This window comes from Podarcis vaucheri (assembly GCF_965113315.1).
Source record: "Podarcis vaucheri genome assembly, chromosome: 3".
NCBI classification, from domain to species: Eukaryota; Metazoa; Chordata; class Lepidosauria; order Squamata; family Lacertidae; genus Podarcis; species Podarcis vaucheri.
Genome location: NC_138761.1, coordinates 8,642,854 through 8,787,032, shown reverse-complemented (window position 1 = coordinate 8,787,032; position 144,179 = coordinate 8,642,854). Strand labels below are relative to the sequence as shown.

Below are 144,179 nucleotides of genomic sequence, written 5' to 3'. Positions count from 1 at the left end.
AGGCAAGATGGTTTCAACATGGCTCCCATTTGTACATCATGATCCGTGATGTTTGGAGGAGGGAACACTTACGAAATATATGAAGTGTGCTAAATCAGGAAGACGTAGGTTTGGGATGTTCCTGAAATAATTGAAGTTGGATTCAGTTAAAAGAAAAATGGTGTGTTTGTGGTGGAACATTACAATCCAATGAATGATGAAGTATATAAAAAGGAAACCCAAGAAGATGCAGCAAAAGCTCCGAGGGACCATTTTGGTAAACATCTGCAGGAACCGCTCTTGACCATCTGAAACATCCTAATCTTTCATTTGGGGATTGTGAGTATGCTCTCTAAAGTTGCACCACATCTAGTCCAACCCCCCGCAGTGCAGGATTCTCAGCTAAAGAATCCATGACAGATTCAGCTTCTGTTAAAAAACCTCCAAGAAAGGAGAGTTCATCATCTCTTGTGGGAGTCTGTTCCACTGCCGAATTGCTCTTACTGTCAGAAAGCTCTTCCTGATATTGAGTCAGAATCTCCTTTCTTGTAACTTGAAGCCATTGGTTTGAGTCCTACCTGTTGCGTTCGCAAAGTAAAGGAAGGATTGAACTCTGATTAATAAGAATACACACGGTTTGAATCCCCATGACGGGGTGAGCTCCCGTTGCTCGGTCCCTGCTCCTGCCAACCTAGCAGTTCAAAAGCACGTCAAAGTGCAAGTAGATAAATAGGTACCGCTCCCGCGGGAAGGTAAACGGCATTTCCGTGCACTGCTCTGGTTCACCAGAAGCGGCTTAGTCCTGCTGGCCACATGACCTGGAAGCTGTACGCCGGCTCCCTTGGCCAGTAAAGCGAGATGAGCGCCGCAACCGCAGAGTCAGTCACGACTGAACCTAATGGTCAGGGGTCCCTTTACCTTTTACTTTACCTACCCTGAATGTTACCCTGAGCTCCCAGCCATTTTGATTTGAGAGCTTCCCACCCACCCCTGGGTTAGAGCCATTTGGGGTCACTGGTTGACAGGGTTAGAAAGGTCCCCCCTTTCAACCTGATTGGCACTTGGTTGGGATTTCCCCCCTCCTTTCCCTCAGTGAAATTCCTTTGTTGGGTGGGAGAACGTTGTTTGTATGAGGGCAGAAATGGCATTGGGCAGGATCTACATAGTATAAGGGGCCTGTGAGGGAAAGATTGACCACGGCAAACCTAAGCGTGGGTTTGGTATCTGCCTGGTTGGAATCTGCCCTCTCATCCCCCAGTGAGACCTCACTTGTTTGGCTTGCACCACGGCAAGGTTCAACACTGACCGACTCCCATCGTTCTGGTTCGAAGGGGTCCAAATCCAGTAGATCATTCCATTGTGGAATGATGAACTGATCCTGGAACCCAATGTCATGCCAACCCTTGCCCTGCCTGCTGCTGCCAGGAAATACTTGGCCTGGTTTTATTCCATTACCGTTGTACAGTCTGGTTAATTTTGCTGCTCTCGTGGGTCACATAATTCTCTTGCCTGGGCCAATGGCTTTTTTGGGACACTGGCTTGGCAAAAAAAATTGTGTTGTTTATGGCGCCAAGCAAGGGCCTTTTTTAAATGTCCCTACTATACTTGCAAGGGACGCAGGTGGCGCTGTGGGTTAAACCACAGAGCCTAGGACTTGCCGATCAGAAGGTTGGCGGTTCAAATCCACATGACAGGGTGAGCTTCCATTGCTCGGTCCCTGCTCCTCCCAACCTAGCAGTTCGAAAGCACATCAAAGTGCAAGTAAATAAATAGGTACCACTCCGGCAGGAAGGCAAACAGCGTTTCTGTGCGCTGCTCTGGTTCGCCAGAAGCGGCTTAGTCATGCTGGCCACATGACCCGGAAGCTGTCTGCGGACAAACGCCAGCTCCCTCAGCCCATAGAGTGAGATGAGCGCCGCAACCCCAGAGTCGGTCACGACTGGACCTAATGGTCAGGGGTACCTTTACTTTTACTATACTTGCAGGTTTTGTTCTGCTGTTTATTTGCTGCTGTTGTCTCCCATAAGGGAATCCCAGGATTCAGTCTGTCATCCCCACAAGCAACAAAGCAGAGAGAGAAAGAACGAGAGAGGAGGAAATCCCAAACAGAAGACAATGTTCATTGTACATGGACGCGTTCTCCGCACTGCCACCATCATTATGCTGCTCCTTGCAACTTTGTCTGTTGGTCAGCCTGACAAGCCCCAAGCCATGAATTTGGCTACTTGGCTCAAACATGTGGCTACTGAGTGGGATGAAGAACTGTGTGAGAAATCTGGTGGATGTGAATTCCAGGGAGATGATCATCCTAATTTCCCCTTCAGCATTCCCAAGATCACCGCAGCAGACAGATGCCAGCCTCAACATGCATTTGACAAGGAAACCTGCCTGAGAGCACTTGCAAGTGGGCTTTTTCACATGGAGGTATTTTTGAAATATATAGAACAGACTCTAGTCTCTGAGCGGCCACCTACATATTCGTGGATAACAGCAAAGCACCTAGCAAATACGCTGAAGTCCCTGATGGAAGACCCTGAGACTGTGACCTATCCGGATGAACAGGTGAAGGACTCTTATTCTCAAATGCTAGCAAGCTATACTGACTTCAGAACTGTAGTCATCAAGCACCTCATTCTCCAAGGTTACATTTCGTTGCTGGAGAACGTTCGAAACCTGTATACATACATGGGGGCCTAACAATCTACATGCCACAGATGATGCCCACCAACTAGCACGTATGCTCAGGGTGGCCAGTGGGTGTGCATCGATCAGGCCCCATGGATTTTAGCTATCATTTTATCTTTAAAAGTAAGCCAATCATTGAAATGCAGGTGTGAAATGTTTTAACTCATGGGTAGGCAAACTGAGGCCCGGGGGCCGGATCCAGGCCAATCGCCTTCTAAATCCGGCCTGCAGACGGTCCAGGAATCAGCGTGATTTCACATGAGTAGAATGTGTCCTTTTATTTAAAATGCATCTCTGGGTTATTTGTGGGGCATAGGAATTCATTCATCCCCCCCCTCAAAATATAGCTTGGCCCCCCACAAGGTCTTAAGGACAGCCCTGCTGAAAAAGTTTGCTGACCCCTGTAAAATTTATGTGAATAAACACATGAGAAGAAACAGCTTTTAAATGAATGTGATCTCTTGCTTTTGTGTGTGTGTGTCCTCCAACATCTACCCATAAATATTTCCCAAAAATCACCTTCCCAAATGAATGTGTTTTTTTTATCACTTATACGGCAAGATGGGGGCGGGAGCCTATATTACAAAGAAGAAATGGCAGGCATTAATTAATGGGGAAAGACTGCTATTAACTAATAGGGAAGGTCTGCTGACTGCCCGTGGTGGAATTTCATTTGACTGTCAGAGACAGTAAGGATTTTTATTTATTTTTTTAAAGGAAAATGTGTTTTCTTTTTCACAGAGCAAGGCATCAGAAGCAGATGACAGTGACATAACAAATATTGATGTGGGTTTCATTTCACAAATATAATTAGTAGAGTGTTGTGAGAAAAGGTTATTTACAACATTCCAGCTTTCTGCCTATATTTAGAACAGAAACACCTTCTTCACCACCACCTGCAGAACAGAGGACATGCCATGGAAAGTGGGAGTTGTGGGGTTAAACATTGGTAACCGGTGTAGCCGATGCAGGTTATGAAGGTTCTGTAAGGGCTTGCAAGGTGTAGGCTGAAGGAACACGAATCCTTGCATCCTTAACTTTGCTCTGTCAAAAACAGAAATAGTCACAAAATGGCCACTGCAGGAGCAGGCATACACAAAATGGCTGCCTTTGGTGATGTGTTCAGTTACTTCCATCGCAATGAAACACCCATCTCACTAAAAGGTGAAGTGGGGAGGCTGTGAAGGAAATAAATCAGGTGCTAGAAAATACCTGTCCATGAGCCATAAGCTGAATTTATGGAGAAAGGCATCCCACATACCCCTACTGTTGCTAACAGAGGTAGCACAAACACAGGAGCCATAGAAAGAAATATTTTTAAAGTTAATGATTTAGGGATTTTTTTTTATTCATTGAGCCCCAAATCTAACTTCCTCTTGGTCAAGGATCGCATCATTTCTACTTCTATGGGGTCAAAGGATGTGCAGGTGATAAAAAGGAAGGAGCATAGAAGACTGGACAAGTCTAATGGGGGAACAAGTCAGGCTGAGTGCCTTTCCCTTTCAGGTGAAGTCATTCTTTGCATCATCATCATCATCATCATCATCATCATCATCATCATCATTTACTTATACCCCACCCATCTGGCTGGGTTTCCCCAGCCACTCTGGGTGGCTCCCAACAGAATATTAAAAATACAATGAAACATCAAATATTAAAAACTTCACTAAACAGGGCTGCCTTCAGATGCCTTCTAAACATCAGATAGTTGTTTATTTCCTTGACATCTGATGGGAGGGTGTTCCACAGGACGGGCGCCACTACCAAGAAGGCCCTCTGCCTGGTTCCCTGTAACCTCACTTCTCGCAGTGAGGGAACCGCCAGAAGGCCCTCAGAACTGGACCTCAGTGCCCGGGCTGAACGATGGGGGTGGAGACACTCCTTCAGGTATAATGAACCAAGGCCATTTAGGGCTTTAAAGGTCAGCACCGACACTTTGAATTGTGTCAGCAGCAGAATTAATTATATTTGTATATCGCCCTTCATCTGAAGATCACAGCATTGAGAAGCCAAGTGAGAGAATTTCAGAAGACTGAACATTTCAAATTTGCTCTAACTTGGAAATTTTGTAATAAATCTTCATGGCACATACATTAAAGCAGGATAATGCATTCCACTAAGCTAAGGCAAGGATGGTCAACCTGTGGCAATTCAGATTTTCTTGGCACCTCAGAAGCACTGTGTGAGGCGCTTTGCAAGCAACCAAACAGCTGATTGTCATAGAATTGTGGAGTTGAAAGGGACTCTGAGGATCATCTAGTCCAACCCCCTGCAGTGCAGGAATAGGCAGCTGTCCCATACGGGGATCGAACCTGCAACCTTGCCATTATCAGCACCATGCTGTAACAAACTGAGCTACCCAGGCATCTTTTTCTTTCTGAAGGCAGGAGTTTGTAACTCAAAGCACGGGGACAATTACTGTAAATGCAAACAGAATCCTGTGAAGTGTGTGTATGGGGGATAAATGTTCTAGTTTTGGGTGCCCATAAGGTTTTCTTCATAAGGATGTAGTGAGCTGGCCAGATCCAGCCCCCACTCCTATACGAAATTGGACACGAACTAGTGGATATACAACAAGAAACAGAAATGGAATACTGACTCAGTTTGTGATCTTAGTGGAGAGACTTTAATATGGACAAGGACAGAAGAATTTAGTATTATTCCACATGGAGTAACAGTGGTAGGAATTAATAGAGGTAAAGTGAAAAGTAACAATATGGATAACATTTATTAACAATAATAACTATTAGGGAAGCTATCTTGGACTTTTTTTTGGAAAAAGAAATGAATGATTCTGATACACCTTGACTTAAAAGAAGCATTGTTTAACAGAAAGTGGAAAAAGATGTATGTATGCATGAACTGAAGGCTTTAAATAATCAGATTTTCCTTTTTTATGTAATTGACAGGTGGAAGATTGGAAGTTCTTCTTTCTTATCTTTTGTTAACGTTTCTTTTCCTCTTCCTTTTCCCTCTTTCCCCTCTCTTTATTTCTATTGTATTGTATTCGTCCCCTTTTCTGTTTCTATGCTTTGCTTCTTCTTCTTTTGTAGTTGTAATCTTATTGTGTTATGAGAAAATAATACTAATAGTAAAAGAAAAAGGAAAAGGAAAAGGAAAAAAAAGAAATCCAGCCCCACCCTGCTCTTGTCGGCTACAGTGTGAATTCTCTATCATTTTCTTCTTGTAAGTGGCATCCAGAGCACTGTGTCAAGAGCTTTTAATGTAAATATATGCCCTTACAGTTGCATCTAGAAACAACATGCACCTTTTAAATATGACATGCCTGATAAGTGTAGGTGTCGAGCTACTCTGCTCTGCTAGCAGTGCCTCCAAGTCTGGAGCCACAAACTCGACAGTCTCAGGATTTTTCATCAATGACTTCAAGTTACCTAATTAAAAAATTCCTTCCAGTAGCACCTTAAAGACCAACTAAGTTAGTTCTTGGTATGAGCTTTCGTGTGGTCTTTAAGGTGCTACTGGAAGGAATTTTTTTATTTTGACTATGGCAGACCAACACGGCTACCTATCTACTACTGAAGCCATTCAAGTTACCTGCGAGGATCTCTATTGCTTTCCAATAATAACTGCTTTCGTGTGGCTCACTGGCAAATAAAGTTTCTTTTAAATATTTCAAAAACGTGCTATATACAAAAAGCCCACGTGAAAGGACCCCCAGGCATGTTTCCTTTTCGAAGTCAGGAGGGAAGCATTTCACTTGGAGAGTCATTTCTGGTAGACCGAGAGGAATTTCCTCCCAACCCATCTGACATGTGTCTAGCTTCTGACATATTTCTTCATTCAGACTGCTAATCCTTCCCTTGAGCCAAAAAGCCAAGTTCATGGCTTGGGGTATTTCACCTAATTCTTTCGGAAAGGCACTATAAACAGGCCAAACTCCTGCAGTGCTGAACAATGCGGCAACAGTGTAAAGGTGGGATCCAAAAAGGACATTCATTGCCTTCCTGTCTGGCTTTCCTCTTCTTCTATATACACTTAGTATCTTGAGGTGATGATTGGCTGGAAATGGGAACTCCTTACGTGGGAAGGGTTTCTGTATATACTCCTCAATGGCACCTGACACAAACAACATGGATGAAAATACAGCAGTGAATAAAGACATACCAGCAGTACATGTGAAAAAGATCTAGGGGTCTTAGTAGACCACAAGCTTAACAGGCGTCAACAGTGTGATGCGGCAGCAAAAAAGGCCAATGCTATTGTAGGCAGCATCAACAAGTCTAGTGTGTCCAGATCAAGGAAAGTAATAGTACAGTGGTACCTTGGGTTACATACACTTCAGGTTACATACGCTTCAGGTTACACACTCAGCTAACCCAGAAATAGCACTTCAGGTTAAGAACTTTGCTTCAGGGTAAGAACAGAAATCGTGCTCTGGCGGCGCAGCAGCAGCAGGAGGCCCCATTAGCTAAAGTGGTGCTTCAGGTTAAGAACGGTTTCAGGTTAAGAACAGACCTCCAGAATGAATTAAGTACTTAACCTGAGGTACCACTGTACTACTCTATTCTGCCTTGGTCAGACCACACCTGGAATATTCTGTCCAGTTCTGGGCACCACAATTTAAGTTAAGATTCCTGCGTTGCAAGATTGCTACATTGGCTCCCAGTAGATTTCCGAGTACAATTTAAAGTATTGGTGCTGACATTTAAAGCCCTAAACGGCCTCTGCCCAGTATACCTGAAGGAGCATCTCCACCCCCATCGTTCTGCCCAGACACTGAAGCCCAGCACCAAGGGTCTTCTGGCGGTTCCCTTGCTCACTGCAAGAAGTGAGGTTACAGGGAATCAGGCAGAATCTCGGTGGTGGCACCTGCCCTGTGGAATGCCCTCCCATCAGATGTCAAAGAAAGAAACAACTATCTGATGTTTAGAAGAAATCTGAAGGTAGCCCTGTTTAGAGAAGCTTTTAATATTTGATGAATTATTGTATTTTAATATTTTGCTGAAAGCTGCCCAGAGTGGTTGGGTAAACCGAGCCAGATGGGTGGGGTATAAATAATAATATATTATTATTATTATTATTATTATTATTATTATTATTATTATTATTATTAGGCAAAATGACCCCCTGTGTCCCTTCCAATACAAAACATCACCACCAGCAACAACCTCTTTTGATTTGTTTCCTCCACCCCATCCCATGCATGGATCATTCCCCTTCCACCAGTTCCCCTGTTGGAGAGCGTACTCACAATCCTAAAGAGAAAGATGTCTCAACTGGTTGTCATAGGTGTCTATAGCTGTTCATCAAGAGGAATTTGGTAGGCTCTGTTGGGTTTCCTTTTTATATCCTCCATCACTCATTTTATTGCACACCCACCACTTTTCTTTTAACTAAGTCCAACTATAATCATTTCAGGAACATTCTATTCCTATACCCTTTTGAATTTTCCCTTGAGAATCATCATAAATGCTTATACAAGCTACCTACCACAGACCTGATAAATCATGATGTATAACTAGGAACCCTGATATTCCATGTTTACTTAAATTATCTTGTGTCATTAACTTTGATCAGTGACTATTTCTGTTTCTAACAGATCAGAGCTAAGGGCCCAAGGGCCAACATATGTTCCTTTTGATGTTCTTTGTGGCCCATATTTTGGAGGCCTTTACAAAACTTACTTTAGTTATCAGATTGCCTACTCCAGTTCCAAACATCTGATTCCTCACTTCCCACTTCCCCTGGCACAACTTCTATTGGCCTTGTCTCCACCCCCATCGTTCAGCCTGGACACTGAGGTCCAGCGCCGAGGGCCTTGTGGCGGTTCCCTCCCTGTGAGAAGCGAAGTTACAGGGAACCAGGCAGAGGGCCTTCTCGATGGTGGCGCCCACCCTGTGAAATGCCCTCCCATCAGATGTCAAGGAAATAAACAACTATCTGACTTTTAGAAGACATCTGAAGGCAGCCCTGATTAGGGAAGTTTTTAATGCTTGATGTTTGTATATCCAATTTGTAACAAAACTAACCAGCAAAGTCCTCATAGCAATGTCCTCTTTATATTCTCCAACTTTGACAGCTACTTTGACAGCTGTCAAAGTCTCCGTCTCTCTTCACCAGGCTCTCTCACGAATCACCCCGGTTCCCGGGGGGGGGGTTGCACTTTCATTCTCACCCTCCACTCTTCTCCTCCAGCACAGTTCTTATAATTTCCCATCGTGGAATTAATAATTTTTATCAATAAACAGAAGCAAGCTCCTTTCTCGACCTTGGTTGTCCAATCCTTGTTTTAGAATGTTTACAATGGGGGGGGGGACTGACTTCCTTTTTTGGATCTCCCCCGCTCGTGCCGAATCCGAAAAAAAATGCTTTTTTTCTCCTTTTAAGTCCGATTTCCAAATTACTCACGGGTTGTTGTTTATAGTCCGAATTTTCAATAGAAGAAGTCAGCGCTCTCTGTCGAATGGCATGCGGCTTCGCTCGGCAGGGAAAGCAGAGGACTCACAGCACCACGCCGATCCCCGGCACCCGTTCCGTAGCCTTTAAAAAGGCTCCTTCACGAGTCGGGAGGGCGCTAACGGTGCCCGCCGAGTCACCCATGAGGGTCCCCGCGTCGCCGGCGCGGTAGGACCCAACCCCTGCCGAGCAGGCTCCCTCCGGAGCTCGGAGGGAGTCCGCCATTCGGCGATGGCGCCAACCCGGAAGTGGCAAATGTTGCCTATTTTTGAAACTGACTTTATTTTATATTTTGAAATCTTGTCTTTAGCATCTCTTTTCATTGGTTTATTTAATGTATATTTTATGTAACCTGCTTAGAGGTTCTGATGACCGAGTGGAATATAAATCCTGTTGGATGAATAGCCAGTAAATAATATGTAGTTTGCATTCATAGCTCAAGCATAGCAAGTTTACTATATTTTGTTGCTTCCCCATGCAGACACATTCTGTTGTTCACAGCGACTGTGGTGAAATAACTGAGACAGGCACTAGAGTTGGGAGAAATCAGGTCAGATCTTTATTGACTACAGGAGGAAAGCAGGTTTGGCATGGCAGCAGAACGCAGATCCAGTTCTTCATTCCAACAGCCTTTGCTGTTGCAATGGCACTCCATTGTTGGTGGTAAGGGCCGAACCCCTTCCTATGGAGACAACCTCTGTTGAGCCCTGGAATGGTGCAAACCAAGCATCCAGGGCCTCATTGGACATCCAGGGTGAGAGATTCAAGTTGGGCAGAGGCCCTAACCCAAGCTTAGAGTGTGCCATAGCCAATACTCCACCCCCAACCTCTCATGGGGTTTCCCTTTCTGTGCTGATCCTGCAGGAACATACAAAATTCCAAGACTGACTAACATAAATAAGCCATATGCTACTGAGGGGAAGGCTGGGAAAGCCCCCAACCCAGGAGCCAATTAAGGTTGGAAGGGGGGTGGGAAATAATTTTTGGCCCTGTCAGCCAGTGACTTCCCCAGTGAGGCTTAACACCAACAATGAGCATCTCACAAGGAGCAAATGGGTGAGGGATTTTAAGGTCTTGGCTCCTCCTATCTCCCTGCAATATCCCACGAGATAATTGTCATCCCATGAGATCCAACAAAATCTCACCAGGAGAGATGTGAATTCATCTGCCCCCACTACCTGAGCCCTGCACCACTGGGCAAAGTCAACGTTTGTGCAGGTTGTGTCCAGATCAAGGCATTCTGAAGCTAACGTAGACTTCATAAAGGATAGTGCACATTCTACTCCTATGAGGTAAAAGAATATGCAGGTGACCAGTGGCAAAAAGGACTGGGCAAATCTAATGGGAGAAGAAATGAGGCTAAGTGTCTCTCTCTATGATTTCTGCTGTATTTGTGTCGTTCTATCATGTTTTATTATGTTATCGTTATTTATTGTTTGTAAGCCACTTTGGGCAAAGAAATGCAATCAGTCAAGCAATCCTATAACTTTCACATGAAGTGATTGTTTGCATTTGGAAGGCAAGTGACATAACTTCGGAAGGTTAAACATTTAAAATCTGCCCCCACTTGCAAAATATATAATAAATCATTGTTGTAGTACAGAAGTTAAAGCAGAATAATGTTCTCCACTAAGACAGGGATGAACAAGTTGTGGCACTCTAGGTGTTATCGGAGGCTAGGAAGAACTTTGCAAGCAACCAGTCAGCTGATTATCAGGGGGTTGAGAAGCGCTGCCGAAAGGGCAGTGAAAGCTTTCTCTAGAAAGAAAAAAAGAAAGAAAGAAAGAGCCCTTTTATTTGTTTTTTTAAAGCACGTGTCTTTCTTTCTTTCTTTCTTTCTTTCTTTCTTTCTTTCTTTCTTTCTTTCTTTCGTGGTGTAGAGGTTAAGAGCGGTAGACTAGAAATCTGGTGAACTGGGTTCACATCCCCGTTCCTCCACATGCAGCTGCTGGGTGACCCTGGGCTAGTCACACTTCTCTGAAGTCTCTCAGCCTCACTCACCTCACAGAGTGTTTGTTGAGGGGGGAGGAAGGGAAAAGGAGATTGTGAGCTGCTTTGTGACTCCTTAGGGTAGTGATAAAGTAGGATATCAAATACAAACTCTTCCTTCCTTCCTTCCTTCCTTCCTTCCTTCCTTCCTTCCTTCCTTCCTTGCTTCCTTCCTTCCTTCCGATGGTAATTCTTAACTCAAAACAATGGGGGAGGTGCTTTAGCTACAAACTATTTTATCTGAAGTGGGGGAAATCTAGTTTTATGAGCTCTTTTGGATTTCTCCACAAACTCCTCACTTTTATGAGAATTATGCCTCTGCAGATACATCAGGGAGGCTGTCTCTAACTAACAATTTGATTGATGCTTAAGGGGAGCCTCATGGAAGTTGTGCTTCCAAAACCTGTCAGTGTTGGCTCGCTGACCAAAGTTAAGGATGTGGGCTACATTGTGGATTCTAAATCATTTTACTTGGTGAATTCTGGGTCATTTTCTCCATCCAAATAGTTGATTTCTCATAAGCGGCTGTCGGTGCACATGATTAATCGTTATCCATAAACTCTAGTTTCTTTTAACGTAGAAATACGCTCTTGCAGTTGCGTCCATGAATTCAATATACTTTCTCAGTACCAGGTGCCTGAGAATGGAGGGCGTCCAACCAGTGTGAGCTGCTTTCACTGCCTCAACAGATTTTGCAACATCTACATCTGGGAAGATCAAAGTGCTAGGATGATCCATCAACAACTTCGTGGTGTGGGCGAGCTTCTCCGTTTGTTGCCAAAAATAGGTATGCCGTTCGGTGGCATACAAATGTTGATGCAAATATTTCAGAAAGGTACTAAATACATAAAGTCCCCTGGAAAGGCGTCTCAGGCAGACTTCCCTTTCAAATTCAGGGGGGAAGCATTCTTCTACGTCATCAATGTCTGGAAGGTGGAGACTCATCCGAGGGAGATCCTCCCAGACGGTTTCACATGTGCCCAGCTCCTCACACACATCTTGGTTCAAACTGTTGGCTTTCAGTTTGAGCCAGATAGCCACGGCCTGGGATTGTTCTGCTGTTGCAAAAGCAACAGGCCAAACCTCTGTGCAAATGAAAAGCATGGCTGCAGTGGCAGTGCAAAGCCTGAATCCAAGTAGAGCATTCATGGCCTTTTCTTCTTGCTTTTTTCTTCCGTATATCCCTCTTGAGAAGTGAAGACCCTGAAGCCTTGATTGGCTGGATGTGGCAATTCCTGGATCTGAGGCAGTGGTTTCAAGAGCACCTGATGCGAATTGCATGGATAAAAGTAGAACAGCAGTGAATTCAAAAGCAAAACGAAACAGAATAAACGCCGAAACTGTAACAGTTCCAGCAGAGGTTAAGTACATTTCTCAGGGAAGTTCTTTTTCTGGCGACAGAAACGCCAACAAAGTGGGTAGCATTCATTTATAAATAATTTCCTCGGTCATTAGAGCACGATCTAATGGGTCATGGGTTCTCTTCTGATAGGACTAGATCTCTTCTGATTCTACAATTCTATGGTTCCCCCCTCCCCCCAAGGTAACACTTGTGGAAGCAAAGCAATTCTTAACTAAACTCCCTGATGGTGAGTGGCACAGCCTTTAACAACAGAGAAAGAAAGGGACAAGAATTTCCAAACACTGTGTTTGCAGGGAATCCTTTAAATGCTGATTCACTGGCGGAATGAACAAATTGTGCCAGCTGGATCTCACCATTACTTTATCCAAACTGTGTGCTTTACCTTGGAGAACTCAATCCTTGCCTGCTATTGTGTATTCAAGGAGAAATCTTTCAAGGAAGCTTCTCGTCTTCTGATTAGGGCCTCTTTGTTTATTGTCAGGAAAGCTTTTGAGGAATCACACAGTTAGGAAGCCAATGCTGCTTCCCCCTAGCCCCAAAATGCAGGTTACCAGCTACGTATATTATTTTTCTTAAAGGTGAAGGTAAAGGGACCATTAGGTCCAGTCGTGGCCGACTCTGGGGTTGCGGCGCTCATCTTGCTTTACTGGCCAAGGGAGCCGGCGTACAGCTTCTGGGTCATGTGGCCAGCATGACTAAGCTGCTTCTGGCGAACCAGAGCAGCGCACAGAAACGGTGTTTACTTTCCCACCGGTGCGGTACCTATTTATCTACTTGCATTTTGAAGTGCTTTTGAACTGCTAGGTTGGCAGAAGCAGCGACCAAACAACTGGAGCTCACCCCGTCACGAGGGTTCGAACTGCCGACCTTCTGATCGGCAAGTCCTGGGCTCTGTGGTTTAACCCACAGTGCCACCCACGTCCCATTATTTTTCTTAGTCCTCCAATAAAGAAGGTATTGACAAAGGAACTTGGCATCCTCCTGAAGGCAAGCAAAGGCCCATTTGATCTTCATCCTCACAATGGCCAACCAGAGACATGTGGGAAACCCACAACCAGGACACAGGATGTCCCACAACCCACAACAGGCCCTTTGTCTGTTGGGAAAAGGACCAGAGTTGTCTGAAGAGGGTCCAGGTTTCAATACATAAATTTATTTAGATTATTATGTAACTTTTCAAAATGATGACTATTATCCACCGGATCTTTATTATTCGATCCACTCCAATACCTTTTGGAACTTTTCTTCTTCTTCTTTAAAATAGTTTGGATTGATTTTGAATTATTTATCATTTTTTAATTGGAAAGAAATTTAGAACATAAGACACAAGAGCATTATTGCCTCTAACTTTAAAAGACCCTGGTGAGCCACAAGTATTATTAGGTTCACCTATTTTTCTAAGTTTCATGTTTTTCTATGTAACATTTATTATGCTAACTTTATGTTACACACTTGTTTATTAAAAGGAATACTGTCTTGTTAGCAAACATATATTTTAAACTAAGCTTGTTCTCAGAAAGGCGTTCCTAGAATAAAGATATTTATGGTAGTCTAATTGTAGTTTAAATGCACCTTGGGTGCAATTTCCCTTCATTTTATCTGTCCTGATCCTGAATTTTTCCAATTTCAGCTTCATACTATGATCCTATCCACCTTCTCCACCTTTTGCATCATGTGAGTGCATACATTGTGCAGGGTGACACCTGAAATTAACGCTGTTGAACTTTCAAAGTTTAATTCAGCACATAAAGCATTGTGTAATAATATGTTTCTTCCTTGCCGTGGAGCATTAGAATCATAGAATAGAATAGAATCATAGAATCATAGAGTTGGAAGAGACCACAAGGGCCATCGAGTCCAACCCCCTGCCAAGCAGGAAACACCATCAGAGCACTCCTGACATATGGTTGTCAAGCCTCTGCTTAAAGACCTCCAAAGTAGGAGACTCCACCACACTCCTTGGCAGCAAATTCCACTGTCGAACAGCTCTTACTGTCAGCTCTTACTGTCATTACTGTCAGCTCTTACTGCTCTTACTGTCAGCTCTTACTGTCATTAATCAATGAAGAATTGAATAGGATACCTGCCGCTTCCTCCTGCTCTCTGATAGACCCTCAAGGGCAGAGGAGAGGATGAGTTGAATAGGCTCATAAGAAGTTGGCCAACCAAGGGTGAGTGAAAGGAGAAGAATAGTGTCTTGTTGAGTTTCTATGCTCCCACCCTCCTGAAACGGAAAATATCAGTCTTCTTCCATCTCATGCAACCTGAGAGAGCATACTCACAATCCCAAAATGAAAGAGAAGGAGGTCTCAGATGGTCAGTGGCTGTTTACCAAAGAGGTACCTGGAAGTTTCTGTTCCTTCTGCTTGGCTTTCCTTTTTATCTGCTTATCAGTTCCTTTAACTGTACTGGTCCCATCCTACTCCCACCATTTTTCTTTTAAGTGAGTCCAACTATAATAATGTCAGGAACAGTCCCATCCTGTGCCTTCCTGATTTGTCCCTTGAAACACACTATATACCTCATGTCTCATGCAAATAGCTCAGACCACGATGGACAAAAAAGGAACCATGATCTTTCATCTTTACTTAAATGATCATAACTCTTGACTTTGGCTTTTTAAATCTTTGCCCCCAACACCCACAAAGAGAATTCATGAGGCAAAGCATTGGTAAATGAATTATATTTATTAATACACCTAATGGAAGACCCATAGAAAAAATTATCCAAAACCTGAAAGTACAGGCAGATGAGGATATTATCTGATTTGGTAGGAAAATATCCCTTCAGTCTTCTGGACATGTAACATGCTGTGCTGTATTATGTGACCTGCTCAGCAAAGGACTGGAAGAAAATTACTACATAGTTGCCAAATGAGCCTTGGGTATGCGAACCAACACACACACACACACGGCTGGATTTAGGTTTAATGAGGCCCTAAGCTACTGATGGGACGCAGGTGGCGCTGTGGGTTAAACCACAGAGCCTAGAACTTGCCGATCAGAAGGTCGGTGGTTCGAATCCCTGCGACGGGGTGAGCTCCCATTGCTCGATCCCTGCTCCTGCCAACCTAGCAGTTTGAAAGCACATCAAAGTGCAAGTAGATAAATAGGTACCACTCTGGTGGAAAGGTAAACAGCGTTTCCGTGCGCTGCTCTGGTTTGCCAGAAGCGGCTTAGTCATGCTGGCCACATGACCTGGAAGCTGTATGCCAGCTCCCTCGGCCAATAGAGCGAGATGAGCGCCGCAACCCCAGAGTCGGTCACGACTGGACCTAATGGTCAGGGGTCCCTTTACCTTTACCTTTAAGCTACTGAAGGTAATGGGGCCCTTTATATGCCCAGCTGTCCTTTGCCAACAACAAATTGTCACTGTTTTTGTGTGTTGAATATATGCTATATGGTAATTTATGAACCTAGGTAAAGGTAAAGGTACCCCTGCCCAAACGGGCCAGTCTTGACAGACTGTGGGGTTTGTGCGCCCATCTCACATTTATTGGCCGGGGGCCAGCGCTGTCCGGGGACACTTCCGGGTCACGTGGCCAGCGTGACATCGCTGCTCTGGCGAGCCAGAGCCGCACACGGAACGCCGTTTACCTTCCCGCTGGTAAGCGGTACCTATTTATCTACTTACACCCGGGGGTGCTTTCGAACTGCTAGGTGGGCAGGCGCTGGGACCGAACAGCGGGAGCGCACCCCGCCGCGGGGATTCGAACCGCCGACCTTTCGATCGGCAAGCCCTAGGCGTTGAGGCTTTAGCCCACAGCGCCACCCGCGTCCCCCAATTTATGAACCTAATAGGTATCTAAAGCCATTTGCACATATCAAAATATGTAATTTAATGTTAGATAACTGGTACAACAGCTTGACCTACATTCAGCTGTGCTGCACTGAGCTGCATGCTACATGTTGCCCTGTAACCAGTCCATTCAGAATGTAGGCACCCTAAATATAGAAATGAGCAAACCAGTGATATTTTAGGGAGGAGGCTAGCAGGTGGGGCCCATTACTTACATCTTAGGAGCCTACACAACACAAAACACTGTTGCTGTATGTAGGTTTTATTTTTTTTTGTTTTTTATCTTATATTTTGAAAATGTACATCCAGTTTTTCTCCCTTTAAAAAATTTTTGGGCCCCCAATGGAGTGGGGCCCTAAGCTATAGCTTGTTTAGCTACATCTGGCACTGTTCATGTATGAGTCTCCCGTGTTCATCTAAATGAACATGAGAAGTCTAAAGCTTACTCTCCAGCATACAAGACCCTCCAAGCAGAAAACGGGGGAAGGAAGGGTACCTAAAATGTACCCTTCACTGAATGATGCTTCAGTGTGTTTATTTTCTTAACTTTCTGACCTGCCTGCATGAAATGCTGCTAGAGGTTATGAGCTCCCGTTAGTTTGCCTCATTCCCCCAGGAAAAAAGAGAGCTCAAGATGATGGTCATTTATATGATTTATTCCATTTGTATCCCACCCTGAATCTCTTTGTGGTCGTCTGCCTAGGGGCTTTGTGCCATTGGTGAAGTTTACACTGAAATATTTAGTGATGGACCCCAAGCCATGAACTCTATTTATTGCCTCAAATGAAAGGTTATCAGTTTGAGTCAAAAAGCTGTGTGCAAAGCAAGGCACATGTAAATGAAGAAGAAGAAGTGTTTGGACTTGATATCCCTCCTTTCACTCCCCTTAAGGAGTCTCAAAGTGGCTAACAATCTCCTTTCCCTTCCTCCCCCACAACAAACCCTCTGTGAGGTGAGTGAGGCTGAGAGACTTCAGAGAAGTCTGACTAGCCCAAGGTCACCCAGCAGCTGCATGTGGAGGAGCAGGGAAGCGAACCTGGTTCACCAGATTACGAGTCCACCACTCTTAACCACCACACCACGCTGGCTCCCCACAATGTTTGTTTGTTCAGTTTCTGCCTTCCGGAGTTCACTGCATTAGAAACAACACCTCGATCCACACATACATTGGAAAAGTAAACCTGATTGATATGGCTTTCAAGTGGTCTTTTTGCTTTCCAACATTTCTGGAATGTTTGCAAGAAACTTTAATTAGCAGTGAGACATATATGATCAGCAACGGAGAACCTGGCCAATGGCTTAAAGTCACTGGTGGAGAATCCTTTGACTGAGCATTCAAGATCTAGATGTTAAGCAATCTGTTTCTAAAATACTAGCAAACCATAGCAGTACCTCATACTACGAAATTATATTTTGCAAGTGGGAAGAGCCCACCTGACCCCGCCCCAAATCTCTCTCTCTCTCTCTCTCTCTCTCTCTCTCTCTGTGTGTGTGTGTGTGTAAACTACGATTTAGCCCTGTATTGGGATGTTTTTAATGTTTGACATTTTATTATTATTTTTATATTTTGGTGGAAGCTGCCCAGATACGCTGGGGGGACTCAGCCAGATGGGCAGGTTATAAATAGTAAAACTATTATTATTATTTAATTAAGGTTAGTTTGACCTGCCATGTTGATTCAACATGGTGTCTGTTGTCCAAATGTAGACAAAGGCTATCTCCTCCACCTCAGGAATCCTCGTGTCAAATTTAGTAAAGGTAAAGGGACCCCTGACCATTAGGTCCAGTCGTGGCCGACTCTGGGGTTGCAGCGCTCATCTCATTTTACTGGCCGAGGGAGCCGGTGTACAGCTTCCGGGTCATGTGGCCAGCATGACTAAGCTGCTTCTGGCGAACCAGAGCAGCACACGAAAACGCCATTTACCTTCCCGCTGGAGCGGTACCTATTTATCTACTTGCACTTTGATGTACTTTCGAACTGCTAGGTTGGCAGGAGCAGGGACCAAACAACGGGAGCTCACCCCGTCGCGGGGATTTGAACCATAGAATCATAGAATAGAATCATAGAATCATAGAGTTGGAAGAGACCACAAGGGCCATCGAGTCCAACCCCCTGCCAAGCAGGAAACACCATCAGAGCACTCCTGACATATGGTTGTCAAGCCTCTGCTTAAAGACCTCCAAAGTAGGAGACTCCACCACACTCCTTGGCAGCAAATTCCACTGTCAAACAGCTCTTACTGTCAGGAAGTTCTTCCTAATGTTTAGGTGGAATCTTCTTTCTTGTAGTTTGGATCCATTGCTCCGTGTCCGCTTCTCTGGAGCAGCAGAAAACAACCTTTCTCCCTCCTCTATGTGACATCCTTTTATATATTTGAACATGGCTATCATATCACCCCTTAACCTCCTCTTCTCCAGGCTAAACATGCCCAGCTCCCTTAGCCGTTCCTCATAAGGCATCTTTTCCAGGCCTTTGACCATTTTGGTTGCCCTCCTCTGGACACGTTCCAGTTTGTCAGTGTCCTTCTTGAATTGTGGTGCCCAGAACTGGACACAGTACTCCAGGTGAGGTCTGACCAGAGCAGAATACAGTGGCTGGGCGGTAATTATTTGGGTCCTCTCTTTCCCCCTTTTTGAAAATAGGGACAACATTTGCCCTCCTCCAGTCTGCCGGGACTTCGCCTGTTCTCCAGGAATTCTCAAAGATGACTGCCAGTGGTTCTGAGATCACATCTGCCAGTTCTTTTAATACTCTTGGGTGCAGTTCATCTGGCCCTGGAGACTTGAATACATCTAAACTGGCCAAGTATTCTTGTACTATCTCCTTAGTTATTCTGGGCTGTGTTTCCTTTGCTGAATCATTTGCTCCAAATTCTTCAGGTCGGGCATTGTTTTCCTTATCGGAGAAGACTGAGGCAAAGAAGGCATTGAGGAGTTCAGCCCTTTCTGTGTCCCCTGTTTGCATTTCACCATCTTCTCCTCTGAGTAACCCCACTGTTTCTTTGTTCTTCCTTTTGCTACGAACATACCCATAGAAGCCTTTTTTGTTGCTTTTAACCTCTCTAGCAAGCCTGAGTTCATTCTGTGCTTTAGCTTTTCTGACTTTGTGTCTACATGTGCTGGCTATTTGTTTGAATTCCTCTTTGGTGGTTTCCCCCCTTTTCCATTTTTTGTACACATCCTTTTTTAATCTTAACTCAGTTAAAAGTTCTTTAGATAGCCACCCTGGCTTCTTTAGGCACCTTCCATGTTTCCGTCTCATTGGTATTGCCTGAAGTTGTGCTTTTACTATCTCCCTCTTAACAAACTCCCAGCCATCATGAACTCCCTTTCCTTTTAGTATTACTGTCCATGGGATCTCACCCAGCACTTCCCTAAGTTTTATGAAGTCGGCTTTCTTAAAGTCAAGAAATTGAGTCCTAGTATGCTTGGCTGCTCCTTTCCGCTGTATAGTAAACTTCAGAAGAGCATGATCACTCGCGCCTAATGATCCGCTCCTCCACATGCAGCTGCTGGGTGACCTTGGGCCAGTCACACTTCTCTGAAGTCTCTCAGCCCCACTCACCTCACAGAGTGTTTGTTGTGGGGGAGGAAGGGAAAGGAGAATGTTAGCCGCTTTGAGACTCCTTAAAGGGGGTGAAAGGCGGGATATCAAATCCAAACTCTTCTTCTTCTTCTTCTACCCCACTAACCAGGTCATCAACATTGGTTAGGACCAGATCTAAAATGGCTGTTCCTCTTGTTGCTTCTCCCACTTTCTGGACAATGAAGTTGTCTGCAAGGCCAGTGAGGAATCTGTCTGACCTTATGCTCTTGGCTGAGTTTGACATCCAACAAATGTCCGGGTAATTGAAGTCCCCCATTACTACTATCTCCCTTCCTTTTGCATACTTGGCCATCTGTTCCAGGAAGGCATCATCTATGTCCTCCGTTTGGCTTGGGGATCTATAGTAAACTCCCACAATGAGATCTCTGTTATTCTTCTCTCCCTTAATTTTGACCCAAATGCTCTCACTTTGGCTTTGAGGTTCTAAATCTTGGATCTCTTCACAGGTATACACATCCCTGACATATAACGCCACTCCTCCTCCTTTCTTGTCTGGTCTGTTTCTCTGAAATAGATTGCATCCCTCCATTATTACATTCCAATCGTGGGACTTATCCCACCAGGCTTCAGTGATGCCTATTATGTCATATTTGGTTTGCTGTACCAAGAGCTCAAGCTCATCTTGTTTATTTCCCATGCTTTGCGCATTAGTGTACAGACAATGAAGTCCATCAATCATTCCCCCGTGTCTCTTATTTAAGGATTTTTTCCTCCCACCACTAGGTCTGTGTGCTGTTTGCTCCATTTGGTCTATGACATTTGGATGATCATCTTCATCAGTTGATAGACTCCTACCTTCAGGAGCACTGTCTCCCTCCCCCACATTAGTCAGTTTAAAGCCCTCCTGATGAGGTTTCTGAGATTTTTGGCAAAAACATTCCTCCCAACCGTTGTGAGGTGCAGCCCATCGCTTGCCAGAAGTCCATCTTCAAGAAACTGCAGTCCGTGATCTAAGAATCCAAACCGTTCCTGTTTACACCATTTGCGAAGCCAGCTGTTCACTTCCACTATTTTTCCCTCTCTCCCTGAACCGCTGACCTTCCGATCGGCAAGTCCTAGGCTCTGTGGTTTAACCCACAGCGCCACCTGTGTCCCCAAGGCATTCTAACAGCAGTTAAATATATTAGTCAGGGATAATAAATATATATTTTTCTGGCTCTTCAGGGAGTATGTAGCCATCATGACCATCGTTGAAGCTACTGTTAGATAAAGCAGCTGTCTCAGGTGGTGCATTTGGTGTGGGGAAGGCTCTGTCTCAGACAGCAGAATGATGATGATGGTTGTTATTTATTATCATTTATTATTTATACCCCGCCCATCTGGCCGGGCCTCCCAAGCCACTCTGAGTGGCTTCCAACAGGATATTAAAAACAACAAAACATCACATTAAGAACTTCCCTAAACAGGGCTGCCTTCAGATGTCTTCTAAAAGTCAGATTGCTGTTTGTTTCCTTGACATCTGGTGGAAGGGCGTTCCACAGGGTGGGCGCCACTACCGAGAAGGCCCTCTGCCATTCAGCTGCAAATCTCAAGGTGGTTTTGAGCCACCTCTAATTATAGTTAGTAGCCATTTATTGAATTATCTACCACTAGTATGTCTAATAATAATAATAATAATAATAATAATAATAATAATAATGGCCTCCCCAGCCATTCTGGACAGCTTCCAACAGGATATTAAGAACACATAAAACAACAAACATTAAAAACTGCCTTCAGATGTCTTCTAAAAGTCAGATAGTTGTTTATTTCCTTGACATCTGGTGGGAGGGTGTTCCACAGGGCGGGCGCCAGCACCAAGAAGGCCCACTGCTATCAATAAATCTTGCATGACAAACTTTCCTTCACACCTGGTACTTGGGGTTATTAGTTGCCTCAAAGCTAAGGTTGTGCCAAATGAATCCACCAAACCTAGCGAAATGGAACTCACATTGCTTCACAGACAAAAGCTTGCAGAAACTCATACAAGGTGCTAAGCCATAACCTTTAAAACACCAAGCTTTGACTGGTTTAGGATTAATTGGAAAGTATTGCTATTATTGACTGTATCTTTAATAGGTATAAAATTGTTATGTACTAAAGTTTCACCCTGGGCCAGCAGGGGCATAGTGTAGATAGTTTTCACTCAGGTCCACGTCAGTTATTTTAGGCGGGAAACCCTGGGTTGTTGTTGCTACAATGTTGATAGCCGGCTGCCTATAAAAGCAGGCCGGCTGAGCTGTTTGCTGTTCAGTTCTGTCCAGCTTACAATAAAGAGCTCCTCTGGAGAAATCACTGTGTCATCTGCTATGTTTGCCCACAACTTAACACTGGTGACAAGGATGGGATTGATGGACATCAGAGCACAGCCAGATGCAGCCACCCTCTGAGCAGAGCTGAATCACTGAGCTGAATCACTGAGCGAAATCACTGAACAGAACCAATTCAGAGCTGACTGTTCTGGCTAGAGCACGGTGTCCATCCATCACCCTTCTCTCCGGCATTGGAATCATGGCTTCACTTGTGCCTCTACCGCTGTTTGCGCCAGCCTCTGAATCATGGGACTCCTACCTCGCTCGGTTCGACTGCTACCTCCAAGCCAATGAGCTGACGCAAGTATCACAGGAGCGTAAGCGGGGCCTATTCCTCAGCCTCTGTGGGCCTGAGGTGTTTGAGACGGCCCGAGCATTGGTTGCGCCTGCAGCAGTCCAGGCAACACCGTGGGACAAGATCCAAGAGAAGCTCCGCAACCACTACGCACCAAAGCCGTCCAAGATTGCTGCCCGCCATGCGTTCTACCACCGGAACCAGGCAGAGGGGGAGTCAATCAACAACTACACCACCGCCCTGCGACAGGCTGCAATGCACTGCGAGTTCCAAGACTTAGACGATGCCCTGATGGATCGAATTTTCTGCGGGGTCCGGGACATCCATCTGCAACGGCGTCTCCTCGCCAAGCCAGACCTCACGCTACAGAAAGCCATTGAGGAGGCTGTGGCCTCAGAAGCTGCTGAACGCTCCGCCCAGGAGATCCGCAAGTCCAGCAGCCCGCGTCTTGCTAGGAAGCCAGTTCCAGTGCATCATGAGGAGGCCAGCAGTGATGAGGCATCCTCCAGTGAAGACGATGACGTGCACCAGACAAAGCGAGAGCGCAGGAAGTTCCAACAGAAGTCCAAGAGCCAACCAGAATGTGCCGGCTGCGGAGGCAACCATTCCCGTGACAAGTGTCGATTCAGAGACACCACCTGTAGGAAGTGTTCCAGAAGGGGCCACATCGCTAAGGTCTGCCGATCGGCTCCATCTGACACCCCCCCCTTCACCGACTCGCAAGTCCAAGTCTTCACTTCAGTCTGCCAAGGAAAGCTGTTTCGCTCTCACCAACTGCCGCTGCCCGTCTGGAACCACGATTGGCCAAACCGACTCACCTACGCGACGCAAGCTGAACGTCACGGTGCTCATTGAAGTAGCTCCATGTGACATGGATATCGACACCGGGTCTGCCCTGTCCATCGTGTCTTGGAGCACCATCAAAAGACTGGTACCCAGAGTGTCCAAAAGGCAACTTGACTCTCACCGTGTGCACCTGAGAGACTACCAGGGAAACGACATTCCCGTGGTAGGCGTTGGCCGGTTCTGGATCGCCTTCAAGGATTTTTCGGGCCTGCTCCGACTGGTGGTGGTCGAAGGTCAGCGGCCAAGCCTCCTAGGGCTAGATTGGTTTGATGCCCTCGGCCTGGAAGTCACCGGCATCAACTGCATCTCTAACGCAGAGACTGAGGGTCTGGTCAAAGACTTTGCCGAGGTTTTTGATGGCACTTTGGGGCAATATACAGGTACGCCCATCTCCTTTAGCCTTGATCCACAAGTTGCCCCCATCAAGCTAAAGCCACGCCGGGTTCCCTTTGCTCTCAAGGCTAAGGTGGATGAACAACTGGACAAGCTGATCGCCCAAGGAGTTTTGGAGCCGGTTGACCACGCCAAGTGGGAAACCCCCATCGTCATGCCTGTCAAGCCAGACGGGTCGGTGAGAATCTGTGCTGACTACAAGTGCACGATCAACAAGGCACTTCAGCAGCACGCTTATCCGGTTCCTGTTGTCCAACACCTGCTGCATTCCCTGGGTGAGGGTAAGGTCTTCGCTAAGCTGGACCTTGCCCAAGCCTATGAACAACTGCCCGTCAATGATGCCACTGCTGAAGCCCAGACGATCGTCACCCACCAAGGGGCAATCCGTTGCCGCCGGTTGCAGTTCGGGGTGAGTGTGGCTCCTGGCATCTTCCAAAGCCTTATGGAGCATCTCCTGCAAGGGCTTCCGGGCGTGGTACCATATTTTGATGACGTCTTGGTGTCTGCAGACTCACACCAGCAGCTGTTCGAGCGCCTCCGTGCCGTGCTGACCAGGTTCCAGGAGGCTGGACTCAAGGTAAAGAGGGAGAAGTGCCAGATCGCCATTCCACAGGTGGAGTTCCTGGGCTATCTTATTGACGCCTCCGGCCTTCACCCGACCACATCCAAGATCCGCGCTATCCAGCAGGCCCCCATCCCAAAGAACAAGACGGAGTTGCAGGCATTCCTGGGGCTACTGAACTTTTATAACATGTTCCTGCCCCACAAAGCCACGGGGGCTGAGCCTCTTCAGCGACTCCTCAGCAGAAAGATGCCTTGGTCCTGGGGTCATCGGGAGATGGCGGCCTTCAACGCGGTCAAGGCTCTCCTTTCATCAGACAGTGTGCTGGTACAGTACAGTGAAGCCAGGCCGCTGGTCCTTGCCTGTGACGCCTCACCTTTTGGCATCGGCGCTGTCTTTAGTCACCGTTTTCCAGACGGAAGAGAAGCACCGCTCGCCTACTTTTCCAGGACGCTATCTCCAACGGAACGGAATTATAGCCAGCTCGACAAGGAGGCACTGGCACTTGTGGCTGGAGTGAAGAGGTTCCATGAATACCTCTATGGCAGGACCTTTGACCTCATCACTGACCACAAGCTGCTCCTGGGCCTCCTCGCCAGTGATCGTCCAACTCCACCGGTCCTCTCACCGCGCATGCTGCGATGGACTGTTTTCCTGGCTGCCTACCACTACTGGCTTGTCCATCGCCCGGGGAAATCGATGGGCCATGCCGACGCCCTCAGCCGTTGCCCTCTTCCAGCGTTTGTGGAAGACCCGGCTCCAGCTTCATCGCTCCTCCTGATTGAGGATCTTCCGGCAGCGCCTGTATCGGCTGCCACTGTGGCCTCCGCATCTGCCCAGGATCGCACCATCAGCTGTGTGCTCAACTGGGTGTGGAGGGGGTGGCCACAAGGGCCTTTCGCATCAGAGTTCCAGCCCTTCGCAACCAGACAACATGAACTCTTGGCTCATCGCGGCTGTCTGCTATGGGGAGACCGCGTCGTGATTCCCCAAAGAGTCAACGCGTCCTGGAGGCTCTGCATGTTGGCCACCCGGGAATTGTCAAAATGAAGGCATTGGCTCGGTGCTACGTCTGGTGGCCTAACATGGACGATGCCATCACTGCCTGGGTGTCCGCCTGTCAAGCGTGCCAAGAATCGAGGCCTGCACCACCGGCAGCTAAGGGACACACCTGGGAGATGCCAAAGACACCCTGGTCGAGGGTGCACATTGATCTGGCTGGCCCCTTTCACGGCCGGATCTTTATGGTAGTGGTGGACGCCTATTCCAAATGGCTGGAGGTGGCCCTGATGACCTCCACCACTACCGAGGCCGTCATCCGGGTGCTGCGAGGCCTGTTTGCAACGCATGGGTGTCCTGATGTCCTTGTCTCCAACAACGGACCGCAGTTCACATCAGGCACTTTTGAGCGGTATCTTTTGGGACTGGGCATCCGCCATGCCCTAACGGCACCCTTTCATCCATCCAGCAACGGGCAAGCGGAGAGAATGGTGCGCTCTCGGTCCCATGACCAGCGCAGAAGCCGGACTGGAATGGATCCAGAGCCGATGTTTCATCCAGAAACCTACCAAGCTGTTCAGCAACCGCTCTCTCAATCACCTTACCCAGGAATGGAAGATTCGAAACTGGGCGGTAAGGGATCTAATGATGTTTTCTTTAAGAGCGGACGCACCACTGCCTCCTTCAGTTCCTCTGGGAATGTCCCGGTGCCAAGGGACAAATTGATGATATCCCCCAGGGGGGCCCACACCTCGTCTGGACACGCTCTAATCAGCCAAGACGGGCACGGGTCAAGAGGACAAGTGGTGGGCTTTCCAGCTCGGAGGAGTCTGTCCACATCGGCTGGGGATATCCGGTCAAAGTGGTCCAATACTGGACCCGAGGACAGTCGAGGGCCTCCAGTTCCTTTATTGTATCCAAATTGGCAGGGAGGTCATGGCGGAGCGACAGGACCTTCTCCGCAAAAAAGCTCGCAAATGCCTCACAGCTGTTTGTCAAATTGTTATTTAAATTTGGCTGTCCTTCGAGGGACGTTAAAGACCGAATTATACTAAATAATTGTGCGGGGCGAGAGCTAGCGGATGCAATGGAGGCCGAGAAGTAGGACTTCTTAGCGGCCTTCACTGCCATCTCGTAGGTTTTCATAAAAACCCTATAAGGTGTTCTTGAGGCTCCGTCACGGGCACCCCGCCATACTTGCTCTAGCCGTCTGAGGTCCCGCTTCATTTTCCAGAGCTCCTCAATAAACCAGGGAGCCCGGTTTCTGCGGGGTCGCAGAGGGCGCTTAGGTGCGATCTCATTGATGGCTGCCAGGAGCTGGGTATTCCAGCCCTCAACAAGCTCAGTCAATGAGTCGCCAGGGGGAGAAAGGTCCCGCAAGGCTTGACGGAATCTATCAGGGTCCATCAGCCTCCGCGGGCGAGTCCAAATCGGCTCGCCACCTAAGCAGGGTGGGGGTGGAATGTCAATCCTGGCTTTCAGAGCATAGTGATCAGACCATGGCACCTTCATCGAAGGAAACATGATCACATCTATACCGACGCCAAAGATCAAATCCAGCGTGTGGCCTGCTTGATGTGTGGGGCCCGAAACAAACTGGGAGAGCCCTTGTGTCGCCATGGAAGACACCAGGTCCAGTACAAGGAGAAAAAATTTTAATAGTTGGAGTTTATGCACCAAATGAAGGGAAGGCGGAATTTTTTAAGAAGCTCCATGAAACTCTGATGGACTATTTGGATTACAATGTAATAATCATGGGAGATATGAATGGCGTGGTTTCTACAAATATGCACAAGGCACAAAGATCGACAATCTCTAAGGAAGGGAGACTTCCGAAGACCTTCTTTGAAATGACTGAGAATATGGACTTAATAGACATTTGGAGAACAAAGAACCCTCTCGAGAGAGAGGGAACTTTTTTCTCTCAAGCAATGATGACCTGGACCAGAACCGACCAAATCTGGATTACTAGTGGGATGGCTCCAAAGATTAAGAAAATAGAAATCTGCCCAAAGACTTGCTCCGACCATAACGCCGTGAAGATGGAGATGAAACTTACAACAACTGGTCAATTCAGATGGAGGATGAATGACACCCTGTTTCGAGATGAGGAGATTCACAGAAAGGCCCAAAAAACTTTAAAGGACTATTTTGAAATAAATTTAAAGGCTGATGTAGAAAAAAGAGTGATCTGGGACGCAAGTAAAGCTGTGATGAGAGGATTTCTAATTCAACAAAACTCAATAAAAAGAAGAAAGCAAAATGAGAAGAAGGAAAAGATTTTGGAAAAGATAAAAGAAGGAGAGAAGAAATTAAGATCAAAACCAAAGTCCCAGGAGATTTTGAGAGAGATTAAGCTATACCAGATACAATATATGGAATTGATGAATCAAGAGATTGAGTGGAAGATAAAGCAAATGAGACAAAAGACATTTGAATCTGCAGATAAATGTGGTAGACTTCTAGCTTGGCAACTGAAGAAAAGACAGAAGTTAAATACAGTCACAAATCTAGAAGTGGATGGAAAGAATATATCTAAGCCTAATGAGATCAGAAACTGTTTTCTGAGTTATTTTAAAAAACTATATTCACAAGGACCACAGAATGAAGAGGACATAGACGAATTCCTCAAAAAATATGGATTACAAAAAATCTCTCATCAAAGCAAGGTGGATCTAAACCAGAGAATAACAGAACAAGAGATAGAGGATGCCATTCAGAACATGCAATTGGGCAAATCTCCAGGACCAGATGGACTGACTTCCAGATATTATAAAGCTTTAAAGGAATGGTTGATTCAACCGTTAAAGGAGGTCTGCAACGAGATTTTAGAGGGGAAAAGGGCACCAGATTCGTGGAAAGAAGCTTATATTACACTCATACCAAAGACAGAGACTGAAAAGACTCAACTTAAGAACTACCGCCCAATATCTTTACTCAATGTGGATTACAAAATTTTTGCAGACATTTTGGCAAAAAGATTGAAAAGAGTGTTTATGGAGAAGATTCACAAGGACCAATCAGGCTTTCTCCCAAAAAGGCATCTATCAGATAATGTGAGGAACATAATAGACATTTTGGAACTATTGGAAGTGAATATAAACACTAAAGCGGTTTTGATATTTGTGGATGCGGAGAAAGCCTTTGACAATATCTCTTGGAGCTTTATGAAAAAGAATCTTCATGGGATGGGGGTAGGACAAGGATTTGAGAATGGTATGGGTGCGATATATTCTGAACAAAAAGCCAAGTTGATTGTTAATAATGTGATAACTGAAGAACTTAAGATAGAAAAAGGGACACGACAGGGGTGCCCAATTTCCCCATTACTTTTTATTTCTGTTCTGGAGGTGTTGCTAAATATGATTAGAGATGACCAGCAGGTTAAAGGTGTACAGGTCAGAGCTAAACATTACAAGTTAAGGGCCTTCACAGATGACTTAGTTTTGACCTTACAAGAGCCAGACACTAGTACGAAAAGGGTATTGGAGATAATCCAACAATTTGGCCAGGTAGCCGGATTTAAACTGAACAAACAAAAGACTAAAGTTTTGGAAAAAAACTTAACAGCCATGGAGAGGGAGAAATTTCAGAATGAAACAGGTTTGACAGTGGTTAAGAAGGTGAAATACCTAGGGGTTCATTTGACATCTAAAAATTTGAACTTGTATAAAGACAATTATGAAAAATGTTGGTTAGAAATTAAAAAAGATCTAGAAATATGGTCAAATTTGAAATTGTCAATGTTAGGCCGAATTGCAGTTATCAAGATGAATGTATTGCCTAGAATGTTATTTTTGTTTCAAACTTTACAGATTTTGGACAAGATGGACTGTTTCAAGAGGTGGCAGAAAGACATTTCGAAATTTGTCTGGCAGGGCAAAAAGCCCAGAATAAAATTTAAAGTACTTACAGATGCAAAAGAAAGAGGGGGATTTACCCTGCCGGACTTAAAATTGTACTATGAAGCAGCAGCGTTTTGCTGGCTGAAAGAGTGGATGCTCCTCGAGAATACAGATATTTTGGATTTAGAAGGTTTCAATAATACATTCGGTTGGCATGCATATCTATGGTATGATAAAATTAAAGTGCATAGGGCCTTTAAAAACCATATTGTCATAAAAGCATTATACAATGTCTAGATAAGATATAAAGACTTATTGGAAAACAAAACCCCTAGATGGTTGTCACCCTTGGAGGCTAAGGCAGTGAAAAAGCTCAATATGGAGGCCAAATGGCCAAAGTATTGGGAAATTTTGGAACAAGATGGAGATGAATTGAAACTACAGAGTCATGAGAAATTGAAACCTAAAGTACGAGATTGGCTCCATTATTATCAAATAATGGAGGTCTATAAGCAAGATAGGAAAATTGGCTTCCAGGTGGAGAAATCAAAATTAGAAATTGAATTGTTAGAACCCAATACCAAGAATTTGTCAAGAATGTACAATTTGCTGCTGAAATGGAATACACAAGATGAAACAGTTAAATCGGCCATGATTAAGTGGGCACAGGACATTGGTCATAACATTATGTTTGCTGACTGGGAATGGTTGTGGAACACCGGTATAAAATTTACGGCATGTAATGCCTTAAAGGAAAACATTATGAAAATGATTTACAGGTGGTACATGACCCCAGTCAAGCTAGCAAAAATCTACCATTTGCCTGATAATAAGTGTTGGAAGTGTAAAGAAACTGAAGGTACTTTCTATCACCTTTGGTGGACGTGCCCGAAGATTAAGGCTTTCTGGGAAATGATATATAATGAAATGAAAAAGGTACTTAAATGTACTTTCCTTAAGAAACCAGAGGCCTTTCTCTTGGGCATTGTCGGCCAATTGGTGCCAAAGAAAGACAGAACGTTTTTTATGTATGCTACGACAGCAGCAAGAATACTCATCGCAAAGTATTGGAAGACACAAGATCTACCCACCATGGAAGAATGGCAGATGAAAGTGATGGACTATATGACACTGGCTGAGATGACTGGCAGAATTCGTGATCAGAGGAGAGAGACGGCGGAAGAGGACTGGAAGAAATTTAAAATATATCTTAAGAACCATTATAAAACTGATGAATGTTAAAATGCCGAGGTGTGGAGAGTAAAAGGGATACAGTAACATAAGATTAAGTTAAAGAAAAGATTAAGAGGACACATATTTGATAAAATTGCATAGAAGTTGCTGAAACAATTTGGAAAATTGGGATGCAGAAAGGGGAGGTATGGGGGAGTCCGAGAAACGAAGGCTATGAAAAAAAGGTTATGAAATTATACATGTTTGTTTGTCTTTTTATTTGTTTGTATTGTTTAAAAATTGCTGTAAAACCAATAAAAACATTTATAAAAAAAGAAATCATTCAAAACATTCATTCTAATAGGACATCTGAGTGTTCTATTTTCAACCGAGCAATTTCAGACCCAAACGTTTCAAGTTCACTTCTTTTCCTTTCCACACAAAAAAACCACCAAAAGCAGTTCTCTAATTCCTATTATTAACAATGGGGGACACCTGGCTTACTAGCAGCACATGTGAAAAGGATCTAGGGGTCTTGGTGGACCACAAGCTTAACATGAGTCAAAAGTGTGATGCAGCAGCAAAAAACCAAGATAATGCTATTCTAGGCTGTACCTGCAGAAGTATAGTGTCCAGATCACAGGGAAGGAGTAATACTGCTCTGTTATGCCTTAGTGAGACCAAATTTGGAGTATTGTGTCCAGTTCGGGGCACCATAATTTAAGAAGGATCATAGAATCACAGAATTACTGCTTTAAAAATTCCAAGGAAGGAGAGTCCACAACCTTCTGAGGGAGATTGTTTCACTGTTGAACAGCTCTTACTGTCAGAAAGTTTTTCCATATTTTTAGTCGGAATCTCCTTTCTTGTAACTTGAAGCCATTGGTTCGAATTCTACCCTCTAGAGAAGGAGAAAACAAGCTTGTTTCCTCTTCCATGTGACAGCCCTTAAGATTTTTGAAGATGGCTATCATATCTCTTCTCAATCTCCTCTTTTCTAGGCTAAATGTACCCAACTCATTCAAATAGACCCAACTCCTTCCATACCCTTGATCATCTTGGTTGCCCTCCCTTGGTAGACCACTCTGAACATGTTCGAGCTTGTCAACATCCTTCTCAGGAGTGATGTATGGAAGTGAGAGCTGGACCATAAAGAAGGCTGATCGCCGAAGAATTGATGCTTTTGAATTATGATGCTGGAGGAGACTCTTGAGAGTCCCATGGACTGCAAGAAGATCAAACCTATCCATTCTTAAGGAAATCAGTCCTGAGTGCTCACTGGAAGGACAGATCCTGAAGCTGAGGCTCCAATACTTTGGCCACCTCATGAGAAGAGAAGACTCCCTGGAAAAGACTCTGATGTTGGGAAAGATTGGGGGCACAAGGAGAACGGGGTGACAGAGGACAAGATGGTTGGACAGTATTCTCGAAGCCACTAACATGAGTTTGACCAAACTGCGGAAGGCAGTGGAAGACAGGAGTGCCTGGCATGCACTGGTCCATGGGGTCACAAAGGGTCGGACACGACTAAAGGACTAAACAACAACAAATTGTATTGTATTGATGTGGCCTAGAATAGCATTGGCATTTTCTGCTGTTGAGTCATGCTAAGCTTGTGGTCCACCAAGACCCCGAGATCCTTTTCACATCTACTGCCAGCAAGCCAGGTGTCCCCCATCTTATATTTGTGCACCTGGTTCCTCCTGCCTAAGTGCAGAACCTTACATTGGTCCCTAGTAAAATTGGATTTTTTACTTCTCCAATCTGATAACGGTCGTTTTGAATTCTGATTCCATCTCCCACAGCATTAGCTGCCCTTACCAGTAAGCTGATGACACACAACCCTAATTCTCCACAACACCTGAACCAGGAGGAGCTGTGAAGGCTCTGAATTTGTGTCTGAATGCAACAGAGGACTACATGAGAGAGAGTAAACTGTACTTGAATAATGCGAAGATGGAGGCTATTTGGATGACTCCCTTATTCGGGAGATAGGCAAGTTCTCTGTTTGGGATAAGGTTGCACTCCTTCTGAAGTGTGTAGCTTGCAGGTACTCTTGGATATGTCTTTGTCGTTAGAAGTCATAGTGCACTCTGTGGCTGGGATGGGCAGCTACCAGCAGGCGCCTTCTGTTTTTGAAAGCTGCACCACCTTGGGTGGGTGGGTGGGGGACATCCGTCTGTTCCAAATATAGATAGAAAGCTGGTTGTGGGTGTGAGGGTAGAATTTGAACCGAACCGAATCAATGAGACCTGATAATTTAAATAAAGTTGAAAGAGGATGGTTTCTGTGATCTGGTACATTGGTGGGAGATAGAGGCTATCAAAGAAGTGAGGTGTGTCAAGGAACAACAAGGCAAGGAACAACCCACAGGAGTGGAATGTTCCTGAAATTATTAAAGTTGGATTCAGTTAAAAGAAAAATGGAGGGGTGTGTGTAGGATGAAATACTACAATTAAATGCACAAAGTAGCCTATAAAAAGGAAACCCAACAAAAGCTTCCAGAATCTTATTTGATAAAGCTGAAAACACCTTTTGTGACCATCACAGACATCTTTTCCTTTCTTTTTGGGATTGTGAGTATGCTATCTCAGGTTGGAAGCAAATATCCTTTCCCTTGAAGCGGGAAATAGAATCAGCAGAATGCTCCTTTCAGAAGTGCTTTTGTTCAGTCAGGACACAGAACAGGGAAAGGGGATTCAGCCTATGCTAGAGGGAATAATACTTCTCCTGAAGACACAGGTTCATGGTCTGGGCATGCTCCTGGCTGCAGCCCTGAACATGGCTGTCTAGGTTTCTTCAGTGGATAGGAGTGGATTTGCAGTTAAGGCTAGTGCGCCAATTCTGCCTGTTCCTTGAGGTGAATGAGTTGCCCAAAGTGACACATGCCTTCGCTACATCCCGTTTGAATTATTGTAATGTGCTGTATGTGGGAATGCCCTAGGACGGTGCTCAGAAACTTCAACTGGTTCAAAGACCTGCAGCCAGACCGTTGACAGGGGCTGGTTATGGGGAGCACGACACCTCATTGCTAGAACAGCTTCAACGGCTAGCAATCTGTTTCCAGGCAAAAGGAGACTTGCTGTTTCAAAAGTTATGGCTTAGCACCTTGTATAAGTTTGTGGAGGCTATTATCTGTGTATCAATATGAGTTCAATTTCACTAGGCTCAGTAGATTCTTTTGATGTAACTTTGGCTTTGAGGCAACTGTGAGCCCCAAGTCCCAGGTGCAGAGGAGAATTTGTCATAAAAGGTTTAGTGACAGCAATGGTCAGGGATGGATTTAGAAAAAGATTGGACTTACTCATGGTGAATAAGTCAATAAATGATTAGAGGTGGTCCAAGGCATCATACTGACCGAGACAAGCAAAACAGTGCCCCTCTCAAATATGTTACCTGAGGCGTTTGCTTTATTTTATCTAATACAGTGGTACCTCGGGTTACAGATGCTTCAGGTTACATACGCTTCCGGTTACAAACTCTGCTAACCCAGAAATAGTACCTGGGGTTAAGAACTTTGCTTCAGGATGAGAACAGAAATCGCGTAGCAGCAGCGGGAGGCCCCATTAGCTGAAGTGGTACCTCAGGTTAAGAACAGTTTCAGGTTAAGAATGGACCTCCAGAACGAATTAAGTTCTTAACCCAAGGTACCACTGTAGTAGCTCCAACAATGGTCATGATGGCTGCATACGCCCTCCAGAGACAGAAAAACACCGTATTTATTCTGCTGCTTTTAGATGTCATTTCTGTTCTGCTCTACATTCACTGTTATATTTTTATCCATGCTATTTTTGTCAGGTGCCCTCGTAGAGACCTGGTGCTTAGAATCGTCACCCCCCCTTCCCTACTGGGTTATGACGCCTTTGTGATTCCTGCGACCAAAACACATTTGTATGGGTGCCCCAGTGGAGGCCTGGTAACATTTGTTTTGCAGGAGCTTCAACTTAATATCTCTCCTCTCTTTTGGTTAGAGAGTAACTGCATTCAAACTTTACACATCACTAACAGCCCAGTTGGGGACTTCATATGTGTAAACTTGTACAATCCATCTACCTACTCCTCTTCTCATTCAAATCAGCTTTGGGAGGATCTAAGATTTATCCTCGATAAATCTTATGAGATCCTCATAATGGGGGACTTTAATGCCAGAATCGGAGCAGATATAAGCTCATTCACCAATAAGTCGCAATTATTCATAGAAGAGGAGTGGTTTCCTACGTGGAATTCACATGATAAGACCATTAATAGGACTGGCATCATACTGCTGGAGCTTACCATAAACTGCGGGCTGCACAGCTTGCATGGCACACCCAAAGATTGACCCGGGGGATTTTATACTTTTCTAGGATCTAGAGGGGCAAGCGTTATAGACTACATCTGGTCCTCCTCGGCACTTAATGATAAGGCATATTGTTTCAATGTGTTCAACAGAACCGAAAGTGACCACCTTCCAATCGCCATCTCCTTCCTCCACACACAGCTGGGTCTTCCCAGCTCACTCCACCCCCAGGATCGACAGATCTTTGCTCCCGGACGTAAGAAGTGGGATTTCTATCTGGAGCAAGACATAAAGGTCCTTCTAAATTCCCCTGAGATCCTAGCCCTGAAAGCTCAGCTGTTAACAATGAATGTGGATCATTTCTCAACTTTCCAGCAAATTCTAGCCTTCTTGCTTCCTTCACTTACGAAACCTTCCCGTGCGATTCTAACCTGGAAGAACCAAACGGTTCGACCAAGAATGCAAACAGTGCAGAAGTAGGCTTCGATTTCTTCAGTCTGATATGAAGAAATCTAACTAAGAAACTGGGAGGGGTGGCTAACACCCCAGAGGTCAGGATCACACTTCAAAACGACCTTGACAGATTAGAGAACTGGGCCAAAACAAACAAGATGAATTTTAACAGGGAGAAATGTAAAGTATTGCACTTGGGCAAAAAAAAATGAGAGGCACAAATACAAGATGGGTGACACCTGGCTTGAGAGCAGTACATGTGAAAAGGATCTAGGAGTCTTGGTTGACCACAAACTTGACATGAGTCAACAGTGTGACGCGGCAGCTAAAAAAGCCAATGCAATTCTGGGCTGCATCAATAGGAGTATAGCATCTAGATCAAGGGAAGTAATAGTGCCACTGTATTCTGCTCTGGTCAGACCTCACCTGGAGTACTGTGTCCAGTTCTGGGCACCACAATTCAAGAAGGACACCGACAAACTGGAACGTGTCCAGAGGAGGGCAACCAAAATGGTCAAAGGCCTGGAAACGATGCCTTATGAGGAACGGCTAAGGGAGCTGGGCATGTTTAGCCTGGAGAAGAGGAGGTTAAGGGGTGATATGATAGCCATGTTCAAATATATAAAAGGATGTCACATAGAGGAGGGAGAAAGGTTGTTTTCTGCTGCTCCAGAGAAGCGGCCACGGAGCAATGGATCCAAACTACAAGAAAGAAGATTCCACCTAAACATTAGGAAGAACTTCCTGACAGTAAGAGCTGTTTGACAGTGGAATTTGCTGCCAAGGAGTGTGGTGGAGTCTCCTTCTTTGGGGGTCTTTAAGCAGAGGCTTGACAACTATATGTCAGGAGTGCTCTGATGGTATTTCCTGCTTGGCAGGGGGTTGGACTCGATGGCCCTTGTGGTCTCTTCCAACTCTATGATTCTATGATTCTATGATTCTATGAAATCAGACAGCACCCAGAGCAAAATCAGGGAATTAGCCCAATTCCGTTCATACTACAAGAAGCTGCTCCAGCATAAGAAATTTCTCTTTGCGAAAGAACGCTGGACGGCACTGTCAGTGGCCATTAAAACCCGTGACGACAAGAAATTCTGGAATTTAATTAATGCAGGTTTAAGACCCCCCTCATTCATCGTTAACAACATCACAGCTGCCAGTTGGCAATCTCACTTTGCTCAGCTGTATTCCGCCCCAGATCCCGAAGTAAACGTAGTCTCCACTCTTCCAGCATCTGCCTTGCCCACCTGGGAGCCAGTCTCCCCAGAGAGATGTATGCAACTAATCAGCACGCTTTCAGGGGACAAATCCCCGGGGGAGGATATGATACCACCTGAGGTATTTCTATCGAACCAGACGTGGTGGGCCCCTATTTTAGCATCTCTCTTTACCACTATCAATGCTACTCTTAAGATTCCACCTAACTGGAAACAGAGCATAGTCATTCCAATACATAAAAAGGGGGACCCACAAGATCCGCGTAACTATCGACCTATCAGCCTGCTGGACATATCATACAAGCTCTACTCTAGATTCTTGCTAGAGAAATTAATCGAGTGGGCAGAAGAAACAAAGCTATTCCACCCGGAACAGGCTGGCTTCCGTAAAGGTCACAGCACATCTGGCCAATGTCTTGTTCTATTTACCCTGATTGATAAATACCTAAACAGGTTCAACTGTAAATTACACGTGGCTTTTGTGGACCTGACCTCCGCTTTTGACTCCATCCCCAGAGATAGGCTATGGCAGAAGCTTAGTTACACTAACATAGATAAGAGACTCCTCCACCTTCTTATGGAAATTCATAATGACATATCGGCCAGAGTAAAATTCGGCCCCCTGGGAGCTCTATCTGATCCTTTCCCTCTGAATAAAGGGGTCAAACAGGGCTGCCTCTTGGCCCCTTTTCTATTCAATTTCTACATCAATGACATCGTTACAACCATGAAGGCCCTAAATCAATCTGCCCCCTCTTTACAACAGCTCAAGATCCCCATATTACTCTATGCGGACGACATGGTGATACTGTCTTTAACCAAGCAGGGCCTAAACTGTTGAATGGTTTCTTTAAATGTAAAGGTTCATCATTGTTCCACTCCATGTGTATGTCTTTAAGGGGCCAGAGCAAGGGCCAGAGCAAGATAACGAGACCCAGCTTTACAGCTGTGAAACATAGCAGGTGCTGCTGAGTTGTATTTGATTAAGGTGTGTCAGCATCTGGGTGTAGTATATAAGGAGCAGCACCTAGCTCTCCCATTACCCTGGGGGATGGGTCTGGTTTGTTGATGTATTTAGTGTAAATGGAGTTTTTGTTTTGCTTATTAAAACCTTCTTTAAGTTATTTTTGAGTCCCTTTTTAATGCATGGTCTCCCCAGCAAGCTCTCTGCAGCGCTACCATACTGCAAGAAGCCAACATCTTTGGTTATGGGCCCAGCTGCTGAGTGGATGACTGCATATTTTTGGACTCTGAGAAAGGTTTGAAAACTCCTTCTCCTGTTAGCGTAGTTTTTGTGGGTCTGGAAGAGTTCCAGAATGGTTGACCGGGTTCCTGAAGCTGAGAAGGCTCTGGTCTTCCCACAGCTGACAGATGAGAACTATAGTTTATGGTCTTTTCGGGTGGAGGCGCTTTTGACCTCTAGAGAAGTATGGACCTATGTAACTGATGACCCTCCTGACCCTGTGACTAATGCCTGGTCGAAAGGAGATGCAAAAGCCAGGGCAATAATTAATTTGGCAGTCAGCGACCAGCAAGTAGTCTATATAAGGAATAAGAAAACTGCTAAAGAAATGTGGGACAGTCTTGCAGCAGTGCATGTTAGAAAAGAGTCAGCGTCTGCATTGACGCTTTTCAAGCAGTTGTACCAGACGAAGTTGCAGCCTGGTGGTGATTTGGCAGCACACTTGAGACGTCTGGAGGCAATACGCTGCAAATTAATTCGAAGGGACATGGAGATACCTGATATTCAGTATGTTTTTATCATCCTTTGTTCCCTTAATGAGGACTTTGATGGTATAGCTAGCCAGATATCTGCCGTTCCACCAGCACAATTAACTGTGGAAGGGGTAACGGCAAGATTAGTGGGCGAGTTGGATAGAAGGGAGGCTTGTGCCATAAGTACTCCTGTTTCCAGAAAGAATGAGGAACGCCATATGCAAACCTGTGGTGATACAACTGCATTTAAAGCTGCAAAGCGTTGTTGGTTCTGCAATAAGCAAGGACATTTTGCAAAGGACTGCAGAGCCAAAAGAAAGCAAAGTACTCCCAAGTCTGTTTCTGTTCGTCAATCACGGTCGTCAGCCCAGCAGCCGACATCGTACCGTAAAGACAAAAAAGAGCCGCGAGCTTTTCATGCTCGGACAACAGATCGTAAAAGAATTAAAGATGCCAAGTGGAGGTCTTTTGTTATCGACTCAGGAGCATCTCAGCACATCTGCAATGATCGAAGCTTGTTTATTTCTTTCGAAGAGGAAATTGGTAATGTACATTTAGCCAATTCACAAGTCTTGCAGTTGCTTGGCAGGGGTACTGTTAAACTTGACTCTTTAAACATTACAATAGCGAACTGCATTTACTGCCCGTCAGTGGACAATTTATTATCAGTAAGGTGTTTTGCTCGTCAAGGCATAACTGTGCGTTTCTTAAAGTCTATGTGTGAGTTTTTCGATGGGAACAAACGTCTATTGTATGCCCGGGAATCTGATGGTTTATATAGACTGTATTTTCACACCTACTCCCAATCGCCTATAAACTGCACAGTAGCACAGTCAAGCCAGGGGTTGAGGAATGTAAGGCCACATTCTGGGTGTGTCCACGAGGCGCACAGAATTCTGGGACACCTGAATTTTGCTGATGTAATTAAGACACAGAATATTGTCAATGGCCTCAACTTAAAACCATGTAAATTCTTTATGCAGTGTCTATCCTGTTGCAAGAATAAGATTAAGGTTGCACGCAAGGGTAGGTGCTCAGATAGGAAAGTAACTGAGCCATTTGAGCGTGTACATTGTGATTTAGTTGGGCCACTCCCACCATCGTTAGGAGGTTCTAAGTACTGGCTCACTCTGATAGACCAGTATAGTAGATATTGTTGGACTTATGCAATAGCTGAAAAGTCCCAAGCATTTGAGAAGTACAAGGTTTTTTGCAACTGGGTAAAAACACACTTTAACAAACCTATTAAGAACCTGTTTTCTTTTGAGAAATTCCTGGAAGCGCAGTGGACTACTCATGAGTTATCTTGCCCCCGAAGTCCCTGGCAAAATGGGCTGGTTGAAGTTGTGCAGCGTGACCTGCAGGCAGGGGTTAAAACTTATCTGCACGATGCTAATCTGCCCAAAGCTTTTTGGGCTGAAGCGCTTAATGCCTTTTGTGATGTGAGAAATCGCAGTTATCATTCTGGTTTAGATGTCACCCCCTATGAGAAGCTGTTTAAAAAACGCCCTAATCTGAAATACCTACGTATTTGGGGTTCAGATGTAATTATGCATTATCCCGCTAAGCAGAAATTGGATGAACGTAGTGTTCAGGGAAAATTAATGGGCTACCAGCAGGGGGCGTACAGAATTTACATACCAGCAACTGGCAAATTTCATATTACCAGAAGCATGATACAAACTGTAAATTGGAATGGAGTTGCTGTTTTCCAAGATGCTAATGGTATAGATGATACTGAGAAAGAAGAGGGAGAAGCAGCAGCAGGAAATGGTGCTTCTGAATTAATGGGAAAAGATGAAAAGCCTGTTGGATCTGATAATTTGTTTGATGATTTAAAGTCACAGGCACCTGAGGGGAGGTTAGATTCTCTTGAGTTTTCTGACCGTGAGCTTAGCCTACAGGCACCTCTTCAGTCTGACAATGATGATTTACACCCTGAAACTAGTAGTTCACTGAGTCCCATTAAGTCTGAGGAGTCTGACTCTCCTTCCGGACTGAGACGTTCAGATAGACAGAGGCAGAAGCCACGTTTCGCAGATGAACACTTTAATACTGTGTATGCCAATAAGGCGGTTTTTGAGCCAAAAAGCTACAATGATGTTCAGAAGTTACCTAAGCATCAAGCTGTAAATTGGTATAAAGCTATGAACTCTGAGATAGCTTCTTTAAAAGAGCATAACACTTGGACTCTTGTACCACAAACCCCAGATATGAGACTTATTGATTCAAAATGGGTTTATAGAGGTAAAATGAATGACAAAAATGAAGTTGTAAGGTACAAGGCAAGACTAGTTGCTAAGGGTTTTCAACAAATTCCTGGCGAAGATTATGATTTGTGTTATTCACCAAGTGTAAAAAATGAAACAGTTAAGCTTTTGTTAAAAGATGCTTCACAGTGTGGAAAAGCCCACCATGCAATGTTTCTCTGCTCTTAAGAGAGTGGTAATGTACCTTAAACATACCAAACATTATAGGTTGCAGTTTACAACAAGTATTGACAAAGGTTTTGAAATTTTCTGCGATGCATCTCATGCAGTAGAACAAAATAATTGCAGGGGTGTGTCTGGTATGGTGTTTTGTTACAACGGTTGTCCATTTGAATGGAAGTCCCAGACACAAACCATTATTTGTCTCTCCACAACAGAGAGTGAATTATGTGCATGCGTTCAGACCACTCGTGATGTAGAATGGTATCTGCAAGTATTTGCAGACCTACAGATGCAAGTAACACTACCAGTAAAAGTTTACCTTGATTCCCAGAGCAGACTTGCTATCCTGTGTTCAGAGACCAATACGCAGCGCACTAGAGTCTTAAGATTACGTTTAGAATTTGTAAAGAAACTAATTGCTGATGAAATGGTTGTATTTAAATATGTTCCAGGTGACAATCAAATTGCGGACATTTTTACTAAAGCACTTCCAAAGGTTACACATGAAAAACGTGTACAAAGTATGCTTTATGTTTTTGTTCCACAATGATGAACCGCAGGGGAAATGTTGAATGGTTTCTTTAAATGTAAAGGTTCATCATTGTTCCACTCCATGTGTATGTCTTTAAGGGGCCAGAGCAAGGGCCAGAGCAAGATAATGAGACCCAGCTTTACAGCTGTGAAACATAGCATGTGCTGCTGAGTTGTATTTGATTAAGGTGTGTCAGCATCTGGGTGTAGTATATAAGGAGCAGCACCTAGCTCTCCCATTACCCTGGGGGATGGGTCTGGTTTGTTGATGTATTTAGTGTAAATGGAGTTTTTGTTTTTCTTATTAAAACCTTCTTTAAGTTATTTTTGAGTCCCTTTTTAATGCATGGTCTCCCCAGCAAGCTCTCTGCAGCGCTACCATACTGCAAGAAGCCAACATCTTTGGTTATGGGCCCAGCTGCTGAGTGGATGACTGCATATTTTTGGACTCTGAGAAAGGTTTGAAAACTCCTTCTCCTGTTAGCGTAGTTTTTGTGGGTCTGGAAGAGTTCCAGAATGGTTGACCGGGTTCCTGAAGCTGAGAAGGCTCTGGTCTTCCCACAGCTGACAGATGAGAACTATAGTTTATGGTCTTTTCGGGTGGAGGCGCTTTTGACCTCTAGAGAAGTATGGACCTATGTAACTGATGACCCTCCTGACCCTGTGACTAATGCCTGGTCGAAAGGAGATGCAAAAGCCAGGGCAATAATTAATTTGGCAGTCAGCGACCAGCAAGTAGTCTATATAAGGAATAAGAAAACTGCTAAAGAAATGTGGGACAGTCTTGCAGCAGTGCATGTTAGAAAAGAGTCAGCGTCTGCATTGACGCTTTTCAAGCAGTTGTACCAGACGAAGTTGCAGCCTGGTGGTGATTTGGCAGCACACTTGAGACGTCTGGAGGCAATACGCTGCAAATTAATTCGAAGGGACATGGAGATACCTGATATTCAGTATGTTTTTATCATCCTTTGTTCCCTTAATGAGGACTTTGATGGTATAGCTAGCCAGATATCTGCCGTTCCACCAGCACAATTAACTGTGGAAGGGGTAACGGCAAGATTAGTGGGCGAGTTGGATAGAAGGGAGGCTTGTGCCATAAGTACTCCTGTTTCCAGAAAGAATGAGGAACGCCATATGCAAACCTGTGGTGATACAACTGCATTTAAAGCTGCAAAGCGTTGTTGGTTCTGCAATAAGCAAGGACATTTTGCAAAGGACTGCAGAGCCAAAAGAAAGCAAAGTACTCCCAAGTCTGTTTCTGTTCGTCAATCACGGTCGTCAGCCCAGCAGCCGACATCGTACCGTAAAGACAAAAAAGAGCCGCGAGCTTTTCATGCTCGGACAACAGATCGTAAAAGAATTAAAGATGCCAAGTGGAGGTCTTTTGTTATCGACTCAGGAGCATCTCAGCACATCTGCAATGATCGAAGCTTGTTTATTTCTTTCGAAGAGGAAATTGGTAATGTACATTTAGCCAATTCACAAGTCTTGCAGTTGCTTGGCAGGGGTACTGTTAAACTTGACTCTTTAAACATTACAATAGCGAACTGCATTTACTGCCCGTCAGTGGACAATTTATTATCAGTAAGGTGTTTTGCTCGTCAAGGCATAACTGTGCGTTTCTTAAAGTCTATGTGTGAGTTTTTCGATGGGAACAAACGTCTATTGTATGCCCGGGAATCTGATGGTTTATATAGACTGTATTTTCACACCTACTCCCAATCGCCTATAAACTGCACAGTAGCACAGTCAAGCCAGGGGTTGAGGAATGTAAGGCCACATTCTGGGTGTGTCCACGAGGCGCACAGAATTCTGGGACACCTGAATTTTGCTGATGTAATTAAGACACAGAATATTGTCAATGGCCTCAACTTAAAACCATGTAAATTCTTTATGCAGTGCCTATCCTGTTGCAAGAATAAGATTAAGGTTGCACGCAAGGGTAGGTGCTCAGATAGGAAAGTAACTGAGCCATTTGAGCGTGTACATTGTGATTTAGTTGGGCCACTCCCACCATCGTTAGGAGGTTCTAAGTACTGGCTCACTCTGATAGACCAGTATAGTAGATATTGTTGGACTTATGCAATAGCTGAAAAGTCCCAAGCATTTGAGAAGTACAAGGTTTTTTGCAACTGGGTAAAAACACACTTTAACAAACCTATTAAGAACCTGTTTTCTGACCGGGGTGGGGAATTTGTTTCTGAGGATTTTGAGAAATTCCTGGAAGCGCAGTGGACTACTCATGAGTTATCTTGCCCCCGAAGTCCCTGGCAAAATGGGCTGGTTGAAGTTGTGCAGCGTGACCTGCAGGCAGGGGTTAAAACTTATCTGCACGATGCTAATCTGCCCAAAGCTTTTTGGGCTGAAGCGCTTAATGCCTTTTGTGATGTGAGAAATCGCAGTTATCATTCTGGTTTAGATGTCACCCCCTATGAGAAGCTGTTTAAAAAACGCCCTAATCTGAAATACCTACGTATTTGGGGTTCAGATGTAATTATGCATTATCCCGCTAAGCAGAAATTGGATGAACGTAGTGTTCAGGGAAAATTAATGGGCTACCAGCAGGGGGCGTACAGAATTTACATACCAGCAACTGGCAAATTTCATATTACCAGAAGCATGATACAAACTGTAAATTGGAATGGAGTTGCTGTTTTCCAAGATGCTAATGGTATAGATGATACTGAGAAAGAAGAGGGAGAAGCAGCAGCAGGAAATGGTGCTTCTGAATTAATGGGAAAAGATGAAAAGCCTGTTGGATCTGATAATTTGTTTGATGATTTAAAGTCACAGGCACCTGAGGGGAGGTTAGATTCTCTTGAGTTTTCTGACCGTGAGCTTAGCCTACAGGCACCTCTTCAGTCTGACAATGATGATTTACACCCTGAAACTAGTAGTTCACTGAGTCCCATTAAGTCTGAGGAGTCTGACTCTCCTTCCGGACTGAGACGTTCAGATAGACAGAGGCAGAAGCCACGTTTCGCAGATGAACACTTTAATACTGTGTATGCCAATAAGGCGGTTTTTGAGCCAAAAAGCTACAATGATGTTCAGAAGTTACCTAAGCATCAAGCTGTAAATTGGTATAAAGCTATGAACTCTGAGATAGCTTCTTTAAAAGAGCATAACACTTGGACTCTTGTACCACAAACCCCAGATATGAGACTTATTGATTCAAAATGGGTTTATAGAGGTAAAATGAATGACAAAAATGAAGTTGTAAGGTACAAGGCAAGACTAGTTGCTAAGGGTTTTCAACAAATTCCTGGCGAAGATTATGATTTGTGTTATTCACCAAGTGTAAAAAATGAAACAGTTAAGCTTTTGTTAAAAGATGCTTCACAGTGTGGAAAAGCCCACCATGCAATGTTTCTCTGCTCTTAAGAGAGTGGTAATGTACCTTAAACATACCAAACATTATAGGTTGCAGTTTACAACAAGTATTGACAAAGGTTTTGAAATTTTCTGCGATGCATCTCATGCAGTAGAACAAAATAATTGCAGGGGTGTGTCTGGTATGGTGTTTTGTTACAACGGTTGTCCATTTGAATGGAAGTCCCAGACACAAACCATTATTTGTCTCTCCACAACAGAGAGTGAATTATGTGCATGCGTTCAGACCACTCGTGATGTAGAATGGTATCTGCAAGTATTTGCAGACCTACAGATGCAAGTAACACTACCAGTAAAAGTTTACCTTGATTCCCAGAGCGGACTTGCTATCCTGTGTTCAGAGACCAATACGCAGCGCACTAGAGTCTTAAGATTACGTTTAGAATTTGTAAAGAAACTAATTGCTGATGAAATGGTTGTATTTAAATATGTTCCAGGTGACAATCAAATTGCGGACATTTTTACTAAAGCACTTCCAAAGGTTACACATGAAAAACGTGTACAAAGTATGCTTTATGTTTTTGTTCCACAATGATGAACCGCAGGGGGAATGTTGAATGGTTTCTTTAAATGTAAAGGTTCATCATTGTTCTACTCCATGTGTATGTCTTTAAGGGGCCGGAGCAAGGGCTAGAGCAAGATAACGAGACCCAGCTTTACAGCTGTGAAACATAGCAGGTGCTGCTGAGTTGTATTTGATTAAGGTGTGTCAGCATCTGGGTGTAGTATATAAGGAGCAGCACCTAGCTCTCCCATTACCCCGGGGGATGGGTTGGTGGTTGGGTCTGGTTTGTTGATGTATTTAGTGTAAATGGAGTTTTTGTTTTTCTTATTAAAACCTTCTTTAAGTTATTTTTGAGTCCCTTTTTAATGCATGGTCTCCCCAGCAAGCTCTCTGCAGCGCTACCATACTGCAAAAAGCCAACATAAACAACATGCTCAGAGGGCTCATGACATATTGTGATACCAACTCCCTCAAAATCAATTTCGCCAAAACCAAAATTCTTACTTTTGGCATGAAAACTCGGAAGCCTTTCTGGAATTTTGAGGGCCACTCTATTGAATATTGTTCAGCATTCAAGTATTTGGGTATCACTTTTCAGCATGGGCTTAGCTGGTCAGCTCACCTAAATATGACCATCCTGGCTGCCCGTAGAACCATCAAAGCCTTGGAGAAATTCTTCTATGCAAAAGGCGGCCAGTTGGTTCCACCAATCAGAAAAGCATTTATCAGAAAAGTCCTCCCGATGTTACTGTATGGGGTTGAAATCTGGGGGTGGAATTTAAAAACACTACAACGGCTCGAGATTCTACAAAACACTTTTGCACGAAAGCTACTGGGTCTCCCCAAGGGCTCAGTTGCTGCACAGTTAAGAACAGAACTGGGCCTCCCCTCCATTGTTGCGAGAGCCCACATTAGAATCATTAGTTTTTACTGTAAATTAATCAATGCCCCAGGTTCCCTACTAGCTAGGCAAGCCTTTTTAACTTGTTCTCATACCAACAAATGGTCCAAGGCCATGGAGACTATTACTGCACACTACTCCCTCCCAGATCTCGACACGCTGTCATCTTGGGACCAACATAAAATCCGGGCCTGGATTCTTACAAGAGACGAGGCCATGGACCGGGCACAGTCCACCACAGCCCGCCTCTCCATGTGGCTCCCTAAAGTGAAAGTAGTAAGATCACTTGCTAACTACTTGATAGAACTGACGGAGCCCAATTTGAGAAGAGCGTTCACTATGGCCCGTTTCCACTCTATACCCACAGCCTTCCTTCAGGGGATTTACTCTAAGACCCCCATTACTCAGCGTTTATGTCCATGCACAATGAATGAAGTAGAGGACTTCATACATTTCTTTTTCTACTGTCCAATTTATGAGCCAATAAGACCTAAGCTCCTCCTCTTGATCCCGTCCACCATTACATCTAAGGAAGACTGTTTGAAATCGCTTCTTGTGGACGCAAATCCCCAAATTTCACGTGGGGTGGCAATCTTTATTGTGCAGGCTCTGAAACTCAGGGCTACTCTGTCTGGGTAGTGTGTCCTAGACCTGGACCTGTTTTAATTCTTTTTTTTTACTTTTTAACCCAATGTGCCGAGCCTATTTTGGGCCCATTTTATGCTCTATATACATCCGCATTTTAGATTCTTGGCGCTGGAATAAGATCCACTATTTGACTACTGATTCAAAACCCTAAAATGTATTTTATATAATTGACTTTTTATTTCTACTCTTTGTATATCATATTGTTGTTTTATTGCTATGGCCGATGGCTGAAGCAAATAAAGATTAAATAAAAATTATTCTGCTGCTTTTAGTTGTCATTTCTGTTCTGCTCTACATTCACTGTTGTATTTTTATCCATGCTATTTTTGTCAGGTGCCCTCGTAGGGTGAATACTGAAATCCTTGCCTCGTAAGGAATTGCTACATCCAGCCAGCCAGCACCATTAGACTCAAAGCTACAAGCGAGAGATAAAGGGAAGAGTAAAGCCAGAAGAGAAGACGATGAATGTTCTTCTTTGCACTGCCACTGCTGCCATGCTTTTCATCATGGCTGAGGCTCAGACTGCTAGCTTGCCTTTTGAGGAAGAATTAGGTGCCACTCCTGAAGCCTTGCCTTTGGCTACCTGGCTAATAAAAAAGACTACCAAGTTGTATAAAACGCTGTGTAATCTGCGAGGCACATGTGATACCGATTGGAGTCATCTGCCTCAGGAACATTTGCTTATCCCAGAGATCCCTAGCGAAAGTAAATGCTCCCCCTCTACATTTGAAAAGGAAGGATGCCTGGAACTCCTTGCAGAGGGACTTTTTTCATTTAGGATATTTCTGGAATACCTGCATGAAACTTTATTTCCCAAGAAACCGGAGCTAACTCGGTACTTGTGGCCAGCAACAAAGTTTCTGGCCAATAGCTTGAAGACACAGCTGCAGAATCCTGACAGCATGAAACCTATACCTGACACCATTGACGATGATCTTGCTCATAAGCTAGCAATGCATACTGGTTGGACACCTGCAATTCTCAGGCACATCATACTTAGAAGGTACCTGAAGTTTATGGATACAGCTGCAAGTGCAATTAAGTCCCTAAACACATCATAGATAACAGTAAATCATGTGCATCAACTGGCATTTAGAAGAGGACAACCATTTGGACAAAAAAAATGACCCCGAGTTTACCAGGAAAAAAATGTTTGAGAAGCCGCACTGCAGGCCACAGCTGACCACATCCTAATCTCCCCAGTGGGCCAAGATTGAGAGGTGGAAACGAGTACAGGTATAACAATCAGTCAGATCATCAGTTAGAACCTACTTAAAGTCTCTGCAGCCATGAAACACACTTAAAAGTGGATAATTTCTGGAGAAAACCTTGAAGATGCCTAGAATACTTGCTCGACTGAAGAGAAAGCAGCAGGTGTTTAAAGTGCTTTGAATGCAAACTTCAGTCATTGGAAAGAAAGGAAAATAGAGGCTCGCAGAGAAAACTGGCAAAACCACTTTTCCAGTGCTTCCTAATGGAAGCACTTGACTAACTTTAAGTTAGCTTCAGAACCAATCAAAATATAGAAATATTACAGATAGGTAGCCGTGTTGGTCTGCCCTAGTCAAAATAAAAAAATTCCTTCCAGTAGCACCTTAAAGACCAACTAAGTTAGTTCTTGGTATGAGCTTTTGTGTGCATGCACACTTCTTCAGATACACTTTGTATCTGAAGAAGTGTGAATGCACACGAAAGCTCATACCAAGAACTAACTTAGTTGGTCTTTAAGGTGCTACTGGAAGGATTTTTTTTATTTTGACTATAGAAATATTGCTATACTTGAGCTACAAATGGCAACTACATGTTTACTTATTCTATGTCCCAGTAAGTCATCAGAACCCCCAAGCAGGTTACATAAAACATCCATTGTGTACCAATAAAAAGAGAAATTAAAAAGAAGTTTTCAAAATGTTAAAACCAGCAGTTTCGAAAACAAGAAAGCACAGCATATTGTTCTACCTGGAACAGGTGATATCTGGCTAAGAGACGAAACAGCAGTCATACATTTATTATGGTAGGTCCTATGGCCTGCCCATGCTGATTTCTAAATTCAGAGAAACAACCAACAAATAACGATTTCCTTCCTTTTTACAGTCTCAAGAGACAGGACTGATCCATTTTGTGATTCAAATCACTCTTGAAAAACTGGTATATATACTGCCTAGTTTCAAAAATCAGAGAAAAACTTATAAAAAATAGGAAATTATCAATGCACAACATGAAGATTATATTTTTTTTATAAGATATTTATTGAAATTTTTTTGGATATAAGAAAAAAATAAAAAATAAACATACAAAATAATAAACAATTAAAAACACACATTAATTTTCAATGACATAACTTCCATACCCTTATTTCCTCCAACCTCCTCATACTTCCCTTCTTTGTATTCCAGTTCAGTTGGTTAGTTCAGCAAATCCTTACCATTAAACTTTTACCCATTTATAATCCTTTTTTCATATCTCCTAAAGCATTACAGCTGGAAACCACTTAGTTTCTATCCAACATCTTTCTAACATTCATTCATTTTACAATATCTCTTTAAATAGTCTTTAAATTTCTTCCAGTCTTCGAAAATTATAAACAATTGCTTCTCCACAGAACCATGTCTCAAGATTTATGACGGTTATGAATAACTTTTGTAGGTAAAAGAATAAGAGGGAGAGAAAAATAAGGTTATTTTGGATGAAGAGTGTCACAGGTATAGGCTTGTATGATAAGATTGGTATAATGTCTCCTAGGATATTATTGTGAAGGGCGGGAATGAAATGTTATTGATAATAAAAACAAACATTGAAATAAATTTATTTAAAATCAATGTGATTTCTTGTTCTACTAATTCTCCCTTCCTTCCTTCCTTCCTTCCTTCCTTCCTTCCTTCCTTCCTTCCTTCCTTCCTTCCGTAATTGCTTTAAGGTTTAACTGTACACATTCTCAAACAATTAATCACTCAAATGCATGGATCATGTTAATCACTTACAAGCAAGATGAAAAAGCAGGATGTTAGAAACAAGAAACTACCGGTGTCATAAGGAAGAGCAGGCATTAATAAGTGGAAAGTCTTCTGATTGCATATGGCAGAATTCCCTCTAACATTTAGAACCAGCAAGAATTTCTAGGACAAAAGAATGCCTGTTTTGTCATTGGGCAGAATGTTACAAGCAGATGGTACTCACATAACAAAGATGACTATGAATTGGCATTAATAGGTGCTTTCTGGGAGAAAGTATGGGATATGAATGTTAAAGCTAAGTATATTTACAAGATTCCAGCTTCTTACCTGTAGTTAGTTCAAAAACGTCTTCTCCAACCCACCTTCCAAAAGTGCAGCTTTCAAAAACGAAATTTTATGCCTGACCAAAAACAAAGGGCAGAGGAGGGAAAGTGGAAAGCGCTGAATAAAATGTAGGTTTTTGTAAGGGCCTCCAAAGTGTAGTCCATAAGGAACGCAAGAAGGTACATGGATCCTTTTGTCCATTATTCTGATTTGTAAAAAAAAAACAAAAAACAAAACAGAAATAGCAATAAAATGGACACTGTAATGGCAGGACTACTTAATTTATTTATTTGAATAAGCTTTTATTAAAACTTTTTTTGTACTACAATACAATAAAATGAACTAATCTAGATAAAAACCAAAACGAAGAAAGAGAGAAAAGAAAATGCACCCAGGTGCTTTCCTTCATCCCTTTACCACCTTCATGTTAACCCAAAACAGAGGCCAGCAATGGAAGAGAAAAGAAAATAGAAATAAGGAGCAAGATAAAAAGGAGGAATGTAAGTAACATGGGGAAGAAAGAAAGAAAGAAAGAAAGAAAGAAAGAAAGAAAGGAAGGAAGGAAGGAGGGAAGAGAGGACTTCTGGTTTTCCACCTGTCATTTACATTAAAAAAAATCATTCAAGACATTCATTCTAATAGGACATCTGAGTGTTCTATTTTCAACCGAGCAATTTCAGACCCAAACGTTTCAAGTTCACTTCTTTTCCTTTCCACACAAAAAAACCACCAAAAGCAGTTCTCTAATTCCTATTATTAACAATGGGGGACACCTGGCTTACTAGCAGCACATGTGAAAAGGATCTAGGGGTCTTGGTGGACCACAAGCTTAACATGAGTCAAAAGTGTGATGCAGCAGCAAAAAACCAAGATAGTGCTATTCTAGGCTGTACCTGCAGAAGTATAGTGTCCAGATCACAGGGAAGGAGTAATACTGCTCTGTTATGCCTTAGTGAGACCAAATTTGGAGTATTGTGTCCAGTTCGGGGCACCATAATTTAAGAAGGATCATAGAATCACAGAATTACTGCTTTAAAAATTCCAAGGAAGGAGAGTCCACAACCTCCTGAGGGAGATTGTTTCACTGTTGAACAGCTCTTACTGTCAGAAAGTTTTTCCATATTTTTAGTCGGAATCTCCTTTCTTGTAACTTGAAGCCATTGGTTCGAGTCCTACCCTCTAGAGAAGGAGAAAACAAGCTTGTTCCCTCTTCCATGTGACAGCCCTTAAGATTTTTGAAGATGGCTATCATATCTCTTCTCAATCTCCTCTTTTCTAGGCTAAACGTACCCAACTCATTCAAACAGACCCAACTCCTTCCATACCCTTGATCATCTTGGTTGCCCTCCCTTGGTAGACCACTCTGAACATGTTCGAGCTGGTCAACATCCTTCTCAGGAGTGATGTATGGAAGTGAGAGCTGGACCATAAAGAAGGCTGATTGCCAAAGAATTGATGCTTTTGAATTATGGTGCTGGAGAGTCCCATGGACTGCAAGAAGATCAAAGCTGTCTATTCTTAAGGAAATCAGCCCTGAGTGCTCACTGGAAAGACAGATCCTGAAGCTGCGGCTCCAATACTTTGGCCACCTCATGAGAAGAGAAGACTCCCTGGAAAAGACTCTGATGTTGGCAAAGATTGGGGGCACAAGGAGAACGGGGTGACAGAGGACAAGATGGCTGGACAGTGTTCTCGAAGCCAGTAACATGTGTTTGACCAAACTGCGGGAGGCAGTGGAAGACAGGAGTGCCTGGCGTGCTCTGGTCCATGGAGTCACGAAGGGTCGGACACGACTAAAGGACTAAACAACAACAAATTGTATTGTATTGATGTGGCCTAGAATAGCATTGGCCTTTTCTGCTGTTGAGTCATGCTAAGCTTGTGGTCCACCAAGACCCCGAGATCCTTTTCACATCTACTGCTAGCAAGCCAGGTGTCCCCCATCTTATATTTGTGCACCTGGTTCTTCCTGCCTAAGTGCAGAACCTTACATTGGTCCCTAGTGAAATTCATTTTTTTGGCTTGGATTTTTTACTTCTCCAATCTGATAACGGTCGTTTTGAATTCTGATTCCATCTCCCACAGCATTAGCTGCCCTTACCAGTAAGCTGATGACACACAACCCTAATTCTCCACAACACCTGAACCAGGAGGAGCTGTGAAGGCTCTCAATTTGTGTCTGAATGCAACAGAGGACTACATGAGAGTGAGTAAACTGTACTTGAATAATGGGAAGATGGAGGCTATTTGGATGACTCCCTGATTCGGGAGATAGGCAAGTTCTCTGTTTGGGATAAGGTTGCACTCCTTCTGAAGTGTGTAGCTTGCAGGTACTCTTGGATATGTCTTTGTCGTTAGAAGTCATAGTGCCCTCTGTGGCTGGGATGGGCAGCTACAAGCAGGCGCCTTCTGTTTTTGAAAGCTGCACCACCTTGGGTGGGTGGATGGGGGACATCCGTCTGTTCCAAATATAGATAGAAAGCTGGTTGTGGGTGTGAGGGTAGAATTTGAACCGAACCGAATCAATGAGAGCTGATAATTTAAATAAAGTTGAAAGAGGATGGTTTCTGTGATCTGGTACATTGGTGGGAGATAGAGGCTATCAAAGAAGTGAGGTGTGTCAAGGAACAACAAGGCAAGGAACAACCCACAGGAGTGGAATATTCCTGAAATTATTAAAGTTGGATTCAGTTAAAAGAAAAATGGAGGGGTGTGTGTAGGATGAAATAGTATAATTAAATGCACAAAGTAGCCTATAAAAAGGAAACCCAACAAAAGCTTCCAGAATCTTATTTGATAAAGCAGAAAACACCTTTTGTGACCATCAGAGACATCTTTTCCTTTCTTTTGGGGATTGTGAGTATGCTATCTCAGGTTGGAAGCAAATATCCTTTCCCTTGAAGCGGGAAATAGAATCAGCAGAATGCTCCTTTCAGAAGTGCTTTTGTTCAGTCAGGACACAGAACAGGGAAAGGGGATTCAGCCTATGCTAGAGGGAATAATACTTCTCCTGAAGACACAGGTTCACGGTCTGGGCATGCTCCTGGCTGCAGCCCTGAACATGGCTGTCTAGGTTTCTTCAGTGGATAGGAGTGGATTTGCAGTTAAGGCTAGTGCGCCAATTCCGCCTGTTCCTTGAGGTGAATGAGTTGCCCAAAGTGACACATGCCTTCGCTACATCCCGTTTGAATTATTGTAATGTGCTGTATGTGGGAATGCCCTAGGACGGTGCTCAGAAACTTCAACTGGTTCAAAGACCTGCAGCCAGACCGTTGACAGGGGCTGGTTATGGGGAGCACGACACCTCATTGCTAGAACAGCTTCACCGGCTAGCAATCTGTTTCCAGGCAAAAGGAGACTTGCTGTTTCAAAAGTTATGGCTTAGCACCTTGTATAAGTTTGTGGAGGCTATTATCTGTGTATCAATATGAGTTCAATTTCACTAGGCTCAGTAGATTCTTTTGATGTAACTTTGGCTTTGAGGCAACTATGAGCCCCAAGTCCCAGGTGCAGAGGAGAATTTGTCATAAAAGGTTTAGTGACAGCAATGGTCAGGGATGGATTTAGAAAAAGATTGGACTTACGCATGGTGAATAAGTCAATAAATGATTAGAGGTGGTCCAAGGCATCGTACAGACCGAGACAAGCAAAACAGTGCCCCTGTCAAATATGTTACCTGAGGCGTTTGCTTTATTTTATCTAATACAGTGGTACCTCGGGTTACAGATGCTTCAGGTTACATACGCTTCCGGTAACAAACTCTGCTAACCCAGAAATAGTACCTGGGGTTAAGAACTTTGCTTCAGGATGAGAACAGAAATCGCGTAGCAGCAGCGGGAGGCCCCATTAGCTGAAGTGGTACCTCAGGTTAAGAACAGTTTCAGGTTAAGAATGGACCTCCAGAACGAATTAAGTTCTTAACCCAAGGTACCACTGTAGTAGCTCCAACAATGGCCATGATGGCTGCATACGCCCTCCAGAGACAGAAAAACACCGTATTTATTCTGCTGCTTTTAGATGTCATTTCTGTTCTGCTCTACATTCACTGTTATATTTTTATCCATGCTATTTTTGTCAGGTGCCCTCGTAGAGACCTGGTGCTTAGAATCGTCACCCCCCCTTCCCTACTGGGTTATGACGCCTTTGTGATTCCTGCGACCAAAACACATTCGTATGGGTGCCCCAGTGGAGGCCTGGTAACATTGGTTTCGCAGGAGCTTCAACTTAATATCTCTCCTCTCTTTTGGTTAGAGAGTAACTGCATTCAAACTTTACACATCACTAACAGCCCAGTTGGGGACTTCATATGTGTAAACTTGTACAATCCATCTACCTACTCCTCTTCTCATTCAAATCAGCTTTGGGAGGATCTAAGATTTATCCTCGATAAATCTTATGAGATCCTCATAATGGGGGACTTTAATGCCAGAATCGGAGCAGATATAAGCTCATTCACCAATAAGTCGCAATTATTCATAGAAGAGGAGTGGTTTCCTACGTGGAATTCACATGATAAGACCATTAATAGGACTGGCATAATACTGCTGGAGCTTACCATAAACTGCGGGCTGCACAGCTTGCATGGCACACCCAAAGACTGGCCCGGGGGATTTTATACTTTTCTAGGATCTAGAGGGGCAAGCGTTATAGACTACATCTGGTCCTCCTCGGCACTTAATGATAAGGCATATTGTTTCAATGTGTTCCACAGAACCGAAAGTGACCACCTTCCAATCGCCATCTCCTTCCTCCACACACAGCTGGGGCTTCCCAGCTCACTCCACCCCCAGGATCGACAGATCTTTGCTCCCGGACGTAAGAAGTGGGATTTCTATCTGGAGCAAGACATAAATGTCCTCCTAAATTCCCCTGAGATCCTAGCCCTGAAAGCTCAGCTGTTAACAATGAATGTGGATCATTTCTCAACTTTCCAGCAAATTCTAGCCTTCTTGCTTCCTTCACTCACGAAACCTTCCCGTGCGATTCTAACCTGGAAGAACCAAACGGTTCGACCAAGAATGCAAACAGTGCAGAAGTAGGCTTAGATTTCTTCAGTCTGATATGAAGAAATCTAACTAAGAAACTGGGAGGGGTGGCTAACACCCCAGAGGTCAGGATCACACTTCAAAACGACCTTGACAGATTAGAGAACTGGGCCAAAACAAACAAGATGAATTTTAACAGGGAGAAATGTAAAGTATTGCACTTGGGCAAAAAAAAATGAGAGGCACAAATACAAGATGGGTGACACCTGGCTTGAGAGCAGTACATGTGAAAAGGATCTAGGAGTCTTGGTTGACCACAAACTTGACATGAGTCAACAGTGTGACGCGGCAGCTAAAAAAGCCAATGCAATTCTGGGCTGCATCAATAGGAGTATAGCATCTAGATCAAGGGAAGTAATAGTGCCACTGTATTCTGCTCTGGTCAGACCTCACCTGGAGTACTGTGTCCAGTTCTGGGCACCACAATTCAAGAAGGACACCGACAAACTGGAACGTGTCCAGAGGAGGGCAACCAAAATGGTCAAAGGCCTGGAAACGATGCCTTATGAGGAACGGCTAAGGGAGCTGGGCATGTTTAGCCTGGAGAAGAGGAGGTTAAGGGGTGATATGATAGCCATGTTCAAATATATAAAAGGATGTCACATAGAGGAGGGAGAAAGGTTGTTTTCTGCTGCTCCAGAGAAGCGGACACGGAGCAATGGATCCAAACTACAAGAAAGAAGATTCCACCTAAACATTAGGAAGAACTTCCTGACAGTAAGAGCTGTTCGACAGTGGAATTTGCTGCCAAGGAGTGTGGTGGAGTCTCCTTCTTTGGAGGTCTTTAAGCAGAGGCTTGACAACTATATGTCAGGAGTGCTCTGATGGTGTTTCCTGCTTGGCAGGGGGTTGGACTCGATGGCCCTTGTGGTCTCTTCCAACTCTATGATTCTATGATTCTATGAAATCAGACAGCACCCAGAGCAAAATCAGGGAATTAGCCCAATTCCGTTCATACTACAAGAAGCTGCTCCAACATAAGAAATTGCTCTTTGTGAAAGAACGCTGGACGGCACTGTCAGTGGCCATTAAAACCCGTGACGACAAGAAATTCTGGAATTTAATTAATGCAGGTTTAAGACCCCCCTCATTCATCGTTAACAACATCACAGCTGCCAGTTGGCACTCTCACTTTGCTCAGCTGTATTCCGCCCAAGATCCCGAAGTAAACGTAGTCTCCACTCTTCCAGCATCTGCCTTGCCCACCTGGGAGCCAGTCTCCCCAGAGAGATGTATACAACTAATCAGCACGCTTTCAGGGGACAAATCCCCGGGGAGGATATGATACCACCTGAGGTATTTCTATCGAACCAGACGTGGTGGGCCCCTATTTTAGCATCTCTCTTTACCACTATCAATGCTACTCTTAAGATTCCACCTAACTGGAAACAGAGCATAGTCATTCCAATATATAAAAAGGGGGACCCACAAGATCCGCGTAACTATCGACCTATCAGCCTGCTGGACATATCATACAAGCTCTACTCTAGATTCTTGCTAGAGAAATTAATCGAGTGGGCAGAAGAAACAAAGCTATTCCACCCGGAACAGGCTGGCTTCCGTAAAGGTCACAGCACATCTGGCCAATGTCTTGTTCTATTTACCCTGATTGATAAATACCTAAACAGGTTCAACTGTAAATTACACGCGGCTTTTGTGGACCTGACCTCCGCTTTTGACTCCATCCCCAGACATAGGCTATGGCAGAAGCTTAGTTACACTAACATAGATAAGAGACTCCTCCACCTTCTTATGGAAATTTATAATGACATATCGGCCAGAGTAAAATTCGGCCCCCTGGGAGCTCTATCTGATCCTTTCCCTCTGAATAAAGGGGTCAAACAGGGCTGCCTCTTGGCCCCTTTTCTATTCAATTTCCACATCAATGACATCGTTACAACCATGAAGGCCCTAAATCAATCTGCCCCCTCTTTACAACAGCTCAAGATCCCCATATTACTCTATGCGGACGACATGGTGATACTGTCTTTAACCAAGCAGGGCCTAAACTGTTGAATGGTTTCTTTAAATGTAAAGGTTCATCATTGTTCCACTCCATGTGTATGTCTTTAAGGGGCCAGAGCAAGGGCCAGAGCAAGATAATGAGACCCAGCTTTACAGCTGTGAAACATAGCAGGTGCTGCTGAGTTGTATTTGATTAAGGTGTGTCAGCATCTGGGTGTAGTATATAAGGAGCAGCACCTAGCTCTCCCATTACCCTGGGGGATGGGTCTGGTTTGTTGATGTATTTAGTGTAAATGGAGTTTTTGTTTTGCTTATTAAAACCTTCTTTAAGTTATTTTTGAGTCCCTTTTTAATGCATGGTCTCCCCAGCAAGCTCTCTGCAGCGCTACCATACTGCAAGAAGCCAACATCTTTGGTTATGGGCCCAGCTGCTGAGTGGATGACTGCATATTTTTGGACTCTGAGAAAGGTTTGAAAACTCCTTCTCCTGTTAGCGTAGTTTTTGTGGGTCTGGAAGAGTTCCAGAATGGTTGACCGGGTTCATGAAGCTGAGAAGGCTCTGGTCTTCCCACAGCTGACAGATGAGAACTATAGTTTATGGTCTTTTCGGGTGGAGGCGCTTTTGACCTCTAGAGAAGTATGGACCTATGTAACTGATGACCCTCCTGACCCTGTGACTAATGCCTGGTCGAAAGGAGATGCAAAAGCCAGGGCAATAATTAATTTGGCAGTCAGCGACCAGCAAGTAGTCTATATAAGGAATAAGAAAACTGCTAAAGAAATGTGGGACAGTCTTGCAGCAGTGCATGTTAGAAAAGAGTCAGCGTCTGCATTGACGCTTTTCAAGCAGTTGTACCAGACGAAGTTGCAGCCTGGTGGTGATTTGGCAGCACACTTGAGACGTCTGGAGGCAATACGCTGCAAATTAATTCGAAGGGACATGGAGATACCTGATATTCAGTATGTTTTTATCATCCTTTGTTCCCTTAATGAGGACTTTGATGGTATAGCTAGCCAGATATCTGCCGTTCCACCAGCACAATTAACTGTGAAAGGGGTAACGGCAAGATTAGTGGGCGAGTTGGATAGAAGGGAGGCTTGTGCCATAAGTACTCCTGTTTCCAGAAAGAATGAGGAACGCCATATGCAAACCTGTGGTGATACAACTGCATTTAAAGCTGCAAAGCGTTGTTGGTTCTGCAATAAGCAAGGACATTTTGCAAAGGACTGCAGAGCCAAAAGAAAGCAAAGTACTCCCAAGTCTGTTTCTGTTCGTCAATCACGGTCGTCAGCCCAGCAGCCGACATCGTACCGTAAAGACAAAAAAGAGCCGCGAGCTTTTCATGCTCGGACAACAGATCGTAAAAGAATTAAAGATGCCAAGTGGAGGTCTTTTGTTATCGACTCAGGAGCATCTCAGCACATCTGCAATGATCGAAGCTTGTTTATTTCTTTCGAAGAGGAAATTGGTAATGTACATTTAGCCAATTCACAAGTCTTGCAGTCGCTTGGCAGGGGTACTGTTAAACTTGACTCTTTAAACATTACAATAGCGAACTGCATTTACTGCCCGTCAGTGGACAATTTATTATCAGTAAGGTGTTTTGCTCGTCAAGGCATAACTGTGCGTTTCTTAAAGTCTATGTGTGAGTTTTTCGATGGGAACAAACGTCTATTGTATGCCCGGGAATCTGATGGTTTATATAGACTGTATTTTCACACCTACTCCCAATCGCCTATAAACTGCACAGTAGCACAGTCAAGCCAGGGGTTGAGGAATGTAAGGCCACATTCTGGGTGTGTCCACGAGGCGCACAGAATTCTGGGACACCTGAATTTTGCTGATGTAATTAAGACACAGAATATTGTCAATGGCCTCAACTTAAAACCATGTAAATTCTTTATGCAGTGTCTATCCTGTTGCAAGAATAAGATTAAGGTTGCACGCAAGGGTAGGTGCTCAGATAGGAAAGTAACTGAGCCATTTGAGCGTGTACATTGTGATTTAGTTGGGCCACTCCCACCATCGTTAGGAGGTTCTAAGTACTGGCTCACTCTGATAGACCAGTATAGTAGATATTGTTGGACTTATGCAATAGCTGAAAAGTCCCAAGCATTTGAGAAGTACAAGGTTTTTTGCAACTGGGTAAAAACACACTTTAACAAACCTATTAAGAACCTGTTTTCTGACCGGGGTGGGGAATTTGTTTCTGAGGATTTTGAGAAATTCCTGGAAGCGCAGTGGACTACTCATGAGTTATCTTGCCCCCGAAGTCCCTGGCAAAATGGGCTGGTTGAAGTTGTGCAGCGTGACCTGCAGGCAGGGGTTAAAACTTATCTGCACGATGCTAATCTGCCCAAAGCTTTTTGGGCTGAAGCGCTTAATGCCTTTTGTGATGTGAGAAATCGCAGTTATCATTCTGGTTTAGATGTCACCCCCTATGAGAAGCTGTTTAAAAAACGCCCTAATCTGAAATACCTACGTATTTGGGGTTCAGATGTAATTATGCATTATCCCGCTAAGCAGAAATTGGATGAACGTAGTGTTCAGGGAAAATTAATGGGCTACCAGCAGGGGGCGTACAGACTTTACATACCAGCAACTGGCAAATTTCATATTACCAGAAGCATGATACAAACTGTAAATTGGAATGGAGTTGCTGTTTTCCAAGATGCTAATGGTATAGATGATACTGAGAAAGAAGAGGGAGAAGCAGCAGCAGGAAATGGTGCTTCTGAATTAATGGGAAAAGATGAAAAGCCTGTTGGATCTGATAATTTGTTTGATGATTTAAAGTCACAGGCACCTGAGGGGAGGTTAGATTCTCTTGAGTTTTCTGACCGTGAGCTTAGCCTACAGGCACCTCTTCAGTCTGACAATGATGATTTACACCCTGAAACTAGTAGTTCACTGAGTCCCATTAAGTCTGAGGAGTCTGACTCTCCTTCCGGACTGAGACGTTCAGATAGACAGAGGCAGAAGCCACGTTTCGCAGATGAACACTTTAATACTGTGTATGCCAATAAGGCGGTTTTTGAGCCAAAAAGCTACAATGATGTTCAGAAGTTACCTAAGCATCAAGCTGTAAATTGGTATAAAGCTATGAACTCTGAGATAGCTTCTTTAAAAGAGCATAACACTTGGACTCTTGTACCACAAACCCCAGATATGAGACTTATTGATTCAAAATGGGTTTATAGAGGTAAAATGAATGACAAAAATGAAGTTGTAAGGTACAAGGCAAGACTAGTTGCTAAGGGTTTTCAACAAATTCCTGGCGAAGATTATGATTTGTGTTATTCACCAAGTGTAAAAAATGAAACAGTTAAGCTTTTGTTAAAAGATGCTTCACAGTGTGGAAAAGCCCACCATGCAATGTTTCTCTGCTCTTAAGAGAGTGGTAATGTACCTTAAACATACCAAACATTATAGGTTGCAGTTTACAACAAGTATTGACAAAGGTTTTGAAATTTTCTGCGATGCATCTCATGCAGTAGAACAAAATAATTGCAGGGGTGTGTCTGGTATGGTGTTTTGTTACAACGGTTGTCCATTTGAATGGAAGTCCCAGACACAAACCATTATTTGTCTCTCCACAACAGAGAGTGAATTATGTGCATGCGTTCAGACCACTCGTGATGTAGAATGGTATCTGCAAGTATTTGCAGACCTACAGATGCAAGTAACACTACCAGTAAAAGTTTACCTTGATTCCCAGAGCAGACTTGCTATCCTGTGTTCAGAGACCAATACGCAGCGCACTAGAGTCTTAAGATTACGTTTAGAATTTGTAAAGAAACTAATTGCTGATGAAATGGTTGTATTTAAATATGTTCCAGGTGACAATCAAATTGCGGACATTTTTACTAAAGCACTTCCAAAGGTTACACATGAAAAACGTGTACAAAGTATGCTTTATGTTTTTGTTCCACAATGATGAACCGCAGGGGAAATGTTGAATGGTTTCTTTAAATGTAAAGGTTCATCATTGTTCCACTCCATGTGTATGTCTTTAAGGGGCCAGAGCAAGGGCTAGAGCAAGATAACGAGACCCAGCTTTACAGCTGTGAAACATAGCAGGTGCTGCTGAGTTGTATTTGATTAAGGTGTGTCAGCATCTGGGTGTAGTATATAAGGAGCAGCACCTAGCTCTCCCATTACCCTGGGGGATGGGTTGGTGGTTGGGTCTGGTTTGTTGATGTATTTAGTGTAAATGGAGTTTTTGTTTTTCTTATTAAAACCTTCTTTAAGTTATTTTTGAGTCCCTTTTTAATGCATGGTCTCCCCAGCAAGCTCTCTGCAGCGCTACCATACTGCAAAAAGCCAACATAAACAACATGCTCAGAGGGCTCATGACATATTGTGATACCAACTCCCTCAAAATCAATTTCGCCAAAACCAAAATTCTTACTTTTGGCACGAAAACTCGGAAGCCTTTCTGGAATTTTGAGGGCCACTCTATTGAATATTGTTCAGCATTCAAGTATTTGGGTATCACTTTTCAGCATGGGCTTAGCTGGTCAGCTCACCTAAATATGACCATCCTGGCTGCCCGTAGAACCATCAAAGCCTTGGAGAAATTCTTCTATGCAAAAGGCGGCCAGTTGGTTCCACCAATCAGAAAAGCATTTATCAGCAAAGTCCTCCCGATGTTACTGTATGGGGTTGAAATCTGGGGGTGGAATTTAAAAACACTACAACGGCTCGAGATTCTACAAAACACTTTTGCACGAAAGCTACTGGGTCTCCCCAAGGGCTCAGTTGCTGCACAGTTAAGAACAGAACTGGGCCTCCCCTCCATTGTTGCGAGAGCCCACATTAGAATCATTAGTTTTTACTGTAAATTAATCAATGCCCCAGGTTCCCTACTAGCTAGGCAAGCCTTTTTAACTTGTTCTCATACCAACAAATGGTCCAAGGCCATGGAGACTATTACTGCACGCTACTCCCTCCCAGATCTCGACACGCTGTCATCTTGGGACCAACATAAAATCCGGGCCTGGATTCTTACAAGAGACGAGGCCATGGACCGGGCACAGTCCACCACAGCCCGCCTCTCCATGTGGCTCCCTAAAGTGAAAGTAGTAAGATCACTTGCTAACTACTTGATAGAACTGACGGAGCCCAATTTGAGAAGAGCGTTCACTATGGCCCGTTTCCACTCTATACCCACGGCCTTCCTGCAGGGGATTTACTCTAAGACCCCCATTACTCAGCGTTTATGTCCATGCACAATGAATGAAGTAGAGGACTTCATACATTTCTTTTTCTACTGTCCAATTTATGAGCCAATAAGACCTAAGCTCCTCCTCTTGATCCCGTCCACCATTACATCTAAGGAAGACTGTTTGAAATCGCTTCTTGTGGACGCAAATCCCCAAATTTCACGTGGGGTGGCAATCTTTATTGTGCAGGCTCTGAAACTCAGGGCTACTCTGTCTGGGTAGTGTGTCCTAGACCTGGACCTGTTTTAATTCTTTTTTTTTTACTTTTTAACCCAATGTGCCGAGCCTATTTTGGGCCCATTTTATGCTCTATATACATCCGCATTTTAGATTCTTGGCGCTGGAATAAGATCCACTATTTGACTACTGATTCAAAACCCTAAAATGTATTTTATATAATTGACTTTTTATTTCTACTCTTTGTATATCATATTGTTGTTTTATTGCTATGGCCGATGGCTGAAGCAAATAAAGATTAAATAAAAATTATTCTGCTGCTTTTAGTTGTCATTTCTGTTCTGCTCTATATTCACTGTTGTATTTTTATCCATGCTATTTTTGTCAGGTGCCCTCGTAGGGTGAATACTGAAATCCTTGCCTCGTAAGGAATTGCTACATCCAGCCAGCCAGCACCATTAGACTCAAAGCTACAAGCGAGAGATAAAGGGAAGAGTAAAGCCAGAAGAGAAGACGATGAATGTTCTTCTTTGCACTGCCACTGCTGCCATGCTTTTCATCATGGCTGAGGCTCAGACTGCTAGCTTGCCTTTTGAGGAAGAATTAGGTGCCACTCCTGAAGCCTTGCCTTTGGCTACCTGGCTAATAAAAAAGACTACCAAGTTGTATAAAACGCTGTGTAATCTGCGAGGCACATGTGATACCGATTGGAGTCATCTGCCTCAGGAACATTTGCTTATCCCAGAGATCCCTAGCGAAAGTAAATGCTCCCCCTCTACATTTGAAAAGGAAGGATGCCTGGAACTCCTTGCAGAGGGACTTTTTTCATTTAGGATATTTCTGGAATACCTGCATGAAACTTTATTTCCCAAGAAACCGGAGCTAACTCGGTACTTGTGGCCAGCAACAAAGTTTCTGGCCAATAGCTTGAAGACACAGCTGCAGAATCCTGACGGCATGAAACCTATACCTGACACCATTGACGATGATCTTGCTCATAAGCTAGCAATGCATACTGGTTGGACACCTGCAATTCTCAGGCACACCATACTTAGAAGGTACCTGAAGTTTATGGATACAGCTGCAAGTGCAATTAAGTCCCTAAACACATCATAGATAACAGTAAATCATGTGCATCAACTGGCATTTAGAAGAGGACAACCATTTGGACAAAAAAAATGACCCCGAGTTTACCAGGAAAAAAATGTTTGAGAAGCCGCACTGCAGGCCACAGCTGACCACATCCTAATCTCCCCAGTGGGCCAAGATTGAGAGGTGGAAACGAGTACAGGTATAACAATCAGTCAGATCATCAGTTAGAACCTACTTAAAGTCTCTGCAGCCATGAAACACACTTAAAAGTGGATAATTTCTGGAGAAAACCTTGAAGATGCCTAGAATACTTGCTCGACTGAAGAGAAAGCAGCAGGTGTTTAAAGTGCTTTGAATGCAAACTTCAGTCACTGGAAAGAAAGGAAAATAGAGGCTCGCAGAGAAAACTGGCAAAACCACTTTTCCAGTGCTTCCTAATGGAAGCACTTGACTAACTTTAAGTTAGCTTCAGAACCAATCAAAATATAGAAATATTACAGATAGGTAGCCGTGTTGGTCTGCCCTAGTCAAAATAAAAAAATTCCTTCCAGTAGCACCTTAAAGACCAACTAAGTTAGTTCTTGGTATGAGCTTTTGTGTGCATGCACACTTCTTCAGATACACTTTGTATCTGAAGAAGTGTGAATGCACACGAAAGCTCATACCAAGAACTAACTTAGTTGGTCTTTAAGGTGCTACTGGAAGGATTTTTTTTATTTTGACTATAGAAATATTGCTATACTTGAGCTACAAATGGCAACTGCATGTTTACTTATTCTATGTCCCAGTAAGTCATCAGAACCCCCAAGCAGGTTACATAAAACATCCATTGTGTACCAATAAAAAGAGAAATTAAAAAGAAGTTTTCAAAATGTTAAAACCAGCAGTTTCGAAAACAAGAAAGCACAGCATATTGTTCTACCTGGAACAGGTGATATCTGGCTAAGAGACGAAAGAGCAGTCATACATTTATTATGGTAGGTCCTATGGCCTGCCCATGCTGATTTCTAAATTCAGAGAAACAACCAACAAATAACGATTTCCTTCCTTTTTACAGTCTCAAGAGACAGGACTGATCCATTTTGTGATTCAAATCACTCTTGAAAAACTGGTATATATACTGCCTAGTTTCAAAAATCAGAGAAAAACTTATAAAAAATAGGAAATTATCAATGCACAACATGAAGATTATATTTTTTTTATAAGATATTTATTGAAAATTTTTTGGATATAAGAAAAAAATAAAAAATAAACATACAAAATAATAAACAATTAAAAACACACATTAATTTTCAATGACATAACTTCCATACCCTTATTTCCTCCAACCTCCTCATACTTCCCTTCTTTGTATTCCAGTTCAGTTGGTTAGTTCAGAAAATCCTTACCATTAAACTTTTACCCATTTATAATCCTTTTTTCATGTCTCCTAAAGCATTACAGCTGGAAACCACTTAGTTTCTATCCAACATCTTTCTAACATTCATTCATTTTACAATATCTCTTTAAATAGTCTTTAAATTTCTTCCAGTCTTCAAAAATTATAAACAATTGCTTCTCCACAGAACCATGTCTCAAGATTTATGACGATTATGAATAACTTTTGTAGGTAAAAGAATAAGAGGGAGAGAAAAATAAGGTTATTTTGGATGAAGAGTGTCACAGGTATAGGCTTGTATGATAAGATTGGTATAATGTCTCCTAGGATATTATTGTGAAGGGCGGGAATGAAATGTTATTGATAATAAAAACAAACATTGAAATAAATTTATTTAAAATCAATGTGATTTCTTGTTCTACTAATTCTCCCTTCCTTCCTTCCTTCCTTCCTTCCTTCCTTCCTTCCTTCCTTCCTTCCGTAATTGCTTTAAGGTTTAACTGTACACATTCTCAAACAATTAATCACCCAAATGCATGGATCATGTTAATCACTTACAAGCAAGATGAAAAAGCAGGATGTTAGAAACAAGAAACTACCGGTGTAATAAGGAAGAGCAGGCATTAACAAGTGGAAAGTCTTCTGATTGCATATGGCAGAATTCCCTCTAACATTTAGAACCAGCAAGAATTTCTAGGACAAAAGAATGCCTGTTTTGTCATTGGGCAGAATGTTACAAGCAGATGGTACTCACATAACAAAGATGACTATGAATTGGAATTAATAGGTGCTTTCTGGGAGAAAGTATGGGATATGAATGTTAAAGCTAAGTATATTTACAAGATTCCAGCTTCTTACCTGTAGTTAGTTCAAAAACGTCTTCTCCAACCCACCTTCCAAAAGTGCAGCTTTCAAAAACGAAATTTTATGCCTGACCAAAAACAAAGGGCAGAGGAGGGAAAGTGGAAAGCACTGAATAAAATGTAGGTTTTTGTAAGGGCCTCCAAAGTGTAGTCCATAAGGAACGCAAGAAGGTACATGGATCCTTTTGTCCATTATTCTGATTTGTAAAAAAAACAAAAAACAAAACAGAAATAGCAATAAAATGGACACTGTAATGGCAGGACTACTTAATTTATTTATTTGAATAAGCTTTTATTAAAACTTTTTTGTACTACAATACAATAAAATGAACTAATCTAGATAAAAACCAAAACGAAGAAAGAGAGAAAAGAAAATGCACCCAGGTGCTTTCCTTCATCCCTTTACCACCTTCATGTTAACCCAAAACAGAGGCCAGCAATGGAAGAGAAAAGAAAATAGAAATAAGGAGCAAGATAAAAAGGAGGAATGTAAGTAACATGGGGAAGAAAGAAAGAAAGGAAGGAAGGAAGGAAGGAAGGAAGGAAGGAAGACAGGACTTCTGGTTTTCGACCTGTCATTTACATGAACAAAATCATTCAAGACATTCATTCTAATAGGACATCTGAGTGTTCTATTTTCAACCGAGCAATTTCAGACCCAAACGTTTCAAGTTCACTTCTTTTCCTTTCCACACAAAAAAACCACCAAAAGCAGTTCTCTAATTCCTATTATTAACAATGGGGGACACCTGGCTTACTAGCAGCACATGTGAAAAGGATCTAGGGGTCTTGGTGGACCACAAGCTTAACATGAGTCAAAAGTGTGATGCAGCAGCAAAAAACCAAGATAGTGCTATTCTAGGCTGTACCTGCAGAAGTATAGTGTCCAGATCACAGGGAAGGAGTAATACTGCTCTGTTATGCCTTAGTGAGACCACATTTGGAGTATTGTGTCCAGTTCGGGGCACCATAATTTAAGAAGGATCATAGAATCACAGAATTACTGCTTTAAAAATTCCAAGGAAGGAGAGTCCACAACCTCCTGAGGGAGATTGTTTCACTGTTGAACAGCTCTTACTGTCAGAAAGTTTTTCCATATTTTTAGTCGGAATCTCCTTTCTTGTAACTTGAAGCCATTGGTTCGAGTTCTACCCTCTAGAGAAGGAGAAAACTAGCTTGTTCCCTCTTCCATGTTACTGCCCTTAAGATTTTTGAAGATGGCTATCATATCTCTTCTCAATCTCCTCTTTTCTAGGCTAAACGTACCCAACTCATTCAAACAGACCCAACTCCTTCCATACCCTTGATCATCTTGGTTGCCCTCCCTTGGTAGACCATTCTGAACATGTTCGAGCTGGTCAACATCCTTCTCAGGAGTGATGTATGGAAGTGAGAGCTGGACCATAAAGAAGGCTGATTGCCAAAGAATTGATGCTTTTGAATTATGGTGCTGGAGAGTCCCATGGACTGCAAGAAGATCAAAGCTGTCTATTCTTAAGGAAATCAGCCCTGAGTGCTCACTGGAAAGACAGATCCTGAAGCTGCGGCTCCAATACTTTGGCCACCTCATGAGAAGAGAAGACTCCCTGGAAAAGACTCTGATGTTGGCAAAGATTGGGGGCACAAGGAGAACGGGGTGACAGAGGACAAGATGGCTGGACAGTGTTCTCGAAGCCACTAACATGAGTTTGACCAAACTGCGGGAGGCAGTGGAAGACAGGAGTGCCTGGCGTGCTCTGGTCCATGGAGTCACGAAGGGTCGGACACGACTAAAGGACTAAACAACAACAAATTGTATTGTATTGATGTGGCCTAGAATAGCATTGGCCTTTTCTGCTGTTGAGTCATGCTAAGCTTGTGGTCCACCAAGACCCCGAGATCCTTTTCACATCTACTGCTAGCAAGCCAGGTGTCCCCCATCTTATATTTGTGCACCTGGTTCTTCCTGCCTAAGTGCAGAACCTTACATTGGTCCCTAGTGAAATTCATTTTTTTGGCTTGGATTTTTTACTTCTCCAATCTGATAACGGTCGTTTTGAATTCTGATTCCATCTCCCACAGCATAGCTCCCACTCCCATAGCTGCCCTTACCAGTAAGCTGATGACACACAACCCTAATTCTCCACAACACCTGAACCAGGAGGAGCTGTGAAGGCTCTCAATTTGTGTCTGAATGCAACAGAGGACTACATGAGAGTGAGTAAACTGTACTTGAATAATGGGAAGATGGAGGCTATTTGGATGACTCCCTGATTCGGGAGATAGGCAAGTTCTCTGTTTGGGATAAGGTTGCACTCCTTCTGAAGTGTGTAGCTTGCAGGTACTCTTGGATATGTCTTTGTCGTTAGAAGTCATAGTGCACTCTGTGGCTGGGATGGGCAGCTACCAGCAGGCGCCTTCTGTTTTTGAAAGCTGCACCACCTTGGGTGGGTGGGTGGGGGACATCCGTCTGTTCCAAATATAGATAGAAAGCTGGTTGTGGGTGTGAGGGTAGAATTTGAACCGAACCGAATCAATGAGACCTGATAATTTAAATAAAGTTGAAAGAGGATGGTTTCTGTGATCTGGTACATTGGTGGGAGATAGAGGCTATCAAAGAAGTGAGGTGTGTCAAGGAACAACAAGGCAAGGAACAACCCACAGGAGTGGAATGTTCCTGAAATTATTAAAGTTGGATTCAGTTAAAAGAAAAATGGAGGGGTGTGTGTAGGATGAAATACTACAATTAAATGCACAAAGTAGCCTATAAAAAGGAAACCCAACAAAAGCTTCCAGAATCTTATTTGATAAAGCTGAAAACACCTTTTGTGACCATCACAGACATCTTTTCCTTTCTTTTTGGGATTGTGAGTATGCTATCTCAGGTTGGAAGCAAATATCCTTTCCCTTGAAGCGGGAAATAGAATCAGCAGAATGCTCCTTTCAGAAGTGCTTTTGTTCAGTCAGGACACAGAACAGGGAAAGGGGATTCAGCCTATGCTAGAGGGAATAGTACTTCTCCTGAAGACACAGGTTCACGGTCTGGGCATGCTCCTGGCTGCAGCCCTGAACATGGCTGTCTAGGTTTCTTCAGTGGATAGGAGTGGATTTGCAGTTAAGGCTAGTGCGCCAATTCCGCCTGTTCCTTGAGGTGAATGAGTTGCCCAAAGTGACACATGCCTTCGCTACATCCCGTTTGAATTATTGTAATGTGCTGTATGTGGGAATGCCCTAGGACGGTGCTCAGAAACTTCAACTGGTTCAAAGACCTGCAGCCAGACCGTTGACAGTGGCTGGTTATGGGGAGCACGACACCTCATTGCTAGAACAGCTTCACCGGCTAGCAATCTGTTTCCAGGCAAAAGGAGACTTGCTGTTTCAAAAGTTATGGCTTAGCACCTTGTATAAGTTTGTGGAGGCTATTATCTGTGTATCAATATGAGTTCAATTTCACTAGGCTCAGTAGATTCTTTTGATGTAACTTTGGCTTTGAGGCAACTATGAGCCCCAAGTCCCAGGTGCAGAGGAGAATTTGTCATAAAAGGTTTAGTGACAGCAATGGTCAGGGATGGATTTAGAAAAAGATTGGACTTACTCATGGTGAATAAGTCAATAAATGATTAGAGGTGGTCCAAGGCATCGTACAGACCGAGACAAGCAAAACAGTGCCCCTGTCAAATATGTTACCTGAGGCGTTTGCTTTATTTTATCTAATACAGTGGTACCTCGGGTTACAGATGCTTCAGGTTACATACGCTTCCGGTAACAAACTCTGCTAACCCAGAAATAGTACCTGGGGTTAAGAACTTTGCTTCAGGATGAGAACAGAAATCGCGTAGCAGCAGCGGGAGGCCCCATTAGCTGAAGTGGTACCTCAGGTTAAGAACAGTTTCAGGTTAAGAATGGACCTCCAGAACGAATTAAGTTCTTAACCCAAGGTACCACTGTAGTAGCTCCAACAATGGCCATGATGGCTGCATACGCCCTCCAGAGACAGAAAAACACCGTATTTATTCTGCTGCTTTTAGATGTCATTTCTGTTCTGCTCTACATTCACTGTTATATTTTTATCCATGCTATTTTTGTCAGGTGCCCTCGTAGAGACCTGGTGCTTAGAATCGTCACCCCCCCTTCCCTACTGGGTTATGACGCCTTTGTGATTCCTGCGACCAAAACACATTCGTATGGGTGCCCCAGTGGAGGCCTGGTAACATTGGTTTCGCAGGAGCTTCAACTTAATATCTCTCCTCTCTTTTGGTTAGAGAGTAACTGCATTCAAACTTTACACATCACTAACAGCCCAGTTGGGGACTTCATATGTGTAAACTTGTACAATCCATCTACCTACTCCTCTTCTCATTCAAATCAGCTTTGGGAGGATCTAAGATTTATCCTCGATAAATCTTATGAGATCCTCATAATGGGGGACTTTAATGCCAGAATCGGAGCAGATATAAGCTCATTCACCAATAAGTCGCAATTATTCATAGAAGAGGAGTGGTTTCCTACGTGGAATTCACATGATAAGACCATTAATAGGACTGGCATAATACTGCTGGAGCTTACCATAAACTGCGGGCTGCACAGCTTGCATGGCACACCCAAAGACTGGCCCGGGGGATTTTATACTTTTCTAGGATCTAGAGGGGCAAGCGTTATAGACTACATCTGGTCCTCCTCGGCACTTAATGATAAGGCATATTGTTTCAATGTGTTCCACAGAACCGAAAGTGACCACCTTCCAATCGCCATCTCCTTCCTCCACACACAGCTGGGGCTTCCCAGCTCACTCCACCCCCAGGATCGACAGATCTTTGCTCCCGGACGTAAGAAGTGGGATTTCTATCTGGAGCAAGACATAAATGTCCTCCTAAATTCCCCTGAGATCCTAGCCCTGAAAGCTCAGCTGTTAACAATGAATGTGGATCATTTCTCAACTTTCCAGCAAATTCTAGCCTTGTTGCTTCCTTCACTTACGAAACCTTCCCGTGCGATTCTAACCTGGAAGAACCAAACGGTTCGACCAAGAATGCAAACAGTGCAGAAGTAGGCTTAGATTTCTTCAGTCTGATATGAAGAAATCTAACTAAGAAACTGGGAGGGGTGGCTAACACCCCAGAGGTCAGGATCACACTTCAAAACGACCTTGACAGATTAGAGAACTGGGCCAAAACAAACAAGATGAATTTTAACAGGGAGAAATGTAAAGTATTGCACTTGGGCAAAAAAAAATGAGAGGCACAAATACAAGATGGGTGACACCTGGCTTGAGAGCAGTACATGTGAAAAGGATCTAGGAGTCTTGGTTGACCACAAACTTGACATGAGTCAACAGTGTGACGCGGCAGCTAAAAAAGCCAATGCAATTCTGGGCTGCATCAATAGGAGTATAGCATCTAGATCAAGGGAAGTAATAGTGCCACTGTATTCTGCTCTGGTCAGACCTCACCTGGAGTACTGTGTCCAGTTCTGGGCACCACAATTCAAGAAGGACACCGACAAACTGGAACGTGTCCAGAGGAGGGCAACCAAAATGGTCAAAGGCCTGGAAACGATGCCTTATGAGGAACGGCTAAGGGAGCTGGGCATGTTTAGCCTGGAGAAGAGGAGGTTAAGGGGTGATATGATAGCCATGTTCAAATATATAAAAGGATGTCACATAGAGGAGGGAGAAAGGTTGTTTTCTGCTGCTCCAGAGAAGCGGACACGGAGCAATGGATCCAAACTACAAGAAAGAAGATTCCACCTAAACATTAGGAAGAACTTCCTGACAGTAAGAGCTGTTCGACAGTGGAATTTGCTGCCAAGGAGTGTGGTGGAGTCTCCTTCTTTGGAGGTCTTTAAGCAGAGGCTTGACAACTATATGTCAGGAGTGCTCTGATGGTGTTTCCTGCTTGGCAGGGGGTTGGACTCGATGGCCCTTGTGGTCTCTTCCAACTCTATGATTCTATGATTCTATGAAATCAGACAGCACCCAGAGCAAAATCAGGGAATTAGCCCAATTCCGTTCATACTACAAGAAGCTGCTCCAACATAAGAAATTGCTCTTTGTGAAAGAACGCTGGACGGCACTGTCAGTGGCCATTAAAACCCGTGACGACAAGAAATTCTGGAATTTAATTAATGCAGGTTTAAGACCCCCCTCATTCATCGTTAACAACATCACAGCTGCCAGTTGGCACTCTCACTTTGCTCAGCTGTATTCCGCCCAAGATCCCGAAGTAAACGTAGTCTCCACTCTTCCAGCATCTGCCTTGCCCACCTGGGAGCCAGTCTCCCCAGAGAGATGTATACAACTAATCAGCACGCTTTCAGGGGACAAATCTCCGGGGGAGGATATGATACCACCTGAGGTATTTCTATCGAACCAGACGTGGTGGGCCCCTATTTTAGCATCTCTCTTTACCACTATCAATGCTACTCTTAAGATTCCACCTAACTGGAAACAGAGCATAGTCATTCCAATATATAAAAAGGGGGACCCACAAGATCCGCGTAACTATCGACCTATCAGCCTGCTGGACATATCATACAAGCTCTACTCTAGATTCTTGCTAGAGAAATTAATCGAGTGGGCAGAAGAAACAAAGCTATTCCACCCGGAACAGGCTGGCTTCCGTAAAGGTCACAGCACATCTGGCCAATGTCTTGTTCTATTTACCCTGATTGATAAATACCTAAACAGGTTCAACTGTAAATTACACGCGGCTTTTGTGGACCTGACCTCCGCTTTTGACTCCATCCCCAGACATAGGCTATGGCAGAAGCTTAGTTACACTAACATAGATAAGAGACTCCTCCACCTTCTTATGGAAATTTATAATGACATATCGGCCAGAGTAAAATTCGGCCCCCTGGGAGCTCTATCTGACCCTTTCCCTCTGAATAAAGGGGTCAAACAGGGCTGCCTCTTGGCCCCTTTTCTATTCAATTTCCACATCAATGACATCGTTACAACCATGAAGGCCCTAAATCAATCTGCCCCCTCTTTACAACAGCTCAAGATCCCCATATTACTCTATGCGGACGACATGGTGATACTGTCTTTAACCAAGCAGGGCCTAAACTGTTGAATGGTTTCTTTAAATGTAAAGGTTCATCATTGTTCCACTCCATGTGTATGTCTTTAAGGGGCCAGAGCAAGGGCCAGAGCAAGATAATGAGACCCAGCTTTACAGCTGTGAAACATAGCAGGTGCTGCTGAGTTGTATTTGATTAAGGTGTGTCAGCATCTGGGTGTAGTATATAAGGAGCAGCACCTAGCTCTCCCATTACCCTGGGGGATGGGTCTGGTTTGTTGATGTATTTAGTGTAAATGGAGTTTTTGTTTTGCTTATTAAAACCTTCTTTAAGTTATTTTTGAGTCCCTTTTTAATGCATGGTCTCCCCAGCAAGCTCTCTGCAGCGCTACCATACTGCAAGAAGCCAACATCTTTGGTTATGGGCCCAGCTGCTGAGTGGATGACTGCATATTTTTGGACTCTGAGAAAGGTTTGAAAACTCCTTCTCCTGTTAGCGTAGTTTTTGTGGGTCTGGAAGAGTTCCAGAATGGTTGACCGGGTTCATGAAGCTGAGAAGGCTCTGGTCTTCCCACAGCTGACAGATGAGAACTATAGTTTATGGTCTTTTCGGGTGGAGGCGCTTTTGACCTCTAGAGAAGTATGGACCTATGTAACTGATGACCCTCCTGACCCTGTGACTAATGCCTGGTCGAAAGGAGATGCAAAAGCCAGGGCAATAATTAATTTGGCAGTCAGCGACCAGCAAGTAGTCTATATAAGGAATAAGAAAACTGCTAAAGAAATGTGGGACAGTCTTGCAGCAGTGCATGTTAGAAAAGAGTCAGCGTCTGCATTGACGCTTTTCAAGCAGTTGTACCAGACAAAGTTGCAGCCTGGTGGTGATTTGGCAGCACACTTGAGACGTCTGGAGGCAATACGCTGCAAATTAATTCGAAGGGACATGGAGATACCTGATATTCAGTATGTTTTTATCATCCTTTGTTCCCTTAATGAGGACTTTGATGGTATAGCTAGCCAGATATCTGCCGTTCCACCAGCACAATTAACTGTGGAAGGGGTAACGGCAAGATTAGTGGGCGAGTTGGATAGAAGGGAGGCTTGTGCCATAAGTACTCCTGTTTCCAGAAAGAATGAGGAACGCCATATGCAAACCTGTGGTGATACAACTGCATTTAAAGCTGCAAAGCGTTGTTGGTTCTGCAATAAGCAAGGACATTTTGCAAAGGACTGCAGAGCCAAAAGAAAGCAAAGTACTCCCAAGTCTGTTTCTGTTCGTCAATCACGGTCGTCAGCCCAGCAGCCGACATCGTACCGTAAAGACAAAAAAGAGCCGCGAGCTTTTCATGCTCGGACAACAGATCGAAGCTTGTTTATTTCTTTCAAAGAGGAAATTGGTAATGTACATTTAGCCAATTCACAAGTCTTGCAGTCGCTTGGCAGGGGTACTGTTAAACTTGACTCTTTAAACATTACAATAGCGAACTGCATTTACTGCCCGTCAGTGGACAATTTATTATCAGTAAGGTGTTTTGCTCGTCAAGGCATAACTGTGCGTTTCTTAAAGTCTATGTGTGAGTTTTTCGATGGGAACAAACGTCTATTGTATGCCCGGGAATCTGATGGTTTATATAGACTGTACTTTCACACCTACTCCCAATCGCCTATAAACTGCACAGTAGCACAGTCAAGCCAGGGGTTGAGGAATGTAAGGCCACATTCTGGGTGTGTCCACGAGGCGCACAGAATTCTGGGACACCTGAATTTTGCTGATGTAATTAAGACACAGAATATTGTCAATGGCCTCAACTTAAAACCATGTAAATTCTTTATGCAGTGTCTATCCTGTTGCAAGAATAAGATTAAGGTTGCACGCAAGGGTAGGTGCTCAGATAGGAAAGTAACTGAGCCATTTGAGCGTGTACATTGTGATTTAGTTGGGCCACTCCCACCATCGTTAGGAGGTTCTAAGTACTGGCTCACTCTGATAGACCAGTATAGTAGATATTGTTGGACTTATGCAATAGCTGAAAAGTCCCAAGCATTTGAGAAGTACAAGGTTTTTTGCAACTGGGTAAAAACGCACTTTAACAAACCTATTAAGAACCTGTTTTCTGACCGGGGTGGGGAATTTGTTTCTGAGGATTTTGAGAAATTCCTGGAAGCGCAGTGGACTACTCATGAGTTATCTTGCCCCCGAAGTCCCTGGCAAAATGGGCTGGTTGAGGTTGTGCAGCGTGACCTGCAGGCAGGGGTTAAAACTTATCTGCACGATGCTAATCTGCCCAAAGCTTTTTGGGCTGAAGCGCTTAATGCCTTTTGTGATGTGAGAAATCGCAGTTATCATTCTGGTTTAGATGTCACCCCCTATGAGAAGCTGTTTAAAAAACGCCCTAATCTGAAATACCTACGTATTTGGGGTTCAGATGTAATTATGCATTATCCCGCTAAGCAGAAATTGGATGAACGTAGTGTTCAGGGAAAATTAATGGGCTACCAGCAGGGGGCGTACAGAATTTACATACCAGCAACTGGCAAATTTCATATTACCAGAAGCATGATACAAACTGTAAATTGGAATGGAGTTGCTGTTTTCCAAGATGCTAATGGTATAGATGATACTGAGAAAGAAGAGGGAGAAGCAGCAGCAGGAAATGGTGCTTCTGAATTAATGGGAAAAGATGAAAAGCCTGTTGGATCTGATAATTTGTTTGATGATTTAAAGTCACAGGCACCTGAGGGGAGGTTAGATTCTCTTGAGTTTTCTGACCGTGAGCTTAGCCTACAGGCACCTCTTCAGTCTGACAATGATGATTTACACCCTGAAACTAGTAGTTCACTGAGTCCCATTAAGTCTGAGGAGTCTGACTCTCCTTCCGGACTGAGACGTTCAGATAGACAGAGGCAGAAGCCACGTTTCGCAGATGAACACTTTAATACTGTGTATGCCAATAAGGCGGTTTTTGAGCCAAAAAGCTACAATGATGTTCAGAAGTTACCTAAGCATCAAGCTGTAAATTGGTATAAAGCTATGAACTCTGAGATAGCTTCTTTAAAAGAGCATAACACTTGGACTCTTGTACCACAAACCCCAGATATGAGACTTATTGATTCAAAATGGGTTTATAGAGGTAAAATGAATGACAAAAATGAAGTTGTAAGGTACAAGGCAAGACTAGTTGCTAAGGGTTTTCAACAAATTCCTGGCGAAGATTATGATTTGTGTTATTCACCAAGTGTAAAAAATGAAACAGTTAAGCTTTTGTTAAAAGATGCTTCACAGTGTGGAAAAGCCCACCATGCAATGTTTCTCTGCTCTTAAGAGAGTGGTAATGTACCTTAAACATACCAAACATTATAGGTTGCAGTTTACAACAAGTATTGACAAAGGTTTTGAAATTTTCTGTGATGCATCTCATGCAGTAGAACAAAATAATTGCAGGGGTGTGTCTGGTATGGTGTTTTGTTACAACGGTTGTCCATTTGAATGGAAGTCCCAGACACAAACCATTATTTGTCTCTCCACAACAGAGAGTGAATTATGTGCATGCGTTCAGACCACTCGTGATGTAGAATGGTATCTGCAAGTATTTGCAGACCTACAGATGCAAGTAACACTACCAGTAAAAGTTTACCTTGATTCCCAGAGCGGACTTGCTATCCTGTGTTCAGAGACCAATACGCAGCGCACTAGAGTCTTAAGATTACGTTTAGAATTTGTAAAGAAACTAATTGCTGATGAAATGGTTGTATTTAAATATGTTCCAGGTGACAATCAAATTGCGGACATTTTTACTAAAGCACTTCCAAAGGTTACACATGAAAAACGTGTACAAAGTATGCTTTATGTTTTTGTTCCACAATGATGAACCGCAGGGGGAATGTTGAATGGTTTCTTTAAATGTAAAGGTTCATCATTGTTCCACTCCATGTGTATGTCTTTAAGGGGCCGGAGCAAGGGCTAGAGCAAGATAACGAGACCCAGCTTTACAGCTGTGAAACATAGCAGGTGCTGCTGAGTTGTATTTGATTAAGGTGTGTCAGCATCTGGGTGTAGTATATAAGGAGCAGCACCTAGCTCTCCCATTACCCTGGGGGATGGGTTGGTGGTTGGGTCTGGTTTGTTGATGTATTTAGTGTAAATGGAGTTTTTGTTTTTCTTATTAAAACCTTCTTTAAGTTATTTTTGAGTCCCTTTTTAATGCATGGTCTCCCCAGCAAGCTCTCTGCAGCGCTACCATACTGCAAAAGCCAACATAAAAAACATGCTCAGAGGGCTCATGACATATTGTGATACCAACTCCCTCAAAATCAATTTCGCCAAAACCAAAATTCTTACTTTTGGCACGAAAACTCGGAAGCCTTTCTGGAATTTTGAGGGCCACTCTATTGAATATTGTTCAGCATTCAAGTATTTGGGTATCACTTTTCAGCATGGGCTTAGCTGGTCAGCTCACCTAAATATGACCATCCTGGCTGCCCGTAGAACCATCAAAGCCTTGGAGAAATTCTTCTATGCAAAAGGCGGCCAGTTGGTTCCACCAATCAGAAAAGCATTTATCAGCAAAGTCCTCCCGATGTTACTGTATGGGGTTGAAATCTGGGGGTGGAATTTAAAAACACTACAACGGCTTGAGATTCTACAAAACACTTTTGCACGAAAGCTACTGGGTCTCCCCAAGGGCTCAGTTGCTGCACAGTTAAGAACAGAACTGGGCCTCCCCTCAATTGTTGCGAGAGCCCACATTAGAATCATTAGTTTTTACTGTAAATTAATCAATGCCCCAGGTTCCCTACTAGCTAGGCAAGCCTTTTTAACTTGTTCTCATACCAACAAATGGTCCAAGGCCATGGAGACTATTACTGCACGCTACTCCCTCCCAGATCTCGACACGCTGTCATCTTGGGACCAACATAAAATCCGGGCCTGGATTCTTACAAGAGACGAGGCCATGGACCGGGCACAGTCCACCACAGCCCGCCTCTCCATGTGGCTCCCTAAAGTGAAAGTAGTAAGATCACTTGCTAACTACTTGATAGAACTGACGGAGCCCAATTTGAGAAGAGCGTTCACTATGGCCCGTTTCCACTCTATACCCACGGCCTTCCTGCAGGGAATTTACTCTAAGACCCCCATTACTCAGCGTTTATGTCCATGCACAATGAATGAAGTAGAGGACTTCATACATTTCTTTTTCTACTGTCCAATTTATGAGCCAATAAGACCTAAGCTCCTCCTCTTGATCCCGTCCACCATTACATCTAAGGAAGATTGTTTGAAATCGCTTCTTGTGGACGCAAATCCCCAAATTTCACGTGGGGTGGCAATCTTTATTGTGCAGGCTCTGAAACTCAGGGCTACTCTGTCTGGGTAGTGTGTCCTAGACCTGGACCTGTTTTAATTCTTTTTTTTTACTTTTTAACCCAATGTGCCGAGCCTATTTTAGGCCCATTTTATGCTCTATATACATCCGCATTTTAGATTCTTGGCGCTGGAATAAGATCCACTATTTGACTACTGATTCAAAACCCTAAAATGTATTTTATATAATTGACTTTTTATTTCTACTCTTTGTATATCATATAGTTGTTTTATTGCTATGGCCGATGGCTGAAGCAAATAAAGATTAAATAAAAATTATTCTGCTGCTTTTAGTTGTCATTTCTGTTCTGCTCTATATTCACTGTTGTATTTTTATCCATGCTATTTTTGTCAGGTGCCCTCGTAGGGTGAATACTGAAATCCTTGCCTCGTAAGGAATTGCTACATCCAGCCAGCCAGCACCATTAGACTCAAAGCTACAAGCGAGAGATAAAGGGAAGAGTAAAGCCAGAAGAGAAGACGATGAATGTTCTTCTTTGCACTGCCACTGCTGCCATGCTTTTCATCATGGCTGAGGCTCAGACTGCTAGCTTGCCTTTTGAGGAAGAATTAGGTGCCACTCCTGAAGCCTTGCCTTTGGCTACCTGGCTAATAAAAAAGACTACCAAGTTGTATAAAACGCTGTGTAATCTGCGAGGCACATGTGATACCGATTGGAGTCATCTGCCTCAGGAACATTTGCTTATCCCAGAGATCCCTAGCGAAAGTAAATGCTCCCCCTCTACATTTGAAAAGGAAGGATGCCTGGAACTCCTTGCAGAGGGACTTTTTTCATTTAGGATATTTCTGGAATACCTGCAGGAAACTTTATTTCCCAAGAAACCGGAGCTAACTCGGTACTTGTGGCCAGCAACAAAGTTTCTGGCCAATAGCTTGAAGACACAGCTGCAGAATCCTGACAGCATGAAACCTATACCTGACACCATTGACGATGATCTTGCTCATAAGCTAGCAATGCATACTGGTTGGACACCTGCAATTCTCAGGCACACCATACTTAGAAGGTACCTGAAGTTTATGGATACAGCTGCAAGTGCAATTAAGTCCCTAAACACATCATAGATAACAGTAAATCATGTGCATCAACTGGCATTTAGAAGAGGACAACCATTTGGACAAAAAAAATGACCCCGAGTTTACCAGGAAAAAAATGTTTGAGAAGCTGCACTGCAGGCCACAGCTGACCACATCCTAATCTCCCCAGTGGGCCAAGATTGAGAGGTGGAAACGAGTACAGGTATAACAATCAGTCAGATCATCAGTTAGAACCTACTTAAAGTCTCTGCAGCCATGAAACACACTTAAAAGTGGATAATTTCTGGAGAAAACCTTGAAGATGCCTAGAATACTTGCTCGACTGAAGAGAAAGCAGCAGGTGTTTAAAGTGCTTTGAATGCAAACTTCAGTCATTGGAAAGAAAGGAAAATAGAGGGTCGCAGAGAAAACTGGCAAAACCACTTTTCCAGTGCTTCCTAATGGAAGCACTTGACTAACTTTAAGTTAGCTTCAGAACCAATCAAAATATAGAAATATTACAGATAGGTAGCCGTGTTGGTCTGCCCTAGTCAAAATAAAAAAATTCCTTCCAGTAGCACCTTAAAGACCAACTAAGTTAGTTCTTGGTATGAGCTTTTGTGTGCATGCACACTTCTTCAGATACACTTTGTATCTGAAGAAGTGTGAATGCACACGAAAGCTCATACGAAGAACTAACTTAGTTGGTCTTTAAGGTGCTACTGGAAGGATTTTTTTTATTTTGACTATAGAAATATTGCTATACTTGAGCTACAAATGGCAACTGCATGTTTACTTATTCTATGTCCCAGTAAGTCATCAGAACCCCCAAGCAGGTTACATAAAACATCCATTGTGTACCAATAAAAAGAGAAATTAAAAAGAAGTTTTCAAAATGTTAAAACCAGCAGTTTCGAAAACAAGAAAGCACAGCATATTGTTCTACCTGGAACAGGTGATATCTGGCTAAGAGACGAAACAGCAGTCATACATTTATTATGGTAGGTCCTATGGCCTGCCCATGCTGATTTCTAAATTCAGAGAAACAACCAACAAATAACGATTTCCTTCCTTTTTACAGTCTCAAGAGACAGGACTGATCCATTTTGTGATTCAAATCACTCTTGACAAACTGGTATATATACTGCCTAGTTTCAAAAATCAGAGAAAAACTTATAAAAAATAGGAAATTATCAATGCACAACATGAAGATTATATTTTTTTTATAAGATATTTATTGAAAATTTTTTGGATATAAGAAAAAAATAAAAAATAAACATACAAAATAATAAACAATTAAAAACACACATTGATTTTCAATGACATAACTTCCATACCCTTATTTCCTCCAACCTCCTCATAGTTCCCTTCTTTGTATTCCAGTTCAGTTGGTTAGTTCAGCAAATCCTTACCATTAAACTTTTACCCATTTATAATCCTTTTTTCATGTCTCCTAAAGCATTACAGCTGGAAACCACTTAGTTTCTATCCAACATCTTTCTAACATTCATTCATTTTACAATATCTCGTTAAATAGTCTTTTAATTTCTTCCAGTCTTCGAAGATTATAAACAATTGCTTCTCCACAGAACCATGTCTCAAGATTTATGACGATTATGAATAACTTTTGTAGGTAAAAGAATAAGAGGGAGAGAAAAATAAGGTTATTTTGGATGAAGAGTGTCACAGGTATAGGCTTGTATGATAAGATTGGTATAATGTCTCCTAGGATATTATTGTGAAGGGCGGGAATGAAATGTTATTGATAATAAAAACAAACATTGAAATAAATTTATTTAAAATCAATGTGATTTCTTGTTCTACTAATCCTTCCTTCCTTCCTTCCTTCCTTCCTTCCTTCCTTCCTTCCTTCCTTTCTTCCTTCCGTAATTGCTTTAAGGTTTAACTGTACACATTCTCAAACAATTAATCACCCAAATGCATGGATCATGTTAATCACTTACAAGCAAGATGAAAAAGTAGGATGTTAGAAACAAGAAACTACCGGTGTCATAAGGAAGAGCAGGCATTAATAAGTGGAAAGTCTTCTGATTGCATATGGCAGAATTCCCTCTAACATTTAGAACCAGCAAGAATTTCTAGGACAAAAGAATGCCTGTTTTGTCATTGGGCAGAATGTTACAAGTAGATGGTACTCACATAACAAAGATGACTATGAATTGGCATTAATAGGTGCTTTCTGGGAGAAAGTATGGGATATGAATGTTAAAGCTAAGTATATTTACAAGATTCCAGCTTCTTACCTGTAGTTAGTTCAAAAACGTCTTCTCCAACCCACCTTCCAAAAGTGCAGCTTTCAAAAATGAAATTTTATGCCTGACCAAAAACAAAGGGCAGAGGAGGGAAAGTGGAAAGCACTGAATAAAATGTAGGTTTTTGTAAGGGCCTCCAAAGTGTAGTCCATAAGGAACGCAAGAAGGTACATGAATCCTTTTGTCCATTATTCTGATTTGTAAAAAAAAACAAAAAACAAAACAGAAATAGCAATAAAATGGACACTGTAATGGCAGGACTACTTAATTTATTTATTTGAATAAGCTTTTATTAAAACTTTTTTGTACTACAATACAATAAAATGAACTAATCTAGATAAAAACCAAAACGAAGAAAGAGAGAAAAGAAAATGCACCCAGGTGCTTTCCTTCATCCCTTTACCACCTTCATGTTAACCCAAAACAGAGGCCAGCAATGGAAGAGAAAAGAAAATAGAAATAAGGAGCAAGATAAAAAGGAGGAATGTAAGTAACATGGGGAAGGAAGGAAGAAAGGAAGGAAGGAAGGAAGGAAGGAAGGAAGGAAGGAAGGAAGGAAGACAGGACTTCTGGTTTTCCACCTGTCATTTACATAAACAAAATCATTCAAGACATTCATTCTAATAGGACATCTGAGTGTTCTATTTTCAACCGAGCAATTTCAGACCCAAACATTTCAAGTTCACTTCTTTTCCTTTCCACACAAAAAAACCACCAAAAGCAGTTCTCTAATTCCTATTATTAACAATGGGGGACACCTGGCTTACTAGCAGCACATGTGAAAAGGATCTAGGGGTCTTGGTGGACCACAAGCTTAACATGAGTCAAAAGTGTGATGCAGCAGCAAAAAACCAAGATAATGCTATTCTAGGCTGTACCTGCAGAAGTATAGTGTCCAGATCACAGGGAAGGAGTAATACTGCTCTGTTATGCCTTAGTGAGACCACATTTGGAGTATTGTGTCCAGTTTGGGGCACCACAATTTAAGAAGGATCATAGAATCACAGAATTACTGCTTTAAAAATTCCAAGGAAGGAGAGTCCACAACCTCCTGAGGGAGATTGTTTCACTGTTGAACAGCTCTTATTGTCAGAAAGTTTTTCCATATTTTTAGTCGGAATCTCCTTTCTTGTAACTTGAAGCCATTGGTTCGAGTCCTACCCTCTAGAGCAGGAGAAAACAAGCTTGTTCCCTCTTCCATGTGACAGCCCTTAAGATTTTTGAAGATGGCTATCATATCTCTTCTCAATCTCCTCTTTTCTAGGCTAAACGTACCCAACTCATTCAAACAGACCCAACTCCTTCCATACCCTTGATCATCTTGGTTGCCCTCCCTTGGTAGACCACTCTGAACATGTTCGAGCTGGTCAACATCCTTCTCAGGAGTGATGTATGGAAGTGAGAGCTGGACCATAAAGAAGGCTGATTGCCAAAGAATTGATGCTTTTGAATTATGGTGCTGGAGAGTCCCATGGACTGCAAGAAGATCAAAGCTGTCTATTCTTAAGGAAATCAGCCCTGAGTGCTCACTGGAAAGACAGATCCTGAAGCTGCGGCTCCAATACTTTGGCCACCTCATGAGAAGAGACCCCGAGATCCTTTTCACATCTACTGCTAGCAAGCCAGGTGTCCCTCATCTTATATTTGTGCACCTGGTTCCTCCTGCCTAAGTGCAGAACCTTACATTGGTCCCTAGTGAAATTGGATTTTTTACTTCTCCAATCTGATAACGGTCGTTTTGAATTCTGATTCCATCTCCCACAGCATTAGCTGCCCTTACCAGTAAGCTGATGACACACAACCCTAATTCTCCACAACACCTGAACCAGGAGGAGCTGTGAAGGCTCTGAATTTGTGTCTGAATGCAACAGAGGACTACATAGAATCATAGAATCATAGAATCATAGAGTTGGAAGAGACCACAAGGGCCATCGAGTCCAACCCCCTGCCAAGCAGGAAACACCAGCAGAGCACTCCTGACATATGGTTGTCAAGCCTCTGCTTAAAGACCTCCAAAGTAGGAGACTCCACCACACTCCTTGGCAGCAAATTCCACTGTCAAACAGCTCTTACTGTCAGGAAGTTCTTCCTAATGTTTAGGTGGAATCTTCTTTCTTGTAGTTTGGATCCATTGCTCCGTGTCCGCTTCTCTGGAGCAGTAGAAAACAACCTTTCTCCCTCCTCTATGTGACATCCTTTTATATATTTGAACATGGCTATCATATCACCCCTTAACCTCCTCTTCTCCAGGCTAAACATGCCCAGCTCCCTTAGCCGTTCCTCATAAGGCATCGTTTCCAGGCCTTTGACCATTTTGGTTGCCCTCTTCTGGACACGTTCCAGTTTGTCAGTGTCCTTCTTGAATTGTGGTGCCCAGAACTGGACACAGTACTCCAGGTGTGGTCTGACCAGAGCAGAATACAGTGGCACTATTACTTCCCTTGATCTAGATGCTATACTCCTATTGATGCAGCCCAGAATTGCATTGGCTTTTTTAGCTGCCGCGTCACACTGTTGGCTCATGTCAAGTTTGTGGTCAACCAAGACTCCTAGATCCTTTTCACATGTACTGCTCTCAAGCCAGGTGTCACCCATCTTGTATTTGTGCCTCTCATTTTTTTTGCCCAAGTGCAATACTTTACATTTCTACCTGTTAAAATTCATCTTGTTTGTTTTTGCCCAGTTCTCTAATCTGTCAAGGTCGTTTTGAAGTGTGATCCTGTCCTCTGGGGTGTTAGCCACCCCTCCCAGTTTGGTGTCATCTGCAAATTTGATCAGGATGCCCTTGAGTCCATCATCCAAGTCGTTGATAAAGATGTTGAATAAGACCGGGCCCAAGACAGAACCCTGTGGCACCCCACTAGTCACTCTTCTCCAGGATGAAGAGGAACCATTGATGAGCACCCTTTGGGTTCGGTCAGTCAGCCAGTTACAAATCCACTGAGTGGTAGCATAGTCAAGACCGCATTTTACCAGCTTCTTTACAAGAATATCATGGGGCACCTTGTCAAATGCTTTGCTGAAATTAAGGTAGGCTACATCCACTGCGTTCCCTTCATCTACCAGGCTTGTAATTCTGTCAAAAAACGAGATCAGGTTAGTCTGACATGACTTATTTTTCAGAAATCCATGCTGACTATTGGTGATCACAGCATTCCTTTCTAGGTGCTCACAGACTGTTTGCTTAATGATCTGCTCCAGAATCTTCCCTGCTATTGATGTCAGACTGACTGGACGGTAATTATTTGGGTCCTCTCTTTCCCCCTTTTTGAAAATAGGAACAACATTTGCCCTCCTCCAGTCTGCCGGGACTTCGCCTGTTCTCCAGGAATTCTCAAAGATGACTGCCAGTGGTTCTGAGATCACATCTGCCAGTTCTTTTAATACTCTTGGATGCAGTTCATCTGGCCCTGGAGACTTGAATACATCTAAACTAGCCAAATATTCTTGTACTATCTCCTTAGTTATTCTGGGCTGTGTTTCCTTTGCTGAATCATTTGCTTCAAATTCTTCAGGTCGGGCATTGTCTTCTTTATCGGAGAAGACTGAGGCAAAGAAGGCATTGAGGAGTTCAGCCCTTTCTGTGTCCCCTGTTTGCATTTCACCATCTTCTCCTCTGAGTGACCCCACTGTTTCTTTGTTCTTCCTTTTGCTACGAACATACCCATAAAAGCCTTTTTTGTTGCTTTTAACCTCTCTAGCAAGCCTGAGTTCATTCTGTGTTTTAGCTTTTCTGACTTTGTGTCTACACGTGCTGGCTATTTGTTTGAATTCCTCTTTGGTGGTTTCCCCCCTTTTCCATTTTTTGTACACATCCTTTTTTAATCTTAATTCAGTTAAAAGTTCTTTAGATAGCCACCCTGGTTTCTTTAGGCACCTTCCATGTTTTCGTCTCATTGGTATTGCCTGACGTTGTGCTTTTACTATCTCCGTCTTAACAAACTCCCAGCCATCATGAACTCCCTTTCCTTTTAGTATTGCTGTCCATGGGATCTCACCCAGCACTTCCCTAAGTTTTATGAAGTCGGCTTTCTTAAAGTCAAGAGAGAGTAAACTGTACTTGAATAATGGGAAGATGGAGGCTATTTGGATGACTCCCTTATTCAGGAGATAGGCAAGTTCTCTGTTTGGGATAAGGTTGCACTCCTTCTGAAGTGTGTAGCTTGCAGGTACTCTTGGATATGTCTTTGTCGTTAGAAGTCATAGTGCCCTCTGTGGCTGGGATGGGCAGCTACAAGCAGGCGCCTTCTGTTTTTGAAAGCTGCACCACCTTGGGTGGGTGGATGGGGGACATCCGTCTGTTCCAAATATAGATAGAAAGCTGGTTGTGGGTGTGAGGGTAGAATTTGAACCGAACCGAATCAATGAGAGCTGATAATTTAAATAAAGTTGAAAGAGGATGGTTTCTGTGATCTGGTACATTGGTGGGAGATAGAGGCTATCAAAGAAGTGAGGTGTGTCAAGGAACAACAAGGCAAGGAACAACCCACAGGAGTGGAATGTTCCTGAAATTATTAAAGTTGGATTCAGTTAAAAGAAAAATGGAGGGGTGTGTGTAGGATGAAATACTACAATTAAATGCACAAAGTAGCCTATAAAAAGGAAACCCAACAAAAGCTTCCAGAATCTTATTTGATAAAGCTGAAAACACCTTTTGTGACCATCACAGACATCTTTTCCTTTCTTTTTGGGATTGTGAGTATGCTATCTCAGGTTGGAAGCAAATATCCTTTCCCTTGAAGCGGGAAATAGAATCAGCAGAATGCTCCTTTCAGAAGTGCTTTTGTTCAGTCAGGACACAGAACAGGGAAAGGGGATTCAGCCTATGCTAGAGGGAATAATACTTCTCCTGAAGACACAGGTTCACGGTCTGGGCATGCTCCTGGCTGCAGCCCTGAACATGGCTGTCTAGGTTTCTTCAGTGGATAGGAGTGGATTTGCAGTTAAGGCTAGTGCGCCAATTCCGCCTGTTCCTTGAGGTGAATGAGTGGCCCAAAGTGACACATGCCTTCGCTACATCCCGTTTGGATTATTGTAATGTGCTGTATGTGGGAATGCCCTAGGACGGTGCTCAGAAACTTCAACTGGTTCAAAGACCTGCAGCCAGACCGTTGACAGGGGCTGGTTATGGGGAGCACGACACCTCATTGCTAGAACAGCTTCACCGGCAAGAAATCTGTTCCAGGGAAAAGGAGACTTGCTGTTTCAAAAGTTATGGCTTAGCACCTTGTATAAGTTTGTGGAGGCTAATATCTGTGTAACAATGTGAGTTCGATTTTACTAGGCTCGGTAGATTCTTTTGATGTAACTTTGGCTTTGAGGGAACTACTAGTCCCAAGTCCCAGGTGCGCAGGAGAATTTGTCATAAAAGGTTTAGTGACAGCAATGGTCAGGGATGGATTTAGAAAAAGATTAGACTTACTCATGGTGAATAAGTCAATAAATGATTAGAGGTGGCCCTAGGCATCATACTGACCGAGACAAGCAAAACAGTGCCCCTCTCAAATATGTTACCTGAGGCAGTTGCTTTATTTTATCTAATACAGTGGTACCTCGGGTAACAGATGCTTCAGGTTACATACGCTTCCGGTTACAGACTCTGCTAACCCAGAAATAGTACCTGGGGTTAAGAACTTTGCCTCAGGATGAGAACAGAAATCGCGCAGCAGCAGCGGGAGGCCCCATTAGCTAAAGTGGTAACTCAGGTTAAGAACAGTTTCAGGTTAAGAATGGACCTCCAGAACGAATTAAGTTCTTAACCCGAGGTACCACTGTAGTAGCTCCAACAATGGCCATGATGGCTGCATACGCCCTCCAGAGACAGAAAAACACCTTATTTATTCTGCTGCTTTTAGTTGTCATTTCTGTTCTGCTCTATATTCACTGTTGTATTTTTATCCATGCTATTTTTGTCAGGTGCCCTCGTAGGGTGAATACTGAAATCCTTGCCTCATAAGGAATTGCTACATGCAGCCAGCCAGCACTATTAGACTCAAAGCTACAAGCGAGAGATAAAGGGAAGAGTAAAGCCAGAAGAGAAGACGATGAATGTTCTTCTTTGCACTGCCACTGCTGCCATGCTTTTCATCATGGCTGAGGCTCAGACTGCTAGCTTGCCTTTTGAGGAAGAATTAGGTGCCACTCCTGAAGCCTTGCCTTTGGCTACCTGGCTAACAAAAAAGACTACCAAGTTGTATAAAACGCTGTGTAATCTGCGAGGCACATGTGATACCGATTGGAGTCATCTGCCTCAGGAACATTTGCTTATCCCAGAGATCCATAATGAACGTAAATGCTCCCCCTCTACATTTGAAAAGGAAGGATGCCTGGAACTCCTTGCAGAGGGACTTTTTTCATTTAGGATATTTTTGGAATACCTGCAGGAAACTTTATTTACCAATAATCCGAAGGTAACTCGGTACTTGTGGCCAGCAACAGAGTTTCTGGCCAATAAGTTGAAGTCACAGCTGAAGAATCCAGATTGCATGCAACCTATACCTGACGCCATTGACGATGAGCTTGTTCATAAGTTAGCAAAGCATACTGCTTGGACACCTGCAATTCTCAGGCACATCATACTTAGAAGGTACCTGAAGTTTATGGATACAGCTGCAAGTGCAATTAAGTCCATAGAAACATCATAGATAACAGTAAATCATATGCATCAACTGGCATTTAGAAGAGGACAACCATTTGGACAAAAAAAAATGACCAGGAAAAAAATGTTTGAGAAGCTGCACTGCAGCCCACAGCTGACCACATCCTAATCTCCCCGCCAACCCCAGTGGGCCAAGATTGAATGGTGGAAAGGATTACAGGTGATGCTAGCTAGCTATAACAATCAATCAGATCATCAGTTAGAACCAATTTAAAGTCTCTGCAGCCATGAAACACACCTAAAAGTGGATAACTTGTGGAGAAAACCTTGAAGATGCCTAGAATACTTGCTCGACTGAAGAGAAAGCAGCAGGTGTTTTAAAGAATGAAAGAAAAATAGAGGCTTGCAGAGAGAACTGGCAAAACCACTTTTCCTAATGGAAGCACTTGACTAACTTTAAGTTAGCTTCAGAACCAAACAAAATATTGAAATATTGTTATACTTGAGCTACAAATGGCAACTGCATGTTTATTTATTCTATGTCCCATTAAGTCATCAGGACCCCCAAGCAGGTTACATTAAACATCCATTGTGTACCAATAAAAAGAGAAATTAAAAAGAAGTTTTCAAAATGTTAAAACCAGCAGTTTCGAAAAAAAGAAAGTACACCATATTGTTCTACCTGGAACAAGTGATATTTAGCCAAAAGACGAAACAGCAGTCATTCATTTATTATGGTAGGTCCTATGTCCATGCTGATTTCTAAATTCAGAGAAACAACCAACAAATAACTATTTCCTTCCTTTTTACAGTCTCAAGAGACTGATCCATTTTGTGATTCAAATCACTCTTGAAAAACTGGTGTATATACTGCCTAGTTTCAAAAATCAGAGAAAAGCTTATAAAATATAGGAAATTATCAATGCACAACATGAAGATTATAAACAATTGCTTCTCCACAGAACCATGTCTCAAGATTTATGACGATTATGAATAACTTTTGTAGGTAAAAGAATAAGAGGGAGAGAAAAATAAGGTTATTTTGGATGAAGAGTGTCACAGGTATAGGCTTGTATGATAAGATTGTTATAATGTCTCCTAGGATATTATTGTGAAGGGCAGGAATGAAATGTTATTGATAATAAAAACGAACATTGAAATAAATTTCTTTGAAATCAATGTGATTTCTTGTTCTACTAATTTTCCCTTCCTTCCTTCCTTCCTTCCTTCCTTCCTTCCTTCCTTCCTTCCTTCCTTCCCTAATTGCTTTAAGGTTTAACTGTACACATTCTCAAACAATTAATCACCCAAATGCATGGATCATGTTAATCACTTACAAGCAAGATGAAAAAGCAGGATGTTAGAAACAAGAAACTACCGGTGTCATAAGGAAGAGCAGGCATTAATAAGTGGAAAGTCTTCTGATTGCATATGGCAGAATTCCCTCTAACATTTAGAACCAGCAAGAATTTCTAGGACAAAAGAATGCCTGTTTTGTCTTTGGGCAGAATGTTACAAGCAGATGGTACTCACATAACAAAAATGACTATGAATTGGCATTAATAGGTGCTTTCTGGGATATGAATGTTAAAGCTAAGTATATTTACAAGATTCCAGCTTCTTACCTGTAGTTAGTTCAAAAACGTCTTCTCCAACCCACCTTCCAAAAGTGCAGCTTTCAAAAGCGAAATTTTATGCCTGACCAAAAACAAAGGGCAGGGGAGGGAAAGTGGAAAGCGCTGAATAAAATGTAGGTTTTTGTAAGGGCCTCCAAAGTGTAGTCCATAAGGAACGCAAGAAGGTACATGGATCCTTTTGTCCATTACTCTGATGTGTAAAAACAAAACAGAAATAGCAAAAAAATGGACACTGTAAGGGCAGGACTACTTAATTTATTTATTTGAATAAGCTTTTATTAAAACTTTTTTGTAATACAATACAATAAAATGAACTAATCTAGATAAAAACCAAAACGAAAAAAGAGAGAAAAGAAAATGCACCCAGGTGCGAGACTTCTGGGTTAGCGCCATCGGCAATGGCGGAGTTCCTCTGACCGAGAGGAACCCGCTCCGTGAAAATCAGGTCTTGCCGCCGCGGCGAAGGCGGAGACCCTTTAAAAATCCCAGGCGGAGGAAGCCTGGGAACGTGGGATTCGGCTGACACCAAAAGCGCCTCCCCTACTCGCAGGGAAACCCTTTTTCGGGGATCCGAAGTGACGTGGGGTGAGCGGCGCTGTGTTTTGAATCGACCGCTACTTTTACGGAGTGAAGCCGCACAGCCGTTGCTGGAGAGCGCTGACTTTTTCCTGTGGACAATTGGACTCTAAACAAGTACCCGTGAGTAGAACGGAAAATTGGATTACGAAACATTTTAATTTGGCACTGAAGCGGGAAGGTTCTAAACAGGAAGTCCACCTTCCGCTTTTGTAAATAGACTGAAGCAAAAATTTTGCAAGCTAAAGTTCAGAAAGTCGTATATAAAGGACTAAATTTCCTTCAGTTATAACCGCCAAAACCCCTCTTGGAAGCAGGAGAAAAGGAGGGGGGGGGTTTTAGATTGTTCAAGCCTGCAGGAGAGAGAGTAAAGAAAGATAAATTTCCACGATCTCAAACCTGGGAACGGGGTGTCAGAGACAGAAACTTTTGGGGAAGTTCATTGACTGTGAATGGAACGTCTTTTGACAGATAGTTAAAAAAGAGAAACAAATTGATTCCAATGTTGCCTTTTGCATTCAAAAGAAACAAAATATTTTGAAAATGAAAGTAATTTTCTTTTGCTGGACCTGCTTTCAAAAGATGGATACAAATAGAAATTGTCTCCTCGAGAGGGAGCTTGTTAAACTGTTGCTGGAGTCGATCTGGGGATTTCACAGCTGTGGAGATTAAGAATCGTGAGACCAGACTCTGACCTTGGATAAAAATGTGTTTAGAAGAAGTTTTGGTGCTTGCTTTTTGCAAGACAAGTGCTTTGTTGGAGCAGCTGCATGAGAAGATGGATTTGATGACTGTTGCAGTCAAAAACTTTGGACAAACAGTGAATACTCATATAGAAACCATTCAGGAACCAACCCAGGAATCTGTTTTGACAGGGCAAGTGCAAGTGCAGAAGATAATGGAGGAGGTTGCTGTTGAACCTCAAGTAACACAAATGGAGAGACCCGAGGCCCTGCAGGAGCATAAGCTGCTGTTTTTGAAGACTGAATCTGGAGAAAGTCAGATATGGAGAGAGGGAGTATCGTTTGGTTGGGAGATGGGAAGTTGGATGGATCCCCCTAGGCAGGGACGTTTTGGTTTTTGGGATTTGGTTTTGGGCCGGGGGGGCTGGAGTTGTGGGGGCTCTTAACTTTGGAGGGACTTTGAAACATGCTTTTAAATACTTTCTGGACTACAGTGCTGACTGTGGAGAATGGGCTGATCTGTTGAGGGAAGACGGAGATATTCTTGGGTTGGAGTCTCCCCGAGACCTACTCCTCAATGAGAAAGGAAAGAAATTAAGAAAAAGATCAACAAAAGACAAGGTAAAGTGCAGGTGTAAACAAGAAGAAGATCTGCAGAAGGGACATGGAAAAGACTTAAGAGCCTCGGACGTAAGATCACCAGGTTGATGGACTAGATGGAATGGACAGTAAGGACTGACATAACCCGAGACCAGGAAGAAGAGACGTTGGATGAAGATTGGAAGAAAGTTCTTAAAAATTTATTTTGAGAATTAGTGTAAAATTAATGAGTATTAGGAAAAATGTTGGAATGAAACTATTTGGCTTTAGTAGAAATGATATAAGGAGTTATGTATAAATAAGTATTAAGTTTTAGGTTTTAAGGTATTTTATGGTAAGATAAGGTTAAAATAAATTAAGGTAAATTGAATGACAGATTATAGTGAAAGATGGAAAGGATTTGCTGAGTTAATTAATAGGTTAGACCGTTAAGATAAATTATTCAACAAAAAATGAGAAAGATGGAAAGAATTTGCTGAAACAATTAATTAAACTAGAATACGAAAAGGGAGGTGTGAGGAGGTCGATGAAACAAGTAAATGAAAGATAAAGATATGGAATATTGGATGTGTGTTTTAATGTTATTCTTTTCTTTTCTTTTTTTGCTGTATTGTTGTATTGGTTTTTATGTTTTTTTTAATGTATTGTAATGTATGTCTTGTTAAATTTCTTGTTGTTTTCCTTTCTTCTTTTTTCTGCTATTTTTAAACCTTTAATAAATATCTTCTTTTTTTATAAAAAGAAAAGAAAATGCACCCAGAAGCTTTCCTTCCATCCCTTTACCACCTTCATGTTAATCCAAAACAGAGGCCAGCAATGGAAAGAAAGGAAGGAAGGAAGGAAGGAAGGAAGGAAGGAAGGAAGGAAGACAGGACTTCTGGTTTTCCACCTGTCATTTACATAAAAGAAATCATTCAAAACATTCATTCTAATAGGACATCTGAGTGTTTTACACCCATACATTTCAAGTTCACTTCTTTTCCTTTCCACACAAAAAACCCCCAAAGCAGTTCTCTAATTCCTATTATTAACAATGGGGGACACCTGGTTTACTAGCAGCACATGTGAAAAGGATCTAGGGGTCTTGGTGGACCACAAGCTAAACATGAGTCAAAAGTGTGATGCAGCAGCAAAAAACCAAGATAGTGCTATTCTAGGCTGTATCTGCAGAAGTATAGTGTCCAGATCACAGGGAAGGAGTAATACTGCTCTGTTATGCCTTAGTGAGACCACACTTGGTGTATTGTGTCCAGTTCTGGGCACCATAATTTAAGAAGGATGATAGAATCATAGAATTGCAGAGTTGGAAGGTAACCCTGAGGGTCATCTAGTCCAACCCCCTGCAATGCAGGAATCTCAACTAAAGCACCCAACCACTGCTTTAAAAATTCCAAGGAAGGAGAGTCCACAACCTCCTGAGGGAGATTGTTTCACTGTTGAACAGCTCTTACTGTCAGAAAGTTTTTCCATATTTTTAGTCGGAATCTCCTTTCTTGTAACTTGAAGCCATTGGTTCGAGTCCTGCCCTCTAGAGAAGGAGAAAACAAGCTTGTTCTCTCTTCCATGTGACAGCCCTTAAGATTTTTGAAGATGGCTATCATATCTCTTCTCAATCTCCTCTTTTCTAGGCTAAACGTACCCAACTCATTCAAACAGACCCAACTCCTTCCATACCCTTGATCATCTTGGTTGCCCTCCCTTGGTAGACCACTCTGAACATGTTCGAGCTTGTCAACATCCTTCTCAGGAGTGATGTATGGAAGTGAGAGCTGGACCATAAAGAAGGCTGATCGCCAAAGAATTGATGCTTTTGAATTATGGTGCTGGAGAGTCCAATGGACTGCAAGAAGATCAAAGCTATCCATTTTTAAGGAAATCAGCCCTGAGTGCTCACTGGAAGGACAGATCCTGAAGCTGAGGCTCCAATACTCTGGCCACCTCATGAGAAGAGAAGACTCCCTGGAAAAGACTCTGATGTTGGGAAAGATGGGGGCACAAGGAGAACAGGGTGACAGAGGATGAGATGGTTGGACAGTGTTCTCGAAGCCACTAACATGAGTTTGACCAAATTGTGGGAGCCAGTGGAAGACAGGAGTGCCTGGCGTGCACTGGTCCATGGGGTCACGAAGAGTCAGACATGACTAAACAACAACAAATTGTATTGCATTGATGCAGCCTGGAATAGCATTGGCCTTTTCTGCTGCTGCATCAATCTGTTGAGTCATGCTAAGCTTGTGGTCCACCAAGACCCCTAGATCCTTTTTACATCTACTGCTAACAAGCCAGATGTCCCCCATCTTATATGTGTGCACCTGGTTCTTCCTGCCTAAGTGCAGAACCTTACATTGGTCCCTAGTGAAATTCATTTTTTTAGCTTGGATTTTTTTGTTCTAAAATCTGATATGGTCATTCTGAATTCTGATTCCATCTCCCACAGCATTAGCTGCCCTTACCAGTAAGCTGATGACACACAGTTCTAATTCTCCGCAGCACTTGAACCAGGAGGAGCTGTGAAGGCTCTCAATTTGTGTCTGAATGCAACAGAGGGCTACATGAGAGTGAATAAACTGTACTTGAATGCTGGGAAGATGGAGGCTCTTTGGTGGCTAGTGGCCCCTCAGACCGTGTCTACAGGTGTGCCTCACCTTTGGGCCCCAGAGCACCAGCCCTTGCAGCCTCCTTCTGAACCTCTTTAGGCCAAATGGGTTTTATTCCAAATGGGTAAAAATCTAGTAAATGGGCTTCCTCCCAAAATGCCTTCAACTGATCAGGAACAACATGCTTGAATACACAAACACACACACAAACACATATATATGCAGACATTGAAAAGAACACCTTATCTCTCAGACCTTATCCTGAATGTCATGGTCTATTAGTATTGACTTCCTCATGGGATGTTTACAGATTGCCATCTATGGGCAGGGCCTTAAATCAAGTCCTGAAGCACATAATTCAACTTGGCCACAGGGTGTTGGGCTGTTGTTGTTGTTTAGTCCTTTAGTCATGTCTGACTCTTCGTGACCCCATGGACCAGAGCACACCAGGCACTCCTGTCTTCCATTGCCTCCCGCAGTTTGGTCAAACTCATGTTTGTAGCTTCAAGAACAATGACCAACCATCTCATCCTCTGTCGTCCCCTTCTGTTTGTGCGCTCAGTCTTACCCAACATCAGGGTCTTTTCCAGGGAGTCTTCTCTTCTCATGAGGTGGCCAAAGTATTGGAGCTTCAGCTTCAGGATCTGTCCTTCCAGTGAGCACTCAGGGCTGATTTCCTTCAGAATAGATAGGTTTGGACTTCTTGCAGTCTATGGGACTCTCATGAGTCTCCTCCAGCACCATAATTCAAAAGCATCAATTCTTTGGCAATCAGCCTTCTTTATGGCCCAGCTCTCACTTCCATACATCACAGCTTTAACTATACAGACCTTTGTCGGCAATGTGATGTCTATGCTTTTTAAGATGCTGTCTAGGTTTGTCATTGCTTTTCTCCCAAGAAGCAGGCATCTTTTCATGACTGCTGCCACCATCTGCTTTTGAGTAAATGTAGCTCAAATATTGCCCAGTTAACCACATGGCTGAGTTAGGATTTTGAACCTGCTTCTCATGCCTAGCTTGCGACAGGGAAGTCAGGCATCATGTCGCCCATTCATGTCGCATGACATTGAGAACAGTAAATACATTTATGTCATTGTCCTTGCTCCCTCTGTTTTCAGTAACGAGGAGCTGAGAATATGTTTTGCTTCTCTACCTTCAGGTAATGGAGTCGCACGACAGTTGGCTGCTTTGAGGTTTTCTACAATCAAGCAGTATATGAATTTTATACAATAAATAAATTCAAAGACCCCCTCCTAGATCTGTCCGAATTTATTTAGTTCCCATATAAACTGCTCTTAGTTGTTTACTTCTACCATACCTCATCATTTTATTCTTGTTATTATTTGAGATTTTGCATGATACCTTCAAAATGTTTGAGACTACAGCTGCTATCTGCTGAGGGTCAGGCAAATATGTCCAAATTTATTCAGTTCCCATATAAACTGCTCTTAGCTTTTTACTTCTAAGATGCCTGGCATTCTCTGTAGCAGCTATAGGGTAGCCCTACATTCAGAATTCCCTGGACATGGCCAGAATACAGCAGCCGGAAGCATTGTCTGGCTGAAAATCACTGGAATATCCAGGAAAATCAAGGCACATGGCAACCCATGTCAGAAGTCTTAAAAATAGATTATTATTATTATTATTATTATTAGATATTTTTCATGATACCTTCAAAATGTTTGAGACTGCAGCTGCCATCTGCTGAGGGTCAGGCAAATCTGTCTATATCGGTTCCTCGTTTTTCCAGTCTTCAGTCTGGTCCTCTGCATTTTTGCATCAATTTGACTTCTTTACACACACACCCCACACACAGATGTGCTCAGAAAGATCTCCCCCACAAACTACCTTCTTCAAAACAGGCAGACAAGACTTCAAGAGTCTAGATGATGAAATGCATGGTTTTTAATGGACAGAAGAGAAAGACAATTCAACATAAAATCAGCTCTTCTAATGGCTCAAAAGGATAATGTGTCAGGAGGAAGGGGCCGGCAGAGCAAAACCAGCTGGGTCAACAGACACTTAGTCCTTGGATGTAACCCTTTAATCTTGGGGCCGTGGGTTTGAGCCTCACATTGGGTGAGAGATTCCTACATTGCAAAGGGTTGGACTAGATGACTCTTTACTCTATAAATCTGTGATTCTATTATTCTGTAACCTTGAAACTATATATTCTCCTATAGTTCCAAATTTTCCTAGACAGGGCCTGGAAATGAGGCAACATATGAACATATGGCTCTTCCTTATACATATCTCAAAACAATGCTTTCTTCTGTCTATTTTGGTATTGTCTACTTTGACTGGTAATAACTGTCCAGCTTTTCCTACCTGGAGAGACACTGGGGACTGAACCTGAACCCCCCCTTTTTTATATATAGTTTTCTCGCCATTTCCTTCTGTGAACTTAGGATCTGCTGTGTAATTCTGTGTGGTAACACAGTCATTTCCCCACAGGTGCCTAACTCGTTCTGCTTCCGGAAGTGATCACATACACAAACTCATGGTTCCCAAGGTGAAGCAACATTGAGGCTTATCACATTCCCTGAATAAGTCTTGCTCATTATGGAGAGAATCCCTTGTGGGAATCTGAAGTAACTATTATTATTATTATTATTATTATTATTATTATTATTAATTTCTACTCCACCTATCTGGCTGAGTTTCCCCAGCCACTCTGGGCAGCTTACAACAGAAGGTCAAAAATACATTAAATACATTTTTATCTGTCTCTAGCCTCCAGATTTTCATAGGATAATAGTGTTAGATTGCTTATTTGGGACATTTGATGCTTCCATTGAACCAAATAATGTGTTCCAAAAATTCATAGATTACAGGGAAATGTAGACAAAAATAGGAGGAGGAGGAGGAGGAGGAGGAGGAGGAGGAGGAGGAGGAGGAGAATTTATTATTTATACCCCACTCATCTGGCTGGCTGGTTTACTCAGACATTCTGGGCGACTTCCAAAACAAAGTAAAACATAATAAAACATCAAAAACTTCCCAATACAGGACTTCTAAAAGTCAGATAGTTGTTCATTTCCTTGACAACTGATGGTAGGGCATTCCATAGGGCATGCACTACTGCCGAGAAGGCCCTCTGCCTGGTTCTTATGACCAGAAAAAAAGAATCTTGCATGTTCATCTATCCTAATTTGGGGGCTTCCAGGTGTTTGTGGACTCCAGGTTCCATCAACTCCAACCAGTATTGCCAAGAGTCAAGAATGATGGGAGCTGCCATCCAAAATACCTGCGTTGCACCAGGCTGAGGAGGACTGCCTTGAGTAAGGTGTCATGATTGCAAGGCCTTAGTAATAGATGAAGCCAACATCTAATTCTTCAATAACAGCTCTTGAGTCCTCACTGGAACGATAGATTGTGAAGCTGAGGCTCCAATACTTTGGCCACCTCATGAGAAGAGAAGACTCCCTGGAAAAGAACTTGATGTTGGGAAAGATTGAGGGCACAAGGAGAAGGGGATGAAAGAGGACGAGATGGTTGGACAGTGTTCTCGAAGCTACCAGCATAGAATCATAGAGTTGGAATAGACCACAAGGGCCATTGAGTCCAACCCCCTGCCAAGCAGGAAACACCAGCAGAGCACTCCTGACATATGGTTGTCAAGCCTCTGCTTAAAGACCTCCAAAGTAGGAGACTCCACCACACTCCTTGGCAGCAAATTCCACTGTCAAACAGCTCTTACTGTCAGGAAGTTCTTCCTAATGTTTAGGTGGAATCTTCTTTCTTGTAGTTTGGATCCATTGCTCCGTGTCCACTTCTCTGGAGCAGCAGAAAACAACCTTTCTCCCTCCTCTATATGACATCCTTTTATATATTTGAACATGGCTATCATATCACCCCTTAACCTCCTCTTCTCCAGGCTAAACATGCCCAGCTCCCTTAGCCGTTCCTCATAAGGCATCGTTTCCAGACCTTTGACCATTTTGGTTGCCCTTCTCTGGACACGTTCCAGTTTGTCAGTGTCCTTCTGAAACTGTGGTGCCCAGAACTGGACACAGTACCAGTGGCGTAGCGTGGGGGGTGCCAGGGTGCCGGCCGCACCAGGCGCAACATCTGGGGGGGGCGCGCTCGCTGCCTCAGGAGTCGCCGAAGAGCCTCAGGCGCAGGCTGTAGCGGAGCCGCATGTCTCGCGGAACCGCCGAGCTGTGCGCGCGTCCGGACTGAAGGCGCTCGGCAGGCAGCGGCTCTCAGCGCTCGCCGCGGAGGATGCGCCAGGCAGCCCCTCTTCACAGCCCCGCCTCCGCCGGTGCTGCTGCAGCTGCTGCGCAGTTGCATTTTCCTCGCCTCTCTGCCCCCCTCCTCCTCCGGGCAAGCGGCGTCGTTTGGGCGGGAGCGCCAGCGGCAACTCGCGGGTTAGGGGGGGCGCAAATTACTTGCCTTGCCCCGGGTTAGGGGGCGCAAATTACTTGCGTTGCCCCGGGTGCTGAGAACTCACGCTACGCCGCTGCACAGTACTCCAGGTGAGGTCTGACCTGAGCAGAATACAGTGGCACTATTACTTCCCTTGATCTAGATGCTATACTCCTATTGATGCAGCCCAGAATTGCATTGGCTTTTTTAGCTGTCGCGTCACACTGTTGGCTCATGTCAAGTTTGTGGTCAACCAAGACTCCTAGATCCTTTTCTCATGTACTGCTCTGAAGCCAGGTGTCCCCCATCTTGTATTTGTGCCTCTCATTTTTTTTGCCCAAGTGCAATACTTTACATTTCTCCCTGTTAAAATTCATCTTGTTTGTTTTTGCCCAGTTCTCTAATCTGTCAAGGTCGTTTTGAAGTGTGATCCTGTCCTCTGGGGTGTTAGCCACCCCTCCCAGTTTGGTGTCATCTGCAAATTTGATCAGGATGCCCTTGAGTCCATCATCCAAGTCGTTGATAAAGATGTTGAATAAGACCGGGCCCAAGACAGAACCCTGTGGCACCCCACTAGTCACTCTTCTCCAGGATGAAGAGGAACCATTGATGAGCACCCTTTGGGTTCGGTCAGTCAGCCAGTTACAAATCCACTGAGTGGTAGCATAGTCAAGACCACATTTTACCAGCTTCTTTACAAGAATATCATGGGGCACCTTGTCAAATGCCTTGCTGAAAACAAGGTAGGCTACATCCACTGCGTTCCCTTCATCTACCAGGCTTGTAATTCTGTCAAAAAACGAGATCAGGTTAGTCTGACATGACTTATTTTTCAGAAATCCATGCTGACTATTGGTCATCACAGCATTCCTTTCTAGGTGCTCACAGACTGTTTGCTTAATGATCTGCTCCAGAATCTTCCCTGGTATTGATGTCAGACTGACTGGGCAGTAATTATTTGGGTCCTCTCTTTTCCCCTTTTTGAAAATAGGACAACATTTGCCCTCCTCCAGTCTGCCAGGACTTCGCCTGTTCTCCAGGAATTCTCAAAGATGACTGCCAGTGGTTCTGAGATCACATCTGCCAGTTCTTTTAATACTCTTGGATGCAGTTCGTCTGGCCCTGGAGACTTGAATACATCTAAACTAGCCAAGTATTCTTGTACTATCTCCTTAGTTATTCTGGGCTGTGTTTCCTTGGCTGAATCATTTGCTCCAAATTCTTCAGGTCGGGCATTGTTTTCTTTATCGGAGAAGACTGAGGCAAAGAAGGCATTGAGGAGTTCAGCCCTTTCTGTGTCCCCTGTTTGCATTTCACCATCTTCTCCTCTGAGTGACCCCACTGTTTCTTTGTTCTTCCTTTTGCTACGGACATACCCATAAAAGCATTTTTTGTTGCTTTTAAGCTCTCTAGCAACCCTGAGTTCATTCTGTGCTTTAGCTTTTCTGACTTTGTGTCTACATGTGCTGGCTATTTGTTTGAATTCCTCTTTGGTGGTTCCCCCGTTTTCCATTTTTTGTACACATCCTTTTTTAATCTTAACTCAGTTAAAAGTTCTCTTAATAGCCACCCTGGCTTCTTTAGGCACCTTCCATGTTTCTGTCTCATTGGTATTGCCTGAAGTTGTGCTTTTACTATCCCCTCTTAACAAACTCCCAGCCATCATGAACTCCCTTTCCTTTTAGTATTACTGTCCATGGGATCTCACCCAGCACTTCCCTAAGTTTTATGAAGTCTGCTTTCTTAAAGTCAAGAAATTGAGTCCTAGTATGCTTGGCTGCTCCTTTCCTTTGTACAGTAAACTTCAGAAGAGCATGATCACTCACGCCTAATGATCCTTCCACTTCTACCCCACTAACCAGGTCATCAACATTGGTTAGGACCAGATCTAAAATGGCTGTTCCTCTTGTTGCTTCTCCCACTTTCTGGACAATGAAGTTGTCTGCAAGGCCAGTGAGGAATCTGTTTGACCTTATGCTCTTGGCTGAGTTTGACATCCAACAAATATCCGGGTAATTGAAGTCCCCCATTACTACTATCTCCCTTCCTTTTGCATGCTTGGCCATCTGTTCCAGGAAGGCATCATCTATGTCCTCCGTTTGGCTTGGGGATCTATAGTAAACTCCCACAATGAGGTCACTGTTATTCTTTTCTCCCATAATTTTGACCCAAATGCTCTCACTCTGGCTTTGAGGTTCTAAATCTTGGATCTCTTCACACGTATACACATCCCTGACATATAACGCCACTCCTCCTCCTTTCTTGTCTGGTCTGTTTCTCTGAAATAGATTGTATCCCTCCATTATTACATTCCAATTGTGGGACTTATCCCACCAGGTTTCAGTGATGCCTATTATGTCATATTTAGTTTGCTGTACCAAGAGCTCAAGCTCATCTTGTTTATTTCCCATGCTTTGCGCATTAGTGTACAGACATTGAAGTCCATTAATCATTCCCCCATGTCTCTTATTTAAGGATTTTTTCCTCCCACCACTAGGTCTGCATGCTGTTTGCTCCATTTGGTCTATGACATTTGGATGATCATCTTCATCAATTGATAGACTCCTACCTTCAGGAGCACTGTCTCCCTCCCCCACATTAGTCAGTTTAAAGCCCTCCTGATGAGGTTTCTGAGATTTTTGGCATGACTAAACGACTAAACAACAACATGTGAAAGATAATGGAAGCCATTAAAAAAATTCAGAATGAGTTGATTTTTATCGACATTGCCAAGAGCGAAAGCATTACGAATCTAGAAACATCATGTTTTCTTGTTGTTAACAAGCCCTTTGCTCTTTTAAAGCTCACATACCATCTTAAATGTGAAGAACAGAGGTTATAAATACCAGTACAGGTCAGGATTTTATCAATGTTTTAATAAAGAAACAACCAATTACTCTGATTAAAAAGTTAATTAAATTGGGAGTGCCTAGCCTGTGGTGGACTGTTACCAGTAAACAGCTGGCTGCATAATACTACACTTAAACAATAGTTAAAACACAAAAAAGTAAAAGATTTCTATACAATCACTGAAAGTACAAGGAAGTATACAACTTTTATTTGCAGGAGATGTGCTCTCTGTCAAAACTTTGCTAGCATAAGAACTATGCCACGCAAAAACATGAAAAAGCCAACATTCTCTTCAGTATTTAGACCAGGCCGTGGAGATATTCCGGCAGGGTGGGTGCTGTATATTAAGCAAGATCCCAAACAGAAAAATGCTGGTATATTTTCACAAGATCCCCCCCCCAATGAAATAAAGAGCAAAATGAGAGCTTTCCTTCTCCTTGAATTTCCCACTCTCCAGAACCACAACAGCCACCCTCTTAGAAGCCAGTCCCAAACCTGATCCCTCTGTTGCAACAGAATATGAACTCAGTGGGATGGGGAGGGAAGAGTCCATTGTAACTGACCTCTTTCTTTCTCCACACATACAAACACAGAGACACACATACAGACACAGAGACACAGAACCCGCTCCCGTTGCTAAAACACAAAGCAAAATTTATGTCTGAGGCTGCCTAGTAACTGTAGCCTTGTATCTTTATCATAGGGACGTGGGTGGCGTCGTGGGCTTGCCGATCATAAGGCTGGTGGTTCGAATCCCCACAACAGGGTGAACTCCCATTGCTCTGTCCCAACTCCTGCCAACCTAGTCTTTTGAAAGCATGTCAGTGCAAGTAGATAAATAGGAACCACTGCGGTGGGAAGGTAAATGGCATTTCCGTACAATCTGGCTTCCGTCACAGTGTCCTGTCTTGCCAGAAGTGGTCTTCTCATGCTGGCTACATGACCTGGAAACCTGCCTGTGGACAAATGCCGGCTCCCTCAGTGTGAAAACGAGATGAGCGCCGCAACCCCATAGTCGTCTGTGACCTGACTTAACCGTCCAGGAGTCCCTTACTTTTTACCTTTACCTGTATCTTTATGTGAATGAAAGCAATATTGTGCCTGAGGTTTTCAGCAGCTGCAGCCTTGAGAGAAAAGGCAATTTTATCATTTCTTACAAGTATTGTCTTACTTGGACTAGTATCAACTCTCCAGATTTTCAAACGGGAGTCTCATCTGACCCCTACCTGCAGACACAGAGGGCGAACTTAGGACCTTTCCCTCATACAAACATTGTACTCTACCACTAAAGTGCAGCCTGCCTTAAAACCCATTTCAGCTTTACAGCCAACCCCACTATTCTACCCCAAGATGGCACACAGGGGCAGGCATGTTTTCTTCCCTGCAATTCCTGAAGGAATGGTGACAGGTCATAATATATGCTCCCATTTGTCCATCTCATCAAGTGTTTCCCTTTCGAGCTGCTCTTACTGAGTGAGTGGCTCCCTTATTCGGGAGATAGGCAAGTTCCTTGTTTGGGATAGGGTTGCTCTCCTTCTGAAGTGTGTAGCTTACAGGTACTCTTGGATATGTCTTTGTCATTAGAGGCCATAGTGCTCTCTGTGGCTGGGAGTGCCTGCTACCAGCTCCATCTCATACACCAGCTGTTCCTGGACAAATCTAGCCTGACCACTGTTGTCTATGCACTGGTAGTCTTGAGGCTGCATTACTGCAATGAGCTCAGTGTGGAGCTGCCCTCAGGCCTAATTCAGAAGCTCCAGCTTGCGCAGAATGTGGAGGCCACATCGCAGATGGGAGCATCTGCCCAAGAACATGTGATACCCCTGTTAAAACAACTGCACTGGCTGCCAATGTGAATCAGGTTCAAGGTCCTTGTTTTAATCTACAAAGTCCTGAATGATGTTGGTCTAGAGTACTTCAAGGACTGCCTGAAAGCTTATAAAATGGTTTGGTCCCTGAGACTGTCATCAGCAGTGTCAGGAGTCATTCCCCAAGTTGGTGATGGGTATTTGGCAGCAATAGGAGAACGAGCCTTTTGCATCATCAACCCAGTACTGTGGGAAACTCTGCCAACAGAGATTCAGCAGGCACCTTCTATTTCGACTGAAAACATTTGTTTTCTGTCAGATTTAGGTACGAAATTTAGAATACATCTTCCCAACACAATAGGCTCATTTCTGTTTTAACCATTTTCTCATGGTTTTATTGTATGATGTTACCTATAATTGTTGTAAACGGCCCTGATGTTCCTTAAAAATATATGAACAGTGGTATATACATATGTTCATAAATATACAAATAAACTTTCATCTGCGGAGTCAGAGCAAACACTTTCCTGCTAGGCCTGAGCCATCACAACCTAGGAGAGACATTTAATGCCATAAAATCTTAAGGAGCAGACAAAGGTGTGTGTGTGTGTGTGTGTGTGTAATTTGAAACTTTAAAAAAACTTAAAGCCAACGTCGGGGGGGGGAATAAATAATAACACTCCAGAAAACATAGCTCCCCTCCTATAAAAACATCACTTTTAAAACACTTAGAACAAACAGACATTAAAATCGTGATTGTGATGAGCAGACTGAAAATGACTGTAGCTTTGTAATATATTCCGTTTCTCAGGTAATTTACTTCACACACATCCTCACCAATTTGCCTTCAGGGAAATGACTGTCATGGCAGCAAATTGTGGAACTATCAAACGCATCACCAAGGGCCGCCATTTTGTGATTGTCTATGCCACCCGCAGCAACGGTAAACACTCAGGCATCCTACAGTGGTCATTTTGCGACTATTTCTGTTTTTAACCGATATGTTAAGCACACAAAGATCAACGTCCAGTCTTAAGTTCATTCTGGCCTATATCTTGGAGGCAAGTACAGATCATAGCTATGTGCCTTATCACCTACCCTAATTCTGAATCTTTGATCCATGCTTCCCACTGCCCCTGGTATGTCTTCTGTTCTTGGTCAGACATAAGCTTCCATTTTTGAAAGCTGCACCACCTTGGGTGGGTGGGTGGGGGACATCTGTCTGTACCAAATATAGATAGAAAGCTGGTTGTGGGTGTGAGAGTAGAATTTAAATCAAACCTAATTAATGAGAGCTGATAATTTACGGTAAATAAAGTTGAAAGAGGATGGTATCTACGATCTGGTACATTGGTGGGAGATAGAGGCTATCAAAGAAGTGAGGTGTGACAAGGAACAACAAGGCAAGGAACAACCCACAGGAGTGGAATGTTCCTGAAATTATTAAAGCTGGATTCAGTTAAAAGAAGAATGGAGGTGTGTGTGTAGGATGAAATACTACAGTTAAATGCATGAAGTAGCATATAAAAAGGAAACTCCACAGAGGGTTGCAATCTCCTCTTTGTGAAGGTGAAGACACCTATTATGACCACCTGAAACGTATTTGTCTTCCACTTGGGGATTGTGAGTATGCTCTCTCAGGTTGTATTAGTTGCAAGGAAAGAATTGTTTCCCTTGCAGGGGAAAAGGACTTCTGCCCAAGCCTCTTCTTTTTCTCTTTCTTGCTAGAGCCTTTTAGAGAGGAGGAGGAAGAGATGGGTATCATACCGAATCCTTTGTTGCTGGTTGTCCCAGTGCTTTGAGTGAACTGAATTCAGCTTCATTGGTCTTGCAGTGTTAATATTATGTGCTTTGCTGCACACTATGTGCACTCGTAAGATACAATGGGTCAGAAATGGATAGGGAGAGGTTTTTCTCCCATTGCACAATACAAGGATCATCAGTGAAGCTAAATTTTGGAACTTAAAGTGTAGACAAAGAGCTATATTTCCTTCTATCTATAAATGGCAAACAAGTAGCCATATATCTTACATTTACCTCGACCAGGCACCTTAATTATCAGATTATCTTTGCCCTATTGCCCTATTGCCCTGTTCACTGCAAAACAGATGGCTAATTGTTCTAATTTTATCTTAAACAGAGATCTTGGGTTCACCTTCTCACACACCATCTATGAAATAAAAATCTAACATAAGAATCTAACATTTCTTACTTTCTAAATCCTTTGCATAATTACATTTAAGCCAATATATTTCATACATAACATATATAGATTTTTAGAAGAAAAGGCCTTTTCAAAGAAAAGGAATTTAATAAAAACAGTAGTTTCCAGAATCAACTTCAGAGAGAAGCCTCTTCGGTTTTCCCAGCCAGCTGCTTCTATTAGCTTTTGCCCCTTTTAACCTTATGAAGATGTGGCTTGAGTCCTAATGGGAGGCACAATAATTCTTAATTGTGTTTTTGCAGCTTGATTGTATTCTGTAATTTGTATGGTCAGTGTGACCTTTTGCTACTAGCCTGTAATTTCCTTTTACAACCCTGAAATACTCGTCTCCTGCAATAAATCAGTGGGGCCCTTGAACAGCTGCCAGCTGCTTTATGCCTGGCATGAGAGAATGAGAGATACAAACATTTATAAATATACATTTTTAAGCTCATTTTAAAAATGCAGGTCTTCATCAGATGCCTCATTAGCACAAGAACAGCTAAAAGGGAGCAGTAGGGGAACTTAGGCCCTCAAATTTCAGTGCCCTGTGCAATGCTAAAATTTGGTCTCTCCCCCACCTATCACACACTGTTCTACATCATGATTGCAGCCTCCCCCCCTCAGGGGACGCTGGCACCCAGAAGGGCTGAATTGGTTGTGTTACTTTAAAACCGCCTCTGAAGGCAGGGGTATTCCACAAACTGTATATTTTAACTAGAATCAGATACACAAAACTGTTCTGATACGAGGAATGACTTTCTGAGCTTAGTGTGAAATATGTCTAGTTACTAACAGTTTTACCAAGTCTTACCAAACAAGAACTTAGTAGAAAAATCAGTGGCATAGCAATTAGCTAAACCTAAGCACAATTGTTGCCCACCAGGGACTTCTGAGCAAAAAGCTCCAAGATAATATTGGTTGTTTAACTTTTATACCTATGAAAGATAGCCAATAATAATAGAATCATAGAATCATAGAATCATAGAATCATAGAGTTGGAAGAGACCACAAGGGTCATCGAGTCCAACCCCCTGCCAAGCAGGAAACACCATCAGAGCACTCCTGACATATGGTTGTCAAGCCTCTGCTTAAAGACCTCCAAAGAAGGAGACTCCACCACACTCCTTGGCAGCAAATTCCACTGTCAAATAGCTCTTACTGTCAGGAAGTTCTTCCTAATGTTTAGGTGGAATCTTCTTTCTTGTAGTTTGGATCCATTGCTCCGTGTCCGCTTCTCTGGAGCAGCAGAAAACAACCTTTCTCCCTCCTCTATGTGACATCCTTTTATATATTTGAACATGGCTATCATATCACCCCTTAACCTCCTCTTCTCCAGGCTAAACATGCCCAGCTCCCTTAGCCGTTCCTCATAAGGCATCGTTTCCAGGCCTTTGACCACTTTGGTTGCCCTCCTCTGGACACGTTCCAGTTTGTCAGTGTCCTTCTTGAATTGTGGTGCCCAGAACTGGACTTTGTACTTCAGGTTTGGTCTGACCAAGACATAAGGGAATACTACTATTACTTCCCTTGATCTGGACACTATATTTCTGTAGATGCAGCCGAGAAAAGCTGCTGCATCACACAGTTGACCCATGTTAAGCTTACGGTATGCTAAGACCCCTAGATCCTTTTCACATTTACTGCTAGTAAGCCAGGTGTCCCCCATCTTTTATTTGAGCAGCTGGTTCTTCCTGCCTAATTACAGAACCTTACATTTGTCCCTACTGAAAGTCATGTTGTTAGCGTGGGCCCAGTTTTCCGATCTGTTACGGTCATATGAAATCTCAATTTTGCCTTTTGCGGCATTAGGTACACCTCTTGGTTTGGTGTCATCAACAAATTTGATTCTCGTCCCCTAAATTCCTTCATCCAAATCACAACAATGCACAACAATGGGCCCAGGACAGAACCCTGCAGCCCTCCACTTGTCACTTTTTTCCAGGGTGATGAGGAACCATTAATGAGCACTGTTTGGGTTTGATCAGCTAGCTACAAATCTACCCAACAGTTATCTCATCTAGCTCACATCTACCAACTTCTCTACAGGAATATCACAGGGGACTTTGTCTTGCTCTGTATACATTCTGGGACATTGAGCTTCAGGAACTGTAGGTAGTAATCCTTTCGCTTCCACAGTTGCATTGGACTCTTGTGTGGCATGAACTTTGTTGGTGTTTTGATAATCAGGCAATGTCCTTTTTTATTGTCCCTAATATATATTAAATATATATATGTAAATATATACTATGCAGGTTTTGGTGTCTTCGGGTGTCTTCCCGTGTAAGAGTCGGGGTGTCTGGGCGACGTTTCGACGAGGTCTCACTCGTCATCTTCAGGCTGGTGCTTTCGGCTTCTTGTTACTGGAACAGAGCTCTGTTCCAGTAACAAGAAGCCGAAAGCACCAGCCTGAAGATGACGAGTGAGACCTCGTCGAAACGTCGCCCAGACACCCCGACTCTTACACGGGAAGACACCCGAAGACACCAAAACCTGCATTCCTGTACCCGTGAAAATCTACGAAAGCAAATATATACTATATATATATATTAAATATATATATATAAATATATATACTATTAAATACTATAATATATACTATTATAATATATAGTATATATTATACTATAGTATAATATATACTATTAATATATAGTATATATTTAATAGTATAAATATATACTATTAAAAATATATACTATAGCAACTGTTATAGTTGCTGTTTTTATCCTGCTCTTTACTCACGGTTACATTTTTATCAATGTGATTTATATCAGGTGTCCTTGAAGAGTGCATACTGAAATCATTGCCTCATAAGGAATTGCCACATCCAGCCAATCAAGATCTCAGTCTACAAAGTTGAGAGAGAGAGAGAGAGAGAGAGAGAGAGAGAGAGAGAGAGAGAGAGAAGCCTGAAGGGAAGACAATGAGTGTTCTACTTAGATGCAGTATTTGCACTATTCTCATGCTCTTGGCTAGGGCAGGACCTGCTTATGCAGAAGTATTAATCAGCGATCCACAATTCTTCAACCTGGCTGTTTGGATCAAATTAAAAACCGTGTGGCTGTTTAAAGATATGTGTAAGGAACTAGGCACATGCGACATGAACTGGGACTTGTTTCGTTTCAAAGATTTCATCCTTCCAGAAGCCAGCGCGGTAAAAGAACCCTGCTTCCCGCGTAGATTTGATAAGGAAACATGTTTAAGAAATCTTGCAAGTGGACTTTTGGAGTTTAGAGCATACTTGGAATATCTACAAGAAACTTTATATCCCGATAAGCCACACCTAACTAATTATCTATTGCCATCAACACGTCGCCTGGTAGCTGTCTTCAAGTCAATGATGAATGAACCTGAAACTGTCACCTCTATGGATGAAGAGGCTGAGCGAAATATTGCTAATGACCTAAGGAAACTAAATTTTTGGATAAAGATAGTTATTAGGCACATTATATTTAGAAAGTATATATCATTTATGGATCTAACGACAAGGGCGATTCTCGTCATAAGATCACGAACAACTTCTTAGAAACGGAATGACCCAGAGTTTTTAGACACAGTTAATAATGTGCATCAACTGCCACTTACGAGAAAATTACCATGTGGATAAAGAGAACGGCTCAGAGTTTAGCAAGATAAATGATTAAGAATCTACACTGTAACCCACAGGGGGGCCTGCTCCCCAGATCCTAATCTGCCCCCACCTGATGGAGCAACCTTGACAGGTAGGCACAATGCACACCTGTCCATGACCGGGTGTCATAATGATGTCACATGATGAACACTTGTCAAAATCAAAGGAGATCACCATCAGAGCAGACTCTGAATATGTATTTTCAGGTCCAATCTGCTGATTGTGTCTGAGAGTAGAACTTCAGTGAGGCTCACTTTAATCAACAATCAGACCGTTAGAGGTAGACCTTCTGAAATGGAAGCAAAACACTCTTAACAGTGAAGAATTTATGGAGGCAAACACAACTACTTCTAAAATTGGAATGTCCCCCCTTCTGCAGAGAAAACAGTATGCATTTACAGCACTTCCCATAATGCTTTGAATCCAAACAATTGCCTTCAGCAAGAAAAATAATAATAAAGATGCTCCTTTAAAAACTGGTGCCGTTTTTCTTTGTAGATAAAATATGCACAGCTCCCGGTGCAGACTATCCCAAGCACTGGACAATGAGCTGACTGGTTGCTTGCAAAGCTCTTCACTGAACACTTCTGGGATTCCCACAACATCTGAAATGTTGCAGGCTGGCCATCCCTGTCTTAGCAGCACATATTCTTTTTCTCCAGCATTTGTTCTATGATGATTTATCAAATATTTTTGAAGTCAGAGCAGATTTTCAATGTTCAACCTTCTGGAATTGTCTTACTTGCCTTCCCAGTGCAAAGGTTAACTTTTTTTGAAAGTTAAAGGACAGAGAGGCACTTTTTAAAAAAATAATTTTTATTGAATGATTTTATGTTACAAAAAACAATACAGCCATACTACCACTAAATATAATTAAGAAATAAAAATTACATACATCGATATTTAGTTTGTTATTTATTATTTACCATCTTATTTCCTCCCAAACATTGCATACAACAACACACATATGTGCAGACACCCCCCCCACACAAAATGATAATAATGAAAGTAAATATGCCCCCCTTTTATCTTCCAAAATCTTTTCTTCAACTTTGACTTCCTGTCAAGTCCCTTTGCATATATTTTATCTTACATTTGAATGTACACAAAACAATAAACCTTTCTATATATTTTTTCTAATACATTCTGAAAACATAATAAATCCTTAATTGTTATCCACCTCTTTTTAGTTCCTTTATCACTCGAATGCTAGCACAGAGTCAAAACTATTATTGTATTTTTGAACATATCTTCTATAACCATCCCATTTTCCCGCAAATTTTTGCTTTGAGTTTCCTCTGAGTTTACTAGTCAATTGAGCCGTCTCCACCAATTCTTGTAATTTGATTTGCCAATCTGTTATTTTTGGAGCCTCATGATCTATCCATCCCTTGGCCACAAGTATACGAGCCACTGCGGTTGCATACAAGAATACCTCTCTTAGATTTTTGGGGGATCTCTTTATCTATAATACTTGCAGCCTCCTTCTGAACCTCTGTAGGCGAAATCCATTTTATTCCAAATGGGTAAAAATCTAGTAAATGGGCTTCCTCCCAAAATGCCTTCAACTGATCAGGAACAACATGCTTGAATACACAAACACATATATATGCAGACATTGAAAAGAACACCTTATCTCTCAGACCTTATCCTGAATGTCATGGTCTATTAGTAGTGACTTCCTCATGGGATGTTTACAGATTGCCATCTATGGGCAGGGCCTTAAATCAAGTCCTGAAGCACATAATTCAACTTGGCCACAGGGTGTTGGGCTATTGTTGTTGTTGTTTAGTCATTTAGTCATGTCTGACTCTTCGTGACTCCATAGACCAGAGCATGCCAGTCACTCCTGTCTTCCATTGCCTCCCGCAGTTTGGTCAAGCTCATGTTTGTAGCTTCAAGAACACTGACCAACCATCTCATCCTCTGTCGTCCCCTTCTCTTTGTGCGCTCAGTCTTACCCAACATCAGTGTCTTTTCCAGGGAGTCTTCTCTTCTCATGAGGTGGCCAAAGTATTGGAGCCTCAGCTTCACAATCTGTCCTTCCAGTGAGCACTCAGGGCTGATTTCCTTCAGAATAGATAGGTTTGGACTTCTTGCAGTCCATGGGACTCTCATGAGTCTCCTCCAGCACCATAATTCAAAAGCATCAATTCTTCGGCAATCAGCCTTCTTTATGGTCCAGCTCTCACTTCCATACATCACTACTGGGAAAACCACAGCTTTAACTATACAGACCTTTGTCGGCAATGTGATGTCTCTGCTTTTTAAGATGCTGTCTAGGTTTGTCATTGCTTTTCTCCCAAGAAGCAGGCATCTTTTCATGACTGCTGCCACCATCTGCTTTTGAGTAAATGTAGCTCAAATATTGCCCAGTTAACCACATGGCTGAGTTAGGATATTGAACCTGCTTCTCATGCCTAGCCTGCGACAGGGAAGTCAGGCATCATGTCGCCCATTCATGTCGCATGACATTGAGAACAGTAAATACATTTATGTCATTGTCCTTGCTCCCTCTGTTTTCAGTTACAAGGAGCTGAGAATATGTTTTGCTTCTCTACCTTCAGGTAATGGAGTCACACGAGAATTGGCTGCTTTGAGGTTTTCTACAATCAAGCAGTATATGAATTTTATGCAATAAATAAATTCAAAGACCCCCTCCTAGATCTGTCCGAATTTCTTTAGTTCCCATATAAACTGCTCATAGTTGTTTACTTCTACCATACCTCGTCATTTTATTCTTGTTATTATTTGAGATTTTGCATGATGTTTGAGACTACAGCTGCTATCTGCTGAGGGTCAGGCAAATATGTCCAAATTTATTCAGTTCCCATATAAACTGCTCTTAGCTTTTTACTTCTAAGATACCTGGCATTCTCTGTAGCAGCTATAGGGTTGCCCTACATTCAGAATTCCCTGGACATGGCCAGAATACAGCAGCCAGAAGCAGTGTCTAGCTGAAAATCGCTGGAATATCCAGGAAAGTCAAGGCACATGGCAACCCATGTCAGAAGTCTTAAAAATAGCTTATTATTATTATTATTATTATTATTATTATTATTATTATTATTGTTATTGTTATTGTTATTGTTATTGTTATAGATTTTTCATGATACCTTCAAAATGTTTGAGACTGCAGCTGCCATCTGCTGAGGGTCAGGCAAATCTTTCTATATCGGTTCCTCATTTTTCCAGTCTTCAGTCTGGTCCTCTGCATTTTTGCATCAATTTGACTTCTTTACACACACACCCCACACATAGATGTGCTCAGAAAGATCTCCCCCACAAACTACCTTCTTCAAAACAGGCAGACAAGACTTCAAGAGTCTAGATGATGAAATGCATGGTTTTTAATGGACAGAAGAGAAAGGCAATTCAACATAAAATCAGCTACGCTAATGGCTCAAAAGGATAATATGTCAGGAGGAAGGGGCCGGCAGAGCAAAACCAGCTGGGTCAACAGACACTTAGTCCTTGGATGTAACCCTTTAATCTTGGGGCCGTGGGTTTGAGCCCCACATTGGGTGAGAGATTCCTACATTGCAAAGGCTTGGACTAGATGACTCTTGACTCTATAAATCTGTGATTCTATGACTCTGTAACCTTGAAACTATATGTTCTCCTATAGTTCCAAATTTACCTAGACAGGGCCTAGAAATGAGGCAACATATGAACATATGGCTCTTCCTTATACATATCCAAAAACAGAGCTTTCTTCTGTCTATTTTGGTATTGTCTACTTTGACTGGTAATAAGTGTCCAGATTTTCCTACCTGGAGAGACACTGGGGACTGAACCTGAACCCCCCCTTTTTTATATATAGTTTTCTCGCCATTTCCTTCTGTGAACTTAGGATCTGCTGTGTAATTCTGTGTGGTAACACAGTCATTTCCCCACAGGTGCCTAACTCGTTCTGCTTCCGGAAGTGATCACATACACAAACTCATGGTTCCCAAGGTGAAGCAACATTGAGGCTTATCACATTCCCTGAATAAGTCTTGCTCATTATGGAGAGAATCCCTTGTGGGAATCTGAAGTAACTATTATTATTATTATTATTATTATTATTATTATTATTATTAATTTCTACTCCACCTATCTGGCTGAGTTTCCCCAGCCACTCTGGGCAGCTTACAACAGAAGGTCAAAAATACATTAAATACATTTTTATCTGTCTCTAGCCTCCAGATTTTCATAGGATAATAGTATTAGATTGCTTATTTGGGACATTTGATGCTTCCATTGAACCAAATAATGTGTTCCAAAAATTCATAGATTACAGGGAAATGTAGACAAAAATAGGAGGAGGAGGAGGAGGAGGAGAATTTATTATTTATACCCCACTCATCTGGCTGGCTGGTTTACTCAGACATTCTGGGCGACTTCCAAAACAAAGTAAAACATAATAAAACATCAAAAACTTCCCAATACAGGACTTCTAAAAGTCAGATAGTTGTTCATTTCCTTGACAACTGATGGGAGGGCATTCCATAGGGCGGGCACTACTGCCGAGAAGGCCCTCTGCCTGGTTCTTATGACCAGAAAAAAAGAATCTTGCATGTTCATCTATCCTAATTTGGGGGCTTCCAGGTGTTTGTGGACTCCAGCTTCCATCAACTCCAACCAGTATTGCCAAGAGTCAAGAATGATGGGAGCTGCCACCCAAAATACCTGCGTTGCACCAGGCTGAGCAAGACTGTCTTGAGTAAGTGTCATGATTGCAAGGCCTTAGTATTAGATGAAGCCAACATCTAATTCTTCAATAACAGCTCTTGAGTGCTCACTGGAAGGATAGATTGTGAAGCTGAGGCTCCAATACTTTGGCCACCTCATGAGAAGAGAAGACTCCCTGGAAAAGAACTTGATGTTGGGAAAGATTGAGGACACAAGGAGAAGGGGATGAAAGAGGACGAGATGGTTGGACAGTGTTCTCGAAGCTACCAGCATAGAATCATAGAGTTGGAATAGACCACAAGGGCCATCGAGTCCAACCCCCTGCCAAGCAGGAAACACCAGCAGAGCACTCCTGACATATGGTTGTCAAGCCTCTGCTTAAAGACCTCCAAAGTAGGAGACTCCACCACACTCCTTGGCAGCAAATTCCACTGTCAAACAGCTCTTACTGTCAGGAAGTTCTTCCTAATGTTTAGGTGGAATCTTCTTTCTTGTAGTTTGGATCCATTGCTCCGTGTCCGCTTCTCTGGAGCAGCAGAAAACAACCTTTCTCCCTCCTCTATATGACATCCTTTTATAGATTTGAACATGGCTATCATATCACCCCTTAACCTCCTCTTCTCCAGGCTAAACATGCCCAGCTCCCTTAGCCGTTCCTCATAAGGCATCGTTTCCAGACCTTTGACCATTTTGGTTGCCCTCCTCTGGACACGTTCCAGTTTGTCAGTGTCCTTCTTAAACTGTGGTGCCCAGAACTGGACACAGTACTCCAGGTGAGGTCTGACCAGAGCAGAATACAGTGGCACTATTACTTCCCTTGATCTAGATGCTATACTCCTATTGATGCAGCCCAGAATTGCATTGGCTTTTTTAGCTGCCGCGTCACACGGTTGGCTCATGCCAAGTTTGTGGTCAACCAAGACTCCTAGATCCTTTTCTCATGTACTGCTCTGAAGCCAGGTGTCCCCCATCTTGTATTTGTGCCTCTCATTTTTTTTGCCCAAGTGCAATACTTTACATTTCTCCCTGTTAAAGTTCATCTTGTTTGTTTTGGCCCAGTTCTCTAATCTGTCAAGGTCGTTTTGACGTGTGATCCTGACCTCTGGGGTGTTAGCCACCCCTCCCAGTTTGGTGTCATCTGCAAATTTGATCAGGATGCCCTTGAGTCCATCATCCAAGTCGTTGATAAAGATGTTGAATAAGACCGGGCCCAAGACAGAACCCTGTGGCACCCCACTAGTCACTCTTCTCCAGGATGAAGAGGAACCATTGATGAGCACCCTTTGGGTTCGGTCAGTCAGCCAGTTACAAATCCACTGAGTGGTAGCATAGTCAAGACCACTCTTTACCAGCTTCTTTACAAGAATATCATGGGGCATCTTGTCAAATGCCTTGCTGAAATCAAGGTAGGCTACATCCACTGCGTTCCCTTCATCTACCAGGCTTGTAATTCTGTCAAAAAACGAGATCAGGTTAGTCTGACATGACTTATTTTTCAGAAATCCATGCTGACTATTGGTCATCACAGCATTCCTTTCTAGGTGCTCACAGACTGTTTGCTTAATGATCTGCTCCAGAATCTTCCCTGGTATTGATGTCAGACTGACTGGGCAGTAATTATTTGGGTCCTCTCTTTTCCCTTTTTTGAAAATAGGGACAACATTTGCCCTCCTCCAGTCTGCCGGGACTTCGCCTGTTCTCCAGGAATTCTCAAAGATGACTGCCAGTGGTTCTGAGATCACATCTGCCAGTTCTTTTAATACTCTTGGATGCAGTTCGTCTGGCCCTGGAGACTTGAATACATCTAAACTAGCCAAGTATTCTTGTACTATCTCCTTAGTTATTCTGGGCTTTGTTTCCTCTGCTGAATTATTTGCTCCAAATTCTTCAGGTCGGACATTGTTTTCTTTATCGGAGAAGACTGAGGCAAAGAAGGCATTGAGGAGTTCAGCCCTTTCTGTGTCCCCTGTTTGCATTTCACCATCTTCTCCTCTGAGTGACCCCACTGTTTCTTTGTTCTTCCTTTTGCTACGAACATACTCATAAAAGCATTTTTTGTTGCTTTTAAGCTCTCTAGCAACCCTGAGTTCATTCTGTGCTTTAGCTTTTCTGACTTTGTGTCTACATGTGCTGGCTATTTGTTTGAATTCCTCTTTGGTGGTTCCCCCGTTTTCCATTTTTTGTACACATCCTTTTTTAATCTTAACTCAGTTAAAAGTTCTTTTAATAGCCACCCTGGCTTCTTTAGGCACCTTCCATGTTTCCGTCTCATTGGTATTGCCTGAAGTTGTGCTTTTACTATCTCCCTCTTAACAAACTCCCAGCCATCATGAACTCCCTTTCCTTTTAGTATTACTGTCCATGGGATCTCACCCAGCACTTCCCTAAGTTTTATGAAGTCTGCTTTCTTAAAGTCAAGAAATTGAGTCCTAGTATGCTTGGCTGCTCCTTTCCTTTGTACAGTAAACTTCAGAAGAGCATGATCACTCGCACCTAATGATCCTTCCACTTCTACCCCACTAACCAGGTCATCAACATTGGTTAGGACCAGATCTAAAATGGCTGTTCCTCTTGTTGCTTCTCCCACTTTCTGGACAATGAAGTTGTCTGCAAGGCCAGTGAGGAATCTGTTTGACCTTATGCTCTTGGCTGAGTTTGACATCCAACAAATATCCGGGTAATTGAAGTCTCCCATTACTACTATCTCCCTTCCTTTTGCATGCTTGGCCATCTGTTCCAGGAAGGCATCATCTATGTCCTCCGTTTGGCTTGGGGATCTATAGTATGCTCCCACAATGAGGTCACTGTTATTCTTTTCTCCCATAATTTTGACCCAAATGCTCTCACTTTGGCTTTGAGGTTCTAAATCTTGGATCTCTTCACAGGTATACACATCCCTGACATATAACGCCACTCCTCCTCCTTTCTTGTCTGGTCTGTTTCTCTGAAATAGATTGTATCCCTCCATTATTACATTCCAATTGTGGGACTTATCCCACCAGGTTTCAGTGATGCCTATTATGTCATATTTAGTTTGCTGTACCAAGAGCTCAAGCTCATCTTGTTTATTTCCCATGCTTTGCACATTAGTGTACAGACATTGAAGTCCATTAATCATTCCCCCATGTCTCTTATTTAAGGATTTTTTCCTCCCACCACTAGGTCTGCATGCTGTTTGCTCCATTTGGTCTATGACATTTGGATGATCATCTTCATCAATTGATAGACTCCTACCTTCAGGAGCACTGTCTCCCTCCCCCACATTAGTCAGTTTAAAGCCCTCCTGATGAGGTTTCTGAGATTTTTGGCAAAAACATTTCTCCCAACCGTTGTGAGGTGCAGCCCATCGCTTGCCAGAAGCCCATCTTCAAGAAACTGCAGTCCGTGATCTAAGAATCCAAACCGTTCCTGTTTACACCATTTGCGAAGCCAGCTGTTCACTGCATGAGTTTGACCAAACTGCGGGAGGCAGTAGAAGACAGGAGTGCCTGGCATGCTCTGTTCCATGGCGTCACGAAGAGTCAGACATGACTAAATGACTAAACAACAACATGTGAAAGATAATGGAAGCCATTAAAAAAATTCAGAATGAGTTGTTTTTTATTGACATTGCCAAGAGCGAAAGCATTACGAATCTAGAAACATCATGTTTTTTTGTTGTTAACAAGCCCTTTGCTCTTTTAAAGCTCACATACCATCTTAAATGTGAAGAACAGAGGTTATAAATACCAGTACAGGTCAGGATTTTATCATTTTTTAAATAAAGAAACAACCAATTACTCTGATTAAAAAGTTAATTAAATTGGGAGTGCCTAGCCTGTGGTGGAGTGTTACCAGTAAACAGCTGGCTGCATAATACTACACTTAAACAATAGTTAAAACACAAAAAAGTAAAAGATTTCTATACAATCACTGAAAGTACAAGGAAGTATACAACTTTTATTTGCAGGAGATGTGCTCTTTGCGTGCTGAGGTCCCCAAAACACCCTTAACCCCAATAACTCACACATCACACATGAATTTTTTGTTTAAGGTTTTGGCATAATTTTGGCCACAACTTTATTGCATACAAATTGTGAGTGGTTGCTTAGGCATTGGTTACGACTAGCTGTCCCTCCCGCCTTGGGGACAGCACTGGCTCCCGGATTCCAGCGGAAGCCAGTGTGGAGGAACAAGTTCAGGGATAGGCGGAGCTGCGGCACAGACCCTCAGCTTCTCCCCGCATGCTCCTAGGGACTTACACGGCCCAAGCCCGATTCCAGGGGTTTGGACAAATGGATGGTAAGCCCCTGAATTCCTTTAACGGAATTCCCATGCAGCAACCTCATTGGAGGGGCAGGCACAGCCAATCCATACCCCTCCACCAACCAATTTAAACCAATGCCTAACCGCCAACCTTACAAGTTGTGACGTATTGCTAAGCAGTAGGCAAAACCCAAGAGGCACGCACTAATCAGCCAAATGGTAAATTCCTACTGGGCCCCCGCACCAAGGCGAACGACCCCATGACAGGCAAAGCAAGGTCAAAGCGCAAGCCCAACAAGGGAGGGCGGGCGGGAGATCCGATGTCCACAGCGAAAGAGAAAGTAATCTGCTGTGGACCTTCCTTAAATAACCTCTGACCCCTCCCCCAAAATTGCAACATCAAACTTGCCCCAGCAACACCAACTCCAGCCAAAAGTAGGCCCCTTAAACCAATCCACCTAATTACTACAGGGTGCTTTGTCTGACCCATCCGCAACACGTGCTCTCCTTCAGTGAGAACACGCTTTGCGTGCTGAGGTCCCCAAAACACCCTTAACCCCAATAACTCACACATCACACATGAATTTTTTGTTTAAGGTTTTTGGCATAATTTTGGCCACAACTTTATTGCATACAAATTGTGAGTGGTTGCTTAGGCATTGGTTACGACTAGCTGTCCCTCCCGCCTTGGGGATAGCACTGGCTCCCGGATTCCAGCGGAAGTCAGTGTGGAGGAACAAGTTCAGGGATAGGCGGAGCTGCGGCACAGACCCTCAGCTTCTCCCCGCATGCTCCTAGGGACTTACACGGCCCAAGCCCGATTCCAGGGGTTTGGACGAATGGATGGTAAGCCCCTGAATTCCTTTAACGGAATTCCCATGCAGCAACCTCATTGGAGGGGCAGGCACAGCCAATCCATACCCCTCCACCAACCAATTTAAACCAATGCCTAACCGCCAATCGAGCCCCTTACGCTCGCCGCCAACCACTCACATCCTCAAACACACCCTCAACTTATCCACCACTGAACTCAACCACACATCATTCCCAACAGACGACAGATGAACCCCATCCATCATAAACAATTCAGTGGCTTTGAACCTAATCAACGGGTGTGGAATCACAAACCCGCCCAAATCAGCCACCAACTTGCTCACTGCAGCCTTAATCCGTTTCCTGGACCGCTCGGTGGCTTCCACATAAGGGCTACCCCTCCACTTACGGCGTTGAAGTAATTTTGACCAAATTATTTTCGTTGGCGGCACCATGGCCGCCAAATCCTTCACATCTTCCAATATCATAACACGCAGAACAAAACAAGAATGTGACACCAAATCATTCTCCCCAAGCTGAATGACAATCGCCGTAGGAGGGCCCTCCAAAAGAACACGCCTCTGGATAAGCGGCAGAAGTTCCTTCCACAGCATTCCCCTTCTGGCGATCCAGGACACTTTCACTTCCTGCGGAAAGCCAAGATCGTCACCCAAGCCAGACTGTCGAGCTCTGCGAGCTGCCCAGTGCACAATACTGTGCCCCACAATCCAGATACGTGTAGGGGCTTGACCTAGGGTAAAACAGATACGTAAGCACACGAAATTGCATCATTTACGTACATAACCCTTGTATGCGTCCGACCTCCAACGACCCAGGTCTTTTATCCTTCTTGCCGATAAACCCCAATGAGCGGTCGTCGTCGCGGCCCCAATCCTGAAGGAATGAGGTGCAAACTCAGCGGCAGCTAGGCCGCATGCCGCGATGGCCTTGCGGAGCACTTTTGAGAACTGGTGACGAGCCAACGGGTGCCCATTCTTGTGAACAAACAAGGGGCCCATGCCTGGTGGACGCAAGGCTAAATCCCTCTGGAGGTCCTTGACCGGACAAGGGCCCTTCTCTCCAGTGGCAGGGAGCCAAATCACCGCTCCCCTACCCTGCTGATCAGCTTTTTGAGCTCCTGATGTTGACTTGCACCTCAGACGGAGACAGACTCACGTCCTCTAGTAATAGACCCCTAGAACCACCACCCCGGTTAGGTTCAAGCACCACTTCGCCCACTCTCAGGGCCCCGGAGAAGGCTAAAGAAAAGGCTGCAGAGAACAGCCAGGCCTCAAACCTGGACCAACAGATGCTCCTCAGTTTACCACGCATCCGAGACAACAGGTGAAATGTAATGGGCCGCCGGGGAATAGGCCTGGAGGGATGAAGCCGGCCCCAGCCCTCAAGTGCCTTTCTCACCACAAATTTCCCACATGGGTCCTTGTTAAAGAATGCCTTACTAAAGAAGGATATTGCTGCAGAATGCAGTCTGAGCGTCCTGTTTGCCCGACGCTTTTGGAACAGGTGCGCCAGATACTGGAGCACCTGAGAAGTAGAATCATAGAATCATAGAATCATAGAGTTGGAAGAGACCACAAGGGCCATCGAGTCCAACCCCCTGCCAAGCAGATCAGAGCACTCCTGACATATGGTTGTCAAGCCTCTGCTTAAAGACCTCCAAAGTAGGAGACTCCACCACACTCCTTGGCAGCAAATTCCACTGTCGAACAGCTCTTACTGTCAGGAAGTTCTTCCTAATGTTTAGGTGGAATCCTCTTTCTTGTAGTTTGGATCCATTGCTCCGTGTCCGCTTCTCCGGAGCAGCAAAAAACAACCTTTCTCCCTCCTCTATGTGACATCCTTTTATATATTTGAACATGGCTATCATATCACCCCTTAACCTCCTCTTCTGCAGGCTAAACATGCCCAGCTCCCTTAGCCGTTCCTCATAAGGCATCGTTTCCAGGCCTTTGACCATTTTGGTTGCCCTCCTCTGGACACGTTCCAGTTTGTCAGTGTCCTTCTTGAATTGTGGTGCCCAGAACTGGACACAGTACTCCAGGTGTGGTCTGACCAGAGCAGAATACAGTGGCACTATTACTTCCCTTGATCTAGATGCTATACTCCTATTGATGCAGCCCAGAATTGCATTGGCTTTTTTAGCTGCCGCGTCACACTGTTGGCTCATGTCAAGTTTGTGGTCAACCAAGACTCCTAGATCCTTTTCACATGTACTGCTCTCAAGCCAGGTGTCACCCATCTTGTATTTGTGCCTCTCATTTTTTTTGCCCAAGTGCAATACTTTACATTTCTCCCTGTTAAAATTCATCTTGTTTATTTTTGCCCAGTTCTCTAATCTGTCAAGGTCGTTTTGAAGTGTGATCCTGTCCTCTGGGGTGTTAGCCACCCCTCCCAGTTTGGTGTCATCTGCAAATTTGATCAGGATGCCCTTGAGTCCATCATCCAAGTCGTTGATAAAGATGTTGAATAAGACCGGGCCCAAGACAGAACCCTGTGGCACCCCACTAGTCACTCTTTTCCAGGATGAAGAGGAACCATTGATGAGCACCCTTTGGGTTCGGTCAGCCAGCCAGTTACAAATCCACTGAGTGGTAGCATAGTCAAGACCGCATTTTACCAGCTTCTTTACAGGAATATCATGGGGCACCTTGTCAAATGCCTTGCTGAAATCAAGGTAGGCTACATCCACTGCGTTCCCTTCATCTACCAGGCTTGTAATTCTGTCAAAAAACGAGATCAGGTTAGTCTGACATGACTTATTTTTCAGAAATCCATGCTGACTATTGGTGATCACAGCATTCCTTTCTAGGTGCTCACAGACTGTTTGCTTAATGATCTGCTCCAGAATCTTCCCTGGTATTGATGTCAGACTGACTGGACGGTAATTATTTGGGTCCTCTCTTTTCCCCTTTTTGAAAATAGGGACAACATTTGCCCTCCTCCAGTCTGCCGGGACTTCGCCTGTTCTCCAGGAATTCTCAAAGATGACTGCCAGTGGTTCTGAGATCACATCTGCCAGTTCTTTTAATACTCTTGGATGCAGTTCATCTGGCCCTGGAGACTTGAATACATCTAAACTAGCCAAATATTCTTGTACTATCTCCTTAGTTATTCTGGGCTGTGTTTCCTTTGCTGAATCATTTGCTCCAAATTCTTCAGGTCGGGCATTGTTTTCTTTATCGGAGAAGACTGAGGCAAAGAAGGCATTGAGTAGTTCAGCCCTTTCTGTGTCCCCTGTTTGCATTTCACCATCTTCTCCTCTGAGTGACCCCATTGTTTCTTTGTTCTTCCTTTTGCTACGAACATACCCATAAAAGCCTTTTTTGTTGCTTTTAACCTCTCTAGCAAGCCTGAGTTCATTCTGTGCTTTAGCTTTTCTGACTTTGTGTCTACACGTGCTGGCTATTTGTTTGAATTCCTCTTTGGTGGTTTCCCCCCTTTTCCATTTTTTGTACACATCCTTTTTTAATCTTAATTCAGTTAAAAGTTCTTTAGATAGCCACCCTGGCTTCTTTAGGCACCTTCCATGTTTCTGTCTCATTGGTATTGCCTGACGTTGTGCTTTTAGTATCTCCCTCTTAACAAACTCCCAGCCATCATGAACTCCCTTTCCTTTTAGTATTGTTGTCCATGGGATCTCACCCAGCACTTCCCTAGGTTTTATGAAGTCGGCTTTCTTAAAGTCAAGAAATTGAGTGCTAGTATGCTTGGCTTCTCCTTTCCGCTGTATAGTAAACTTCAGAAGAGCATGATCACTCGCGCCTAATGATCCTTCCACTTCTACCCCACTAACCAGGTCATCAACATTGGTTAGGACCAGATCTAAAATGGCTGTTCCTCTTGTTGCTTCTCCCACTTTCTGGACAATGAAGTTGTCTGCAAGGCCAGTGAGGAATCTGTTTGACCTTATGCTCTTGGCTGAGTTTGACGTCCAACAAATATCTGGGTAATTGAAGTCCCCCATTACTACTATCTCCCTTCCTTTTGCATGCTTGGCCATCTGTTCCAGGAAGGCATCATCTATGTCCTCCGTTTGGCTTGGGGATCTATAGTAAACTCCCACAATGAGGTCTCTGTTATTCTTCTCTCCCTTAATTTTGACCCAAATGCTCTCACTTTGGCTTTGAGGATCTAAATCTTGGATCTCTTCACAGGTATACACATCCCTGACATATAACGCCACTCCTCCTCCTTTCTTGTCTGGTCTGTTTCTCTGAAATAGATTGTATCCCCCCATTATTACATTCCAATCGTGGGACTTATCCCACCAGGTTTCAGTGATGCCTATTATGTCATATTTAGTTTGCTGTACCAAGAGCTCAAGCTCATCTTGTTTATTTCCCATGCTTTGCGCATTAGTGTACAGACATTGAAGTCCATTAATCATTCCCCCGTGTCTCTTATTTAAGGATTTAAGTAGAGTGGGGATTACCCACACCTCCCAACTCCGGCTGCCCAATGAACTTTAAAAAATCACACCAAGCCTTCTCATAAGACCGCAAAGTGGAGGGGGCAACAGATGCAGCTACTCCCTGTAAAACTAAGTGCTGCCAAGGTTCCAGAGGTGATCCGGGAAAAATTCCAGACGTTCTCGAGCCTCTGGCGCCAGGGATCTGAACCGCTCCATCCGAAAGGGAGGATGAAGTGTCCCTCCGACCCTTCTTGGCACGCTTCCTGGATTTCCTTCGGCGGCGGCGACCCCCGGAAGAAGCTTTCGGAGGGGGAAGCAGGCTGTCCTCCACCGAAGACTCGGAGGTGTCACCTTGCTGACCTGTATTTAAGATAGGCTGAGAAGAGACAACCAGTGAATGACCAGAAGCCGCCTTTGTAACTAGAGAAGGTGGCGCACCAGTGGCGCGGGCTGCCCGCCCCCCAGCAGACGCCCTTCTCCTGGCAGTACTCCTAGTGCCTCTACGGCCCCTAGGCGTGGCGGCCGGAGGCTCAGGTGAACTCGGGGGCTGCCCAGAGGCATCAGGCATCAAGAAAAGTTATGTCACATGATTGCCTCACCACACTGGGCTTGAGGCCATAGCTTTGCTCACCAGCCGCCCTTGAAATAAAAACCAAAGGGCAACGATCCAGCAGCACCAGCCTGAACCTGAAAATCCCTGTGCAGGTTCAAGGCATCCTGCCATGGCGAACTACTATTGCATACATTCAGGTCAGGAATTGCTACCATCACCTGATATCTGCCTTCACCACGCTTGGTAGGCGTACACAAAGGTAAGGGGACCTCAGGCTGCAGGCAGCCTGGCCTAGTGGGAAGATTAATTAAGTGACCCAGCAAGATCGGATCTGATGAAGCATCACTTGCTACAGAGGAAGTATTACAAAATAACTTCCTTCAAGGCAGACAGCTTCTCCATATGCAAGTGGCATGTTTTAGCAACAATATCCAACTGGATCCCTAAATAAAATGGGAATATGGGCAAAAGATATTGAGCTATTGCTTGCCAACTTCCCGCCCCCGCTTAGGCAGGGGGCATCTTGTGCTGCCATCATGATATGTGAATTTACAGGGCCGATGCTGGCCAGAACCCCTGAAGGAGTCCCAACCAATCTGCCGCCAAGCCAGCTTCCTTTTCAGACACACACTCTGTGCAATGCAAAACACACTCCGTGCGGTGCACACACTCTCCATGCAATGCAACTACATACTCCGTGCAATGCAAAAACACGCTCTGTGCAGTGCAACTACACACTCTGTGCAATGCACACACAAACCCTCCGTGCAATGCAACTACACACTCTGTGCAATGCACACACAAACCCTCTGTGCAATGCAACTACACACTCCGTTCAATGCAAAACACACTCCCTGCAATGCACACACCCTTCATGCAATGCAACTACACTCCATGCAATGCAACTACACGCTCCATGCCCTGCACACACCCTCCGTTCAATGCAACTACATACTCCATGCAATGCACACACACTCCGTGCAATGCAAAAAAAACACACTCTGTGCAATGCAACTACACCCTCCATGCAATGTACACACACTCTGTGCAATGCAACTACACACTCCGTGCAATGCAACAACACCCTCCGTGCAATGCAACAACACCCTCCGTGCAATGCAACAACACCCTCCGTGCAATGCAACAACACACTCCGTGCAATGCAACTACACACCCTCCGTGCAATGCAACTGCAAATCTCCTTGCAATGCAATGCAATTGCAGCCCGTGCAGCGCCGTGCTCTGCAACGCACAGAGCAAACTGCAATGCGGGCACGCAAAGGTGCTTTCTCCCAGTTGCATATTGCAAATGTGGCACCCGTTACATCCCTCGCAGTGAGGTAACCACCAAAAGGACCTAAGTGTCCAGGTAGAGCAATGGGGGAGCATGCAGCTGTCCCATACAGGGACCAATCCTGCAACCTAGGCATTACCGGCACTATGCGCTGACCCAGTGAAACCAATGCTTCATGGACCACATGGGGACACTATTCAGGCCGGAAATGCTTCCAGGCCATCGAATTCTATGGCAAAGCCCTAGGGTCACCTGCTAGGCCAGGCATGAATGTTTCCAGTGAAATAGCAAAGTTGAGGTAGCCCACAGCTTGTCCAGGTACCCCTGCTTGCCCTTTTAGAGGGAAGCACCCCTTCAAGAAACCCAAAGTTCTTTTATCACAAATGGGCCGAACTACCCAGCAACAGAATAGCTCAAAAGGAGCAGTTTGTTTTGTTTTGTTATAACAATGGCTAAGAGGGGTATATGAACCCTGTCTCCCAGGTCCTAGTCCTGCACTTAGCCACTAAGCCACAATGGCAGTTGCCACTATCAGAGCAAAACAAACTTAAAGAAAATAAACTTGTTCCGAAACAGCATAGTTCAAGAGCATATACAGAGTGCTCATAGTCCTTGGAGGGACAGGGAGCCTCTGGGGCCCTCTGTCTGCCTCAGATATACATTAGCAGCAACTGGGCCTGGAAGCAGATACATAGAGAGAATGAATCACGTGTCAGAGACTTAACCATTAACTGCTACCTGTAGCAGACTCAGGCTTGGAAGTTATGTGCAGGCCGAATAGGCCTCCCTGCTTCAGCTCTTGAGAATCTTAGTCTCATAGCAATGTTAAAAGAACTCAAATTAGTGCTCCCACCCAAGGCTAGCTTAAAATTTGGCCAACAGCGCTGCACACACTAAACATAAAGCCAACCTTCGGGGTACTATAAACGAAAGAGATTCCAGCTAAGCTGGGAACAGCCCTGACTAGCCCCACAATTTCAACAAGCAAAATGGAGGAAACCTTTTTGTGAAAGAAAGCCCCTAATGGGGTCTCTCTCCCTATTGGGAAAGGCAAGCCACAGATACAGGGAGAATCTTCCCACAGGGCAGGGTAAGGGGTGGAGAATAAACGTAAAACACCCAAAATTGCCACCAGCCAAATGAACCAAAGTTAAAACACTATCAGTGGAGTGTAAACCTACAATCCACCACCAGGTGGCGCAGCCTGCAAGCAAACCCAATTCAGGCTGCACTTCCACCTTCGGCCACTGGGGGCAACCAACCGCAAAATGAGGCAGAAAGAAAATGGCGCTCCCGCCAAACTGCCTGCTCACGATCCCCTAACCCGGCTCAGCACAGAAGGCCTGCAGGCCAAAACCAGGCGCTCAGACAACCAGCGGCTCCGCCGCAGCGCCTCCGCCGCCCGAGGCTGGCTAGGCCACGGCGCGCGCGCCGGAGCGCGAAGCAGCGACCGCCGGCGGCGGCAAGGGGTCAGGCAAGCGCCGGCCGCCCCCTCCCCCGGTGTAAGGATGAAAGGGAGGGGAAAGGCCCAGCAGCCCCAAGCCTCCCCGGGCCGAAGCAAGGCCCGAAGCCAAGCCGGCAGCGCGGCCGCCCGGGGTGCTCCCCCGGCGTCTCCTTCCAAACAGAGCGCGCCGGAGCGCACCGCGGGGAGGGCCGAGACGAGCGAGGCAAGAGCCGCGGCGCCCGTGTTCAAAACAAATAATTGAGGAACAAATCAAATCATAAAATTAAACGTTTTGCCCAGCTGCCCAACCCAGAAGGGGAGCCCAGGTGCCAGGGATAAGGCCGGGGACCAGCGCCTCAGCCGCGGACCAGGCCGTGGGCGGTTAGGGTCGCCCCAAACCCCCCCCCCAGCCCCCAAAAGCCCTGCCAAGGGGGAATGCAGCCAGGCAAACTAAATTAAGGATGATAAGGAAATGATTATTAATAAGGAAGAGATTAAAACAAAAAAAAGGGGGGGTGAGAAGAAAAGGATAAGAGAGAATAAATTGGATTATTAATACAACCAGTCCTTCACTGTGTCCAGCTAGATCCGATGTCCACAGCGAAAGAGAAAGTACTCTGCTGTGGACCTTCCTTAAATAACCTCTGACCCCTCCCCCAAAATTGCAACATCAAACTTGTCCCAGCAACACCAACTCCAGCCAAAAGTAGGCCCCTTAAACCAATCCACCTAATTACTACAGGGTGCTTTGTCTGACCCATCCGCAACACGTGCTCTCCTTTAGTGAGAACACGCTTTGTCAAAACTTTGCTAGCATAAGAACTATGCCACGCAAAAACATGAAAAAGCCAACATTCTCTTCAGTATTTAGACCAGGCCGTGGAGATATTCCGGCAGGGTGGGTGCTGTATATTAAGCAAGATCCCAAACAGAAAAATGCTGGTATATTTTCACAAGATCCCCCCCCCAATGAAATAAAGAGCAAAATGAGAGCTTTCCTTCTCCTTGAATTTCCCACTCTCCAGAACAGCAGCCACCCTCTTAGAAGCCAGTCCCAAACCTGATCCCTCTGTTGCAACAGAATATGAACTCAGTGGGATGGGGAGGGAAGAGTCCATTGTAACTGACCTCTTTCTTTCTCCACACATACAAACACAGAGACACACATACAGACACAGAGACACAGAACCCGCTCCCGTTGCTAAAACACAAAGCAAAATTTATGTCTGAGGCTGCCTAGTAACTGTAGCCTTGTATCTTTATCATAGGGACGTGGGTGGCGTCGTGGGCTTGCCGATCATAAGGCTGGTGGTTCGAATCCCCACAACAGGGTGAACTCCCATTGCTCTGTCCCAACTCCTGCCAACCTAGTCTTTTGAAAGCATGTCAGTGCAAGTAGATAAATAGGAACCACTGCTGTGGGAAGGTAAATGACATTTCCGTACAATCTGGCTTCCGTCACAGTGTCCTGTCTTGCCAGAAGTGGTCTTCTCATGCTGGCCACATGACCTGGAAACCTGCCTGTGGACAAATGCCGGCTCCCTCAGTGTGAAAGCGAGATGAGCGCCGCAACCCCATAGTCGTCTTTGACCTGACTTAACCATCCAGGAGTCCCTTACTTTTTACCTTTACCTGTATCTTTATGTGAATGAAAGCAATATTGTGCCTGAGGTTTTCAGCAGCTGCAGCCTTGAGAGAAAAGGCAATTTTATCATTTCTTACAAGTATTGTCTTACTTGGACTAGTATCAACTCTCCAGATTTTCAAACGGGAGTCTCATCTGACCCCTACCTGCAGACACAGAGGGCGAACTTAGGACCTTTCCCTCATACAAACATTGTACTCTACCACTAAAGTGCAGCCTGCCTTAAAACCCATTTCAGCTTTACAGCCATTCCCCACTATTCTACCCCAAGATGGCACACAGGGGCAGGCATGTTTTCTTCCCTGCTATTCCTGAAGGAATGGTGACAGGTCATAATATATGCTCCCATTTGTCCATCTCATCAAGTGTTTCCCTTTCGAGCTGCTCTTACTGAGTGAGTGGCTCCCTTATTCGGGAGATAGGCAAGTTCCTTGTTTGGGATAGGGTTGCTCTCCTTCTGAAGTGTGTAGCTTACAGGTACTCTTGGATATGTCTTTGTCATTAGAGGCCATAGTGCTCTCTGTGGCTGGGAGTGCCTGCTACCAGCTCCATCTCATACACCAGCTGTTCCTGGACAAATCTAGCCTGACCACTGTTGTCTATGCACTGGTAGTCTTGAGGCTGCATTACTGCAATGAGCTCAGTGTGGAGCTGCCCTCAGGCCTAATTCAGAAGCTCCAGCTTGCGCAGAATGTGGAGGCCACATCGCAGATGGGAGCATCTGCCCAAGAACATGTGATACCCCTGTTAAAACAACTGCACTGGCTGCCAATGTGAATCAGGTTCAAGGTCCTTGTTTTAATCTACAAAGTCCTGAATGATGTTGGTCTAGAGTACTTCAAGGACTGCCTGAAAGCTTATAAAATGGTTTGGTCCCTGAGACTGTCATCAGCAGTGTCAGGAGTCATTCCCCAAGTTGGTGATGGGTATTTGGCAGCAATAGGAGAGCGAGCCTTTTGCATCATCAACCCAGTACTGTGGGAAACTCTGCCAACAGAGATTCAGCAGGCACCTTCTATTTCGACTGAAAACATTTGTTTTCTGTCAGATTTAGGTACGAAATTTAGAATACATCTTCCCAACACAATAGGCTCATTTCTGTTTTAACCATTTTCTCATGGTTTTATTGTATGATGTTACCTATAATTGTTGTAAACGGCCCTGATGTTCCTTAAAAATATATGAACAGTGGTATATACATATGTTCATAAATATACAAATAAACTTTCATCTGCGGAGTCAGAGCAAACACTTTCCTGCTAGGCCTGAGCCATCACAACCTAGGAGAGACGTTTAATGCCATAAAATCTTAAGGAGCAGACAAAGGTGTGTGTGTGTGTGTGTGTGTGTGTGTGTGTGTGTGTAATTTGAAACTTTAAACAAACTTAAAGCCAACGTCGGGGGGGGGGATAAATAATAACACTCCAGAAAACATAGCTCCCCCCCTATAAAAACATCACTTTTAAAACACTTAGAACAAACAGACATTAAAATTGTGATTGTGATGAGCAGACTGAAAATGACTGTAGCTTTGTAATATATTCCGTTTCTCAGGTAATTTACTTCACACACATCCTCACCAATTTGCCTTCAGGGAAATGACTGTCATGGCAGCAAATTGTGGAACTATCAAACGCATCACCAAGGGCCGCCATTTTGTGATTGTCTATGCCACCCGCAGCAACGGTAAACACTCAGGCATCCTACAGTGGTCATTTTGCGACTATTTCTGTTTTTAACCGATATGTTAAGCACACAAAGATCAACGTCCAGTCTTAAGTTCATTCTGGCCTATATCTTGGAGGCAAGTACAGATCATAGCTATGTGCCTTATTGTAGCACCCTGCTTGTGGTTAACGCTTAGCTGGAATGAAATATTCAACGCAGCAACAGAGAAATTAAAATAATAATTTATTTGTCAGACAAATAAATGAGAGGCACAGTGGTAAATGGTTACCAAGCTCTGGCCTGGCCTCCTGCCATTATGGCCAGCACTTATATTTCCTTAATCCAGCCCCCTTTGCTCCTCCTGTGGCTGCCTCTGTTCAATCAGCCTGGTTGAATTTCCTATTGGCTGATTGCTATATCCAATTCTAAAAGATACACCCATATCCTCCTGTCCTTATATGGAACACAAAGAGCTATATATTGTTACATCTATAAATGACAAATAAGTAGTAATATATCTTACATGTGTCTCAACAAGGAATCTTAATTACCAGCTCACCTCTTGCCTTCCTTGCCCTCCAAAACAGATGGTTAATAATTTTAAAATTTTATCTTGAACAGATGTCAGAGACCTTGGGTTCATATTCTCATGCATCATCAATGAAATATCTCCTTTTGGAGGTCATATACAAAGGCCTGACAGCCATTTGTCATAAGTGCTCGATTGGCGTCTCTTGTCTGACAGGGGGCTAGGCTGGCTGACTTAATTTCAGGATAAATCTAGCATTTCTTAAATCCTTTGCATAATTACATTTAAGCCAGCATATTTAAACTTCCTCAAAGTAAAAAGGAAGGAACAGTTTACAGCCTCAAAATAAAATAGGAAAAAAAAGCCTCTTCCCCTGTTTACACTTCCCCCCCTTCTCCATCCAGTTGCTTTGTTTTCCATGTGCTCTTGGCCTTTTGACCTTAGGCTCAAGTTTAATGGAGGCACATGGTTTTATTTTACTATTTACCAAACTCTTAATTATGTAGGGTCTGTGTAACCTTGGTCTTCAGCCTGTAATTCCAGCTTTTACGACTTTGAGAATTGTTTTCTGCTATAAATCAGGGGGCCCCCCCAATGTCCAGGAGGATAAACATCTTACCAAAGTTCTCTAAGCAGCTGGTCTGCCTGGCATGAAACTTTTGAAAATCTAAGCCCATTTAATTTAGGAACCTGATCAAGATATAAGCCAATATAAGTCTTGATTAAAAATGCAGTCTATATTCAGATGCCACATTATCACCTACCCTAATTCTGAATCTTTGATCCATGCTTCCCACTGCCCCTGGTATGTCTTCTGTTCTTGGTCAGACATAAGCTTCCATTTTTGAAAGCTGCACCACCTTGGGTGGGTGGGTGGGGGACATCTGTCTGTACCAAATATAGATAGAAAGCTGGTTGTGGGTGTGAGAGTAGAATTTAAACCAAACCTAATTAATGAGAGCTGATAATTTACGGTAAATAAAGTTGAAAGAGGATGGTATCTACGATCTGGTACATTGGTGGGAGATAGAGGCTATCAAAGAAGTGAGGTGTGACAAGGAACAACAAGGCAAGGAACAACCCACAGGAGTGGAATGTTCCTGAAATTATTAAAGCTGGATTCAGTTAAAAGAAGAATGGAGGGGTGTGTGTAGGATGAAATACTACAGTTAAATGCATGAAGTAGCATATAAAAAGGAAACTCCACAGAGGGTTGCAATCTCCTCTTTGTGAAGGTGAAGACACCTATTATGACCACCTGAAACGTATTTGTCTTCCACTTGGGGATTGTGAGTATGCTCTCTCAGGTTGTATTAGTTGCAAGGAAAGAATTGTTTCCCTTGCAGCGGAAAAGGACTTCTGCCCAAGCCTCTTCTTTTTCACTTTCTTACTAGAGCCTTTTAGAGAGGAGGAGGAAGAGATGGGTATCATACCGAATCCTTTGTTGCTGGTTGTCCCAGTGCTTTGAGTGAACTGAATTCAACTTCATTGGTCTTGCAGTGTTAATATTATGTGCTTTGCTGCACACTATGTGCACTCGTAAGATACAATGGGTCAGAAATGGATAGGGAGAGGTTTTTCTCCCATTGCACAATACAAGGATCATCAGTGAAGCTAAATTTTGGAACTTAAAGTGTAGACAAAGAGCTATATTTCCTTCTATCTATAAATGGCAAACAAGTAGCCATATATCTTACATTTACCTCGACCAGGCACCTTAATTATCAGATTATCTTTGCCCTATTGCCCTATTGCCCTGTTCACTGCAAAACAGATGGCTAATTGTTCTAATTTTATCTTAAACAGAGATCTTGGGTTCACCTTCTCACACACCATCTATGAAATAAAAATCTAACATAAGAATCTAACATTTCTTACTTTCTAAATCCTTTGCATAATTACATTTAAGCCAATATATTTCATACATAACATATATAGATTTTTAGAAGAAAAGGCCTTTTCAAAGAAAAGGAATTTAATAAAAACAGTAGTTTCCAGAATCAACTTCAGAGAGAAGCCTCTTCGGTTTTCCCAGCCAGCTGCTTCTATTAGCTTTTGCCCCTTTTAACCTTATGAAGATGTGGCTTGAGTCCTAATGGGAGGCACAATAATTCTTAATTGTGTTTTTGCAGCTTGATTGTATTCTGTAATTTGTATGGTCAGTGTGACCTTTTGCTACTAGCCTGTAATTTCCTTTTACAACCCTGAAATACTCGTCTCCTGCAATAAATCAGTGGGGCCCTTGAACAGCTGCCAGCTGCTTTATGCCTGGCATGAGAGAATGAGAGATACAAACATTTATAAATATACATTTTTAAGCTCATTTTAAAAATGCAGGTCTTCATCAGATGCCTCATTAGCACAAGAACAGCTAAAAGGGAGCAGTAGGGGAACTTAGGCCCTCAAATTTCAGTGCCCTGTGCAATGCTAAAATTTGGTCTCTCCCCCACCTATCACACTCTGTTCTACATCATGATTGCAGCCCCCCCCTCAGGGGACGCTGGCACCCAGAAGGGCTGAATTGGTTGTGTTACTTTAAAACCGCCTCTGAAGGCAGGGGTATTCCACAAACTGTATATTTTAACTAGAATCAGACACACAAAACTGTTCTGATACGAGGAATGACTTTCTGAGCTTAGTGTGAAATATGTCTAGTTACTAACAGTTTTACCAAGTCTTACCAAACAAGAACTTAGTAGAAAAATCAGTGGCATAGCAATTAGCTAAACCTAAGCACAATTGTTGCCCACCAGGGACTTCTGAGCAAAAAGCTCCAAGATAATATTGGTTGTTTACCTTTTATACCTATGAAAGATAGCCAATAATAATAGAATCATAGAATCATAGAATCATAGAGTTGGAAGAGACCACAAGGGCCATCGAGTCCAACCCCCTGCCAAGCAGGAAACACCATCAGAGCACTCCTGACATATGGTTGTCAAGCCTCTGCTTAAAGACCTCCAAAGTAGGAGACTCCACCACACTCCTTGGCAGCAAATTCCACTGTCAACCAGCTCTTACTGTCAGGAAGTTCTTCCTAATGTTTAGGTGGAATCTTCTTTCTTGTAGTTTGGATCCATTGCTCCGTGTCCGCTTCTCTGGAGCAGCAGAAAACAACCTTTCTCCCTCCTCTATGTGACATCCTTTTATATATTTGAACATGGCTATCATATCACCCCTTAACCTCCTCTTCTCCAGGCTAAACATGCCCAGCTCCCTTAGCCGTTCCTCATAAGGCATTGTTTCCAGGCCTTTGACCATTTTGGTTGCCCTCCTCTGGACACGTTCCAGTTTGTCAGTGTCCTTCTTGAATTGTGGTGCCCAGAACTGGACTTTGTACTTCAGGTTTGGTCTGACCAAGACATAAGGGAATACTACTATTACTTCCCTTGATCTGGACACTATATTTCTGTAGATGCAGCCGAGAAAAGCTGCTGCATCACACAGTTGACCCATGTTAAGCTTACGGTATGCTAAGACCCCTAGATCCTTTTCACATTTACTGCTAGTAAGCCAGGTGTCCCCCATCTTTTATTTGAGCAGCTGGTTCTTCCTGCCTAATTACAGAACCTTACATTTGTCCCTACTGAAAGTCATGTTGTTAGCGTGGGCTCAGTTTTCCGATCTGTTACGGTCATATGAAATCTCAATTTTGCCTTTTGCGGCATTAGGTACACCTCTTGGTTTGGTGTCATCAACAAATTTGATTCTCGTCCCCTAAATTCCTTCATCCAAATCACAACAATGCACAACAATGGGCCCAGGACAGAACCCTGCAGCCCTCCACTTGTCACTTTTTTCCAGGGTGATGAGGAACCATTAATGAGCACTGTTTGGGTTTGATCAGCTAGCTACAAATCTACCTAACAGTTATCTCATCTAGCTCACATCTACCAACTTCTCTACAGGAATATCACAGGGGACTTTGTCTTGCTCTGTATACATTCTGGGACATTGAGCTTCAGGAACTGTAGGTAGTAATCCTTTCGCTTCCACAGTTGCACTGGACTCTTGTGTGGCATGAACTTTGTTGGTGTTTTGATAATCAGGCAATGTCCTTTTTTATTGTCCCTAATATATATTAAATATATATATGTAAATATATACTATATATATATATTAAATATATATATATAAATATATATACTATTAAATAGTATAATATATACTATTATAATATATAGTATATATTATACTATAGTATAATATATACTATTAATATATAGTATATATTTAATAGTATAAATATATACTATTAAAAATATATACTATAGCAACTGCTATAGTTGCTGTTTTTATCCTGCTCTTTACTCACGGTTACATTTTTATCAATGTGATTTATATCAGGTGTCCTTGAAGAGTGCATACTGAAATCATTGCCTCATAAGGAATTGCCACATCCAGCCAATCAAGATCTCAGTCTACAAAGTTGAGAGAGAGAGAGAGAGAGAGAGAGAGAGAGAGAGAGAGAGAAGCCTGAAGGGAAGACAATGAGTGTTCTACTTAGATGCAGTATTTGCACTATTCTCATGCTCTTGGCTAGGGCAGGACCTGCTTATGCAGAAGTATTAGTCAGCGATCCAAAACTCTTCAACCTGGCTGTTTGGATCAAATTAAAAACCGTGTGGCTGTTTAAAGATATGTGTAAGGAACTAGGCACATGCGACATGCGCTGGGACTTGTTTCGTTTTAAAGATTTCATCCTTCCAGACGCCGACGCGGTAAAAGAACCCTGCTTCCCGCGTAGATTTGATAAGGAAACATGTTTAAGAAATCTTGCAAGTGGACTTTTGGAGTTTAGAGCATACTTGGAATATCTACAAGAAACTTTATATCCTGATAAGCCACACCTAACTAATTATCTATTGCCATCAACACGTCGCCTGGTAGCTGTCTTCAAGTCAATGATGAATGAACCTGAAACTGTCACCTCTATGGATGAAGAGGCTGAGCGAAATATTGCTAATGACCTAAGGAAACTAAATTTTTGGATAAAGATAGTTATTAGGCACATTATATTTAGAAAGTATATATCATTTATGGATCTAACGGCAAGGGCGATTCTCGTCATAAGATTACGAACAACTTCTTAGAAACGGAATGACCCAGAGTTTTTAGACACAGTTAATAATGTGCATCAACTGCCACTTACGAGAAAATTACCATGTGGATAAAGAGAACGGCTCAGAGTTTAGCAAGATAAATGATTAAGAATCTACACTGTAACCCACAGGGGGGCCTGCTCCCCAGATCCTAATCTGCCCCCACCTGATGGAGCAACCTTGACAGGTAGGCACAATGCACACCTGTCCATCACCGGGTGTCATAATGATGTCACATGATGAACACTTGTCAAAATCAAAGGAGATCACCATCAGAGCAGACTCTGAATATGTATTTTCAGGTCCAATCTGCTGATTGTGTCTGAGAGTAGAACTTCAGTGAGGCTCACTTTAATCAACAATCAGACCGTTAGAGGTAGACCTTCTGAAATGGAGGCAAAACACTCTTAACAGTGAAGAATTTATGGAGGCAAACACAACTACTTCTAAAATTGGAATGTCCCCCCTTCTGCAGAGAAAACAGTATGCATTTACAGCACTTCCCATAATGCTTTGAATCCAAACAATTGCCTTCAGCAAGAAAAATAATAATAAAGATGCTCCTTTAAAAACTGGTGCAGTTTTTCTTTGTAGATAAAATATGCACAGCTCCCGGTGCAGACTATCCCAAGCACTGGACAATGAGCTGACTGGTTGCTTGCAAAGCTCTTCACTGAACACTTCTGGGATTCCCACAACATCTGAAATGTTGCAGGCTAGCCATCCCTGTCTTAGCAGCACATATTCTTTTTCTCCAGCATTTGTTCTATGATGATTTATCAAATATTTTTGAAGTCAGAGCAGATTTTCAATGTTCAGCCTTCTGGAATTGTCTTACTTGCCTTCCCAGTGCAAAGGTTAACTTTTTTTGAAAGTTAAAGGACAGAGAGGCACTTTTTAAAAAAATAATTTTTATTGAATGATTTTATACCACTAAATATAATTAAGAAATAAAAATTACATACATCGATATTTAGTTTGTTATTTGTTATTTACCATCTTATTTCCTCCCAAACATTGCATACAACAACACACATATGTGCAGACACCCCCCCCCCACACACCCGCACACAAAATGATAATAATGAAAGTAAATATGCCCCCCTTTTATCTTCCAAAATCTTTTCTTCAACTTTGACTTCCTGTCAAGTCCCTTTGCATATATTTTATCTTACATTTGAATGTACACAAAACAATAAACCTTTCTATATATTTTTTCTAATACATTCTGAAAACATAATAAATCCTTAATTGTTATCCACCTCTTTTTAGTTCCTTTATCACTCGAATGCTAGCACAGAGTCAAAACTATTATTGTATTTTTGAACATATCTTCTATAACCATCCCATTTTTCCGCAAATTTTTGCTTTGAGTTTCCTCTGAGTTTACTAGTCAATTGAGCCGTCTCCACCAATTCCTGTAATTTGATTTGCCAATCTGTTATTTTTGGAGCCTCATGATCTATCCATCCCTTGGCCACAAGTATACGAGCCGCTGCGGTTGCATAGAAGAATATCTCTCTTAGATTTTTTGGGGATCTCTTTATCTATAATACTTAATAGAAATGCCTCCAGTTTTTTAGTAAAAGTTATCCCCATCATCTTTTTTAATTCATCATATATTTTCCCCCAAAAAATCTTAATATTTTACACACCACATGTGGATCATGCCACCGTTATTTCCTCCACATCTCCAACAAGCATTCGGCAATTTTTTATACATTCTTGATAATCTAGAAGGAGTGAGGTACCACCTATCAGCCATTTTCATCATGTTCTCTCTTATATTATAGCTGGCTGTAAATTTCAAATTTACCTGATGCAGAGGCACTTTCACTTTTTCCCTATTTTGTGACCTTATAGGAGTAGAATTTAGATGATCTTTGACTGTGGCTGTTAGCTTCAGGAAACTTGAAATATAGACATATTACTGTAACCAAGCTCTATACTACAACTCCATATTCATTCGTTTCTTAATATAACAGGTTTTACGTGCCATCCAGTTATCAGAACCTCTAAGCAACTTATATAAAATATACAGTAATAAATTAAAAAGATATGTTAAAAACAGGGTTTCAAAAATATAAATGCAATCAGCTTCGAAAACAAGTATGTATCACAAATGGTCTCACCTATGAAAAAAAGAAGTGGATCATTCATTTATTCTGGTAAGAACATTCCCAACGTAAATTTAGAATAACAACCAATGTCTTGCTATTTCCCTTCCTCCATAAAACATAAAAGACAGTGCTGATCCATCTCCTGTTTGAAACCACTCTTGTAAAAATGGTACATGTACTGATTAAATCCAAAAATCAACAATATTTCTCTTTCGTATTGCTATTAATGCACTACATCCAGATAGCAAGTTTTTGCTTCTGAACAGGAAAATGTTGCCAAACCTACCGGTATGTTCATTGTGATTAATTTTCCTTCTTGAGTGTTTGAGACAAAGTGAGATGTACGATAAATTTGGATAAATCAGCATCCAAGGCACAAATTCTTATTATACAATTGTTCTAACCTGTCCTGGGACATTTTGGGGAAGGCCATGTAAGAAAAATATATATAAATGAATATACAAATGCAATAAAATCAATGTCCTTCAAATCAAGATAATTCCTATTTTTTTATACGTCCACTGAGGTCCAAGTGTACTGTGCCCTAAACTATTGTTTATCCAGATGGATGCTATATTTTGGTCACTTATATGGCCAAATATTCTGATTTATATTCTGTATCCAGGGCAGCTGTTTGCCAGCTCCATCTGGTACGCTGGCTGAGACCCTACCTGCCTGCACACAGGAATGAGGAATGGGGAAAATTGAGGAGGTCCTCACCCCAGTTCCCACCACCCTCACTTAAAATGGTGGAGGCAGTTGGATAATGGCCTGGGAGCAGGACCTACCATCAGGGCAGTTGATTGGTTAGATCAGGAACCAGACCATATAGGTGTGTTTTTTAAGGTAAACCCAGAAAAAACCTAGAATCCAGCACATTTTTCCACTACCAGTGAGACACATTGCCACCATCTGTCAGCAGCTAAGTGGCCATATTTTGAGGAGTAAGACAGTCTCCACAGGCAGACCCAAATATGAAATAGACCAATGGTTTAATCTGGACATCACCAAAAGTTGTGTTACTCTGACTAATCCATACTTAACCTTCATGAAGATTATTTCTCATCCCAGATTTTAGGTTCACCAGAAGAGGGGTTGTTGGCATCCATATGTCTTGAGAGACCATGGAGTGCACCTCTGGGGGTGAAGTCAAACTTTTGGAGAATCACAGCACCTGCTGTGGTTGCGGAGACTGATAATTAATAATGGCCACTTCCTGTGTTTTTGCTGATCTCCCTAGGGCACAAGCCTGGGTGGAGTGTATGGAGGTTCTGGGCTGCCCAGACAACAAGATTCCCCTCTTGGCCTCACTATTGTGCTCCAAAAGAAAGCAGAGCAATATGTTTGGCACCAGCTTGGCTGTAGGAGTTGCTGCAAGGAGGAGTACAAGGCAGAATCTAACCATCCTAGGGACTCCACTCTGGATTTGTGTAGGACAGGCATGGCCAAACTTGGCCCTCCAGATGTTTTGGGACTACAACTCCCATAATCCCTAGCTAACAGGACCAGTGGTCAGGGATGATGGGAATTGTAGTCCCAAAACATCTGGTTTGGCCATGCATGGTGTAGGGTTTACATCTTAGAATTCATAAATGCAAGGGTCCTTTCCATGGGAATCTTCAAAAAGAATCTGTCCATCAACTTGTGATAGTGAATTCCATATTTTAACTATGCATTTAAAGTATCCCTTCCTTTTGGCTATCTTGAATCTTCCAAAATTCAGTTTCATTGGGTGATCTGGGGCTCCTGGGTTCTGCAAGAGGGAAAGCAACTTCTGTCTATCCACCTTCTCCACCCCTTGCATGGCGTGAGTCCATAAACTGTAATCATTTCCAGGTTGTAAGCTGCTTTTTTATTTTCTCTCTCTTTAAAATATAAAGTAGCAGTATAGAAATGAAATTATGATTAATAATAACAATAACAACAACAGCTGTAGACAGTTATTTCATTATAAGTTTCTGAATTATTTCTGCATCTGTTTCTCATCTTGGGAAAGGAAGCTTAGATGTGGAAGAACATCTAAGAGAGCCAGTGTGGTGTAGTGGTTAAGAGCGGCAGTCTCGTAACCTGGGGAACCGGGTTTCCGTCTCTGCTCTCCACATGCAGCTGCTGGGTGACCTTGGGCTAGTCACACTTCTTTGAAGTCTCTCAGCCCCACTCACCTCACAGAGTGTTTGTTGTGGGGGAGGAAGGGAAAGGAGAATGTTAGCCGCTTTGAGACTCCTTAGGGTAGTGATAAAGCGGGATATCAAATCCAAACTCTTCTTCTTCTTCTTAAACCAATTGTGCCTGTACACTTCTTTCAAAGTTTTTAAAAATGGAATGTGATTTATTAAGAGATTTTAACAAATGCCAGATGGAGAACGTGTCCCAAGTAGTGCAAAGTACTTGATTTTTTCAAGGTTGTTACTTAACATGATTGTCTGTAAATACATATTCTGATCAGAATCTATCAAAACTTAAAGTTTCACAAGTGTCCATAGAATTATAGATGTTCAGTTGTTGGCTCAAATCTCAACATGTCATTTTGTAAACATGCCACACTGAAATGGATGAGGCATTAACAGGGTCACCATTGTTTTCGGCTCTGGGGTAGATTTCAAATTCTACAAAAAAAAAATCACAGTAGAAAATAATAATAATAATAATAATAATAATAATAATAATAATAATAATAATAATTTTATTATTTATTCCCTGCCCCTCTGGCTGGGTGGCTTCTAACACATTTAAAAACATAGGTAGAAGTAAAGGGTAAAGGGATCCCTCACCATTTGGTCCAGTCGTGACCGACTCTGGGGTTGCGGTGCTCATCTCGCTTTAAAGGCCAAGGGAGCTGGTGTACAGCTTCTAGGTCATGTGGCCAGCATGACTAAGCCGCTTCTGGTGAACCAGAGCAGTGCACGGAAACGCTGTTTACCTTCCCGCCGGAAGGTATCTACTTGCACTTTGACGTGCTTTTGAACTGCTAGGTTGGCAGGAAAAGGGACCTAGCAACGGGAGCTCACCCAGTCGCGGAGATTCAAACCGCTGACCTTCTGATCGGCAAGTCCTAGGCTCTGTGGTTTAACCCACAGTGCTACCCACGTCCCTTGTTGTTGTTGTTGTTTAGTCGTTTAGTCGTGTCCGACTCTTCATGACCCCATGAAGCAGAGCACGCCAGGCACTTGTATCTTCCACTGCCTCCCGCAGTTTGGTCAAACTCATGCTGGTAGAGTAAGAAAAGGAGATTACAGCGACAAAAGATTAAGTAAAAGAAAAGAACAAATAAGGAACAAAATTGACAAAAATTTAATTTAGGACTTGCTGAAATAATTTTGGGAATTGGGATGTAGGAAGGGGAGGTTTGGGGGAGTCAGAGAAATGAGGCTTATGAAAAAAGGAGATGAAATTATACATGTTTGTTTTGTCTTTTTGTTTGCATTGTTTATAAAAATTTTGTAAAATCAATAAAAAATTTATATAAAAAAAACAAACAAACTCATGCTGGTAGCTTCGAGAACACGAAGGGGGGCAGATATATCCCAGCTGCCCTTGAGGTCTTTCGGGCAAAACCTCTGGCGCAGTTACTGTATGGGGCACAAATATGGACGGGGAACCACTGCTCAAGTCTTGAAATTGCTCAGTCCAAATTTCTAAGGCAGATATTCGGTGTCCCCTCCTGTGTCCCAAACGCAGTTTTACGACTCGAGGCCTGCCTTCCATCTGTAGAAACTCAGAGCTGGCAAAGAACATTCAACTACTGGCTTCGCCTTAACTTAAATCCACCCGGCCTACTGCCTCTAGTAATGCAAGACCCTTATAAAAGCAGGTGGTTCAAAACTGTGCATCAAAAACTCCTTACATGCGGTCTACATTCGCAATCCTTACTACCAATGGGCCTCAGTAGAGCAAAGAGCCTAATAGGCCAGCGCCTGAAAGATATTGAACGGCAAAACAACCTGACCATCCTAAAGAAAATATGTCCATGGTATACTTACTCTCCCCCCGCTCACTTTGATTTTCCAGCTTCATATTTGTCTAAATTAACCATCCCAAAATATAGACGCGCCTTTACATTGGCTAGATGGGATGTCCTTCCCTCTGCCGTACTCGAAGGTCGAAAAACGACTCTGCCCATGCAGAGATGGCAACATGGAAACAGTGTCCCATGTCCTTTTATCCTGCCCCCTTTATAGAGACCTAAGGAATGAGATTATTACTCCACTCATCCTCCCCAACCCCGGCCGTCCACAAGACATTATACTGTTCTTTCTCTTATCTGATACGGACAGTCAGACAACTGAGAAGGTCGCAAGGTTCATCGAGAGAGCTGTGAAATTAAGGGCCACCATCTGAGTGACAGACGTGTTCACCTGACGGACCTCCTTTTGTTTGTTTTTATTCCCTTTTTATGTTTATTTTATTTTATTTCTAATTCTTGTATAGCTGTGGCCTGTTGGCTTTGCTAATAAAGTTCTGTTCTATAAAGACCTATCCAACCAACTCGTCCTCTGTCGTCCCCTTCTCCTTGTGCCCTCAGTCTTTCCCAACATCAGGGTCTTTTCCAGGGAGTCTTCTCTTCTCATGAGGTGGCCAAAGTCTTGGAGCCTCAGCTTCACGATCTGTCCTTCCAGTGAGCACTCAAGGCTGATTTCCTTAAGAATGGATAGGTTTGATTTTCTTGCAGTCCATGGGACTCTCAAGGGTCTCCTCCAGCACCATAATTCAAAAGCATCAATTCTTTGGCGATCAGCTTTCTTTATGGTCCAGCTTTCACTTCCATACATCACTACTGGGGAAACCATAGCTTTTACTATATGGATCTTTGTCGGCAAGGTGATGTCTCTACTTTTTAAGATGCTGTCTAGCATCTCTAATAAACGTTAAATATTAAGAACTTCCCGATATAAGGCTGCCTTCAGGTGTCTTCTAAAAGTGGTATAATTATTTATCTACTTGACATCTGATGGGAGGAGAAATCCCTCTGCCTGTTTCCCTGTAACATTACAAAGTGCTACATTACATTACAAAGCACTCATTTCAGAGAGGGCTTAAAGGAAAGCAACCTTAAAACAAACAAACCTGAACAGTCCCCCTCCCTGTCTGGGGATAGCTACACTTAACAGTACGACAGTTGAAGCAAGGGTTAAGTCAACTGTGTGCCTTCTGTTAAAAACAGCTTTTTCAGTCAAACTCCCACCATGAAGACCTTCTCCAGTCTCCCAGTTCTCTTCTCCCTGAAACTGTTACTGGTTGGTCTAGGTAAGCAATGTATAAAATGAAGAATTTATGGGAATATTTACAAGACTTTGGCTCTGGTTAATTAAGCAATCTATGGCCTTTCAAATTGTGTGGGTGGGTGGGTGGGTGGGTGTTGACCTTCAAAATAGGGAAGGTCATGGACTGAGCATGTGGGCAACATGCATGGGGACTTTGAGAGCATGGCTTCCATGCACGCCCCTGTCCTCATTTGTGAATTGGGCTTCATGAGTTCAGCCTAGTATGTGGCATGCCTCCTCCAGACAATTTTTCAGGAATTTTGGGTTGTTTTTTGGGGGGTATTATTATTTTGGCCGAGCTCGCGCCTATTCAATGCACAGCCCTGTCTCCCTCCATGGATTAGGTTTCATAAGAGCATGTAGCATATAATCTTCTGAGATAGTCTACCATCTTCTTTTCTTTTCCACAGCGTTCTCTTATAGGATTTCAAGGAGATGGGAGTGCTGTGCTGCTGGAGGACTTTGCCAAGAAGTTTTCTGTCATTTGCCCCAACCCTAACAGTGTGGTGTAGTGGTTAAGAGCGGTAGTCTCGTAATCTGGGGAACCGGGTTCGCGTCTCCGCTCCTCCACATGCAGCTGCTGGGTGACCTTGGGCCAGTCACACTTCTTTGAAGTCTCTCAGCCCCACTAACCTCACAGAGTGTTTGTTGTGGGGGAGGAAGGGAAAGGAGAATGTTAGCCGCTTTAAGACTCCTTAAAGGGATATCAAATCCAAACTCTTCTTCTTCTTCTTCTATCACATTGGGAGCTGTAATTACCATATTCTGGTCTGTTGCAAATTTTGACAGGAGATCATATAGACAGAGGCTCCACAATTCGGGGGGGGGGATACTAAGATCTCTTTTAACAATGTGTCATGTGTGTTTGTGCAAGATCAGTTCTGCCTAGATGACCACATGTATCCTTCTTGGGGTTTTCTTAAGACAAAACAAGAGTTTCATGATATCGATTTTGGTGGTTAACTGGCTCCTGAAATAGGGGTATGGTTTAAGAAAACTAGATCTGTAAATTGATGAGAGGAGCTATCTTCAAATGGAGTAGTTACAGATGAGACCACACAGACTCTTCTCTTTGAGGCAAGAAACTTTGCTAGAAGCCTTTGAGCCAAGATGGGCAAACTGGAATGCTTGTTCTTAGAGGACAACATTGATATAGTAGGCACAATTGAAATGGATAGAATGAAGAGACACAGCAGGACACGGTTATCTTTCATTTTAAACTCTCTATAAAGGATGCATTGGAGGCAGTGTTGTTCTGTACCACAAAGAAAGCATTGGGTCCAGCAAGCTAGAAATCTCCTGAGCACTGAGAGAAATTTAATAATGGGGACATGCTATGATCTCCCGATCAAAATGCTCAGGCATTTTTTGAGTTGTGGAAATCAGTAAATGAAATCAAGGAACCATCCAAAAGAGGAAATGTTGTAGTAGTCAGTGCATTCAGCTACCCTCACAAAGACTGGCTACATACATGTTCAAGTCATGAAGAAGTGGTGAAATTTATAGATACTGTTCCCAGAACAGTTGGTCATGTACTGAGCTGTCATGGTGAGAACCATGGGCATTAAACAAGCAGAGACTATGGGTTGAGACCCATCCCTAGCTAAGATAGAAGATTTTTTTTTTTTACTAGGCATTGTAGGGGATGATATAAATAGAAATGATTGTAAACTGTTTTTGTATGCAAGGACGGCAGCAAGAATATTATTGGCACAAAAGTGGAAGCAAGAAGAATTACCGACGAAAGAAGATTGGAGGATGAAACTGATGGACTATGCAGAACTAGATTAACGGGAAGAATTCGAAACCAGCGGGACCAGAAATTCACAAAAGATT

At 43.2% G+C, this 144,179-nt stretch overlaps 3 long non-coding RNA genes across 3 annotated transcripts; 2 read left to right on the top strand and 1 right to left on the bottom strand.

Moving 5' to 3' along the window:
- Positions 1–5,373: 5,373 nt before the first annotated feature.
- On the bottom strand, positions 5,374–7,931 carry LOC309529308. The gene is made up of 3 exons (XR_014218158.1): positions 7,877–7,931; positions 6,220–6,741; positions 5,374–6,056 (listed from the first exon to the last, which is right to left on the bottom strand). It is a non-coding gene; the product is annotated as an uncharacterized lncRNA (long non-coding RNA).
- A 60,161-nt stretch (positions 7,932–68,092) lies between these two features.
- On the top strand, positions 68,093–88,786 carry LOC309529683. The gene is made up of 3 exons (XR_014218302.1): positions 68,093–68,187; positions 78,057–78,959; positions 87,859–88,786. It is a non-coding gene; the product is annotated as an uncharacterized lncRNA (long non-coding RNA).
- Positions 88,787–104,285: 15,499 nt separating this feature from the next.
- Positions 104,286–109,461, top strand: LOC309528902. Its single transcript, XR_014217973.1, has 2 exons — positions 104,286–104,349; positions 107,707–109,461. It is a non-coding gene; the product is annotated as an uncharacterized lncRNA (long non-coding RNA).
- The last annotated feature ends 34,718 nt before the right edge of the window (positions 109,462–144,179 follow it).